Below are 144,179 nucleotides of genomic sequence, written 5' to 3'. Positions count from 1 at the left end.
TAATGAAGATCTTATTGAATGGCACAAAGAGTTTAAGAAGGTTAGACCAAAGTGTATGTTCTATACATTCAAATTGGGAAGGTATAGCAAAATTGATGCTTGGCATTCACTCTTTTGCACATAGAGTGGGTGAATGTTCCTAATAATAATAAATGAAAAGGTGGCTTTATCATTCTCTTAATGAAATAGTGGTTTTATGAAATATACCATTCTAAATTTTGATAAACAATAACCAGCTTTCAACATATTTTTCAAAGGCAAATAAAACTTCAGTTGTCATAGGGCAGTGCTTCTCAATTATTTTCTGTTATAATCCCCCCCCAGGAAGAAATAAACATTACACATGCCCCCCCAACTCTTCGCAGGGACTGTAAATATTATCAGTAGGAGGATTCTGCCCAAAACACAGCTGAGGAGCTGATAAGCTGTGCTTTGTTGAAGAAATGATATTTTTTTTAAAAAAATCAACATTGGTGTTGTGCCAGCAAAAAGAGGAGAGAGGAGAAATTTTAAAATGTGGCTCATAGGCAAGAAACTGAGAGTTACCTTTCACTCCAGCGGCTTCATTTCTCCCCCAGCCCCCACACATCCTCTCCCTCCACCTCACTTGCCTTATTTGTTCCAGGGTTGCAACCAGAGGTTTAATAGCTAAACGCCCTCCCCCTCCCAAATCTGTGTCTTTTGTTTCACCACTGCTGAAATCATTTCTTCCTAGCGACTTTCTCTTTTATTCAGTTAAGATTGCCAGCCTTCATTTATCCCTTCCTCTCTGTCCCTCTCTCTCTCTCTGTGAATCTGGGCATGAGTAAGTGAAGCTGTATTTATTTTCTTCTCAGATCTTGGGAAGAAGAGGACAGAGTAATGAGATCCCTGCCTTGCCTGCTTCTCCCCCATACACACATGCATGCAAACACGCCTTTCCCCCCTCCCTGCAACTCTGGGTGTGGGGGTTGTTTCACTTGGTTCCGACTACCTGTGTCTGTGTCCATTCTGAGGAGAACACGAGCTTCCCGGGAGGTAGATTGGCTGACATGAGTTCACCAACCAGGCTGTGATGCCTCTTGCTCTTCACCAAAAAATCTTTTAAAAGATGGTAGCACCCATGGACCATGCACCTCCCTGACATCGCTCCATGCCTTCCAGGGGGGCTGCACCACTATTTGAGAAACACTGCCATAGGAGTATCACATATTCAAGATGCATTCTTGTCCGCTATTTTATTATAACAAAACTCTCAGCATCTAAGATTCTTGAGTGGTAAAGGACTACACAGACCTTAAAATGCTTATTCTGATTATAAGTCAATGCTTTCCCTTTTTTCAGATCAGGAAGCAAATATAGGCAGGTATGGTTTATAAGTATGGTGAAGTGAGTTACAAGAAACAACAAGAATACACAGTAGCAATTGTGCATCAATAAAATATATAAATTTCTATGCTGCCCAGAGTCATCTTGAGATGGGTGGCATAGAAATTAAAAAGATAGATAGATAGATAGATAGATAGATAGATAGATAGATAGATAGATAGATAGATAGACAGACAGACAGACAGACAGACAGACAGACAGACAGACAGACAGACAGACAGACAGATAGACAGGTAGGTAGGTAGACAGACAGACAGACAGACAGACAGACAGACAGACAGACAGACAGACAGACAGATGATATGTAGCGAGGTAGTCAGGCAGGCAGGCAAACAATCACATATACATTTGGAGATTATTTTCAATGTAATAGAAAAAAATATTTTACTTATTAGCATCAGAGCAAATTTCAACATCCATTAATAAGTGTTTGGATTCAAGAACAGTACCACTCAAATTTATTCAGTGCTTCAGTCCTTGCACCTCATATTCATCTACTAAATTTGCTTTTATCCAAAATTATAAATTGTTCAGGCAATATAATGACATAATATGATTCTATTTAATAGAATATGATTCTTTTAAAACAGAAATTGGAAAATTATTTCAGGAATCATAGTTTGGTTGTTGTTCACCAAATCATAAAACAGGGCTACAAATATGATAATCAGTCACTAAACTTGCACTATATAGCTTTTCTATCAACTGCCACAGCAGCTGGTATTAGGGATAGGAAATCCTGATTATGGAAAGGGAGATTTGCAGGGGGAGGTTCAAGAACGAAGTGGAAGGAATACTGTATCTGAAAGATTCAAATGGCACTTGAGATATCATGTACCAGAAAACTTAAGGTAGATGAGAGAAAGAAGAAAGAGTGAAATAATTTTTTTAAAGCACATAGATAATGCCAGAGCATGCCCAAAGAAGAGCATTCCCACCAGTAATGGATTCTAAAACTGGTTAGTGTGTATGCTCACTCACATGTGACATTTTTATGCATGTCCAGAACTATCCCGGGTGAGTAGGCAGAGCCTCCCACCTCTGGTGTTATTGGTTCTTAGAATCTGGTCGAAACAGGAGCAACTCACTATTTATTCTCTCATGACACAAGACTCAAATACTGTTTCAAGAATTAATAAACTTCTATAGTTTTCTATTTATACATAGGTGCCACCATCTGCTGTCTGCAATGAAAAGTGTCATCCAGGATACAGCAGGAAAAAGCAAGAGGGAAAGCCATTTTGTTGCTATGACTGTATTCCATGTCCAGCTGGAAAGATCTCAGATCAGAAAGGTAACTATTCCTCCTTCCCTTTTTATTAAGAGACAGTTTGGTGCAGTGGTTTAAAATGATGGATTAGAACCCAAAAGAATCTGAAAGACTGTGAACCCCATTCCTACTTTAGGCATGAAAATTTGATGGATGATTCTGTATGAGTAATTCTCTCTGTGCTAGGAGAATCTTCTGAACAATATTACCAAGAAAAGTGAATGGATTTGTTCCTGGGGTCACCAGGAGTCAAACCTGACTCAAAAGATTGTAATAAGAACACATCAAACAAAGTATTCAAGAACTTCCTATGGTTTCATGGAAGACATGTATTTCAAAGGATTTCAGAGGGAACATGCATGGGGAAGAATCTCTAGGAAATTCCATACTGGAAGAAATAAAGAAATTGATGTGATAGATCAAAAACTAATTTAAGACTTTTTATTTATAGGATTACAGATCAAAGTTATAAATATCTTCCATAACTACTTTTTAAATTAATAAAAAATTAATGAAGTATTAAAAATCCATAAGCAACTAAGTCGGAAATATATCATAATGAAATAATAATTCTGATTAATAATATATGCAAATACAATATAACTTGATTAGGATTTTGCATCTGGACCAAATTTTGGCCCTTGGTATCCCCTCTATTGCTGAAAGCTAATGGTATTATTTTTTGATCTGAGATCAGAAATACATGAAAACTGGAATATAAATTATAAATTAGGTACAGTATAGTTTTAAATGGAAAGAAACAAAATATGCAAATACATGGTACTTTGTCTTATGAATACCTCTTCTAATGATCTTTTCGAGATATCAACCCAATGTTTAAGATTTTTTTGCCTCTTCTTCCGAACTATTTTCACCTTACAAACCCAAGCCGCCATCGCTTGGATGCCCCACCTCTGGACTTCCATTGCCAGCCGAAGCACCGGGATTCCCCTGAGCCTCCTTTCACTGGGAATCCCCACCTCTGGGCTTTCATTGCCAGCTGAAACACCTGTTCTTGTGCTGCTGGGATCCCCTGAGGCTCCCCTCACTGGGAAATCCCACCTCCAGACTTCCATTGCCAGCTGAAGCGCTCATTCTTGCATTTCTGGGATTCCCTTCATTTTTGCCAGCCCTGCTTTGAATCCCAGCGAGGAGAGTCTCAGGGGAATCCCAGCAGTATAAAAATGGGTCGTTCGGCTAGCAAAGGAAGTCTGAAGGTGGGGTTTCCCAGTGGAATTCCAGCAGTACAAGAATGGGCATTTCAGCTGGCAATGGAAGTCCAGAGGCTGGGATTCTCAGCGGCGCAAGGCAAAAGGGGTGAGTTTTGGGATTGCACACATTATTCACTTTTACATTGATTCCTATGGGAAACATTGTTTCATCTTACGAACTTTTCTACTTACAAACCTCATCACGGAATGAATTAAGTTTGTAAGACAAGGTACCACTGTATTTGTATTTCGAGTCTTAATCACATGTTTACCATATCTCCACTCCAGGTTAAGAATAGCCTTAGACACAAATCAGTTGCTTGTCCTTACTTTACATAAAAGTAGGAAACAAAATTTGTTTCTTTATTTCTAGTACAAATTATAATGTAAATATCTTTGGACCTAAATATTGTAGTGGCATGGGTGGTAAAGAAAAATGAATGAATGAATCAATCAATCAATCAATCAATCAATAACCACTTATAACTTTTATAATTTTCAAATAGTTATGAATAAAGAGTATAACTCAACAGTGTCTCACAGTAAATGATTATATTTTTCTGTAAATTGTAATCTCATGCAATTTCATATTTTGGTTTACAAAGAAAATGCATTTTGATTGTCTCCCTTCTCATTTTTCTACAGAAAATTTCATCCCAGACTCTTTTGTTTTACTCGGTTTGAAAATGTTTTATAAAAACTCTTTATAATTTGTAGAGATCAGAAGCACTGAAATAAGAGAGGCACCAAATAAATTTAATAAATAAAAAAAATATTTTTCCTGGTATATTTTTGATCTACTGATTTAGCCACATACTCACTGACCTATTTATTTTCCCCTAATATGTACAGTTTTGAACATCTCAGTTTAAAACAAAAATTAGACCATGCATGTAAAACTGAGAAAAGGGTGAATATCCAAACCTGATAAGTATGAATTATAATGTGCACAAATGAATGATTTATAAGTACTAGGCTTTCTAACAGTCCATTTTAAATTCTATAGAAAAAAGCCTGTAGAATATTGTGTGTATCCAATATAAATCTCTGCCAATCTAGAGTATAGAAAGATCTGTGTAAATGAAATAATTGCACTATACTTGACAGACTTTGGAATGTAATCTGTTCTATTCTTCAGACATGGATGACTGCTTCAAGTGTCCAGAAGATCAATACCCTAACAGATCTCAAGATAAATGCCTAATAAAAAGTTTAAACTTTTTGACTTATGATGAAGCTTTGGGTATTAGTTTAGCCATTTCATCTTGTTCTTTTGCTCTGCTCACAACTGTGGTGCTTGGAATCTTCATTAAGCATAGGAATACTCCCATTGTCAAAGCCAACAATCTGGATCTCTCCTACCTCCTCCTAATTTCTCTTCTGTTTTGTTTCCTATCTTCTTTGCTATTTATCGGCCGTCCTGGAGAAGTGATCTGCCCTTTACGACAAATAGCTTTTGCTATCACTTTCTCAATAGCTATCTCTTGTGTATTGGCAAAAACCATCACTGTAGTTTTGGCTTTTATGGCCACTAAGCCAGGATCAGCTATAAAGAAATTGATAGGGAAAAAATTGTCAAATTACATTGTCCTTTGCAGCTCCCTAATTCAGACAGGAATTTGTATTTCCTGGATTTGTATAGCTTGCCCTTACCCAGATATGGACATGACCTCCTTAACTGAAGAAATTATACTTGAGTGTAACAAAGGTTCAATTGTTATGTTTTGTTGCATTATGAGCTATCTAGGATCTCTGGCTGCGGTTAGCTTTATTACGGCTTTCCTGGCCAGGAAGCTGCCCAATAGTTTCAATGAAGCCAAATTTATCACTTTTAGCATGCTAGTATTTTGCAATGTTTGGATATTTTTTGTTCCAACATATCTAAGTTCAAAGGGAAAATATATGGTGGCGGTGGAAATCTTTGCTTTACTGAGTTCCAGTGCTGGATTACTTGGTTGTATTTTTCTCCCCAAGTGTTACATAATTGTCCTGAGGCCTGAACTGAATAAGAAGAACCATCTAACAAGAAAAAATACGGGCTGTGGAAATTGATTATAAGAAATTTAATTTAAAAATGGAAGATTCAAGATTTCTAATCTAGCTTGACCTTATCTGCTTGTTGGGTCAGATTCATTTGCCAAATAAAAAGACTGAGATGCATTCAAAAGTGAAAGAGAACAAAATAATATGTCTCTAAGTTAAATTCAGTATTTTATGAAGACATTGTTTTCTGGTTTGTATAATAATGTTTACTTAGTTAACATGGCTGGCTTCTAACCAGCTCCTGAAGCTTCCTCAGATGTAGGTGTGGTTTATAAAATAAGAAGATATACAATGTATCTGTATAATATTGTTTTATGTTTTGTTTTGTTTTGTGATTGTTTATTTTATGTAATTTCAATGCAGTGCAAAAATGTATTTATGATAACAGTTCTCCTCAGGCAACACTAACTATGGAGAAGGAACAAGGATTAGCTCTCCAACAAGGTGTTCTCCCAATCTTGTATTGTACAGATGTATACAAGAAATTGTATAGATGCATATATTAACTATTAACTTGAAAACGGCCCACAAGAAAAATATATTAAAATTTCTTAATTTTCTCTTAACTGACTCGTGTCATTGTATCACAAGAATTACAATCCAAGCTAAATAAATAAAGGAAAGAAATAAAGCAATTTTATTGTTGTGATTGTTTTTTCTATGATTCAGAAAAGAACATTTCTAAACAAATGGAAGGCATAAAGCTGCTTTAAAAGGGAGGAGGAGGAGGAAGAAGAAGAAGAAAAGGAAGAAAAATCTCTCAAGAGAGAGAGAGAGATACCACTTATCTCCTATCTCCTATCTCCAATGCAATCCTTTCATCAATTCCAAGATTCCACCTCATTTGCACTCTGATACAAGTGACTCTGAGGGCACCCTTCAAGTGGCCTCAAGAATGGATAGGATAGGATAGGATAGGATAGGATAGGATAGGGTGGAATGGAATGGAATGGAATAGAATAGAATAGGCCAAGTGTGATTGGACACACAAGAAATTTGTCTTGGTGAGTAAGTCCTCAGTGTACATAAAAGAAAAGATACGTTCATCAAGAATCATAAAGTACAACACTTAATGATAGTCCAGATACAAATAAACAATCAAAACATATTAGGAACCAGTCAATATAAATCGTAAGGATACAAGCAACAAAGTTACAATCATATAGTCATCAGTGGGAGGAGATGGGTGATGTGAATGATGAGAAGATTAATAACAGTGAAGACTTAGTATATAGTTTGACAGTATTGCGGGACTTATTTGTTTAACAGAGTGATGGCATTCAGGAAAAAACTAGTGTCGTTTTGAAGATAGGAGTTGAAACAGTTTGTGTCCAGGATGCAAGGCATCAGTAAATATTTTCATAGCCCTCTTTTTGACTTGCGCAGCATACAGGTCCTCAATGGAAGCCAAGTTGCTAGCAACAGTTTTTTCTACAGTTCTAATTATCCTCTGAAATCTTATCTGTCTTGTTGGGTTACAGAACCAAAACAGACAGTTATAGAGGTGCAGATGACAGATTCAATAATCCGTCTGTAGAATTGTTATCAGCAGCTCATTGGGCAGTTTGAGCTTTCTAAGTTGGTGCAGAAAAAGCATTCTTTGTTGTGTTTTTTGATGACATTTTTGATGTTATGGGCATCACAAGAGTTTTCAGGTAGAGTGCTAAGACCAGATAACTGCAACGAAATATGATCCTTCCAATCATTCTTCCCCCATCCTGTCAGAATTAATCCCTCCGTAGCCCCAACCATCTTGCAAGAACCATTGAAGCTTCTAGGATGAGAAGTCTTCTTTCTCAAGGAAAAAACAGTCCAGTTGCTTTTTGAAAAGTATCAATGGGGGTTTCTTTGCAGGGGCTCAGGGACTCTTCAGTAGTGTTGGCAACATTAAGAGGTGGGGATTTCAAGGTGGCTGGTGGCCGATACTAGTCATGTTCCCTCCTGTTCCAGGCAAACCTTCTCAGAAAGTGCATGCATGAATTCTGAGCAATCTCCCAGCTTCTCCAGTTCTGTTCCTTTCTGCAGAAACATCTACCACACAGCAGCAGGAACTTCCCAGTGCCTAAAGGAGGGACAGCAGCCTTAAGCACTGCCTTGTCTTGCAGCTGGAACTATTTGAGGCTCCAGGTGGGGGCACGCTCTTCTCCAAGAATGCAATATCAACAGCCATAAGCTGGCTTCAATGTGTTCCTTGCTCAGCCTTTTCCTAGAGGTGATGTGGATCCTGACACATCAGATCCTGAAGAAGCAATGGCTGTGAGGCTCGCTCCCAAAGTCAATTCCTGCCCAACTGCACACTGGGATATGGGGCTAATTATCTCGCACAAGCCACAGTTATTTGTCCAAAGTGCAATTGCCTGAGGTAAGGAGGCAGAGGAAGAACAGCGGGGGACCAGTGGTGGGGGAAGAGTGCTGGGAAAGGGGCAGCCAGGGACGGATGCCTGCAGTGAATCAACTGGTGCAAGGGGCCCATTTTAAGTGGGTGTGATCAGATAGCTGTGACCAATTGTCCCATTCTGATTTGACACTGTTTAGTTGACAGGACCTGGAGGAGACCAGTTCTGTGGAATTTATTGGTCACTGGAACTATGAGGTAGAAGGCCGCCAACTGTGTTAATTAAGATATTTAATTGCAAATAGCAAGTTCATATACATGGAATTGATCACTCTGTTGCTGAAATCATATTTTCTGCAGTCACGTTTGGAGAGATTTACATTTAGTTTGTATCTATTACGTGCTTTTGTGTTGTTGTTGTTGTTGAAGGTGAAGTAGTCACTAGCAGGAAGAACATTATGGTGTGTGATTTTATGAACAACAATTAAATCAGTTTGGAGGTGACGTAGTTGTAGATTGTCTAATCGTAGTATTTGAAGTCTGGAAGAGTAAGAAGGACTCTTCTTGTGAATATTTCTGGACTCTCTCAATTGTGTCAATGTCAGTTATGCAATGTGGGTTCCATACAGGCGAGTTGTATTCAAGTATTGTCTGACAAATGTTTTGTAAGCTCAAGTATTGTCTGACAAATGTTTTGTAAGCTCTGGTTAATAGATCAATGTTTCTGGAGAAGAAGCTATGTAAGATTAGGTTATAACTCTTAGTGCTTTTTTAGCAATGTCGTTACAGTGAGCTCTGGCACTTAGGTCATTGGGTATGAGTACTACAAGGTCTTTGTCAGGGTGAAGGTTAGCTATTACTTGCAAGTATGTATTTAGTATTCCGATTTAGTTTTCTGGATGCTAAACAAACAAATATATATGCGTAGATGAGTATAACCAGAAAAACACTCCATCATAATTATGTCATTATTACAGATTAATTATTTGAGTCTTTATTAGGGTAAGATATCACATACAGTAGTCCCTCGCTATACCGCGCTTCACCTACTGCGGCTTCACTTCATCGCGGGTTTCTGAGGAAGTCGATCGGCAGATTTAAACAGCCCGCCGAACTCGATCGGCAGGTTTTTAAAAAATAAAATAAAATCTAAAATTGTAAATACTGTATTTAAATACTGTATCTGTACTGTGTGGGAAGGGTTTATAAACACTTAAAACAATGAAAACTTACCAAACAATTACAATATAAATACTTAAATAAGTACTATCAGTCGATAAATTCCCCATCGCGGATTTCACCTATCGCGGCCAGGTCTGGAACGTAACACCAGCGATAGGTGAGGGACTACTGTACATACCCTGACACACTCATCAAAAATGCAAATACACCTATGAAACAAATCTCTCTAAGCAGTAATGTTAAACTTTTTGCAAGCAAAAAGTTTGATTATTTCAGAAAACCACACTTGAAATTCCAGATGTTTCTACAGGTTGGGCCCATTTCTGTTTGTAATTACAATTGCTCTCCCAGCTATCACAAGAAAAAAAAGGAAGGGCTTCCATTTTGCTGTTATGATTCCATGCCATGTCCAGCAGGAAAGATGTCAAGCTGGAAAGGTATGAGTCACTACTTGTAACAAACAAGTAATAGACATCATACTTTTCAGATAATAATAGACTTTTCATTTGCAATTCTGAATATATGTTCAATCATACACAACAAAGAGCAGAGCATAAATATTTCTTTGACCACTGTAGATAAATAATAAATAATAATAGAAAGTATAACCAAATTTACTGAATTTTCCAGAGTATTTCAGTTTTTTTAGCCAAATGTATATATCCAAAATCTTCCAAAAGCAACCTTGTGGATAATTAAGGATATTGAATAAACTGCAGAATATTGCTTAGCTTACTTTTCTTTTGGTTATTAAAAGTCTGAAGAAAGAATTAAGGGTCGTATCATACTCTTTTTTCCCCCCAGGAGGAACATATATCAAATTTTGGAAAAATCTGAAGGCAACCACCTTAGCTTTTTCTACTTTACCACCACAAAATGGGAATAGTCATGGAAGTGAAAACAAGTAGTTTTCCCATTGATGTAGGGCTGTTCTAGGAACCACGCAGATCATCCTGGAATGACTTACAATAAACCATAAACAGTAGTCTGCAAATAACAATGGCTAGAATAAAAACATGCTAGGCTAGCAGTAAAGTAACTACATTATGGCTTGATGGTCTACATCGATTTAATATTTTTTTTGTAGATATGGATGCCTGTATTGACTGTTTAGAAGATTATTATTCAAACATGGGTCAAAACCAATGCATTCCGAACGTTATCAGCTACCTCACTTATGAAGAACCTCTTGGAGTTACTTTTGGGGGGTTTTGGCCCTCATTCTTGCTTTCATCACAGCTCCTGTATTTGGAGTGTTTTTTGAAACACCAGGACACATCTATTGCCAAAGCCAAAACCCGACATTTTACCTAGATTCTTCTCACCTCCCTCATCTTCTGCTCCCTTCTATTCATTGAACAGCCAAAAAGATTAAGCTGCCTTCTCAGGCAGATTGCTTTTGCTATAGTCTTCTCTGTGTGCCTTTCCAATATTTTGACCAGAAAACATTTTAGTTATTCTAGCTTTTATGGCTACAAGACCAAACTCCAGACTGAGGAGGTGATTGGGGGAGAAATTAACAATTATTATCTTCCTTCTCTTTTCCTTTCTTCAAGTGGGAATTTCAATTCTTTGGCTATGTATAGCTCCCTCATTTTCTGACGCAGGGGATGCTACAGGGGGTCTGGTAGGGGCCGGCACGCCCCGCCAGATGAACTGGCCTAGTCTGAGCCGATACAGCCATGGAGACAACGCAACACCAGAATGGAAAGATGAGTGGTAACATTAGGAAAGAGATGAAGGAGTACTTACAGAGGGAAGAAAATATTTAAATCTGGTGCTGTTGACCAAGAATGGTCGAAAGTGATTTTGAATTTTTATTTTTCAATTGGATTTTCAACAGAGCTAAAACTGCCGGAAATAGAACTGGAAGTGGCTATTTGGTGATGGGGCAAATAGCAAAGGCTTCAGAAAGTAGCAAATTGCCCAAGATTGGACTTCTAAGATACTTAATTATTTACACATTTGTCTTTTTAAATTGTGAACTTTAAATTCTCGTTGTGGAGGCTATGTTTTTTCTCTTTATATTCATTAAATGAAGAGGATTTCTATATACTGGAAGATTTGAAAATCTGTCATCTACCACCACCTTGTGGTCAGAGGAAATGTTGCAACCAGTTTGTGTAAAGATGTTTTTGCTAAATGTTGCCATTGTTGGAAGCATATCTCATTTGTTTGGCCTTCACATATGGTTTCTATGAAGAAAGGAAGAGGTCATAAAATATTTAAGATGGAACTGAATGAACTGACTGAAAACACATTGGATAATATTATTTGAAAAGAGGCCTGAGATACTTTAAGAACATAAACATAGATATGGAAAATAGAGAAGATAGCAGCACTGCAAAGAAGAGGAAGAGGACTGAGTTTTCCCACAAAGCTATAAATTATAAAAAGAAATAACTATGTAATTAAATGAATTGGAATTATTAATGATTTTATTTTATTGGAGTTTATTATCAAAAAGGAAATAAGAGATAAAAATGTTAAAATGGAATAATTGAATAAGAAAGAGAAAATTGAAATGGTTATCGATGAGAAAATTGAAAATGGTTATGATTATTATGATTATTATGGATGAGAAAATTGAAAATGGCTATGATTATTTTGGATGATTAATATTCTTGATATTTTTATTGACTATTTGAATTATAAATTTACTATTTGATTTATAGTGATAAACAAAATAGGAGGAAAGGGAAAAGGGATATAATACAAGTAATGATGATTAAAAGAGGATTTAATATGGGATGATAACTAGTATTGATTACGTTGGGCATGATAGTGAAAGATAGATGGAGCAAGGAAAAGTTAAATTAAATAGATTTGGGAAGATTATCACACTGAGTTCGATACTGGAAGATATAAAGAATACGGAAAATACATAGATTAGGGAAATATATAGATCAGGGAAGACTATCACACTGGGTATGACAGTAATGTATAGATTAGGGAAGATTATTACACTGAGAACAGCAGTGAAAAATATATAGATTAGGGGAAAATATTACTATATTGGGATTTTTAATGGAAGATACTTTTCTTGAAAAATAATAGAATATGTTAAATGATTTACTGGTATAATGAAAGAAATGAATGGATTGAAGCGAGTAGGAAATACATTTTAATTTTTTAATAATGACCCTTCCTCCTATGTGTATTGATAATGTTATAACCAGATCAAGGTATGATGTGAATGGTTATTTTTTTTTCCTTCCTGTAATATAAAGAGAAGTAAATTTGGAATTTTTTTTCTTAAGGGCAGCTACGATAAAATGAGGGTTTAAAAAGCAGGAATGAGTTAAGTAAGAATATAAGAAATGGACTGAAGCACAATGGCATAGTTTTGGTAGAAAAACAGCAAATAGCCAAGAGAAATTTAGATAGCTAATAGCATTTTTGAATTCAATGAAAGCAAAAAATAATCTCTGAAATCCAGATAATAGAATCTGAAAAGGAGGTAGCACAGGATGAATGATGTGTACCAGAATAAAAAGGATAAATAATTAGGAAACTTTGATTAAAAATTTGGCATTTGATATTATATTGTATTGTATTTTAATTTGAAGTATGTGAATTTGAATCTTTGTAAGGTGTGGAAAAATAACCCCTCCCCCCAAAAAAGAGAAAGCAATGCCTCAAAATTTAATGTAAGGTCAATGTATGTGAAATGGTTAATTACCCAGACAAAAGTTAGTTAGTTGGTTGGTTGGTTGGTTGGTTGGTTGGTTGGTTGGTTGGTTGGTTGGTTGGTTGGTTGGTTGGTTAGTTTTGTCAAGTACATATTGGTAGTATTCATAGATATAATGCTATACATAGATGTACATGAGATGGGTACTAATAAGAGGGAAACATTAGAATGGGACAGTAGGCAGGCTGGTGTGCTTATGCACGCCCCTTACTGACCTGTTAGGAATTGGGTGAGGTCAACAGTGGATAGTCTAAGGGTAAAGTTTTGGGGGTTAGGTTATGATATAGGTAGTAAGTTCCATGCATTAACTACTCAGATGCTAAAGTTGTATTTTTTACAGTCAAGTTTGGAGCAGTTTACTTTGAGTTTGTATATGTTGTGTGCTGTGGTTGAAGCTGAAGTAGTCATTGACAAGAAGGATGTTGCAGCAGATGATTTTATGGGCTATGCTTAGGTCATATTTAAGGCAATGTAGTTCTAAACTTTCTAAACCTATGATTGTAAGTCTAGTTGCTTAGAGCATTCTGCTGCGAATGGAGAAGTGCAGGCCTGTTCCAGTAAAGCATCTCTGGACATTTTCTAGAGTGTTTATGTACAAAATGTGTTGTGGGTTCCAGACAGATGAGCTGTATTCAAGGATTGGCATGGCGAACATTTTGTATGCTCTGGTTAGTAGTGTGAGATTACCAGAGTAGAAGCAGAAGTTATTAAGCAGACTACTTATATATTAATGTCATGTGTCTTTGGTTCATATATCCTAGTTCAAGAACATATGGGAAGTGAAATATTCTTTGTCCTAAAAAGCTTTGGAATATAAGTTACTGTTCAGCAAACATGGAGATGGTTACCAAATGAACAAGGGTCCTTGGTGTTGTCTCCTGGAGTGAGCAGCAAGTTAGTCTGCAGTACTATATTCTAACCACTGTGCTACTACAGATCTCCATGATGATCCATAGCTAATCAGACTACATACCATCACAAGATTTTACATTTATTTATTTATTAACTTATTCAATTTTTGTGCCGCCCTTCTCCTTAGACTCATCCTTGGAAGGATGAAAGGCTGAGTCAACCTTGAGACAGTGATGAGATTTGAACCGCTGACCTTCAGATCTACAGTGAGCTTCAGTGGCCTGCAGTACAGCACTCTACCTGCTGCGCCACCCCGGCTCATACATACATTTATGGACTATCAAATTCATTGTTTGGATGGAATCCATTCTATATATTTGTCCATTGAGGCATCCATAGGATCTGACACATCATAATCCACTGCTTTCATAGGTGAATGAGATATAATACAAAAATGGTTGAGCTTATATGACAACATAGTACTCATTTCATCAATTGCTTCCCCTCCTTCACACACCAGCATGTATATGTTTGTGCAAACACCCTCACACACACACACACACACACACACAATCATACATAGCAGCAACCACAACTACAGAAATAAACTGCATAAATTATAGTAGGCTTCACTCACTTTGGGTATATTAAATTATTTGGGTATATTAAATTATTTATTAATTAATTAATTAATTCATTCATTCATTCATTTATTGTAAATCAGATTTCTATGCCACCCTTCTCCTGTGACTCAGGGCGACTCTAAATTACTCTAAATTACTGCTTTTATGTTTTGAGGAACAATTTTTATAAACTGCATGGTATTTAGATTTAGAATAAATAATTTTCTAATGTCAGCTGCATCTTCTGCACCAGAGGACTTGTTAAAAGTCATTATTATATCCTCAACTCTAATTAAGTCATACCAGATGAGCATCAAAGTTGTAAGGGGGGAAATGATATTTTAAAAGACCCATAAGGACGCTCTCTAGTTGTAGGTGATGCAATAAATGTCCAGAAACCAGAACATATCTGAAGGATTTACTTTTGGCTCTTGTGAATTATGAAAAAGAAATATATATGTAACCTAAACAATTGACTATTTATCATTTTTATTTCTCAACAAAAGTATATCTATTCAGCTTGCATCAAATTCTTTCCATCAGTAGGAAAACCTATTCCCTCAAGAGGTAAAATCCATTACCTTGATCTGCATAACTTATAAACGAGTAAAAAGGAAACAAATGAATAAATACAAGTATAGCATGGAAGAGCAAACTATAATCAGTAGACATGGGATGAATACGAAGAACATTGACAACCATTAAGAGCAGATATTTCATTCAATAGTAATAACAATTTAGATATTACTGATAAAAACAGAATACTAATCTGCAAGGAATCCTGGTTTCAAAATGTTAATATTCATGTTATTATGTCAAATCATGTTCAAAACACATTCCTTTTCTAGCAATACAAAGACTTCTTCCATTACATGCAACATAAAGGATTCAATCAAAATTTCACATGAATTCTATCAACTGGGAAACATTGCTATTGGACAGATTGTTTCTCAAATCTTTTTCCTCCGCATTGCAACTAATTTCAATGAACAACCATCCCTTTTTAGCATCAAGGAAGCCATGTAAGCATTTCATTCTTTTTTTCTCCTTCATCCCTAAGCATCCATTCATAAAGTCTGAAATAACTGGAACCTGAGAAATTTTGATGAATTGAAGATGCTGCATTTATTTATTTATTTATTATTTATCTTTTTTGTCAAAATATGTACAAGACAATAGGGATGGTATAGACATAAACAAAAGCAAAGTAGGTATGGATAAATTTGGACAATAGGACAGGGAAGGTAGGCACAATGGTACACTTATGCACATCCCTTACATACCTCTTAGGAATGGGGTGAAGTCGAGAGTCTAAAGTTAAAGTTTTTGTAGTTTTGGGAACAAACCACAGAATCAGGTAGTGCATTCCATACATTGATCACTGTATTGTTGAAGTTGTAATTTTTGCAGTAAAGTTTCGAGTGGTTTACATTGACTTTGAATCTATTTTGTTCTCATGTATTGTTGCAGTTGAAGCTGAAGTATTTATTCACAGGTAGGACATTATGGTAGATGATTTTATGAACTACATTTAGATCAGATTGAAGGCAACATAGCTCTAGATTATTTAAGCCCAAATTTTAAAGTCTGGTGGAAGAAGGTATTCTTTTGCAAGCAGAGGAGTGGAGAACTCCTCTTGTGAAATATTTCTGAACTCTTTCCATTGTATTAATGTCTGATATGCAGTGCGGGTTCCAGACAGGTGAGCTGTATTTGAGGATTGGTCTGGCAAATGTTTTGTGTGCTCTGGTTAACAGTTTCATTTTATGACATTATTGTTGTTCTTTCTTTATATTATGTATTTGTTTACTTCTGGAGAATCATATTTATTTTATTTTCAGTATTTTATTAGAATTACATTTATTTATGATGATAGTATTTAATGGTAATCTAAAAAGTGAAATGTATCATTTCCCTTGTCTCACACTCATGTTTGCGAACCGGTAGGAAAGGTAAGTGAAACCTACCCCTGCTGTTATTCTATTATTCTGTTAATTCATTTCTATCAGGCATGCTAGACTTTTCTCCACACAATTTATGACATTCTACATTTGCTAGTGTTTATAAAAGAAAAAAAGTTTTGATTTGCTAAAGTATTCTGTATTCTTTTTTCACTGCACTTTATATAATTCTGCAGTGTGATGCCGAAGAACTACCAGTACATTTTGGCACTTGTATATGCAATAAAAGAGATCAATGAGGATTCCATGATTCTTCCCAATGTCACTTTGGGTTTGCGCATCTTGGATAACTACTGTAATAGACAGATAACATATGATGCCACTCTGCGCCTGCTTTCCACAAAGAACAGGTTTATCCCAAACTACAAATATGATCATGAAAACCATTTGATAGCTATCATCGGAGGACTTGATTCTGAAACCTCTCTTTATATGGCCACAATATTAAACCTTTACAAGATTCCACAGGTGATATTTTGGGATGTACCTGCAAAACAATACACAAAAAAAATTCTATGGTATATATATAAGACATTGAAGGACAATTAATGTTAATTAAACATAGAGAAATATATCAGTGCCATAAGTAAAGTTTAATATATAACATATAAAAAGCATATCTTTTTATTTGAGAGACATTTCAAAATAGTTCTCAGGAGGATCACTTCAGATTGCAACTCTGTGCCAGAAATTAAGAATGTAGGTAAAATAGTTTCTACAGGTTTCCATATGCAAAACATTCGCTACAAATAGTAATAAAATTGTCAGAGTACAGTATTCTAATCCACTTTCTTCAGTACATGATTAATTCATAAAGGCATAAATATATATATTTCTTATTTAGGTTCAGGAATAAAATATAACTAGAGTGAGTAAATTGGAATTCTCAAGCTTGATGTGGTTGAAGTTCTTTTCAGACCCATATTATAAAATATTTTGGTTACAATTGCATGTTAAAAATTATACATATAATTTTAGGACAATTCTTTCTTTATTATATATATATAATATATATATACACGTACGTACATACATACATACATACATACATACATACATACATACATACAAACCAGTATATGTCAGTATTACAGAAATTATATCATTTTTATTGTAATGAATGCTTTTAGATCACATATGGATCACTTGTTTTAGGACCGAGTGATGAAATTCTTCTTTCTTCTTTATATCAAATGGTTCCAAATGAACACAGTCAGTACTCTGGGATTATTCAGTTACTGATATATTTTAGATGGACATGGATTGGCCTGTTTGCAGTGAATGATGACAATGGAGAAAGGTTTTTTCAAGCCATTGTGCCTATGCTTTTTGAAAATCGTATCTGTTTTGATTTTATCAAGAGAACACAGAAATGGGCTGATCTGGGTGAACTTTTTGGCTTATTTCTAGATGATCTGGATAAATTTCCCAGTCTCATGAAAAGTAAAGCCAATGTATTTATTGCCCATGGTTCTCTGGTATCCATGAATAATTTAATGTGGTATCTTCAGATGTCTGCTTGGGATTCACGCATTGGTAAAGTGTGGATTGTGACAGAACCGTGGGATTTCACATTAACTGACTATCAAAAGAATATGGATATTCTTCCTTTCCAAGGTACTATTTCTTTTTCAGTTCATTCAAATAAAGTACCAGGATTTACAGCATTTCTTGAGAATGTAAAGCCTTTCTGGAGAAGAGAAGATGGTTTTATTCAGGATTTTTGGGAAAAGGCTTTTAGCTGTTCATTGAACAATTATCAGATAACCAAAGATGAGGAGCACACGGAAAAATGCACAGGAAGAGAGAAGCTGGAGAGCCTTCCAAGAACTTTCTTTGAAATGAGAATGACTAGCCAAAGCTACAGTATCTACAATGCTGCCCATGCCATTGCAAGTACTCTACACACTATTTGTAAAACTGAAGAAAAATATAGGAGAAGGGTACCTGAAAGAATCCTAAAGTTTTGGAATCTCCAGCCGTGGCAGGTAATTAGCAATTGGCAGTAAAGGTTTTCATTTGCATTTCATAACAAGGGCATATGGACAGTAGATTAACAACAGTATATCTATATTATAGGATTTAGCATCACCATATCTAATATTGGCCACAGTCCTTTGCTTTAAAGTAAAAGATGGAGGACCTATTATGAATAATTGTTACTTAAAGGAGGTTTTAAATATCAATTGCAAAGTAGAGGGGAAAAAATTGAAATTATCCTGGAACAATAGAGATAGAAACCTAGGATGGCAGTTTATGCTCTTGTAATATTCTTTTTATTTGAAGATTGAGCTATATAACATTATGAAAAGATGTACTGACGTACTATACTGTACTTCTATTGATATCTGGCTGCCAGCAGTTCAGCAGTTTGAGTGAGGTTCAAATTTCAGTCTTCCATCCTTCTGAGGTCAGTAAAATGAGGACCCAGATTGTTGGGGGATAATATGCTGAGTCTGTAACTGCTTAGAAAGAGCAGTATTGTAAAGCAACATGAAGTGGTATGTAAGTCTAAATGGTATTGCTATTATTTGCTCATGTGGAATATAATATCATATAAATAAGGTTTCTTAGACAGCCAGTACACAATCCATTGTGGCATTTGCAATATTGCCAACTGCATTCACATATTTTTTTCCCAATTCAAAGATTTGCTGGAAATTAAGCAAGGTGGGCAAGGACTATCTATGGGTAGGTTGCTCACTGAAGAAGCTTGAAAGAGAAAGATTGGATTTTAAAATAAACTGTATCAGGACAGAACTCTGCAGAGAGAAAAAATAATCAGAAAAAAATTCTCTCAAATCATTTGCAGGAAACATAATTAGGCAGTGGTTCAAAATGTTGGAGACTGTTTCCTTCCAAGATATCTTCCCTCTTCCCTCTCTTGATTCTAGAGACCATTACTCTGTGGTTCAAACAAACACAAAGCTACAAAAATACAACAGAATAAGTGAGCAGAACATATACAGCATATTTACATATAAATGTACCATTTTAATTTGTAACAAGTCAGAAAAGACAGATGTTTCCTATGGTCATTATTTGGTGTTTCCCTACTTCACTGCAACAATTCTTGATGTTCAAACTGTCCAGATTTTTTCAAACATTTTTTCTTTATGTTTACATTGCTACAAAAAATGCATAAGGAACTCTTCCAGCTTTTATCATCCAGCAGTTCTTGCAAACCTTTTCTCTCTGTGTTAGCTTCGAATTGAAACTTTCATTTATTTTTATTTATTTGTTTGTTTTGCCAAGTACATATTGGTGGTATACAATGATATAACAATATTTATATGCATGATATCAGTGAAGGGCTACCAAAATTGTTACTACCACAGGATGCCCTTATGCAGGACGCCCTTATGCAGGATGCCCTACATTTTCTTTCAACATCTTTCAGTGCGAATTGGGTGCTCTGGGGTGGAGCTCCATTTTCATTACCCCACTGCATCCCCCCCCCCCGGTCCAGGCAGTAGCCTATCCCTGCATGATACTGGTAAAGGAGAAACATTGGGACAGGGCATAGAAGGCACTCTGGTGCATTTATGCATGCCCCTTACTGACCTCTTAGGAATCGGGAGAGATTAACAGCAGGATTTTGGTTTAACTAGTATAGGGAAAGAAGGACTAGGGATAAAGTGATAGGAGTATTTGAGGGACTGCCACAAAGAAGAGAGCTCCACAGTCCACTCATTTTTCAAAGTACATTCTGAAATGTATAGGGCAGTGATGGCGAACCTATGGCGCGGGTGCCACAGGTGGCACATGGAGCCATATCTACTGGCACGCAAGTTGTTGCCTTAGTTCAGGTCCAACATGCATGTGTGTGCCGGCCAGCTGATTTTTGGCTCACACAGAGGCTCTGGAAGGGAATTTTTGGCTTCCAGAGAGCCTCCAGGAGGATGGGGGAGGATGTTTTTACACTTGTCCGGCTCCAGGGAAGCCTTTGGAACCTGGGGAGGCTGAAACACGAGCTGATTGGGCCAATCAGAAGTTGGGAAACAGGCCATTTTCAGCCTCCAGAAGGCCTCCAGGGGGCAGGGGAAGGTGTTTTCACCCTCCCCAGGCATTGAATTATGGGTGTAGCTCCTTGCACATGTGCAATGGTATGCACACATGCTCTTTTGGCACCCGAGGAAAAAAAGATTCACCATCACTGGTATAGGGTATTCTGCTTTAGCGGAGAGTTGGACTAGAAGATATCCAAAGTCCCGTTCAGTTTTATTCTGTTCTGTTCTGTTCTATGTGAGCAGTGGCTGGAGGTCAACATTTGATCAAATTCTTTTATATAAATAAATGAATATCTTTATTACCATAAATTGACCAGAACTAAATGCAGTACAACTTTATAAGTAAACACAATTTATTTCCCCATTTTACAGTTTCTCTTCTATGGTTAATCTGAGATGCCTACTTAATGCTTATAGGCCTCCAGATGCTTCTAACAGATTTACACAATAATCCCACTGCAGTAAATGTTTTTAGTTTGTTTTTCAGGATTTCTACAATGAATGTTCTTCTTGCTTTGATTTAGTTCCATTCCTTTCTAAGAGGTATCTCATTCAACAACAGTGCTGGAGAAATTGTGCATTTTGATCAAAATGGTAAACTAGTAACTGGATTTGATGTTATAAATTGGGTAATTTTTCCTAATCAATCATATGTTAGAGTCAAATTTGGAAGTCTGGATCCTCTGGCGCCTCAAGGCAAGGAATTATCCATTTGTGTTGAAAGCATTGTGTGGCACAAAATGTTTAACCAGGTGAGAGGGAAAAAATCTTCAATTCTTGGTTTAAGAAATCTTATCTCAAACTCCTGATTTTAAAAAAGGAATCATTCAGACTGTCTTCTTAAATGCCAGTAAGAATCATAATCATATATTGCAGCGCAGGCGGAGTAATAGTCGGACACAAGGTGTGGGTATAACGGGGTCACTTTTATTCAACAACTTAACTCTTAACTTATTAACTTGTTTAAAACCTTAACCCCACATGACCTGCAGGGTGCAAGATCAAATGGGGGCGGAATAACATGCCCAATTCAGACAGCAACCCTGGGGCGAAAACTCCTTGAAACTGGGTGCGGGTCATATTGAACTACACCTACCCCCTGCACCCTTACTACGCCACACCTGGCGTGTGGGATGGCTCGCTACAGGTCTACGTTAAACTCCCGCCAGCGAGCCACAGGGGCGACTCACTCCCCGGACCCAAGCCGGTCGAGCCCTGTAATCCAAGAAGGAGCTCGCCCCTCACCTCAGTAGAGGTGCCCCAAAAGGAGCTCACCAGTTGCTATTTATTTTATTTTCCGCCCCCTATCGGCCCCCCCTCCCCCCCCCAGTGACCCTAAGGGGGGGGGGCACTAGATGGTGGGGCCACCCCCTAACCACACTCCCACGCACATAGTGGAGTAGGCGAAAAAACAATCGCAGCTCGTCCAATTCTGCTGCGACTGCAAAAAATTCCTACTCGGCCCCCCGGAGGGCGACCCATCATATGCACCATGTAACAGAGGGAGGGTGGGTGGGTGCCTCACGATGCTCCGGGCGAGACTGCTGCGCCACAAGTCAGCCCCCTTATATAGGGCTGCCTGCCCTCGCCCGGCCAATCGGTGCCCACGCACCGTACCACGTGGTCACGGCACCCGACGTGGGTGCCGTGACTCCGCCCCCCCAACATGGCGGCCTCCATACCCCCGCCGATCGCCGCAACCCCCACCGGCCGGTAAGTCGGCTGTGGGAATTGCGGCGCAGGCGGAGTAATAGTCGGACACAAGGTGTGGGTATAACGGGGTCACTTTTATTCAACAACTTAACTCTTAACTTATTAACTTGTTTAAAACCTTAACCCCACATGACCTGCAGGGTGCAAGATCAAATGGGGGCGGAATAACATGCCCAATTCAGACAGCAACCCTGGGGCGAAAACTCCTTGAAACTGGGTGCGGGTCATATTGAACTACACCTACCCCCTGCACCCTTACTACGCCACACCTGGCGTGTGGGATGGCTCGCTGCAGGTCTACGTTAAACTCCCGCCAGCGAGCCACAGGGGCGACTCACTCCCCGGACCCAAGCCGGTCGAGCCCTGTAATCCAAGAAGGAGCTCGCCCCTCACCTCAGTAGAGGTGCCCCAAAAGGAGCTCACCAGTTGCTATTTATTTTATTTTCCGCCCCCTATCGGCCACAGCAGGGGGTGAAATTTTAATTTATTCCCCCTGCTCCCCCCCCTGCACATAAATGTGCAGGCACCTCTGCAGGTCGGCTATAAATTTATCGTTCCCACTATCGGTCAAATGAACCCCGTCCTGCCTGTACAAATCTGTGAGGGATGCCCTGATATCTGGATGGTCTATCACTCCACCCCCAGCCTGAACCACCCACTTCCTAACCGCTCTGTTTACCCTCTTTCTAGCCTTGTCCACTGCGCTAGGACTTCTAGCCTGCCGCCAACTCCTCCTGGGCAGGATGTTGGACCACCACACACACGTATCTGGCCACCGCTCCCAGATCACCAGCAAACTCTCCCATATGTGCCACAGCAGCTCTACACCTGTCATCGCCCCTAGATCATTCCCACCAACGTGCAATACCAAACAGCCCGGCACCCCTCGCACCCTTCCACTGTCGAACAACAGCGGAAGAACTTCCCGCCAACGTAGGCCTCGTCGGCCCAACCACTGCACCACCGCTCGATCGATCTCCAAACTCGTGCCGGGCATCATCTCACGGGCCCTCCGCTCGGCCCAGTACACCATGCTGTGGCCACATATCAGGATCCTGCGGCGCCGGTCAAGTCGTCGGGCTAGAGAAAGGGAGGAAGCAGAGCAGCGTCAGACTGGCGGTCCGGCGCCTCCCCCCCCGCCCCGCCCGACTCACCTAGGGGCGGATGTACGTCCGGAAGGCCCCAGATCTCCAGCGGCCCACTGTCTTTATATCCAGCCTGCTGAAGCCTTCGACTGCTGCCAACGACGCTGCACCTATTCTGAATGAGTGAGTCCCGTAACATCTGGGATCTAAGCCCAGCCTAGCAAGCGCCTTGGACGTAACAGCCCAAAACTGGTACCTGGTCAGGGGTTCACCAGACGCGTGGCAAAACAAAAAACCCGGCTCTACACCCCTGTGGGCCCAATACGCCACCAGAGCAGCCACCGGGCACACCCGCCGGTTGGCAGCCCGGGAAAGTTGGACCGTCACACCTCTACCCCTCTGGTCGGTCTTGGACCGCCGAAGCCTCAAGGACACCGAGCTACGACCTAACTTGATATCCCTAGTGGTGAACGCCTGGCCGGAACTATCGGCTCTAGAAGCTGCTAGGACCTCGCTGACCCGAAAGGCCCCGAAAAACAAGGTCACCGCCGCGGCGTGGTACAATGACGCCTCATAAGCAGAGCGGCAGAGCCGACCCCACAGCTCATAAAGCCCCATCAAGTGGGTGAGCTTGAGGGGGCGCCTGCTGTCACCCCGGGCCTGACCTTTCTCCCTGATCCAACCCTCTAATGTCTTTCTAATCCTGAAATCCCCTGTGGTGTCCGCAAAGCCCCGAGACTTGGCGACGAAGGCCAGGCCTGCCAACTTGCCCCTAATCGTCCGGGCAGACAACCCACGGCGGCGGTAAAGTGCGCAAAATTCAAGGAGGTGTTCGACCGGGGCCGGCCAGAGCTGATCGTATCTCCTATCATGACGAAAAGCCCAAAATTCCCTACCTGCCCGCTGGTACGCTCTCCTGGTGCTGGGAGCTATGGACAAATCCATGGCCTTGCTTACGTCGGCCCTCCAATCAGCCACAGATGCTGTGGGGCTGCTTCCGGGTACTCCTCGGCCTGTGGGGCAAGCAGCCGGAACCTAGCCAACTGCCCCCTGGACAGAGCGTCAGCCACCCCGTTTCTCACCCCCGGAACATGATGCGCCCGGAAAAGCATATTGTTGGCAAGGCATCTCCTAACCATATGCCGGACCAAACCCATAACCCGCTCGTTCCTAGATGAAAGCGTATTCACTACATGCACCACCGCCATATTGTCGCACCAGAAGTGGACTGTCCTACCGGCAAAACTGGATGCCCACAACTCAATGGCCACGACTATTGGGAATAACTCCAAAAATGTCAAATCCCTACAGATAGCCCCACCGAGCCACTCCTGCGGCCAGTCAGCCCGAAACCATTTGCTTTGCCACACCACTCCAAAGCCAGTCGTGCCCGCCGCATCAGACTTCACTTGGAAGTCTGCTTTCAGCAGCATGTCCTGCCTCCACAATGACACACCGTTGTATCCGTCCAGAAACCCTTGCCACACCACGAGGTCCTCCCTAACACTCTTTGATAACCTGATCCTGTGGTGCGGTTTTGACACTCCAACCGTTGCCCTGTACAATCTAAACATAAAGGCCCTTCCTGGCGCGATCACCCGACAGGCAAAATTTAACAGGCCGGCCAGCTCCTGCACCTGTTTCAAAGTCACCTTCCGTGCGGCTCGTGTGGCCCTCACCGCTTCCTTGAGTCTAGTCAGTTTGTCATCGGGTAGCCTACACGTTTGTGCAACGGAGTCCACCTCGATGCCTAAAAATGTCAGTTTGGTTGAAGGCCCCTCGGTCTTTTCGTGAGCCAAAGGTACACCTAAATCCGCGCATAGAGCCTGGAAACCCATCATTCCCTGCTGACAATCGTCGGAGCCCGCCGGCCCCGCGAATAGAAAATCATCCAAATAATGTACGACAGACGCAAAGCCCGTACTCTTAACATGTGCCCACTCCAAAAATGAACTAAACTTCTCAAACAACGAGCAGGATATAGAACAACCCATTGGCAAGGCTCTATCAACAAAGAACCCGCCCTCGAACTGGAAACCCAACAAGTCGAAATCCCCCGGGTGAATGGGCAAAAGCCGGAAGGCCGATTTGATATCACACTTCCCCATCAGCGCCCCCACTCCGCACGCCCGGACCATCGCGACCGCCGTCTCGAATGGCGTGTAGCGCACCGAGCAGAGCTCCTCAGGAATGTGGTCGTTCACCGATTCACCAGGGGGGAACGACAGGTGATGTATAAGCCTAAACTCACCCGCGGCCCTCTTGGGCACCACACCGAGTGGGGACACCTGCAGGAAGGGCAGGGGTGGCTCCGCGAAGGGGCCCAAAACCCGGCCCTCGCGCACCTCCTTCATAATTTTGTCCCGCACTACGTGGCCCATTCCCGCCACAGACCTTAAATTGTCCGCCATGCATGCCCTGCGTGGCCCCCCGTACGGGATCCTGAAACCCGCGGTAAACCCTGCGAGCAGGAAATCGGCACCCTTCTTGGGGCGGTAGCCGGTGAGCCAATGCTGCAACCTGTCCAATCTAACGGGGGTTGGGCCCCTTACCTTGAGCCCCCCCAGGCTGGGGTTTGGCGGGGGTCCCAGCGTCCTTGGAGCCGGCCCCACCGCGCCCCCTGTAACAAGCGGAGGTCGGGTGTCTGCCACTACATAAGGAGCAGGCGTGGCGAAAACGACAATATGCCCTGGAACAGGCCCCTCTAGCGCCGTACTCGTAACAGTACGGCTGACCTCGAAAGGACGACCCAGCCGTGCTGCGCTGACCGGAGGCCGGGGTCGCCGTCCCCACCGCCGGGCGGGGAAGAGTAGCCTCCTTGCCCGTGGTTAAAAGCAAATGACCTGTGGGTGTCCGCCCACTGGCCGGAGTTGACGCCTGCTGCGTGGCCTGAAGCCACAAATCGTTATGCCGCATATCCCACGGCCAGTGCCTGCTGTGGGCGGCGAACCTGCGAAAATCCTCGTCATATCGCTTCCAAGCCTCGCCCCCAAACTCCTGATACGCTCTCAGAATCATGTTCATGTACAAGATGAGCTCGTGTGTCTTATGGACATCCTCTTCTACCACCACAGAGTGGTAGGCCAAAAATGCATATGCCCACGACAGAATTCCCTTGTCCATTTTGGTGCCTTTTGGGTCCTCCGACCCCTTCTTGCCCTCCTTATCCTTCTCCTTCTTTGACTTGGGCGGTAGCAAAATCTGAAACATGTCCACGTAAGCACCCCGCCAAATTTTACGTTTGAGGGACTGGGACATGTGCATACTGAGCGGAGTGTCTGGTAGGCCCGGCGCGAAAGGATTATCGCTGTCAAAAGAAGTACTGGTAGACCCCGAGGTGGTTGACCCCGAGCTGTCCCTAGAGGTATCCCTCTTCCGTTTATGCTTCCTAGCCACAGTCTTTCTACGCCCCCTCCTCCAGACCTGCGCAGCTGTGCGGGAGCGCCATGTCCTGTGACCCCCCTGTGTCGTGCGTTTTGAAGCCCGTAGCCGGCCACGAGGCCCTCTTGGGAGGGACCACCGGTGCCTAGGCACAGGGCACTCACCCCAGTGAGAGGAGTCGTCATCCGCCTCCTCGGAGCCGGATACCATCCTGCTGGCCTTCCTCCGCTTGGTCTTTGACTGCGCATGCCGGTCCTCGTGGGATCTCTGCGGGCTCCCAGCCGACTCCGAGGAGCTCCGAGCCCCATCCGCGCCAGCGGCTGGCGTGGCCCGGCCCCGACGAGACCTGCCCCGCTTCTTTGGCCTCTCTTCCAGTTTCTCGAGTAATGAAGACAGTATACGTGAGGAAACAGAAAGCGAATCCCTCTCCCCCTGCCCCCTTCTGGCAGGCCGTGATGCAGAAGCCTCTGCTTCAGAGAAACCCGATTCCCTACCACTGAGAGGTCCCTCTTCAGCGCTGGAAAACTCCTCTGGGGCCACCAGTGGGTCCACGGGCGGGGCCCGGCCCGGGCGGGGCCCCCTCGCCCCCACTGCCGCTCCCCTACGGCCCCTCGAACGCCCCCTGGGGGTCGCCACCCCCCTGGGGCCTTCTTCACTCTCCTGCCTCCTGGCAGGCCCTGCCCTTGGGGCCTCACTCCACGCCCGCTTGGGCGCCCTCCTTCTTCCAGTGCGGCGGGGCTCAGTGGGAGGGGCCCCCGGCCCTCCGGCCTGCCCCCCCGAGGCCCGCCGCCGCGCCCCCGAGCGACCACGTCCGCCCCCCGCCATGCCTCCCTGTTTAATTGCGCCTCCAAACCCTGTGGGGGGTGTCGCCGAAGCGAGCTAAGGCTCCAGCCGCCGCTCGCGGCTCTTCTGGCCTCGAAGGCCTGTCGCTCCGGCGCTCCTTGGCTGCGCGCGCGGCCTCCAGGCCTGTGACGCAGCTCGCTGGGGGGAAAGGCAGCAGCAGCCTCGCCTCACGATGCTCCGGGCGAGACTGCTGCGCCACAAGTCAGCCCCCTTATATAGGGCTGCCTGCCCTCGCCCGGCCAATCGGTGCCCACGCACCGTACCACGTGGTCACGGCACCCGACGTGGGTGCCGTGACTCCGCCCCCCCAACATGGCGGCCTCCATACCCCCGCCGATCGCCGCAACCCCCACCGGCCGGTAAGTCGGCTGTGGGAATAGTCACATAGCTAAAGAAAAAGTCTGGAAAATGAAACAACCTTGATCATTTTGCACATGATGACTCAGAATATGTGTTTTGGATAAAACAGTCTTCTAGTTTCCAGGAAGCCAATTGTGGGCAATGAGTTACATTTAATTAGATTAATTTGCCTAATGGCCATGGTGATTTGTAAACAACTACTGCAAAAAAATATTATAAAATTTGGTCAGCCACTTAACAGCTGGCAAAACTTAACAGTTATAAATTTAGATTACCGTATATACTCGAGTATAAGCCGACCCGAGTATAAGCCGAGGCACCAATTTTTGCCACAAAAACTGGGAAAACGTATTGACCCGAGTATAAGCCGAGGTTAGAAAATGCAGTGGCTACTGGTAACTTATAAAAATGGAAAACAATAAAATTACATTAATTGAGACATGTTTTAGAATATTTATTTTAAAGAAAACCAGTAAACTAGCTCTGTAAATTTAAAAGAGGGTAAACAAATTAACAATATTAACAATAAATTAAAAAGTAAAAAAAGTAGCTCGATCAGCAACAAAGCTAAAACCTAAGAGTTAAAATCCTTCAAAACTGGATTCCTTCTCATCATTAATTGGATTTACATTATTGTTCTGTTTTTATATATGCTGTGAGCCACCCTGAGTCCTTGGAGAAGGATTGCATACAAATCCAATTAAATAAATAAACAAACAAACAAATAAATAAGTGTATCCAAAGAAGAGCTTCAACATTAGCTGCTGTGAGGTTATCAGCATAGAAAACCAGATAGATAGATAGATAGATAGATAGATAGATAGATAGATAGATAGATAGATAGATATAGATAGAAAGATAGATAGACAGACAGACAGACAGAAAAATAGATAGATAGATAGATAGATAGATAGATAGATAGATAGATAGATAGATAGATAGATAGATAGATGATAGATAGAAATAGATACAGATAGATAGATAGATAGATAGATAGATATAGATAGAAAGATAGATAGACAGACAGATAGAAAAATAGATAGATAGATAGATAGATAGATAGATAGATAGATAGATAGATAGATAGAAATAGATACAGATAGATAGATAGATAGATAGAAAGATAGAAAGAAAAATAGATAGATAGAAAAATAGATAGATAGAAAGATAGAAAAATAGATAGATAGAAATAGATACAGATAGATAGATGATAGATAGATAGATAGATAGATAGATAGACAGACAGATAGATATAGATAGAAAGATAGATAGACAGACAGACAGAAAAATAGATAGATAGAAAGATAGACAGATAGAAAAAGAATTCCTGTCTAGCTCTGCCTCATAATACATTATTAGATCCTATCCAAGCAAGGACAGCAACTACCACAAAATACCATTTTTTAAACAGTTTAAATCCTTTCAAAGGAGGGGGAGGAGAATCTGACAGCAGGGGGCCTTTTTAATCTGACTAAAGGCAATGCAGAGAGAGTAAGGAATACTCACCATTACTTTTTTCCCCTCTCGGTTGGAGCAAATGGCTGCCTCCTTTGCTTGAGCTAGGGAGAGGAACTACGGCATGCAAGAGGAGACAAAAGCTGGTGCCTCCTCGCTCTGGCTCAAGCAATGGCGCCCTCGTGTGGTGACTTTGTCAATGACCCGAGTATAAGCCGAGGCTGTGTTTTTCAGCCCATTTTTTGGGCTGAAAAACTCGGCTTATACTCGAGTATATACGGTATATGAAATATGATTTCAACAAATCCTTCTTTGTTTTTGGCATTTGTGTGTTTGTGGGTATATGGTTTATAAATTATCTTTCATTAATAATAATTCCCAAAACAGAATTAAAGTTTGTTTGTTTGTTTGTTTGTTTGTTTGTTTGTTTGATTGATTGATTGATTGATTGATTGATTGATTGTTCGATTTCTATGTCGCCCGTCTCCCTAGGGACTCTGGGCAGGGCTATATAGTGCTATATTTCCCTAACTAGATAAATCCAGTAATATTGTAAAGAAAAATAAAATAAAAGTATTTAACGAGCATGCTAAAAACACACATGTACAGTACACTCACATGAATGTGCATATGCACACACATACACTCATCAATGCAAAAACATACAAAATGCATATGCAGAACGCAATTTTTGACACTTAAAAGTAATGCAAATACATTCCGCCCCTTGGAGACTGGCGGCATACAAATCTAATATATTATTATTATTATTATTATTATTATTATTATTATTATTATTATTATTATTATTCCAGTATATTTCTTACAACCTAGTTTTCAAGAATCAAAACATATATTCTCAATTCTGAATACACTGATCAGAATGTCTTTCCTTATTTCTTCAACTATTAACCCTTTGTAATTATCATTTTAAAAAATGTCATTTGGCTATCACATTTATATGAACAGAATTATATGGGGAAAGGTCTTCTTGATATAATGAAATATAATATATATATAAATTTCATATAATATAATGAAATTTAGAGTTTTAAAAATTATTAACTCCATGAATTGGATTAAATATAATTCTTTCTGTTCTGTTGTGATCATATACACATTGTATATTTCTCATATTTGTTCACATTTCTCAATTCTACATGTTTATGTTAGATATTGCCAACTTCTGTATGTAATGATCAATGTCATCCTGGTTTCCATAAGAAAAAAAAGGAAGGGGAACCCTTTTGCTGCTATATTTGTGTACCATGTCCAGAAAGAAAGATTTCTAATCAGAAAGGTACGAGAAAATATACATACATACATACATACATACATACATACATACATACATACATGTCAAAATCACCCCAGTATTCCCAAATGTGGGATGAAACAACTTTGCTTTCTTTTTGCCTCTTGGCCCCACGCAGGGGCCACTCCAAGGAAGGGAGCCTGATATAGATCTATTTCAACCTTGTTATGGTTTCGTCAGCCAGACATACCCTTACTGGGATTTGAACTAGACATATTCTTACTGGGATTTGCAAAAGGAAAGCAAACTTGCTTCTTCCCATATTCGGGAATACCAGGGTGATTTCGACAGAAAATCAACCATATAGCCCTTCCTTAGTAAAAGCTGATTCAGAGGTGAATCTGTAGCACAGAGGTTAATATCCTGTGTTGCATGCAGCACACTATAGTATGGGTATATCTGTCTGAAGAGACCATAACAAGATCGAAATAGATATATACTAAGCTCCCTTCCTTTTCAGTTATCAGCAAAAATATGTATAAATATTTAAATAAATATGTAAATAACATATAATCCTTCTCTGGTACAAAGCTGAAGGGATTAGATCTTGTAGCCTAGAGGTTAATTCTCTGCCTTACGAGGAAAAGGCTGCAAGTTCAAATCCCAGTGAGAGGGTATGGCTAGCTAATGAGGCCAGAACAAGGCCGAAATAGATCTATCCTATGCAACATATATATACTTGTCTTCATAGATTTTCACGGGTATTGGTATGTAGGTCTATGTGTAACACACACACACACACACACACACACACATATATATATATATACACACACACAATGCATATACATGCTTCATTTGAAATTAATATGCAACAAAGATAGAATGGAAAGTTCTCATTGCTCTATGCAAAATACTATGTGATCCATGTGTCCAATGAATAATCTTTAGTTAGAGCTCAATGTAACCAATGTAACCAGTATCATATAAGTGCTGAAATGATAAAGAAAGAAGAGAACCATATAATCAATTTATTTTTTAAAAATGGGATAAAAATAGATTTAAAATAGATTTAAAATGAAGAGTCCTTTTTTGACTTTACAACAGGCATTAAAATCGCAATGTCTTTCCTAGACTGCTCCACATTATATTCTTCTTATTTAAAATCTACATATTCCTTCTATTTTCAGATGTGGATTTCTGCACTGAATGTCCAGAAGATGAATATTCAAACTTTCAACAGAACCAATGCATCCCCAAAAATTTAAACTACCTGTCCTATGGAAAGCAACCAGGAATCACTTTAATGGGATTTTCAATTGCTTTTGCTCTGACAACACTTTGGGTCCTTAGAACTTTTTGGAAACATAAGGACACTCCTATAGTTAAAGCAAACAATAGAAACCTTACCTATACTCTTCTCTTCTCTCTCTTTCTTTGCTTCCTTTGCTCTCTCCTCTTCATTGGAAAACCAACATCTACCACATGTCTTCTTCGACAAACAGCCTTTGGCATTGTTTTCTCTTTGGCCCTTTCCAGTGTTTTGGCCAAAACAATTATTGTTGTTCTAGCCTTTGTGGCTACCAGGCCTGGGTCCCAGGTAAGGAAATGGGTAGGGAGAAAGTTAGGAGATACTATTGTCATTTCCTGCACCTCTATCCAAGTGAGCATTTGTTCTTTTTGGCTATTTACTTCCCCACCATTCCCAGATAGGGACTTCAACTCTCTCCATAAAGAAATCATTCTAGAATGCAATGAGGGCTCTACTACCATGTTTTGTCTTGTCTTGGGCTATATGGGTTTTCTGGCCATGGTCAGTTTTTCTGTGGCTTTCTTTGCCAGGAAGTTACCTGACAGTTTCAATGAAGCCAAATTTATTACATTCAGCATGTTGATCTTTTGCAGTGTTTGGTTGTCTTTTGGTCCAATGTACCTCAGCACTAAAGGAAAATATGTGGTGGCTGTTGAAGTCTTCTCTATCTTAACTTCAAGTGCTGGGTTGTTGAGTTGCATTTTTTTCCCTAAATGCTACATAATTTTAATCAGGCCTGAACTGAACAACAAAGATCAATTAATAAAGAGACAAAGCAGGGTCATCTTATAAATAATTTTATCTAGGAATTAAGATAAATTCATAGATGTACATTTATATATACATATGTACCTGTCTCCTAATACATTCACGTATTGGTTGAAGCTAGTGTATGTCACAATTACCATTTTCTGCTTCATATTTTGTGAAATAATTTTTAGACAGGCCCCCATAAAATCTTTGTTAAAAGAAGACAATGTTTATCCAGATGTCAACAACTTCAGCACCTGTGGTCCTATCTTTAACTATCATTAAGTGATTGCTTCCTCCTTATTCAATTAGCAGCTAGTAGTAATAGCAGTTCTTCATACTGATGAAGAAATCAACAAAATGCTCCTCTGCAAAGTATCATTGGGTCTTATCACCATTACTTCATTTTTTTCACAATGTCCAGTTGTGTTCAATATAAATTACTTTTCCAGCAAAGTTCCTTCCATTGTATGCAACTTAAGTGAACCAGTCATAATTTTACATGAATTCTACCAGCCAGGAAACCTTGCTATTGGAGAGATTGTTTCCCATGTCTTCTTCCTCCACTTGTCAATCGATTTCAGAGAAAAGCCCTCAGAGATTAGTATGAAAGAAGCCATGTAAGCAATTTCTATCCCACGCTGAGCAGAAGATGAATTTGTACAGAATCTGGATTGCTGCCTTCTGAATGAAATCTTCCCTTAATATTGAAGAATCATACCTGTCTTATTTTAAACATTTTGCAAAGAAGCCATTTATATTAATGCTTTTCATATTTTGAAGTTTGCTTGTCAGATTTTTTATCACCATCTTCTTGATTCTCAAGCTCTTCAGTCAGCCAGTCAGTCATTTTCTGAAACTCTGCACTTTAATTTTGTCTATTTAAATTACAGTGTTTCATAGAGGCTTTATTGTCTGAAACTCTGCTGATTATGTCCATAGCTTCTTTCTTTCTTTAATTTTTCTGTAATTAATAAGTGATTTTGCTTTCATCACTAAAACATGTCCTAATGACAATTTTACTAATACCACCAGACTTATATATTTTTAAAAAATACAATTATTTGTATGTTACCAAACCTTTTCATCTCTGATTTTATTTTATTTTTTTATCAGAACACATTCAAGTGGTTAGATTCTATCAATGGGTTGCCAGTTACATAACAGGTTCTATTTCTGAACTGTTAGCAATCAGTGATCAGCTATACTTTGAAATTGCAACATATCCTGTTCCACTGTTCTATTCACCCAATGGAACCAATATCTGAACATTAAAAAGCTGTATTTTGTGTTGGTATAGAAAAAGTCACTTAACAAAGAACTCATAGAGTTCTCATTTGGCCAAACTTTGCTCTCTTATTTTGAGCCATTTCATAAATAGAATATATTTCATTACAGCATCCAAGGAATAAATAGGAAATCTAATGCTGGAAAGGCAGGGAAGGGATAAAGAGGGAGCACTGTGTTTGATCTAGATTTAATTGCTTTTGTTACAACTTTAGGTGTATCTTACAGTTTCAGAAAGGGCAGAGATAAGCTTGCTTCTCTGGCTTTCCCCATTTCACAACTTTCTCAGTCCACTGAGCATGATTTTTCAAATGAGAAATCTGTCCTATGTATGTAACCACTAAGCGGAATTTATATTTTATGAGAATTTGATGCTAACTTGAATAGGAACTATAGCAGCATATGTAGAACAGATTCTCTGTTTAAAAGCTTAAAATTCAGCATATTAAATGTTATATCAGATTGTATGAAATGTAATATATGAGGAAATCTCTTAGGCCTTACTTATGGAAAATACACACAAGTTAGGTTTTACTTTTATCAGAGTACAATATTTTCTTTCATGCAAGATTTTCTAAATTTGTTTCTCATTGTGACATAAGATGCTTTGTTTGAATTTTGCTAAAGAATGAAAACATGTTTCTTTGGGGGGGGGTTGTAACTTTTCAGTGTGATGCCCAAAAACTACCAGCACATTCTGGCTCTTGTATTTGCCATAAAAGAGATCAATGAGAATTCCATGCTTCTTCCTAATGTCACGTTGGGTTTTAATATTTTTGACAATTACTACAATGGACAGCTCACGTATAATACTGTCCTCCGCCTACTTTCTGCAAAAAAGAGATTTGTCCCTAACTACATGTGTGATGTTAAAGACCAGTTAGTAGCTGTCATTGGTGGACTTGATTCTGAAACCTCTTCATTTCTGGCCACAGTTTTATCTATTTACAAAATTCCTCAGGTAGAGTTGGATGGAAACAGAGGGAATGTGCAAACTGTCTAATAAAAGCTTATAATTAAAAATGTCATGGTCATAGATGACAAATTATGGTGGATGAAAAATTAATATTAGCAAAATTTACAGAAATACAATTAAGGAGTAAAATAGAAATACATTTAAAGGAGTTACTTCCAGCTATACATATTTTAAGATGTTTAAGATGTCACTCTTTGTGGGAGAGAGATAAGTGGGGGAAACTATTCTTGTGGATATTTTCAAGTATATGGAATTGAAATGTGTTCCCTGTTTTTAGTTAGCTTGTCCACAATGACATCTGACACAATCAGAATTTCTCAGAGAGTTAAGGAATCGTCTTTAATTGAATATTCAGGCTGGGAATGGGTTACTAAAATTGCTGTAATTTAGCCCAGGATTATAGATCCTTAATTAAGTAAGGAGAGATTGGGGTAAACTTAAAATACCTGAATAATAGCAGAGAAACTCCTAGAATCAAATGACTTGGGGGCCTCAAGTTAAAACAAATTCATCTTAAAATTCAAGCTTTATACCATTTTGAAGTTTTTTCAGAATTTAAATTAAAATATTATTTCACACTCAGAGATGTCTAGCAAATACAATGCATGTTCAGAAGTGCTTTTAAAATGCAATGTACAATAATTATTAGATTAAACAAAATATTGAATAATTGTTTTTAGATTACTTATGGATCTTTTGTCTCAGGAATGAATGACAAAACACTGCTTGCTACCTTGTACCAAATGGTTCCAAATGAAATTCAGCAGTACTCTGGGATTGTCCACTTACTGATACATTTCAGATGGACTTGGGTTGGACTCTTTGCAGTGGATGATGACAATGGAGAAAGGTTTTTCCAAACATTGATTCCAATGCTTTCTTCAAATAGCATCTGTTCTGCTTTTAGCAAAAGAACACCCAAATGGACATACGTTGCTGATATATTAGACTTGTTTTTAGATGACTTGGACAAATTTCCTTCACTCATGGAAAGCAAAGCGAATGTTTTTATTGTCCACGGTGCACCTCCTTCCATGCTTAATTTGAGCTGGTATCTTCACATGGCAGTCTTTGATTCAAACCTGGGCAAAGTGTGGATTGTGACAGAACAGTGGGATTTCCGATTAAGCACCTATCAAAAGAACTGGGATATTCAATTCTTCCAGGGTGCTATATCATTCTCAGTTCATTCAAATGAAATACCGGGATTTAAAACATTCCTTGAAAATGTAAATCCTTCATGGGAAACTAAAAATTGCTTTATTCAGGACTTTTGGGAAAATGCTTTTAGTTGTTCAATGAAAAATCATAGTGTAATTACAGAGGAAGAGCCCAAGAAAGTTTGCACAGGAGAAGAAAAGTTGGAGAGTCTTCCAGGGACTTTCTTTGAGATGAAAATGACTGGACACAGCTATAATGTCTACAATGCTGCCTATGCTGTTGCTTATGCATTACATGTTATGCATGATTCTAGGTCAAAATCCAGATCAAAAGTTGCTCAAAAAAGTTTGGAAGTTCTGAGCTTTCAGCCATGGCAGGTAATGTTACTCTAAAAGACCAGTTTTATTTTTATACATAATTTATAATAATAGTAAAGCGGAATCTCTCTAAAATTGAACCTGATTCCTGGTAACCAAATGGATACTTCCATGTAGCTATTTTCACAATACTGTAATACAGAAACTTTGCACCAAAGGAGAAGCAAGAGCATTGTGATTTCATAGGGCACCTAGATATATTTCATTGTTTAAAAATAGGAACATAATATGCTAGCAAATTTGTTACGTGTGCATTATCTTAACTTTTTTTTAATCACACTCTTTGGATACTTCAGAATCATACATTGATAAAATTGAGGTATATGATATAAATGTAACAATCTGATCACCCTAAAGAAAAATAGAATTTTATACAATTTTGTTTCTTGGGGTTGTTGTTGTTTCTAGTTTGCATTGGTTATACTGTATTTTTAAGCTATTTCCTAAGATTTGTTTTCCGCTTTTTTTTCTTTCCTAGTTTCATATAGTTTCCACGATAGTTTATTTATTTTTTTGTTTCCTTTTTACAATATAGCTTTAAAAAAAATGTATGGTCATATTGCTACTTAGTGTTTATGTAACACTACAAATTAGTATTATTTAAATGGGACACTGTGTGAGTAGGTCAATTATATAAATTTGTTTCATAAATAAATATCAATTGTAATACTAAACCATTTGAAGCTTGATAAATAAGTTTAATAATACAAAAGTTATTTGAAACTATTACTTCTTTTCAATTTTCCATCAAGCTTATCATCAATTGGGTTCAAATGAGTTTTAAGGTAGCTCCTTTTAGTGATATTAAACACTATAAATCTCCCTGCGATAAATGTTCATCAGTTTCATTATGAATGAAATACAATATATTCTTGTTTCCTTTTTGAAAAGATAGGCCAATCCCCTTCTAAAGGGAATCTCATTCAACAACAATGCTGAAGAAATAGTGCATTTTGATGAAAATGGAGAATTAATAATAGGTTTTGATATAAAAAATTGGATAACTTTCCCCAATGAAACTTTTAATCAGGTCATAGGAAAGATGGATCCTCATAGCAAAAAGTTAACAATCCAAGATGAAAGAATTGTGTGGCATAAAAGATTTAATCAGGTAAGAAAAAAAACCTTTTTTAAAAAAATTCACAATTATCAGCAAGAAATTCATATGATTGTTTGGGGAAAGAGTAATTATATCAATCCATTCCAATCAATTTTCAAATTTAGTTTTTGGACAGACAAAAACAAATTATAGTAATGTTAGAAACATAGAAGATTGACAGCAGAAAAAGACCTCATGGTCCATCTGGTCTGCCCTTATAGTATTTCCTGTATTTTATCTTACAATGGATATATGTTTATCCCAGGCATGTTTAAATTCTGTTACTGTGGATTTACCAACCATGTCTGCTGGAAGTTTGTTCCAAACATCTACTACTTTTTCAGTAAAATAATATTTTCTCATGTTGCTTCTGATCTCTCCCACAACTAACCTCAGATTGTGCCTCGTGTTCTTGTGTTCACTTTCCTATTAAAAACACTTCCCTCCTCAACCTTATTTAACCCTTTAACATATTTAAATGTTTCGATTATGTCCCCCTTTTCCTTCTGTCGTCCAGACTATACAGATTGAGTTCATTAAGTCTTTCCTGATAAGTTTTATGCTTAAGACCTTTTTTGTAGCCCATCTTTGGACTCATTCAATTTTATCAATATCTTTTTGTAGGTGAGGTCTCCAGAAGTGAACACAGTATTCCAAATGTGGTCTCACGAGCGCTCTATTCAGTGAGATCACAATCTCCCTCTTCCTGCTTGTTATACCTCTAGCTATGCAGCCAAGCATTCTACTTGCTTTCCCTACTGTCTGACCGCACTGTTCACCCATGATCTGGACTCCATTGGGGAATACAGACCAAGATGACAGGGTCAGGTCTTAGTTCCATAATTTGGGAAGAGTTTGACCTGGTAACCCCTGAGAATGTGGACAAAGCTATGGGAGCTGTGTGTTCCTCCACCTGCTTACTGGACCTTTGCCCCTCCTGGCTGGTCTCAGTGAGTCGGGAGGTGACATGTGGCTGGATTCAGGCATTGATTAACACCTCCTTGAATGAGGAGTCATTCCTGCAGCCTCTGAAGGAGGCAATGGTGCAACCTCACCTCAAGAAACCATCCCTGGATCCAGCCGAATTGAAGAACTATAGGCCAATCTCCAACCTTCCCTTTTTGGGTAAGATTGTTGAGAAAGTGGTGGCACCCCAGCTCTGATGGTCTTTAGAAGAAGCTGATTATCTAGATTCCTTTCAATCCAGTTTCAGGACCAGTCACAGCATGGAAACCATTTTGGTCGCGCTGATGGATGGTCTCTGGCGGGCCCAGGATAGGGGACATTCTATCCTGGTGCTCCTCAACCTCCCAGTGGCCTTCGATACCATTAACCATGGTATCCTTCTGCAACGACTGGAGGGATTGGGGGTGGGAGGCACCATTTTATGGTGGTTCTCCTCCTATCTCTTCAGTTGTTCACAGTGGGTGTTAGTGGGGGCACAGGTCCACCCCTCGGTCTCTCCTGCAGGGGTGCTGCAGGGGTCTGTCCTCTCCCCCCTACTATTTAACATTTACATGAAGCTGTTGGGTGAGATCATCCGATGACATGGGGTGAGGTATCATCAGTACGCTGATGTTACCCAGTTATACATCTCCACCTCAGGCTAATTCAGTGAAGCAGTGGATGTGATGTGCCAATGCCTGGAAGCTGTAAGGATCTGGAGGGGGCCAAGAGGCTCAGGCTCAACCCAGACAAGGCCAAGGGGCTGTGGACATTTCCTCCTAAGGACTCTTTGATCTGTACGTCCATTGTGATGGTGAGGGAAACATTGTCCCACTCAGATGGAGTCCGCCACTTGGGTGTCCTCCTAGATCCACAGCTGAGTTTTGACCATCACCTTTCTGCTGTAGCCAGGGGGACCTGTGCCCAGGTTCACCTGGTTCACCAGTTGTGGCCTACTTGGACCAGGAGGCTCTACGCACAGTCACTCAGGCCCTCGTCACCTCCTGTCTTGATTATTGTAATGCACTCTACATGGGGCTACCCTTGAAAAGTATTTGGAGACTGCAAATAGTCCAGAATGCAGCTGTGAAAGCTGTCATGGGTGTACCTCGATACACCCATACAACACCTTTGCTACGTGAGCTGCACTGGCTTCTTATTAGTCTCCGGGCACAATTCAAGGTGTTGGTTATTTCCTATAAATGGCTCAGGGACAGACTATTCACAGGACCATCTCTTGCTGCATACTGCCCAGAGGCCAATAAGAGCTCACAAAGTGGCCTCCTCTGGGTCGCATCAACTAAACAATGCAGGTTGGTGGGACCATGGGGAGAGGCTTCTTGGTGGCTGCCCCAGCTCTATGGAACAAACTACCACCCAATGTCCATACAGCTCCCACCCTACTGGCCTTTCATAAGGCCACGAAGACCTGGCTTTGCTGGAAGACCTGGGGACCATAAATTTACATCTTTGATGACCAACTGTATGAATGATATGCATGTATGCGATTGTGTCTGTCCTTTTATAATAACTTTTTTTTCATGAGGTCTTAGTTTTAGATAATGTTCAACATCTTTCTATCATTTTGTATCTTTTTATATTGTATTTATATTGTTGTTGTAAGCCGCCCTAAGTCTTTCGGGATTGGGCGGCATAGAAGTCAAATAAATAGATAGATAGATAGATAGATAGATAGATAGATAGATAGATAGATAGATAGATAGATAGATAGATAGATAGATAGATAGATGATAGAAGGAAGAGGGAGATTGTGATCCCCTTATATAGAGCGCTGGTGAGACCACATTTGGAGTACTGTGTTCAGTTCTGGAGACCTCACCTACAAAAAGATATTGACAAAATTGAACGGGTCCAAAGACGGGCTACAAGAATGGTGGAAGGTCTGAAGTATAAAACGTATCAGGAAAGACTTAATGAACTCAATCTGTATAGTCTGGAAGACAGAAGGAAAAGGGGGGACATGATCGAAACATTTAAATATGTTAAAGGGTTAAATAGGGTTCAGGAGGGAAGTGTTTTTAACAGGAAAGTGAACACAAGAACAAGGGGACACAATCTGAAGTTAGTTGGGGGAAAGATCAAAGGCAACATGAGAAAGTATTATTTTACTGAAAGAGTAGTAGATCCTTGGAACAAACTTCCAGCAGACGTGGTTGGTAAATCCACAGTAACCGAATTTAAACATGCCTGGGATAAATATATATCCATTGTAAGATAAAATACAGGAAATAGTAAAAGGGCAGACTAGATGGACCATGGGGTCTTTTTCTGCCGTCAGTCTTCTATGTTTCTATGTTTCTATATATATATATATAGATAGATAGATAGATAGATAGATAGATAGATAGATAGATAGATAGATAGATAGATAGATAGATAATTTTGAGACTGTCAGAAATCATTACCCCTAAATCCTTCTCTTCTGAAGTTTTTGCTAACACAGAACTGCCAGTACAATACTCAGATTGAGGATTCCTTTTCTCCAAGTGCATTATTTTACATTTGGAAACATTAAACTGCAGTTTCCATTGCTTTGACCACTTATCTTGTGAAGCTAAATCATTTGCCATATTACAGACGCCTTCAGAAATATCAACCCTATTGCACACTTTGGAGTCATAGGAAAATAGGCAAACCTTCCCTACCAAACCTTCCCCTATGTAACTCATTACTATTACTATCACTATTAAAAAATAGGACCCAGAACAGACCCTTGTGGCACACCTCTTGTAACCAGTCTCTGCTCAGAATACTCACCATTAACAATACATCTCTGATATCTAAGTTTCAGCCAGCTGCAAAGCCACTGAAATATTCAGGGATTAAGTCCAATCTTCACTTGGCATCAGGAATAATATATTATGTGAACCAGAAAGGACCATTATCTTTTAGCAAGTGACATAGCTTTCAAATTATAATCTGTAAATAATTCTAGCTTTACTGAACTTGGGATCAGAAAACCTATAGAAGTCATGGACAGCTAGAGGTGATTTGAAACAAACTGCAATAAGAGATGTTTTCAACAGAAAAACTGAATAAACTGAATAAAAGAATCAAGAATACTTTTAAGTGGAATTTGATTTCCCTTGAATGACCTACTTTTTATTACTTTAATCTGCATTCATTAATGTGTGTGTTATAGCCAAATTCTCAAAACTCTGTATGGACTTCTAATAATTGATCTGTTGTACCACTTGTTAACTGATCCTTTATAGTTGTTCCTAGAGATTTAATTTTGTTTAGCAACAACATGAATCAGGAATAGTTGTGATATGGTATCCTTTATACCTTCTAAAATCATAACTTTCAAAACTTTCCAAATTCTGAAATTTATTTATGGACATTTTTTATAGGAGCCACCCATTTCTCTGTGCAATGACCACTGCCATCCTGGTAACACCAGGGCGAAAAATGAAGGGGAGCCATTTTGCTGTTATGTTTGTATTCCATGTCCAGAAGGAAAAGTTTCATTTCACAAAGGCAAGTGACAATTTTTCAAAAGTAAGATTTCATGTATGGTTTTCCCAAATTACAATGAAAACAGGTAATATAATAAGCTTCAAAAATGTTGATGTATTTAGAATGGATATTATAAAATAAATAGCCCTGTATGAAGTTCTTCACTTTTCAATTTTAGCATCTAAGATTGTCATGATATGAAAAAATTACTAAATAAAACTACTTTGATACTAGAAAGTCCTCTGTTTTACAAGGGGAGTATTAGACTGTGAGTGGAAAAGACTACTTTTAGTTTCAATTTATTTGGGCAATCATGTTCTCTCAAACTATCGTACCTTAAAAAGTTGTTATGAGGATGATGGTTGGGGAAAAGATAGATAACAATTATGCCTCTTGGAAGAAGAACAGGGAAATAATAAATTCAGAAAGAGAATATCTGGAGATATCAAAAAGGGGAAAGGAATGAGAATCAAATCATTATGCTCTTTCAACCCACATTATTATACTTTTTTTCAGATATGGATTTCTGCAATGACTGCATAGAAGATCAATATTCAGCTCCAGACAAAACTCAATGTATTCCAAAGGGTTTAAACTATCTCTCACATGAAGATTCTTTAGGGAAAGCTTTAGCTTTCTCTTCAATTGCTTTTGCTCTGACAACACTTTGGGTCCTTAGAACTTTTTGGAAACATGAGGACACTCCTATAGTCAAAGCAAACAATAGAAACCTTACCTACACTCTTCTCTTCTCTCTCTTTCTTTGCTTCCTTTGCTCTCTCCTCTTCATTGGAAAACCAACATCTACCACATGTCTTCTTCGACAAACAGCCTTTGGCATTGTTTTCTCTTTGGCCCTTTCCAGTGTTTTGGCCAAAACAATTATTGTTGTTCTAGCCTTTGTGGCTACCAGGCCTGGGTCCCAGGTAAGGAAATGGGTAGGGAGAAAGTTAGGAGATACTATTGTCATTTCCTGCACCTCTGTCCAAGTGAGCATTTGTTCTTTTTGGCTATTTACTTCCCCACCATTCCCAGATAGGGACTTCAACTCTCTCCATAAAGAAATCATTCTAGAATGCAATGAGGGCTCTACTACCATGTTTTGTCTTGTCTTGGGCTATATGGGTTTTCTGGCCATGGTCAGTTTTTCTGTGGCTTTCTTTGCCAGGAAGTTACCTGACAGTTTCAATGAAGCCAAATTTATTACATTCAGCATGTTGATCTTTTGCAGTGTTTGGTTGTCTTTTGGTCCAATGTACCTCAGCACTAAAGGGAAATATGTGGTGGCTGTTGAAGTCTTCTCTATCTTAACTTCAAGTGCTGGGTTGTTGAGTTGCATTTTTCTCCCTAAATGCTATATAATTTTAATCAGGCCTGAACTGAACAAAAAAGGGCAATTACTAAGGAAGAAGTAAATTCCTTGGAGTCCTTGGAGAGGGGCGGCATATAAATTAAATAATTAAATAAATAAATAAATAAATAAATAATTTAAAAAGCAAAAAGCAAAATACTAAACCCAAACATCTAGAGAACGTCATTTTTTTCTGATATTTCTCCCCCTGAATTTTAAATTAGACTGAAAATATTTAATTCAATAAACAATAAATTAACAGCTCAGGATATAGTATTTATGTGATCAAAAGTTAAAGTTATAAAAGATATATTCCAGAAAATGTTTAACTTTAAATGAAACAACAATTTATTTTTTTAATATAATTTTTAGTAAATTGTTTAAAAAAGTATAATCCAAGAAGTATATTCATTAGTATATTTGCAATATTTGCAATACACAAAGGGAAAAAAAAACATACACACCAAAACAAATAAAAAACACCATGGACAGTTACAAAATTACAAATAACATTTAAAAATTATCTCATCAATATCCTCTTGGGAGGAGGAAAGTTACAAAAATACCCCCCGCGCACCCTTTTCCTCGGTCGTGCGCTCCCCATCCCCCTGCCAGCTCGCGGGGGGACGGGCGGGGAGGCGCGGGCAGTAGAAGGGAGCCGCGGCCGCCCCTGCCTCTCCATGGTGCCTCCGGCCCCCTCGTGCTCCTGGCCTCTCGGCCCTGCCCCCCTCTCTTTTTCCTCCGCTGCAAGAGAGGCGGGGCGGGCGTTCTCCGGAGGCTGGCGAAAATGATTTACAATGTGGGGCGCGCAGGCCAGTGCGTGCTCTCCCCATCTTCCTACCAGCCCCCCGGAACATTCAAAATAAGAAAACCCTTCGCTCTTACTTTCTCCTCCGCTGCAAGAGAGGCGGGGCAGGCATTCTCCAGAGGAGAAAGAGAGGCGGAATCGGGCGGGCGCAGGGCACGCCGGCCCATGCGCCCCACATTGTAAATCACTTTCGCCAGTCTCCGGAGAACGAGAGTGAGAGCGACAGAGCAAGATAGAGAGAAAGTGAGAAAGAGAGAGAAATAGGGGGGAGACAAAGAGATAGCAAGAGAGAGAGAACGAGAGAGAGAAAGAGTGAGAGAAAGAAAACAAGAGAGGGAAAGTGAGATAAAGAGAGAGAGCAAGAGGGGAAGAGATAGAGAAAGAGAGAGAAGGAAAGAAAGAAAGAGAGAGAGAGAGATGAGAGAAGAAGGAAGAGAGGAAGAGAGAGGAAGAAAGCAAGATAGAGAAAGAGAGAGAAAGAAAGAAAGAAATGAGAGGGGAAGGAAGAGAGTGAGAGAGAGGAAGAAAGCAAGACAGAGAAAGAGAGAGAGAGAAAGAAAGAAAGATGAGAGAGGAAGGAAGAGAGTGAGAGAGAGGAAGAAAGAGAGAGAGAGGAGAGTGGAAGGAAGAGAGAGAGAGAAATGATAGAAAAAAGGAGAAAAAAAGAGAAATGAGAAAATGATTGAGGCAGAAAATGACAGGAAAGAGAGAGAAACAGAGAGAGAAGTAACTCTTGATTTAAAGCATATGGTAAAAGCACTTAAATAATAACAGGGGGAAACTGAGTCCTCATCTGTTTTTATTAATAGTTTTGCTGGTACTTTTACTTTTAATAGTAATGGATTTTGGGGTTTTTTAATTACTAGGTTCTTTTAATAAAAAAGAAGGGATTTTTTTCCTTATTTATTTATTTATTTATTTATTTATTTATACTTCTATGCTGCCCAGTCCCAAAGGGACTGTCACTCAGACACTATACTTTTCCGCCCACACCGAAAAAAAATTAGAGGGAACATGGTGTTCAGGTACTGCTAACTGATTTACTTTAGTTAGAAGAATGTCTGGTATGACGGTATTGATGATGGTATTGAATGCTGAATTAAAATCTAAAAAGAGGACCCTAACATAGGTCTTTGGAGATTCAAGATGTTGTAGGATGTAGTGCAAAGTCATATTAACAACACCATCTGTCTATCTATTTGCTCAGTATGCAAATTGCAGGGGGTCTAACAGTGAATCTGTGATGGTTTTAAAGTGGTACCTCACTAGCCTTTCAAAGGTTTTTATAACAACAGATGTTAGAACAGATGCTCGGTAGTCATTCAGTTCCTTGATGGAGACCTTCTTCAGTACTGGGATGATAGCGGAGCATTTGAAACAAGAAGGGACATTTCCGGTTCCGGTGGGAGGAGGAGGGTGGAATTACAGCTCCACCGGACTACGGTTAAACATCAGAAAATATAGAAAATATAGAAACCTCCCACGTCAAGGCAACAACCTGTTTTGGAGGTGAGGTGTCCCTGCTTCTGGAGACCTTGGGTTCGGCGGTGTTCGCGGCATTGGTGAGCTGCTTGGCCGCGAACCCGCCTGGAGCCGGACTGACAGAGACGCGGCAGAATGGCGGCTGCTGTTTGCAGCTGAGCTGTGTTGTGCTGTCGGGAGGGAGCCGGAGGCGCCGGACGGCCCGTCTGCAGCTCATTTGCAGCCCGGTGGCTCGGAGGGTGAGCATTTGGGATTTGGGCTCAGGAGTCGGCTCGTCCCAGCTCAGGGGGTCCTTGCTGCCCCCTGCTCCGTGGCGCTTCCGTTACCCCCCCCCCTGCTCCGCGGCATTTATTTTGCAACATCTTGGCCGCAGCGACTTTGTCGAGGATAGGGGGGCTAGAGCTGTAGAAGGAACCCTGTGCCCAGCCTGTGCCTTGCCTGGGAGGATCCCGCTACCCCCGGCTCCGCGCCGCCTGCTTTGGACTGTCACCGCCACGGAATTTGCTGAGGAATCAGCTGGGGCGCGGAAAATGGCGGCCGCAAATCAGATCGAAACTACCTGCAGCCCTTTTCTCTCTTTTCTTCACCGAGCTACAACCTTCAGAGACTGAGAGTTTCAGAGACTGAGAGGCTGAGCTGAGTTATCGAGCCAGCCAAATTGAAACAGCCAGACCCACCAGATACACTAAGCGGTCCCGAGACGCGGGAACACCGAATGGTGGGGGTGTTCGGCGTCAAAAGACCAGCCAAGTGGGGAACTGCAGGAGGAGGAGAGAGAGGAGACAGAGGGCTATGGGAAAACAAAGAGGCCAAGGAGGAGAGTACCACTATGACCACCAAAGGAGCATACTGTGGCTGCATAGAGGTCTGGATTGCCAATTTGGCTATTGCTGGGAACACAACAGACTGGGCATGTCAATTTATGAGATCTATAGTAATGAGATTCTGCTGCAAAACTACTGGGAACCAACGGAGGGCCGACCAGTGCGGTTTGGAGGCACTGTAAGAGTAGATGGGACAAGAGAGAAGGAAGATCTGAAATCATCATTGACACTAAGGACTCTGAGAGACAGGGAAATTAATTTAATAACCAGCATACTTGGGATAAGGACGTTCTACCGCCCCTTCTCTGAGGAGTGGGGGAGATATAGAATGACTCTTGACTCTGAGCAATTTGTGACTTTACTACCTGAGACCTTGGTGCTGTTGTTATTTGCTGCTGACTGGGTTCATTTTAATCAACTGAATTGTTACACTATTACCTATATTTTATATATTCTATATTTTCTATTTGTATTTACTTCTTTTATTAGTATTTTAACTGTAGTATTTTAATTAATTGATTTATATTTTAACTAAATTATTGGGGGGGTGTTTTATTGATGGATAACTGGGATGGGCATAGGGTGTATGGAGCAAATGATTGGTATGGATGGGGCGGATGGGATGGGTGGGATCATAGTATGGGTGAAATGAATGGGAGTGATGTAAATAATACACTTGGCCAACCTGGCGCTGGAGAGGCGGGAGGGGGAGGGGCGGCTATCTCTGGGGTGACAGAGGGTCAGGATATCTCAGTGCTGCTGGGGAGAGGCAGATATGGCGGGAGTCACGGAGCTAGCCGTTACAGGGGAAGGAGGGATCGTTGCTTAATAACGATCCCTTGTTCCGGCTCCGTGAGCTCAACCCAGAATACTGGTGATGAGTGTAAATCTGGCCCTGGGCTCAGGTTGCTGCTACTCAATGCCAGGTCGGTGGTAAATAAAGCTCTCCTCATCCGGGATTTGATCCTGGATGAGGAGGCCGACCTGGCATGTGTAACTGAAACCTGGCTGGGCCCAGAGGGAGGAGTTCCTCTCTCTGAAATTTGCCCAGCCGGGTTTCAGATATGGCATCAACCTCGACCCCGGGGAAGGGGGGGAGGAGTGGCTATTATAGCCAGGGAGAGCCTTTGCCTGCGTAGACTCGTTGCTCCGGAGATTGCGGGTTGTGAGTCCCTCCTGGTGAAGTTGGACTTAGGGGTTCAGGTGGGCTTGTTTCTCACATACCTGCCTCCCAGCTACGTGGCACAAGCCCTGCCTGTGCTGCTCGAGGAGGTAGCCGGGCTGGCGGTGGGGTTCCCTAGACTTATTGTCTTGGGAGACCTCAACCTGCCGTCGCTCGGCGAATCCTCTGGATTGGCACAGGAGTTCATGGCCACCATGACAGCCATGGACCTGACCCAAGTAGTTCAGGGTCCGACTCATGAGGGGGGGCACTCACCCGACATGGTATTCCTCTCTGAGCAACTGAGTAATGGTCTGAGACTAAGGGGCTTAGAAGTGTTGCCTTTGTCATGGTCAGACCATTTTCTACTGCGGCTTGACTTCCTGGCTCCAATCCTCCCCCGCAGGGAGGCGGAACCAATTAAGATGTTCCGCCCCAGACGCCTGATGGATCCAGAAGGCTTTCAGAAGGCGCTTGGGGTTCTTCCAGATACACTCGTCCGCAGTCCGGCAGAGTCTCTGGCTGAGGCCTGGAACAAGGCGGCAGCGGAGGCCCTTGACCGTATTGCGCCGTTGCGACCTCTCCATGGCGCTAGACCCCGTAGAGCTCCATGGTTCAACGAGGAGCTCCGGGAGTTGAAGCGCCAGAAGAGACGTCTAGAGAAGCGATGGAGGAAGAGTAAGTCCGAATCCGATCGAACACTTGTAAGAGCTTTTATTAAGACTTACAAAGTGGCGCTCAAGGCGGCAAGATGCGCGTATCATTCCGCCTTGATTGCATCAGCGGAATCCCGCCCGGCCGCTCTGTTTAGGGTGACCCGCTCCCTTCTTAATCAGGGGGGAGTTGGGGAGCCCTTACAGAGTAGTGCCGAGGACTTTAACACGTTTTTCGCTGATAAAATCGCTCGGATCCGGGCCGATCTCGACTCCAATTGTAAAACAGAGTCGACTGACAACGAGTCAGTCGAGGTGACTGGGGCTAAACGTCTTTGTCCATCTGTCTGGGAGGAGTTTGACTTGGTGACACCTGATGAAGTGGACAAGGCCATTGGAGCTGTGAGTTCTGCCACCTGTTCACTGGATCCGTGTCCCTCTTGGTTGGTTTCGGCCAGCCGAGAGGTGACACGGAGCTGGGCCCAGGAGATTACCAACGCTTCCTTGGGGAGGGGAGTCTTTCCAACACTCTATAAAGAAGCGCTCGTGCGCCCCCTCCTCAAGAAGCCTTCCCTGGACCCAGCCGTACTCAATAACTACCGTCCAGTCTCCAACCTTCCCTTCATGGGGAAGGTTGTCGAGAAGGTGGTGGCACTCCAGCTCCAGCGGTCCTTGGAAGAAGCCGATTATCTAGGTCCCCAGCAGTCGGGTTTCAGGCCCGGATACAGCACGGAAACTGCTTTGGTCGCGTTGATGGATGATCTCTGGCGGGCCCGGGACAGGGGCTTGTCCTCTGTCCTGGTGCTTCTTGACCTCTCAGCGGCTTTCGATACCATCGACCATGGTATCCTTCTGCGCCGGCTGGAGGGGTTGGGAGTGGGAGGCACTGTTCTCCAGTGGTTCTCCTCCTACCTCTCCGGTCGGTCGCAGTCGGTGTTAGTCGGGGGTCAGAGGTCGACCTCTAGGTTTCTCCCTTGTGGGGTGCCTCAGGGGTCGGTCCTCTCCCCCCTGCTATTTAACATCTACATGAAACCGCTGGGTGAGATCATCCAAGGGCATGGGGTGAGGTATCATCAATATGCCGATGATACCCAGTTATACATCTCCACCCCATGTCCAGTCAACGAAGCAGCGGAAGTGATGTGCCGGTGCCTGGAGGCTGTTGGGGCCTGGATGGGTGTCAACAAACTCAAACTCAATCCAGACAAGACGGAGTGGCTGTGGGTCTTGCCTCCCAAGGACAATTCCATCTGTCCGTCCATCACCCTGGGGGGAGAAACATTGACCCCCTCAGAGAGGGTTCGCAACTTGGGCGTCCTCCTCGATCCACAGCTCACATTAGAGAAACATCTTTCAGCTGTGGCGAGGGGGGCGTTTGCCCAGGTTCGCCTGGTGCATCAGTTGCGACCCTATTTGGACCGGGAGTCACTGCTCACAGTCACTCATGCCCTTATCACCTCGAGGCTCGACTACTGTAACGCTCTCTACATGGGGCTACCTTTGAAAAGTGTTCGGAAACTTCAGATCGTGCAGAATGCAGCTGCGAGAGCAATCATGGGCTTTCCCAAATATGCCCATGTCACACCAACACTCCGCAGTCTGCATTGGTTGCCGATCAGTTTCCGGTCAGAATTCAAAGTGTTGGTTATGACCTATAAAGCCCTTCATGGCACCGGACCAGATTATCTCAGGAACCGCCTTCTGCCGCACGAATCCCAGCGGCCAGTTAGGTCCCACAGAGTGGGTCTTCTCCGGGTCCCGTCAACGAAACAATGCCACTTGGCGGGACCCAGGAGAAGAGCCTTCTCTGTGGCGGCCCCGGCCCTCTGGAACCAACTCCCCCCAGAGATTAGAATTGCCCCTACCCTCCTTGCCTTTCGTAAGCTACTCAAAACCCACCTCTGCCGCCAGGCATGGGGGAATTAAGACCTCTTCTCCCCCTAGGCTGATACAACTGTATGTATGGTATGTTTGTACGTATGTTGGTTTTATATATTAGGGGGTTTTAAGTTAGTTTTTAGTATTGGATTTTTACTGTATATTGTTTATGACTGTTGTTAGCCGCCCCGAGTTTTCGGAGAGGGGCGGCATATAAATCCAATAAATGAAATGAAAATGAAATATCTTTAATGATTTGTTGAAGATTTGGGTGAAGATGGAGGCCAATTGGTCAGCACAGACTTTTAGGCAAGAAGGAATTATCTTGTCTGGGCCTGATGTTTTTCCTGGCTTCTGTCTGTGAAATAGATCTTGCACTTCCTCTTCTGTGACCACAAGCAGTTATTAACCCAATGGGATGGGGTCAGTTGCAGGAGGTTTGGCTGTTATTAGTGTGTGTGGGATGGAGATTGTGGAGATACATGGCTGTAGTTTCCTTTCAAACTTGTGGTAGTTGCTGATTTCCTTCACCTTGGGAAGGAGGTTTGCCATAACCGGTGATGTTTTTAAGAGTTTTCATATGTTTGCTGGTTCATTTGTTGAGAACTGATTCCTTAGCTTTTCATGGTAGCTTCTTTTTGCTGCTCTGATCTCTTTTGTTAATACATTTGTGACCTGATTGTGCAGCATTCTATCACCTTTTCTGTAAATCCCTCATTTTATCCCACAAGAATCATATGAAGTAAGCTAGGCTGAGAGATAATGGCCAGACTATTTGGAAGAGTTAGCAATAAAAGGAACCATCAAAGAGCATGTTGGCTGGACACTATCAAAGCTGATACCAAGAGAACGTAGAAAAACTCAGCAAAAAAGTGCAGAAGTTGTGGAGAGACCTGACCCATAGAATCACCATCAAATTGCCAAGAGTCAGGATCAACTGGATAGATAACATCATCAGGTTTATCTTGATATATCTATTTGCATCCATATAATTTCATTGCAAGAACATTAATAAAATTGGGCTTTGTGCTTTATTATATTCAATGTGCCTATTTGGGGTTTCTGAGGATGAAGAAATGGGATTGTCTCCAGATATTGGTATGACTAGTACTACAATAATATCAGTGGTAAGGGAAAGCACTGTAATTAATTGTACTTCTCAAAGGAATTTTCCTGTCAGTCAAGATCTTATGGAAATCTGGATGACAAAATGAAGAAACAAAGGCAGAGGTTATTTTAAGGAGGGTATCGCATCCAGGCTACTCATCAGTCTGCACCCAATGCAAATACCACTGATCACTGATTGGCTGAAATGAAGCCAACTCCAATATATAAAAAACTGTCAAAATGCTGACAGCCACTGCTTCTATTAGCTGAGCAGCCACACTAGCTGTCAAACTAGCAAATATGTTAGTGCTTTACTCTTAAGTAATAAAACATGTTAGTATTTACCATAATGTCTCGCCTCAGTCTGAAAGTCCCTTCCTGGGACACAATAGCTGGTGATGAGGAAGGGATAGTCATCCCAAGGTGCAGACATGAGAGCTGACACGAACCGGTTACTGAGCTGAGCTGTCATTATAAGCCACTGTTAGAGTGGCTTGCCACTGTCAGAGATGAAAGGTCATCCAATACTGCCTTAACAAACAACCTAGTTCACTATCTGTGGAGAATGACAGCCTTACCCATTTTTGCCACTTTTAATCCCACAGCCGAATCCTGTAGGACCTGAAATTGATTTTGACAGTACCAAATTAATTTCTAAAACAGAACACTACAGCAAAAGAATAATCATGGAAGCCATCGAGATAGAAAAACATCCCCAAAATATGAACAAGTGGGATGATACCTCCCGCTTACCAGACATATGGAAACCAGCACTCAAAGGTATCCCAGCCATAGAAACCAGACTCAGAACACACATTGTAAAACAATCAAGTAGCCTGCAAGTTCCAACCACTCAGGATATCACGCCTAATCTACAACCATTAACTAATCTGCATACCTCAGCTACAGCAACAATCCCAGATGATACCCCACTGACTCACCAGGAAGTTTCTACACAGCAGGCAATTGCTGAGCCATCAAACCACACCCAGCCACCAGTATTTATAGAAGGAAGGCAGCTCAGGTCTCGCCAGAAATTTCCAAATCCTACACGGGAAGAAACCCGAATATACCAAGACCGTCATATATATATATAAATTAGGTCAGTAGATACTTGGATAATATGTTCAATATGGGTGATTCCAAATGTATAAAAACAAAGTTTTTAAATTTAATTGTTCTTAAGTCTTTCTTAAATCCCCCTTCTTCTTTGTTCTATCTGCCTGAAACAGGTACATCATCTTGGAAACTATCATCATTTTTAATGCTCTTATTTTGGCCATTCTCCTCAACTTTTTCTCTTTCCAACTCCTCATCTGTTTTAACATTTTCCTCCATATTTGTCTATAATTAACCTCTTCAATTTTCCCTGGATTACTCAATAAACAAATTCCCAAGTATTTAATTTTCTTTAGTCCTAACTTCAACTCTGATTCCTTCCTAATTTCTATATGCTCTCTTGGACCTGTATTTAAACACATAATCTCTGATTTTTCCATATTGACCAATAATCTGATGAAGTGGACAAGGCCATTGGAGCTGTGAGTTCCGCCACCTGTTTACTGGATCCGTGTCCCTCCTGGCTGGTTTCAGCCAGCAGGGAAGTGACAAGGAGCTGGGTCCAGGAGATTGTCAATGCTTCTTTGGGGAGGGGGTCCTTTCCAGCTCCCTACAAGGAGGCACTTGTGTGCCCCCTCCTCAAAAAGCCTTCCCTGGACCCAGCCTTCTCAACAACTATTGTCCAGTCTCCAACCTTCCCTTTACGGGGAAGGTTGTTGAGAAGGTGGTGGCTCTCCAGCTCCAGTGGTCCTTGGAAGAAGCCGATTATCTAGGCCCTCAGCAGTCAGGATTCAGGCCCGGCTACAGCACAGAAACTGCTTTGGTCGCGTTGATGGATGATCTCTGGTGGGCCCAGGACAGGAGTTTATCCTCTGTCCTGGTGCTTCTTGACCTCTCAGCAGCTTTCTATACCATCGACCATGGTATCCTTCTGCGCCGGCTGGAGGGGTTTGGAGTGGGAGGCACTGTCCTTCAGTGGTTCTGCTCTTACCTCTCTGGTTGGTCGCAGTCGGTGTTAGTAGGGAGTCAGAGGTCAACCTCTAAGCTTCTCCCTTGTAGGGTGCCTCAGGGGTTGGTCCTCTCCCCCCTGCTATTTAATATTTACATGAAACCACTGGGCGAGATCATTCAGCGGCATGGGATGAGGTATCATCAGTACGGTGATGATACCCAGTTGTACAGTTCCATCCCATGTCCAGTCAACGAAGCAGTGGAAGTGATGTGCTGGTGCCTAGAGGCTGTTGGGGTCTGGATGGGTGTCAACAGACTCAAACTCAACCTTGATAAGACAGAGTGGCTGTGGGTTTTGCCTCCCAAGGACAATTCCATCTGTCTGTCCATTATCCTGGGGGGGAATTACTGACCCCTTCAGAGAGGGTCTGCAACTTGGGGATCCTCCTTGATACACAGCTTACATTAGAGAACCATCTTTCAGCTGTGGCAAAGGGGGGCGTTTGTCCAGGTTCACCTGGAGCACCAGTTGCGGCCCTACCTGGACTGGGAGTCACTGTTCACAGTCACTCATCACCTTGAGGTTTGACTACTGTAACACTCTCTACATGGGACTACCTTTGAAGAGTGTTCGGAAACTTCAGATTGTGCAGAATTTAAGGGGGTTTGGGGACAGCGGCATCGTGCATGCTATGAACAGGATTACCTGCCTGTGACTCTACATAGCCAATGGCATTTGTTTCTAGGAGACAACCTTGTCCAGGGTGGCTGTGCAGCACCCAGATCAGGTTGATAGGCCCTGGCTCTCCTGAGCCAACGGCATTCACCTTTTAGCAGACTGGAATGCAATTTTCTCTTTGGGACCTGCAGAGATGCCTGTGTGAGGTGGTGCAGGTTGAGGGAGGAGTCAGGGGACCAAGATTGAGATCTGACCCCCCCTCCGTGGCAGGTTTGGGGTGGAAATGGGCAGCGATAGCAACTGGTGTTCTCCTTTAGGGCATCTCTTGGAAGATGATGGGCTGCCTCTCACCAGGAACTATAGGCTCGCACAGCATCGGTGATTGGAGTGGGGGGTGCCCTTGGGATTCACCTAATCCAATAACCTGAAAGGGATTGGATGGTGAGCTCCTCCCACATGCTTTAAGGGCGTGGCCAGGAACCAGGTGAAGGTAGGTACCTTCACCTTGTTCAGCAAGGAGCTACGCTCATAGCTGCCGAGGAAGGTTATTATTTATTTATTTATTTATTTATTTATTTATTTATTTATTTAGCCCAATACACAATGAGGGTTTTAGTGGGTATATATATATATATATATATATATATATATATATATATATATATACACACACACACACACACACACACACACACACACACACACACATAGTAAAATACATGATGAAGGTTATAGAGGAGATACTCATAGTAAAATATATCTAAGAAAGAATAGAAAAGAAGATATAGTAATAGAACATATCAAAGAAAGAATAGAAGAAGAGATATAGGAATAGAAGAAAGGTATAGGAGATATAGGAGAGCAATAGGACAGGGGACGGAAGGCACTCTAGTGTACTTGTACTCGCCCCTTTTTTATATTTAATTTAAATTTAAATTTAAATATTTAATATTATATTTATATTATATTTATTTCCACCTCAAATTGTTTAGTGGCCTCTGCAGGTTATTTGGTTGATAATCAGTTAAAGTTCATTTAACTTTAATAAAGTGACCCATTTAAAACCCAGCTTTTGTTGTCCCTGTTCTTATTCCACATCCGATGCAATGCACTTTTATTTTATATGGAATAGAAAGCATGCCTTTGTTACAGAAATCGGTTTATTATACATTCTAGGCCTCAATTTTGACACATTTCTATCACAACAAATGATTACTTGTGTATTTCTTGCTCCAAAATTAGGAGAGAGAAAGGATCTTCCAAACATAATCAGATGTTCAGAGGCCATTAGTACTATCCTTTGCATTACATAAAGAACCCAAACTGCCTTTTGAATTGGCCAACATGGCAGAGAAAAGCTACTATCATGTGTTAGCTGACAACTTTTTAAAATCATATTTACTATGACTTTTAAAAGTAATGAAAATAATTGGCTATAAGCATGTAGAGAGTTGGCAGAGAAAACAGATGAAATGGCTTTTTATTCTTGGCTGTATAATATGTATTTTCCATAACAGAATCATCTTTGCATGAACACAGAGAGAATGTGGAAGGGAAATCATTACATTATTATGGAAAGAGAAAACTGTTACATAGACATATAATTGAATTTTATGAATCTTGTTTATTAATATCAAATAATGCCTGTTGCTTTAGGACATGATTTGCATTTAAAGAGCCCAAAATATCCAGTGCCCTCTTCATATCTGAGTCTTAATAGAATCAAAAGAAAAAATGCTAAATTAAACAATTATATATTTTTCATTATATATTTTTATTATCTTGTATTGAAACAGCAATTCAGAACTAACTTAGTGAATAGCCTTTGTTGTGACCTTGTTTATCTGAACGTTACTTTCGCTATTTAATGCCAACTCCCAAAGTGGCTTCTCCCAATAGCAAACTCTAGCCAAGATCCTGTAATTAACTATAATTGAGAGGCTGATACAGCAGCTACTCAATTATGTCTTGAGTCAGATTTACAAACTAAGTTTGGATTGAACTTTGTCAAGAAGTTGATTAATAGCCCAGAGACCAATTCTCAAATCCCTTGGCCACAGCTGCTTCCTCTCTTGCTTTGTAGTTTAATGAAATCAATAAATAAATGTGGCAGCTGCTGTCAGAAGAGACACAGAAGTGTTGTTTTCCACAGAATTATGTACACACGCACACACACACGCACCTGTCAACACAATGCAGGCCAGTGTCTAGGCAATCTAGGCATGAGGCAAACATCAGATTTTAATGCAACTGAATTATATGAGAATGTATTTTTTAATTGGTAATGTTCCTTGACAATACTCATATAGCAGAGAAACTTTCCTCTCATGATACTATGGATTTTTTTAGATGTCAAAGACCTCAAAATATTTTCCCTGATGTTAGACAGCTTCTACATACAAATACACAGTAAACACACACACTGTACTATAATGGATACTGAACAACACATTTTCTTATGGATGTTTCTCAGTTATATTAACATTTATTCTTCTAGGTTCTGACTTGGACGTATATTTTAAACTGCACTGCCCCAGTGATCAGCCTCTGTTTTGCCTCAATGATGACATCACCCTTACAGTTTTAATATGGGAGAACTCAAGGGCATCAATTAGTGAATTCTTTCCCTACATTTCCCCTTCAGTCCAGTGATATCTGCTAGCAGAAAAAAAACTACGTTTAAAAATATAGTGGACCATATTGAGTGACTTGAGGATAAGAGCGTAGGAGAGAGATTTAGCTACCGTTTAAGTTGTCTGAGTAATAGGTCACCATACATATGTTCATAATGTACTCATATGAGTAGGTACAGACATCCTACATGTTGCTGACCTCTCTCTGGGCAATTTTTCTACACATTGATCTACTATTATTCTGAGCTAGATATGTTTAAGCACATGGCCGCACTTTTCTGGAAATACATTAAATCCATGTCAAAAAATATCCCAGCTAACAGATTGCATACCTAGCAGTGGGAATGCAGCCTGAACAATGAGGGTGTTTTATCTTTCAAGCACTTTCGCATTTCATGGAGTACCCCTTCATTATGCAAGACCAACCACCTGGGTGCAACTACGTTGTGGCACCCTCCCAGGAGCAGGAGGAGGAGCCCCTCCCACTGCAAGCCTCTTCTTCCCAGCCAGGCGACGTTGACCCAAAGGCCCAAAGACAGTTGGGTCCCCACGGCAGATCTTGCTGCAAAGCGCCCAGCCCAAAAGACCATAGTGTGGCCACACAGCAAAGCCGTCAGTCTCACCCCGTGGGGGCTATCTGGAAGAGGGCAGAGAAAGGTTACCGAGCGTAAAATCCTGCTCTACCACCCCAGCAGGCCGCACGTAAGCTAAATAGGTCGCTGACCTCCAGCGACCAATCTCCCGGATCCTGTGACCCGGGAACCCAGACACTGCTGCACTAGTGGCAGCCCCAATACGGAATGAGTGTGTTCCATACCAGGCAGGGTCAAGGCCAATCGCGACTAGCGCCCTGGTCATAATTGCCCAAAATTGATAGTGGGTAAGAGGGGAATTGTCCTGATGACTAAAAAGGTACCCCTGACCCGTCTTCATGACGTCAAAGCTCCGCCTATGGAATTCCCTATAGGGATTCCCCACCTCCTTTCTAGCCTCCAGATCGGCTGAAAACGCCGCCGTCGATCGCAAAACAGCCTTCTGAAACAGCCGGGCGCTTCTTGGCGGCCTCCGGAACCCGAACCCGAATCCAAACTTCCGGGTTCGGCATTCGGGAGAACGCTGAGAAGCCCCCCGGCTGTTTCAGAAGGTGACAGCCAGGCGGCAGCGCTTCTCGGCGGCCTCCGGAACCCGAACCCGAACTTCCGGATTCGGCATTCAGGAGAACGCCGAGAAGCCCCCCGGCTGTTTTAAAAGGTGATAGCCGGGCGGCGGTGCCCAGCGGAGCGCCATTTTGGGATATATTTTTTTTGCACTGATTAATCGCTTTTACATTGTTTCCTATGGGAAACAATGTTTCGTCTTAAGAACGTTTCTCCTTAAGAACCTACTTCCGGAACCAATTAGGTTCGTAAGATGAGGTATTACTGTATACTGTACATTATGTACCAGTGGTGGTGAGCCTTTTTTCCTTACGCATCAAAAGTACATGCACGCACACTATTGAACATGTCTGAGTGCCCACACCATAATTCAATGCCTCCTACCCACTATGCATGTGCATGTGCTCCTCCTGTGCTGCCCCACCTCCATACATTCATGCACAATCCCTTGCTCCCCCATTTCCCAACTTTGGGTGGGCCCAGTAGGCCCATTTCTCACCCTCCCCAGGCTCCAGAAATTTTCTTGGAGTCTGGGGAGGGCAAAAACAGTTCCCCCCGCCCCACCCAGAGGCTCTCTGGAGGCTGAAAATGCTCTCCCAGAGCCTCTGCACAAGCCAAAAATCAGCTACTCAATGTGCACATGTGCACTGGAACTGTTAGAGAATGGCTCACAGCTGGCAGATATGGCTTCATATGCCACCTATGGTACATGTGTCATAGGTTCATCATCACTGCTATATACAATACATCACAGTTATTGTAATTATTACTGTGAGACCTCAAAAACCTTCCTTGAGAAGTAAATGTCAGAGAATCTGTCACAAAAAGAAAACCAAAAGACACAGCAGAATAAGATCTTTGCAAAACACGATGCATATACATAAATACAATTTATGTAATAGTAAATAAGCACCATTAGATTTGTACTATACAGGCACATCACAAAATGTCCAACTTTTATTTTAATGATTTTTTTCTTTTTCTCTGTGAGTTTAACTGTTCGTATTTTGTGTGTTTAAATAAAGTTTACTTTTATTTTTTTAAAAACCTATCCTGAAAGCATTTTCTTAAATATATGCTTTTTTTTAAAAAAAGCCCTTTACATTATGTTTGTAAAACTAAAATAAGTATGGTTATGCTTAAAAGGCTTCATTTCACCTACAAGAAATCTAATTTCTTTTCTTCTGGGTTTATTCTTATTGTTTTTACTAAAACCAGATTGTGTGTATCAAGTTCTGCACCATGAAGGAAATTCCAGACAGGCCTTCTTCTCAATTTACTAGATTCTAATTACAATTCACTTTTATTCTTATTCTCTACTTATTCTCTACTACTGGCAAAATGCTCAGTTTTTCCCAGGCACTGCCACAAAAGATGTTTCAATCAGATGCTTCCAAGCACTTGAATACAGTTTTTAGAATCTTGAAATATAGCTTTAGTATGTTTTCCTTTTTTCTATTGGGAACTTCTGCAAGTTCCCAATGATCTTATATGAATTAAAACTAACTAATGTGTGTCCTAAACCAAGTGGTGTAGTTTCCCCTTCTCTTGTTAGTATAGATGAATAGTAAGACAATGTATTATAAAAAATATACTGTAGAACATTACTAAATGATAAAGGAAACCCTTTCCTACAATTCAGTGCTTATATCTTTTTTTGCATAGTTCTAGTAGCTGTAACAAATAGATGGTTTAAGTTCAGAGGAGTTTTTAAACAAAATTCAGTTGTTTTTAAAAGAGCACTTATTTTTACTAACTAACTATATCAAATATAAGTACATTAACTGAAAAAATGATCTGTATTTTTATTATTTTGTATTTTTAATTTAATCCTTCATGGTTCAGTATATAGCAGGTTCTTGAGAATGAGTTGACTTGGCTGAGCTATGTTTGTCTATGCATATAGGGAAGGACCTGTTCCAGGCCTGACATTACAGATGTTAATACAGTGGTACCTCATCTTACGAACGCCTCTTCTAATGAACTTTTCAAAATACGAACCCGGTGTTTAAGATTTTTTTGCCTCTTCTTCCGAACTATTTTCACCTTACGAATCCAAGCCGCTGCTGCTGGGATGAAGGGGTTTCTTTCCCCCCCCTTTTTTGAAGAAAGAAAAGGGAGGGGCGGCTTGGAGGGGGAAAGACTTTGTAGAGAACAGCGTGCTTGCAGAGGCACTGAAAGGGTGTCTTTTGAAGAAAGAAAAGGGAGGGGAGACCTAGAGGGGGAAAGACTTTGCAGAGAACAGCAAAGGGTGACTTTTGAAGAAAGAAAAGGGAGGGGCAGCTTGGAGGGGGAAAGACTTTGCAGAGAACAGCAAAGGGTGTCTTTTGAAGAAAGAAAAGGGAGGGGCGGCTTGGAGGGGGAAAGACTTTGCAGAGAACAGCGTGCTTGCAGAGGCACTGAAAGAGTGTCTTTTGAAGAAAGAAAAGGGAGGGGCGCCCCCCTTGCCTTTCTTCCTTGCCACTCACCCTTTAGCCTAGCCTTGCTTCTTCCACCCGCCCCCTTTAGCTGCTCCCCCCTGCCCTCTGTTCGCCTCCCTTCTAAAGTTTGGGATTTTCCTGAAGGATTTGCACGCATTATTTGCTTTTACATTGATTCCTATGGGAAACATTGTTTCGTCTTACGAACTTTTCACCTTACGAACCTCCTCCTGGAACCAATTAAGTTCGTATCATGAGGTACCACTGTACCTCTTTTCATCCACTGTCTCTAATCCAGTTGCTTCCTGGAAACACATGACCAGAAATCCAAAAGATGTCTGCCTGTTCAATCATTCAGTCTGCCTTTCATCTCTTGCATGGTGAAAAGTGCTGAGTGATACTTTTCCACCTCAGGTCATGCCTGATTCTGAAGAGGATGAACCAGGTCCCTCAGGGTACCCTTGGCCGGAGGGGGGGGGGCTGCCAGAGGAAGTTGAGAGCAAGAGTGAGGCAGAAAGTGACTGGGGAGAGCCTGAGGGGGCTGACGTGACAATGGGAGATTGGTCTCTGTCAGACAGTGGGGAAGACATATTAGAGGGAAATAGTTGGATTAACCCATGCTATAGAAGAATGGCTAGAATGTGAGATGAGATCCAGAGTAAAAGGTATTAATTCATAGCCTTAGCTCTTCAAGGTATGATGTCACTTCCAGGCAATATAAAGGAAGGGTTGTGGGAAATGGGGGCATGGATCTTCAATATATGTTCCATGGAAAAGCCAAGAAACTATGGTGTGCTTGAAAAGCATTTCTAAAAATCATGATCTCTGCCTCAACAGATATTTTGTGCTGGATTTCTGTGCGCAAAAGCATTTATTTTATTTTATTAATTTATTTCTTTGTCCAATATACAACAATACACAATGAAGGTTATAGAGGATATAGTAGAGAAGAAATACAGTGATACCTCATCTTACAAATGCTTCATCATACAAACTTTTCGAGATACAAACCCGGGGTTTAAGATTTTTTTTGCCTCTTCTTACAAACTATTTTCACCTTACAAACCCGCCGCCGCCACTGGGATGCTCCGCCTCTAGACTCCCATTGCCAGCAAAGCACCTGTTTTTGCGCTGCTGGGATTCCCCTGAGGCTCCCCTCCATGGGAAACCCCACCTCCAGACTTCCATTGCCAGCAAAGGGCTTGTTTTTGTGATGCTGGGATTCCCCTGCAGCATTGCAAAAACACAGAAGTCCAGAGGTGGGGTTTCCTATGGAGGGGAAGCTCAGGGAAATCCCAGCAGCCCAAAAATGGGCGCAAAAATGGGCTGGCAAAAGGGGTGAATTTTGGGCTTGCACGCATTAATCGCTTTTCCGTTGATTCCTATAGGAAACATTGTTTCGTCTTACTAACTTTTCACCTTAAGAACCTCATCCCAGAACCAATTAAGTTTGTAAGACAAGGTATCACTGTACAAGATATTTCTATGTTTTGAGTTATCTCAAAGGGGTTATCTAAAGAATGTGAAAATAATATAGTTTGGCGCACTTCCCAGACTCGGAGTCGGAGCTGGTTTCTTAATGAGATAGAATTCTGCTTCATATGCTACTTAAACTATGCATTGAATTCATGTATCCTGTCTGAGTTTTATTTCTAAGAAGTCGTCAAGCTGTGGTGGTCACAAACAGACTTATCAATTAGAATTTTGAATTGGAAGTCACCTAGAATAAAACTTAAGCAAAGTGCTGGAGAGACGAGTTGGAGAGCGTAGGTTGAGTTGGTGAATTACTCTGCCAATGGAAAAGTTTAGGACTTTTTAAAAAAGATTAAAATGGGAACAAAAGGACTGCCAAAAAAAGTGGAAGCAGCTATTTAGCACAGAAGACTATGAAAGAAAAATATTGCTAAAGAAAGCAGCAATTAAAGCCCACTCTTTGAGAACTCTTGGAAATATTGTTACACTAAATCAATTTTAAATTATGAAACTAAGAAATATGAATTAATTTAAAAGACTTTAGTATATTAAAGTAGAACGGCATATAAATACAATAAATAATAATACATTAACTAACAGGAAGAATGGCCTTCGGGAGCCAGTGAGGAGTGCCATCTTTTGGCTGGAGGAATTATTATTCTGGAAAATTTTGGTGGATGTTTAGACTGCTGCTGATCTTGGATTGGGAATATCAGGACTATTTTAGGCTCTGTGACAGATAATTGCTGGCAGCTGGATTGATAGTGAAGACAGGTGAACAGTATTTTTTTGGAATATGGATGTTTCTGAAGAAGAGGAACTAAATACTTTTTTAAAGAACTATCTTGAAGATTTAAAGAGATGCTTCATGGAGTGTAAAGACAGATCTTAAACAGCAATTGAGGAAGCTTTGGAGCGCAATGAGGACTTTGATAACTTGATTGTAAGAAGTAAAAAAAAAAAGTAGCAATGTGGAGAAAAAATCAGAAAGAGAGAAACAGGTAGAAGAAGACACAGACAATGATGGAGATAAAAGTGAAGGGAACGATGAGAATGGCCAGATTAATGATTACATTGAACTTTTTGAATCAAAAGAAGGACGGGAGGATGAAGAATCAGAGAAAAATAAAGACAAAAGGGGAAAGAATTTTGCGAACAGGCTAAATATTATAATGATTATACTTAGGAAATTTGGGATGTTGAATGATTAATGTTTATGATAATTAATATTGTTATTATAATGAATTAGTTTTCATTGAAGAGTTTAAATCTAATATAATTATGATTGAAGCACAATAGCTTAGATTTATTAGAATGGAATGGAATGGAATAGAATAGAATACTTTATTGGCTAAGTATGATTGGACACATAAGGAATTTGTCTTGGTGCATATGCTCTCAGTGTACATAAAAGAAAATACAGATTTGTCAAGAAACATGTGGTACAACACTTAATGATTGTCATAGAGGTCAAATAAGCAATGAAGAAACAATCAATATTAATAAAAATCTTAGGATACAAGCAACAGGTTACAGTCATACAGTCCTTAGTGGGAGGAAAAGGATGATAGGAGTGATGAGAAAAAACTAGTAGAAATAGAAGTGCAGACTTAGTAAAAAGTTTGACAGTGTTGAGAGAATTATTTGTTTAGTAGAGTGATGGAATTCAGGAAAAAAATGTTCTTGTGTCTAGTTGTCTTGGTGTGCAGTACTCTGTAGCAACGTTTTGAGGGTAGGAGTGAGGGGTCCATAAATATGTTCAGCGCCCTCTTTTTGACTTGTACAATATACAAATCCTCAATGGAAGGCAGATTGGCAGCAATTTTTTTTCCCCCGTTCTGATTATCCTCTGAAGTCTGTGTCAGTCTTGTTGGGTTGCAAAACCAAAGGTGCAGATGACAGACTCAATGATTCCTCTGTAGAACTGTATCAGCAGCTCCTTGGGCAGTTTGAGCTTCCTGAGTGGGCGCAGAAAGAACATTCTTTGTTGTGCTTTTTTGATGATATTTTTATGTTACATGACCATTTTAGGTCTTGAGATATGATAGAACCTAGAAATTTGAAAGTCTCTACTGTTGATACTGTGTTGTCTTCGGAGAGGGGCGGCATACAAATCTAATAAATTATTATTATTATTATTATTATTATTATTATTATTATTATTATTATTGTGAGAGGTGCAAGGATGGAAGGGTTTCTGCTAAAGTCTACCATAATTTCTACGGTTTTGAGTGTGTTCAGTTCTAGATTGTTCCGGCCACACCACAAGGTTAGTTGTTCAACCTCCCGTCTGTATGTGGAGAGCAACCAGCAAAGGAAGCAAGCAATAGCGTTAAACTTTAATTGGAAAATGAAACAATCTTTGTAATCTGGGTGACGAAAGTAGATAAAGGAGGTGGCATGATATTAATGACATATACTAAGAGTAATGGATAGGACATTAAGAATTATCAATGATTATATTTAGTAGATGATATATGTTTATTAAATTGCATTGAAGTATTTTTAGTGGGGAGAATAATTATTTTAAAAACCCCTTTAGAATTATCCACTCAGGGAAGGATTAAGTGAGAATAAGAGGAAGTAGGAAAGAAGGAGAGAAAGGAGATATAGTAGAAGGGGAGGTAGAGAAGGAAGGGGAAAGGAGGATGAGATGGCAGTTGGAAAGGGGAGAAGAAGAGAAAGGAGAAAGAATAGAAAGGAAGGTAGAGAAGGAGGTAAGAGGAGGAGATGGTAGCAGGAAAGGGGATAGAAGGTGTAAGAATGTAGGTATTAGAGATAGAATAGCCACCTGAGATAGAAAGAGGGGAGTGGAGAGCGGCATGATTGAATAGACTGAATAATAAAAACTAAAATTGGAATTTAATCTACATTATTTAAGTAATAATACAGTATATATATTGATTTGTATTGAAGGTATAAGAACTATTATGTATGTTTTTTGTTTTGGAGAAGAAAATAAAAAAACTTTTATGAAAAATAATTAACTGTTGTACCTCATGATTTTTGACAAATGTATATTTTATTTTATGCACACTGAGAGCATATATACAAAAGACAAATTCCTTGTGTGTCCAATCACACTTGACCAATAAAGAATTCTATTTATATGAACAACCCTGTCTCTCACACAGTTTTACCTCCCCACCCTCTCTGTTAGTATTTTAATAGATATTATAAATAGAAACTTTTAATGTCTTGAGCTTTTTGAAGCTTTTTCTCCCTGTAGTATGAACATGGCTGTTGTTGGCTACCATGGGAACAAGGTATACCTTTATGTGCCACACACATGCTCCCAAATGTAAAAAGCTGAGAACCTTTTTTTAAAAAAAAAATCATCTCATCCCTTATTTCCGTCTGTTGTTCCCAAAGGCTATCAATTCCTATGGAACTTCCATAGCCAGCTTTTCTATGATGTACTTCTATGCAGACCCTAGATATCTATTGATCACTGTAAAAGAGTGATATGACAAACTTGCTAATGAGGACCAACAGAAAATGGACACACCAGCTATAAAAATGGTAAATATTCCTTCTTCTCTGTGGCACTTTAGAAAGAATTTCTAAGAGAAATGAACCCAAGTCTATTTTTCCCATACAATTTATTCATCCATTACTTCAATTTCCTTTGTCTATATGATTGCCAATCAAAGCAACCAGTCTCTGATTTGTTCCTTTTGAAGGTAGCATAATTTGAAGAATAAAAAAACAGAGATATACAGAAAAATCACAGTCAATTGTGTTTAGCACTTAAGAGTGGCACTTTAAGGTAAGTGATTTCATTCTATGTTCTTGATTGATATTTCGATATCCAATAAAAAGAACTGGACTGTATGCAATAGTAGAATGACATCACCTTAAATGAATAGATAGAAGATAGTGATTTCTTTTAAGACATTTGTGGCATGTCCCTCTGTGGCATATGATTTCTCTCAACTTACATAGGTCTAGATACTAGAGACTCCAAATTCTGAGAACAAAAGTGATTCCAATTCCTAGCACTGTACATAGAAGAAAACTTTTTTCTTCAAAGTTTTTTAATAGCAAGAAAGAGAGAAGGAAAACACAAAACAATTGCAATTGGAAAGATAGTAAAAATTATTCTAAATATTATAAAACCTCATGAAAGTCCCACAACAAGAAATGGAAATTAAATAATTAAAGATTTGTTTGGGCATACTTGAACTCCTCTACCCGCCCCCTTTGAAAATCAGGATAGGCAGCACACTTTCATAGCTCGGCAACAGGAAGTCAATTAAATTTTGTTCACTTCCAGATGGTAATATTTTACTATCAAGATTTATAGCATATTTTAATTTTAAAAGTTACAGTGATGATACCAGAGAAGAAATAATGAAATATATGTGGACTTTATATGTAGTGCACTCTAGAAGTGCAAGAAATTATTAATTCTGCTACATAAACTTGATAACTGTATAAAGCAATGATACATATAGTAAATTATTATCATTATCATCATTATCATTATCATTATCATTATTATTACATGATTAATGTACCAGTCTAGAAAGCAGGAGTCCATGAGTTCAATTCCTCCCTTAGCCATGAAAGACAGCTGGGTGACTTTAGGCCAATCAGTCTCTCTCAGCCCAACAGGGTTGGTGTGGGGGAAATAGGAGGATGAAGATGTGTTGGATATGTACCCTGCTTTGGATTGTTTGTACAAATAATAAAGATATGATACAAATAAATATAATGTAATGTAAGACAATTCAATTCAATACAATAATCCTTGGAGAAGGGCAGCATAAAAGTCAAACAAACAAACAAACAAACAAATAAATAAATAAATGTTGCATTTTTCCTATATTATAAGATGGATATTTTTTTTTCAATTTAAACAGGATTTTATAATTCTGTATTTTGTATTGTTTTTATTCTGTAAGCCGCCCTAAGTCTGTTGGAGAAGGGCGGCCTAGAAATTCAAATGAATGAATGAATGAATGAATGAATGAATGAATGAATGAGCAAACAAACAAACAAATATTGCCCTGATCACATTTATGTGAACACACCACTGAAGTTAACAAGATAATTTAAGGTCTAATCATCTTTAAACCAAAAGACGCACAGCAATTTGTTTGATATCAGATTTATGATCTTAGATTATCTATAACAAAATTGTATAACAGTACACATTTTTCAATGTTAAATTGAGGTGGACTTAAAAACTAAAGATTAGTAATTTGAAATTATTGAAACTTAACTCCTGCATTTTTGTTATTTTTCTCCCCAGCCAGAAATGGTATTTGGGGGTTCTCCAAACTGCACAGAATCTTAGCTTGAGGTTCTCCCAAACCTCTGTAAACCCCAGCAGCCCACCCCTACTCGGTTCCCTACGAAAATATATTGGATGAGTGAAGGGATCAAGAAGTATATTTCACAATTTGATCGACATATATTCTAAGAATGTCTTAACACCACAGTGATTAAATAAATGTTGAGAATTTCAGTCTGGCAAAACTAAAAATACTAAGTTTTGGGAGGATAGTTTACAAAGTTTTGATTTTGTAATTAGAGAAGTAGTCACACTCCCTGAAATCCCTCTTCTTTTCACTTCCCTTTTTTCTAGATGAATGCTAAACTGCCAAGACACTGGGAGAATAAAAGTACTGTGAATGAGTTTGTCTTACTGGGATTTCGTGAAAACCCTGTACTGTTCTTTGCTGCCTTTCTTGCTGTCTATCTGACTGTGGTCCTAGGCAATAGTCTTGTTGTGATTGTGACAACAAGGGATCTTGCCCTCCATACACCTATGTATCTTTTTCTAAGAAGTTTATCAGGTCTTGAGGTATGTTACACTTCAGTCACTCTTCCCAAAATGATAGCCAGTCTGGCCACAGGAGACCACTCCATTTCTTTGGAAGCTTGTGCCTCCCAAATGTTCTTCATGCTGTTCCTAGGTGGTGCTGAGTGTTTCTTACTAACTGCCATGGCCTACGATCGCTATCTTGCTATTTGCCTGCCCCTGCACTATATGACCATTATGAATCAAAGAATGCTCATAGGACTGGTATTTGGTTCTTTTGTTCTCAGCTTCCCAATGCAGTTGGTACAAATTGGACTCATCTTTTCCCTTCCCTTCTGTGGCCCCAATGAAATGGACCATTTCTTCTGTGACATGCCAGCAGTCCTCAGTCTGGCATGTGCTGATATCTCCACCAATGAATTGCTAGTATATATAGAGAATGTTATATTTGCTCTGGTTTCTCTAGTTGTCATCTTAACCTCCTACGTTTATATCACTAGAACTATATTACACATGCCATCAGCTATGGGGCGCCAGAAGGCTTTTTCCACTTGTTCATCTCATGTGATTGTGGTCAGTCTTTTCTATGGCTCGGGAATGTTGGTATATCTACATCCCCAAACAACAGATTCTATTAAGATTGACAAGTTACTTTCTCTGCTTTACACAATCATCATTCCCCTTTGCAACCCCCTTATCTACACTTTGAGGAATAAGGAGGTAAAGGCTGCCCTGAAGAGGCTCTTTACTAATAAATAGCCTTTTTGATGTAGGCAAGGATATTGTTAAAGACATCAGCTGAACACTTCTCTTGCTTTAAGAATCTTCAAAATCTAGCAAGATACTGTATATCGTATGATAAGTAAATAGAGTAGACTCCAAAGCATGCATATTTTACTATAGGTCTTATTTCAGTTCCAAAATTTAATCAAGCTCTTAATTCTACATTACTATTAAAATTCAATTTTAGTCTCTTGCAAAATTAGTTCAGCCCTGCTCCTCTGATAATGCTCTATTGCATAATTATGAATCCATTCCAATTTGTCAATGATGTTTTTTATTCTAAGTTTATTGTTTTTAAATCACAACTAAAATGGCCTTTCGTCAAGTGAAAGATTTACCATTCTACAAATGTTTTTTTATCTAGGACATTAAACAACAAAACCTGAAACAAGGGGTGGGAGTAGGAATAACAAAATGAATGTTGGGGTTTTTATTTCTTTCCCAAAGTCTGTCATTAATAACAAAGGTTAGTGTTTCATATCCATTTATATCAAGACAAGATTGTCTTGACAACCTCAAGGGCCTATGATATTGGGCTGATTTTTTTCCCTCCAACTTGGAATGTAAAGTCATATACTTATCTCTCCTCCTTTCTTCTTAACTTCTAGCCTTTCCTTCTCTTAGGTGTAGTTCTGGATATACAAATTATGCTACTGAATAGTCATTGATTAACCTGGAAATAATGGCATATAAGCAATGATTGAATGAAAATGAAAATAACTCCTTGGCTCTTGCTCACAAGTTCCTTTTGTTTTAACTGAGTAGAGGAAACGTACACAAATGAGCAAGAAGGCAATTGTGATTTCCCAAGTATTAAATGAACTTGGGCGGATATCTCTGTTTAGAGATATCAGTTTATTTGGGGTTGATTTCATTTCCTATTTGCTGAAGAGTACAGAAAGCCCTGAGTTGGCAGTCCTCCTTTTTGGTTATATTCTGAATCTCTTATAATGCCTGCCATCTGTTAAACCAGCACCTCTTTGCAATTTTTACCTTTGAAGAATTTTTGCATCTGAATAAATATTAAAGCTTGTCAACAGAGGGCACTATAGGACATTTAAAAAGTACTACTGTATACAGTATTAAAATTAACATCAGTAAAGGAAAGTTACTGTACAGCATTTGTCAAATTAAGTAGCAGTTATGTCAGCATGGGTTTTTTTTTGTTTTGGGGGGTGGGGTGGATTTTTTGCATCAGAACTATGACCCTAATTTTTATATCTCAGATTAAGTATATGACAAAAGCCTTTTTGTAGCTCATTGAAGTATTGTAAACCATCTTACGGGTTTATTTTAAAGAAAAATTAAAATGTATTAGCATTTTACATTTGTGCCCCCCTCCATTTTTTTCCTCAGGAAGCTCAAAGTAATCTCCAGAGGGGTATCTTACTATGGTCTCCCTAAGAACACATTCCTGTGAACTAGACTTAGCTAAAATATGATGGTTGGTCCATAGTCAACTAACAACTTTCAGAATCAAATCTGGGAATTTGCTAAGTTAAACAATAACACCTTAACTACTACACAAATCCCCTTCTATATTGATCCCATATTATTTAATGCCAAAATTACAAAAGATTAGGATCAGAAATATGCAAAGCCTAGTCATGCTTCAAGAAGATTCAGAGTATGCTAAATTTGAAAATAGATAAAACCCCGGAATGTTTCTTTTTAGGTATTCTAAGACAAAATTTACCTAAAATTCAAATACATTTAATTATCCATATAACCACTGCAGCTAGATTAACTTTTGCACAGTGGTGGAAAAATGAAGATATACCCCCAGAAGATGCAATAATAAAGAAAATTAAATACTGTACAGAGATGACCAAGTTAACTATGGCAGTTAGAAACAAAACCGAGTCTTCATTTAATAATTGCTGGGATCCCTTCTACTGTTGATTAAAAAAAAGAGAACAATTCGCTTAATAAATGAAATGAATTGTATATATTTGAACAGATACAAATTTGGTATAAAACTTTTCCCTTTTTCCCAATAGTCGTAAGAGATATTAGATACTTAAATATGGAATATACCTTTTATTTTCAAAATCTCTACACCGTGATCTATTCAACGTTTGCTTTTACCTATTCATGCTACCAATTTTGATGTAAGGTAATGCTGAATTCAAACTAGTTCATATTCTTAACACAGCTCCACCGCACACTCGCCCACCTTTTTCTTCCTTTCTTCTCTTCTTCTCCTTTGATTCTTTCTTACCTTCTTTCTTTCCTTTCTTTGTAAGTTTATATGTTTACTGATTGTTGTATTTTTATATTTTGGCCTATTGTTTAAACACACAATGTAATGTGCTAGATCTCAATTGTCAATTGCCATTAATGTATTTTATGTATTTATTGTATATTTGTAAATAAAAAAAATTTAACAAAAAGAAAAAAAAAGAAGATTCAAAGTATGGCTATAGGTAGATGTTTCCTAAAGTTGAACTTTACTAAGCATTCCCTTTCCAGTGTCCCTTTGAAGCATCTCTTTTTTTAATATATATCTTTTAGAAGATGTATTGATGCATAAAAGAAAAAAGAAGGAAATATGAAAGAATAAAGGGGGAAAAGGTTATCTGAATGACTTCCAAACTTCTTTAAAGCAGTTGGACAGTGATTGATGGGCTAAAAATCTAAGCTGAGTACCCTGCTTTCCTGAGCAATAAGAAATAACTTAATTGCATTGATCCTTCCTATATGAAACAGGAAGTAGCCTTCATCATCAATATCCAATGTTGCCATCTGTTAAATATATTTACCAATCCATTGATATGCTTAGTACTTTACATAACTTTGTAAATAGATTACTGTTCTTTAGAATAACAATAAGGGGAGGAGAAAAATGTACAGTTCCATGAAATCAAATAGGAATTTCTGAAAATACCAATGATTATATAAAAGTAACAACTTGTTTGGGGAACTTTCAAACTTATTACTGATCCTCGAAATTCCAACCACTGCAGTGTCATCAGGGTCATATGACTGCAATATCACATTATTCCAAAGTCATGTGACATGGTGGAATCTCCAACTAGAATAGGGAAATGAGTGAACAGAGTGTTGAGCTTGGAGTCTTTGCTGGAAAGGAATTGACAAAGCTGATTTCTTGTGCCAGTCACTATTTTCAACTTTCTTTGCAATTGCCAGTTTCTACCTTGGGTTGAAAATAGTGAGAACTCTTCAAGAATTTATCTCTCTTTAACTCTGTGGTGAGGTTGCAAAAATAAAAAAGCCAGCTACAACTTTTCCAATATTGTATACATTCAGCAAGATTTCTGTTTAGATCCACAAAAATATTACAGAATATCTTGTTTTTCTCTTTTCTGAAACTGTTCTACAAAAGTAGAAATCAATGGTTGATGAGAGAACTATAAAAGAAATCAATCTAATCCATAAGCACACATTCACTGCAAGGCAAGATAGAGGTTACTATATTGTTATCATGTTGTCTGAACATGTCCACTAAATGGTAGAGGAGACCCTAAGAATGAGATATAAGGAATGGGGATATTTTACTTGGAAAGTTCTTATATCTCACTGCACAAAGAACAAATGATTCAAGGAAACAAACTGGGATTTTTTGATTTTTGATTTATTATCAAATGTACATCCAAGTCAGAATTCTGAGAATTATTAATAATAAGAGAAAGAGGTAATAGGAGGTTAAGGTCCAGACCTCCAGGAAACTTTTCACTATGCACAATGGTGGTTGTATTTTTCTCTTTGAACTAAGTAATTTTACATTGTAGTTGAATGGTAATACAGTATTATATTCAGTTATATGTGACACTTGTGTTACAGTTACATTTCCAAATGATTATAAATGAACAGCACTTACATAGAAAATGCTCAGGAGAAAAATTAAAAAGAAGACAACTGAAGTCCCACTGGGATGATAGATACCACCACTGGAAACTGAATTCTTTTGTATAGTGCGTTGAATCCAGTCCATATAAGAAGTTACTCTGGTATAGACTCCAGGTCGGTTGGGTTCAGAACAACCCACCCCAAAGCTCACAACACCGGCAAGAAACCATGTACCATTCAACTTGCAGGCCAGGGGGCCCCCAGAGTCACCCTAAAAAGAAACAAAGGAGTTAACTAAGAACACTCTTCCAGTAAGACCTAAGGAAATAATATAATGTACATTTTGAATTTAAATTTAAGCAGATGAGATGAATATGTCATTTCACCACTTCCTCTTAATGTTATTTAGCCAAGCCCTTATAAATTACTGAAAAGGGAGAAATAACAATGGTGATTTAAAAGTAAATGTAAAAACAATCTTGTGGGGAATCAATATTACTGATATATCTTAAATGTCTTTGTTATGGGTTTGAAAGCTAGCTAAGAATATTGTTGCCATGATTAGAAGCCTTTATTATTCTGCTTTCAATAATTACCAGAAACATACTGGAGAAAATTTCCTTGCTGCTTTGTGGTACTACCTGCCTCAGAATGACTATGTAAAATCAAAACTTTGGATTGTTTTATGTGAGGAAATACAGTATACTGTCCTTAAGAATGCATTGCAAGAACAGCACATTCTTTAGATTGATAAACTAAAGTTTAAAGTCAAGCTTCATCACATAACTTATCAAATTTACTTTAGGGCAGCATTATTCTAAGACATGTTATAAATATCAACAGGGAAACAAAACAATTCTGCCCTTATTTACTTAGGGGAAGAATAAAATACAGAAAAATGTTTTAAGGTGGTTGTTTATTGTTACATTTTGGGAGGGAATAGAAAACTAGATTTATATAAAAAATAATTATTTTATTATTAGATTATTTCCCTTATTTTAAATGCATGTGCACAAGAAAGCATGTGCCAAAATGTGTTCTTCTTGTTAAAATCCCCGTAGTTTATGAAGTGAATAAACAAATAAAATTATTATTAAAATGTTTGGGAGAGGAGGAGATAGATTTTATGATTTCCAAAGATGCTCATTGAGCACATAACACTATACGGTATATTGGAGAGAAAAAAATGGATTGGTGGAATAAGAGTACATCAACTGCAATTTGCAGCATTAACTTAGTGTTTATTATAAACAGAAAATCTTTTGCTTCTTCATTTAATAAGCTGCCATTTTCATGCTAACTTTTAGCCAACTAAAGATCAACAATTAGCAGGTGTGAGCAACTATTTGGGGATCAGAGACCATATTCAAGAAATAGATCAAATCTGGGGCTTCACTCGAAGAAATGAGGCTTTGCAAAAAAAGTAAACAATTCAGAGTGAAATCAGTGCTAGAGTACCAGCCATTTAATTGTATTAAGCTGCTTATTTCTATTTTCATGCCCAACATTGCTGTTGTTTAAAAATCACAGTTAGTTATAAACAGGGATGGGCTACTGCCCAGACAGGGGGAATGCAGTGGGGTAGCCCTTCACTGGTTGTAAGTCATAGTTACTTATATTATTGGTAAACCCTGACTTACAAACAAGAAGACCTATTTTGGTCACCCCACTAAAAAAGATGTTAAGACTCTAGAAAAAATGCAGAAAAGACACACACACCCCACCCCCAGGATGATTAGGGGACTGGAGGCTAAAACATACAAACAAAGGTTACAGGAACTGGGCACGACTAGTGTAATGAAGAGAAGGACCAGAGGAGACATGATAGCAGTCTTCCAACATTTGAGGGGCTGCCACAGAGAAGAAGGGGTCAAGCTAGTTTCCAAGGCACCTAAAGGCCAGACAAGGAATAATGGATGGAAAACTGTTTAAGATTACACCAGAAAATAAGGAGAAATTTTCTGACAGTAAGAACAACCCACCAATGGAACAGATTTCCTTCAGAAGTTGTGGAAGCTTCATCACTGGAAACTTTCAAGAAGAGACAAGGCTGCCATCTGTCAGAAATGGTCTGCATGGATGGGTGGGTGCACTAGATCAGTGTTTTTCAACCAGTGTGCCGTGGCACACTAGTGTGCCATGAGACATGGTCAGGTGTGCCGTGGGGAAATTAAACATGGATCTCCAAACTACCATTCCTGCCAGGATATCCCTTTTGTGTTCGTTGAAATAGGCCCAGATTTCACACTAAGTGAATATAAATACATTTAGAAACTATATTATTAACTATATGTATAATATGTACTGCGTTAGAGTGTCATTTTGTGTCAATTTGGTTGGTGGTGTGCCCCAGGATTTTGTAAATGTAAAAAATGTGTCGCGGCTCAAAAAAGGTTGAAAATCACTGCACTAGATGACCTACAAGGTCCCTTCCAACTCTGTTAATCTGTATAATCTGTATCATGACCATTATGATTCACAGTCAATATTAAGATTCTAGTTATTTCTTTTTCTATCCTATATACATTGTTTGGAGAATCAGTTTAATGTACTGATCAAGTTAGAAATAGGAGACTATGAGTTCTAATTCTGCCTTAGACAAAAAGCCAGGTAGGCGACCATGGGCCAATCACTTTCTCTTAGCCCTCAGAAGACTATAGTGCCAAACCACTTCTGAAAAACCTTGTCAAGTAAGCTGCGGGGACCAATAAGCAGTCTCCAAGAATTAATTATTATTAAAGGAAAAATAATGGCTGGATTCACACATTTCACTCAGCCTGGTTACATAATGAATTGCAATGCCCTAGTTCCCAGACTCATGATAAACAAGAAAATTCTATATTAGTGTAATATCTGCTACAAATCATAATTGCTCCACGGTTCTTATTCCCTATTTTTACCTGACAAGAGTCTTTCTTTCCTTCCGGATAGCCAGCACAGATCATGTCATCATAAATTAGCCTGTAGCTTTTTGGCAAAACTTCAGAATCTATGTCAGAGCTGCTAGAGTCATTATGGTACATTTCATCACACTTATCAACATCTAGGACTGGCATTTCCAATTTTTGCAGAATCCGAGTGGTGAAAGTGGCTGGTGCAAAAAAAAAAAAAAGGAGACTCTGAGACTGAACAACTCCTAAGCATTTAAGGGTGGAGCCTTCTTCCATTTGCTTTTAAAGATCAAAGGGGTAAATGGAAGTATCTGTAATGCTTTAGTCTGTGAGCCTCATTTTAAATCACTCCCAACTCCTCCAGTCTACCAAATGTTTGGGCTCCACACCCTTTACAATAATGTCATTGCACTAGCAACAATATTATTCATGCCAGTAAGTGGCTGACTAAAAAACAAACAAATACTGCAACTGCAAAAACAATGGATGTAATTAGCCCTGTTATGAGGACTTTAAATCATGGGTTACATATGCTCCACACCTCATTTATTACAGATCATGGCACCAAAATTCAGTGTCAAATCACTACTGCAAAACAGTACTTTTATAGCAATAAGCAATATTATAAATAATATAAATGCATTAACCCTCCATAAAGTTTTTAATGCAGCTTAATGCCCCTCAAAATACTGGGGGGAGGGGGGGGCAGAAGCCTCCTCCTCCTCCAATTGGAGACTACATGTCTTGCAGAAACCTGAATTATGCACTTATCTAAGGAAACAACCCCTCCACTTTTTCTTACCATCTGGATAGAGGTCCCCCCAGCCAGTGACCCAGCACATAATCCCTACAGGGAAAGGTTCGGGATCTGCAACAGTGGATAAGCAGATAGGCAAGATGGTTCGGGAGAATTGGACAGGCTCCTCTAGTTTCACCAACGCAATATCAGCACTCAGCCCAACTCCAGCATAATATGGATGTACTACAATCAGGCTTATAGCAGATGAGACCATGGTGGGTGCTGGTTTGGGGAGTTCGTACTCCCCCAGATGTACTCGATACCTGGATGCAACTAGTGGCCTATGGGAGCCAAGGGGAAAAATAATCAGTCTTTTATCATCTTTGCTCGGCTCTGAAACTCAACAGGAAATCTAGTGCTTTCAAATCATGTGCTTCAGACAATGTATTTACCATGTAGTTGCTCTATCTTGTTTACGAAGCAATATGGAGGGCATCATTTATATATTTATGCCATCAAATCAAATCTTTTCTATGAAGAGAGATCAGCATTAGGAGGGAGGAGTCAAATCAAATTCAGATTTCTTGGCTCTTTTTAATATTGTAATGCTACCTTCATAAAGGCAAAAATTGGTCCATTGCCAAATTTTTGAACTTAGTTGAATTGCTATTGTTCCCTAATGCTAAAGCTCCATCTTCAATTACTGATTCCCTTAAAGAAAAGAAACTGTCTGAGATACAGTCTCTTTAATGCAAATCTACTACTCACCCATCAAAGCAATGAGCAGCTGTCACCACCCACTGGGAGGAAATAAGACTTCCACCACATACATGAAGTCTGTTTTCTCGTATGCTGACCTGCCATGGCCATTCCCCTTCTTCAGCTCTTTTCCCACCAACAATTCGAGGGGAATGTACTCTGGGGCGCCCACACACTACAAAAGAAAAAAAGAGAAATGTGAGAAGATGAATGCTGTAGGAAATTGTTGAGATCATATTGTGGTACAGGATAAAGTTCTGTTAAAACTAAGCTCTTATGACATTTCTGGATCCCTACACAAGTGGATAGGTGCATTCCTACCAAAGAGGCAATAGTTAAAATTGGAAATGCTATATCAAACCCAGCACTAGGTTAACAGTAGTGTTCCCCAAGGCAGGGTTAGGACCAACACTTTCTGCTTTATATAAAAAAACCTTTGTGATCATATTTTAAGCAGCTATATCCTCTTTGTCGATGATGTAAAACTATTTAACACCACAGAGAATTCTACTACCCTTCAAAATGTCCTAGATTATGTATCTGAATGGTCAAACAATTGGCAACTCCACATATCTGCTAACAAATGCTCAGTCCTGCACATTGGCAATAAAAATCAGAATATCAAAGACAAGCTGGATGGAAATGATCTAAAAGATGAGCCAGACTCTATCAAGGACCTTGGTGTACTCATTTTAAAAGATCTAAGCCCCAGAGCTCACTGTAACAACATTGCTAAAAAGGCATTAAAGAGTTGCCAACCTTATTTTATGAAGTTTTCTCTCTGGTAACATTATACTTATAACTAACTAGGGAATACAAAACCTTTGCCAGACCTATACTTGAATACTGCTCAACTGCCTGGAACCCGCACTGTATTTCAGACATTAATATATTAGAGAGGTTCCAGAGGTATTTTTTAAGAAGAGTATTCAACTACACTGCTCGCAATAAAATTCCTTATTCCAGTAGACTTGAAATTTTAGGCCTGGATAACCTTGCACTTCGCCATCTACATTCTGACCTAAACTTAATACACAAGATCATCTACTTTAATGTCCTACCTTTAACGGCTACTTTAATTTCAACCTCAATAACACTAAGGCTATCAATAGATACAAACAAATTGTATTATGCTCTAATCTTTATTGCAGAAAATACCACATCTGCAATAGAGTAGTACATGTCTGGAACACTTTACCTGAGCCTGTTGTTAGTTTCTCTAAACCCCATACCTTTTACCTTGAACTGTCTAATGTGGACCTTACACATTTCTTAAGAGGTCCCTGTCCTACTGTACCCATTTGTATGTACTCATTTTATGTATTTATGACTATTTACTTGTGCCATTTTTTTCATGTGCCCTGTTTCCTTGCACTTGTTGATGAATAAAATGAATAAAATATTTATTTTAGCCTCAAGCCTGCTGGCAAAGGTGAGGTTTTAAAGCTTTGTAGAAGGTGGAGGTGGTACTCATCCCTGAAGGGAGTTGATTCCAAAGGGCCAAAGCTGCCACAGAGAAGATCCCACTAGGTGGAATTGCTTGGCTAACGAGACCTGTAGAAGGCCAACTTTGTGGGATCTAACCTGCTGCTGGGATAAATGAGGCAGAATTTATTACCAATAATGCTACTGTCTTTCTACAACCAATACAGCCAACCTTGCCATAATTCAGCTCATATTATTTTGTGAAGTCACAAGCTACTTGGACAAGTGAAAACAACATAAGCTTCCTTCAAATTCTTAATTTTTTATCCATGATTGGCATTTTTCACTTTCTGTTTCAAAATATAGTCAGAGCAAAAGCTCTAAGATTCAGATGTGAGTGTTTTCACTTCAGTTCAATCCTAAAAAATATTATTCCTGATGATCTCACAGGTACATCCAGACAGTTTTCTTAATAAAATATTAAAATGGCAACTGTCTTCTTGCTTTTTGTCAGGAACCCAGTTCCTGACAGTTTTCCATTCAAATAACAAGCTGGTGCTGTTCCACTTAGGTGGATATCATACATATAGTAGGGAATTTGTAACCAGATGGTGGAAGAATGAAATGATTACAATGAATGAACAAAATGAAAAAGTTGTAATTGGTTAGTTCATGTTAGGGGGTAGTGTCAATTGCCAGAAACTCAGGCGATCCACAGAGTTCAAATTAATATCAAGATTTATTATAAACTTGAGCTCTCTACAAGAATCTGAATTTCTAATGACCAAGGGAAATTAGTGGAAGATAAGAGTAGAAGGAATTCAAGGTGGGCTGGACTTAGATCTCGTGGGCATGAAGAGAACTCATGACTGATGACGCATTAGACCCCTCTCTTAGGCTTAGCCTAATCATCTCCTACGGGTAACAAGAACTAAGGATACTTGTTAGGGTGATGAAAAATATCCCAAATACAGTATATAGATAAGCAAAGTGATTACTAGAAAGAACTATGAGAATAGCAGTAGATTACTGATCACATATAGTAATAAAATATGTTAGATATCTACCTGAATACTTTTAAGAAGAAATTGAACAATTATTTGTCTGAAATGGTATAGGTTTCCTGCAAGGGTAGGTTCCATTTACCTTCCTTACCAGTTCACATCGAAACAGAAGTCGGACATGCACAGAGGGTTCTTTGCCAGCCACGACAACTGGAAAATTGGTTCTCGAGCATGGACAGCCAGCCACCACTGCCGGTTCAGTGAGCAGATGCAAATTTCCGCCCCCAGTATAGGCAAACCATTCCAAACTGGCAGCAATGCACCATTGGTTTCCTGCTTAAGCAGGAGAGTGGGTTAGAAAACCTTCAAAGTCCCTTCCAATTCTGTTATTCTATTCTATACTATTCTGAATATATTATCATTTATCTATAATTAGAAGGAAAACCTTTGCTTATAGGTGTATAAAAAATTAGGGGTTATGATAAAATATCTGGACCATCATTTTTAAAATGGTTAGAGACCAGTAGACAAACTAATATCTCCTCCAGGTATTTTAGACAACTCTTTTAATTCCTTGCCATTCAATTAAGTGTGAATTAGGACAAATATATTTAAAAGAGACCAGATTATCTACTGATGTTTAAAAAGCATTTTGCCTTTGCCTAGCCAGGTGTGATATATTTTCTCCCTTAGATATTGTTGACAACTGCCATGTTTACAGAATAGGATGAGTCATATCTAAAAGTAATTACATTGAAACAAATTATATATAATGCTAGATAGAAAGAAAGAGCTGTAGAAAGAATGTGGGCAGATGGGTGTTAATCAAGCAACATAGATAGATGGAGACAGCAACCAATTTTTTGCTAATTACAGCTCTTAATATTCTTAATCATCATGGACAATTATAAGGGATGCTGGAATTTATGCTGGAATTTCTATGGAGTTCAGCAATATTCATAGATTTTGTGCTATGCATAATTTACAAAAATGTAAACAGTGGAATCAAATGAAGAGTAACATTTATACAAGAAAGAGAAAACGTATATACTATGTGTGTGCGTGTGCGTGTGATCTACCTAGCTTTCAGGTATTTTTATTAATGAGCACAAGACGCCTATAAAATACAAGAGCCTGTCCAGATCAGTCTCTTTATATTGCAGAGGATTTTTTCTCATCCACATACAACTGATACGCCCACATGGAAGTCTTCAGGCCCCATGCTACACTGCATTAACAATTAGGTGCATTTTTCATGTCTCTCTTTGTATATGTATACAAGTCTTCTGTTTCATGACTATCTACACTACATTGAAGCATAATATGCATATTATACATGTTCATTTGAAAATGAGTAAGTTCATATGGTTGAAAAAAGGAGGGTCAAATATAAATAGGGATTTTCTACTAAATTAAAGAATACTTATAAATTCCCACACTCTTTCTAAATTTCCTGGCTATAACACACATGGCAAGAAGAAAATATTTTTAAAGGTATAAATAAAGAAATGTCCATATATTTGTGTGTGTGTGTGTATGTGTGTGTGTGTGTGTGTGTGTGTGTGTAAAGGCTTACTTATAAGTCTGAAAATTGTTCCTTATGTTACATATCATGTTGTATACTATGAATATATTACATATATGGTGCATAATATATAATATATTAGAATAAGTCATGAGTATAGTGGGCCTATAGCGCAACCATATCTAGCCTTTTCCTAAACCCATTGAGAAATTCACATTGCTGGAATGTGTATATTACTGATAATAGAAGATCCTAGATGTACAGATCCTGTATGTGAATTACTGCTGATAATACCAGGTGGAACATTAGTGAGCATAAAGAATGCAGTGGATTGCAATTTTCATGGAACAGGAAGTAAGAGTGTAAAGTTGCTGACAAGATCTGAGCAAGATGTTCCACAAATAAGGATTCAAAGTAAACAAGCTGGGTATAAAGAGAAGACTGAAATGAACCCAGACCCCCAGAGTGCAAGACAACCCAGACCCCGAGAGTGCGAGACATCAAGTCTGCTTCCCAGCCCTCTCTAACACAGCCTGATCACTTCAGGGGTGGGTTCCATTTACCTTCCCTAACAAGTTGCATCGTATCAGAAGTAGGCATCACGTTAGGGAAATGAATGAGCAGAAGCCTTGTTGGGCATAACAACCTGAATAGCCTTGTTGGGCATTAATAATAATAATAATAATAATAATAATAATAATAATAATAACAACAACAACAACAACAACAACAACAACAACGAGTTGGAAGGGACCTTGGAGATCTTCTAGTCCAACCCTCTCCTTAGGTAAGAAACCCTACACTACTTTAGACAAATGGTTATCCAACATCATCTTTAAAAATTTCAGTGTTGGAGGATTCACAACTCCTAGAGGCAAGCTGCTCCACTGATTAATTATTCTAATTTTTATTATTGTTCTAATTATTTGAATAGCCTTGTTGGATATAGTTATTTAAATAACCTTGTTGGGCATATTAATTTGAATAGCTTTGCTAGGCATATTTCTTTGAATAGCCTTGTTGGGCATAGTTCTTTGAATAACTTTGTTGGGCATAGTAACATAAATAGTCTTGCTCGATATAGTAACATTAATAATCTTGTTGGACAAAGCTTATTCTAGTAACATAAGTTTAAAATTAGACAAGTATAAATACAAATATAAATAAACTAATTAAGCTTAGTTGCACACTTCCTTTCTTTTTGTCCGAATAACACAAGAATAACTGGACTATTGGAAAATTATACTTTGAGTGCTTAGATTCAATTTTATGCCATTATCTCTTCTCTAGGTCTTTCCTCCCCCATTATTAGGTTGACTATCCTTTACACGGGTTTCTTCTTACCTTTTTGAGCATCAGTGTTTTCCACATCTAAAAATACAATAAATAAAGTTAAAGTGATAGAATGAAAAACATTAATATTAGAAGATAGAGGATAGGGATTAGGTTACCAAAAAAACCCTTGGTCAATATTTTTACTCCCCAGAACATACTCTCCACAACAGCAAGGTCTCCATCCTGGGGGGAGGGGGGAGGAGGAGAATTATATTATGTATTTATTACAAAACGGCTGAATAATTGTTTAGGACAGTACATCTCAACTTTTTCTACACACAAACCCCTCCACCCCACCCTTAAATACCTTTCATGGCCACAGACCATGGCCACAGATCTCCAAAACCTAATATTGAAATCATAACATTTCTTCAAGTCTTCGCAGACTCAAGACATCATAAACTGTCAGTAGTCAGCCGATCACAGGTTGGGAACCACTGCTTTAAGAGCTAAGTCAACCTGTCTAATAATTAAACATGGGCACATGTGAATTGTTTAACAGGGTCAGTTAAGAACTTAGTAGTCATAATTATACAACAAGAGAGGCGTAATTAGTGCTCTGGATTATGAAAACCCAGACTTGGATAGCTTGTTGTGCAAAACCAGAAAAGATGTAAAATCCGTAAACAGATTAAGCATCTTCTATTAAGGTTCTCTGCATGTGTAACCAGCTCATCTGTAACGTATCACTATGTCGTAGTTCTTTTTGTTAATGAATTCAATGTTTGGTTAATTTACATTGGCATCTCCTCTCCTCCCCGAGTCTTCGGAGAGGGGTGACATATAAGTCTAATAAATTATTATTATTACCATTTCCTTTCTCAACAATATCTCTAAGTATTTCTAATCCATGCCACAAACCTTTCAGTTGTTCTTGATCCAAAAGACTAACATGGGAGGAGATCAGATGGCGTGGTTTTGCATTGTTCTGACTTACCAAACAGGTTCTATCAAAAACCTGCAGAGATCTTGCCCAAACTTGAATTTAACTGAATTTAGGCCTTGATCATGGTACATAAGGCTAGGCCAGTAAAAAAAAAATCCATTACGAAAATTCCTTGGTTAGTAACTGCAATAAATCTTTCTCCGAAGATTGATAAAGGTCAGTAAATCTGATCTCTCTAACATATTTTACAGAAATAGGAAGAGAATAATAACCCAAACCTCCTAGGAACCCACATGCACACAAATTATTTCAGTCCAGTAATTTGTCAATTGCATAATACATCAAAGTGATCAATTGTTATGTAATCGCTACAAGGAGAGAAAATAAAACCCATCTGCATTTCCAAGTATAGAAATCTACATACATATGCACTTTCCTTACAAAGGATAATTACCTGTATCTGACTAATGAAACATAGCAATTTTTTTCCTTAACATTTTTTTTTAATCAGAAGGAAAGCAATACATGCTGGATGTTTCAGTCTCCATGCTCCAGATTTCTTTTCTAATGTTTCTAATGCTCTGCAAGAATCTACGTTTCCCATTTCCCCCAGAAACCAATGCTTAAAATTTCTCAGGTTTTGCAACTCATCCAGTATACATTGTTGTAGTTCAATAATTTTTCAGATTTCTCTCCATCTGCTCAAACAACCTAGTGGTCTAGAATCTTTACTTTTCAAGAGAGGAGTTGGTGACTCTAATGGAACAGAAGCTGTGTCTGTATTCCCCAACATTAGTCTAGGTGATCAAATACCATCCCAATAACTATAGAAAATACCTGTACATATTTTCACATTTTCACAGAGAGTGTGAACACTTTGTTCTGTCTACCCACCTTTCAGCAACAGAAAGAGAAGCACAATCTGGGAACAACTGAGACACAGCATTGTCCAGGACTAGCAGTGTTCAGTCATACAGTCCTAAGGCAGATCAGGTGTAGAGGAACAGCACACTGGGATGTGATGCTCAAATCAAGCACCCAGGATTTGCAAAAGATTCCCAAAGGAGCAATCTCTTGACTGTGGCTTAATATCAAGCAGACTGCCAAAGAGACCTGATGTGCTTAGTATTGTCCTTCTCACACTCCACCCCTAGCATTTCAGTGGGGCAAGTTGAACAGCCTACTCACAGGCCGGAAATCAAGTTATCTCAACTATTCTATCTCCACCTCTGGGTGGGGTAAAATGGTTTGAGTAATTTGGAGTAATATGAACAATTATCTTATAGCAGCCTGATATTGAAGGTTAGAGAAAAAGTATCTAATATAATTTATATTTCAAGGATTAGCATTACAGTGGTACCTCGAGATACGAGTTTAATTCGTTCCGGACCTGGGCTCTTAAGTCGAGCAGCTCTTATCTCGAACGACTTTTCCCCATAGGAATTAATGTAAATAATTTTAATTGGTTCCAGCCCTCAAAAAACTCACAAAGTTAGTCTAAATTATGCAGAAAGACATGTTTTTAATGAAGAAATGTACATGTACATATAAATGAATAATGAAGTTTCTTTCACTTAACTTGTAAACTTTCTTAAACTTTTAAATTTACATATGTTCAACTTCTCTGCCACCCAATCCTGTAGGACAGAGGTCCCCAACCCTTTTTGCACCAGGGACCGGCTTTAAGCGATCAAGAGAGGAATTGGTGAATGAATGGACGGAGGGTGGGAAGGAAGGAAGGAAAGAGGGAAGGGACAGGAACAGAGGAAGGAAGCAAGGAAACTTATGAAAGGGGAGAGTAAGAGAGGAATGAGTGAAGGGAGGGAGGGAGGGAAGAAGGTGGGAAGGAGAAAGAAAAGAAGAAATAGAGGAAGGGAAGGTAAAAGAGAGAAAGAAAAAGAGCAAGAAAGAAAGAAAGAAAGAAAGAAAGAAAGAAAGAAAGGGGGAAGGGACAGGAACAGAGGAAGGAAGCAAGGAAACTTATGAAAGGGGAGAGTAAGAGAGGAATGAGTGAAGGGAGGGAGGGAGGGAAGAAGGTGGGAAGGAGAAAGAAAAGAAGAAATAGAGGAAGGGAAGGTAAAAGAGAGAAAGAAAAAGAGCAAGAAAGAAAGCAAGAAAGAAAGAAAGGGGGAAGGGACAGGAACAGAGGAAGGAAGCAAGGAAACTTATGAAAGGGGAGAGTAAGAGAGGAATGAGTGAAGGGAGGGAGGGAGGGAAGAAGGTGGGAAGGAGAAAGAAAAGAAGAAATAGAGGAAGGGAAGGTAAAAGAAAGAAAAAGAGCAAGAAAGAAAGCTGCAAGCACCCCCCCCCCCGAGCCCCCCAGGCCGGCTGCAACCTTTTAAAACACGCGCGCCGCTTCGCAGCTGTCTCCTGAAGCCGAACGCGGAAGTTAGCGTTTGGCTTCAGGAGACAGCTCCTTGGCGCTTGTATCTCGAATTTGGGCTTGTAAGTAGAACAAAAATATCTCTCCCCTCCCAGCTCTTATCTCGAGTTGCTCTTAAGTAGAGCAGCTCTTATGTCGGGGTTCCACTGTATATAGTTTTTAGACGCTATGCAGAGCGCTGGTAACAAAAAAAAAAAATGTCTAGAAGATGCATTCTCAGTGTCTCCGGAACTTACAAACTCAAATGTGAACAGGATCCAATCTGGGTTAGTCACTTTCTGTTGTGATTCAGTCTGAGGCTCCTCAGGGAATGGCTGGAACTCTACCGGCTCCATGCTCAGAGGGGGAGGACGAGGAACAGGAGGAGGAGGAGGACCAGGCAGATGGGGAAGAGGAATGTCAGGACGAAGAGGAGGGGGAACAGCCTGAGACCCCCGGGGGGGGAGCTCTCCCCAGCGAGTAGCCTGGAGTCATTAGATGAGAATGCACAAGCCATCATAGATATGAGGCAGAGAAGGGCAGCACAAAGAAGGGGACAATTAGCCAGGTATTTCTATCCCTAATAGGCAACAGCTGGGTTTGGGTGTGGTTCTCCTCAGAAAGGTTGAAAAGGCAGGCCCGCCCTTCCTGTATTGTGGAGAGTTATCTTTTGGGAGTCCTCTGACCTTGCTTCGATCCTTGGCGTCTCTGATTCTGGCTTGTGGCCTCGAAGGCTGAAAACTTGGGGGAGGCGTGGATTTTATTATCTACAGTGGTGTGTGTGCCAGCAAAAAGCCTGTTGTATTGTCTGGCCGTCGTGACTCTTCTGTGAAGCTTCATAGCATTCCAGTTTGTAAGAACAGTTTTTGTTATCTGTGTTTGTTTTCAAAGATATAAAATGACTTTGCTTTTTACCAGCATGCCTGGCTACTCTTTTTAGTTGGTGTTGACGTCTGGGGGAACCCAGACAGAACACTTTCCAAGCTTTTGAACTCATTCTGGAACCCATCCTTAGGGAACTTCGCTCTCACCAGAAGGTGTGATACATTTTCTAGTGCAAGAGAAGTTCCTTGAGGAAGGGTTCCACAACGAATCCAAACATTCAGAAGATTAAACCTCTGGTCCTGGTGACTGACCCACATTGGATCCTGCAATGTTATCATGGGAATATATTTTCCTTCATTTAAAGGATGACCAATCTATTCCTAGAAAACTCATCCTTTTTTTAAGTTCAAGTCAAAATGAGGCATGGTAACATGGCAAATGGCACTAACACATAATTCAGATAAGATACTAAAATAACAATTATAACACAATGGTAAAATTGAAAATAATGCACATTATATGTAGAAAGTTTGTCTTTACTGTTAACAAAAATTACTTAGATCACATACGTACCTGAAAAAGTCTTAGAAAATTTGATCAAGATAATATGAGATTTTTAAAAGTCTGATGCATACTTGAAAACCAACACATAACAACAACAACAACAACAACAACAACAACAACAACAACAGAGTTGGAAGGGACTTTGGAGGTCTTCTAGTCCAACCCCCTGATTAGGTAAGAAGCCCTACACTACTTCAGACAAATGGCTATCCAACATTTTTTAAAAAAACTTCCAGTGTTGGGGCATTCACAATTTTGGGAGGCAAGCTGTTCCACTGATTAATTGTTCTGTCAGGAATTTTCTACTTAGTTCTAAGTTGCTTCTCTCCTTGTTTAGTTTCTAGCCATTGCTTCTTGCAATATCCTCAGGTGCTTTGGATGACTCTTTTTTGTGGCAAACCCTGAGATATTGGAATACAGTGGTACCTCTACTTAAGAACGCCTCTGCTTAAGAACTTTTCTAGATAAGAATCGGGTGTTCCAGATTTTTCTGCCGCTACTTAAGAACCATTTTCTACTTAAGAACCCAAGCCCAGAAAAAATTCCTAGGAAATTTGAGAGCAGCACAAAGGCCCAGCCAGTTTTCTACCATTCCCCCTTTAATCCCGGCCATCTGGGCTGCCAGAGGAGCCTTTTGGTAGCACTTAAGGAGGTTTTGGCAGTCTAGAGCTAACAAAGCATTTTCCTTTCTCTGGGCGCTTGGAGAGGGAATAAACCTCTGCCAGCGCCCACAGGCAGAACAGAGCGTTTTTTTCTTTCTCTGGCGCTGCCGCAGATTCCCTCTTTTTTTTTTAAGGCTTAAAGTTTTGGATTTGTTTGATTCCCCTCACTTCACCTTCTTCCTTCAGCAGCAACTGTCCTCTTCCTCTTCTTTCTCCTCCTCCCACCCAAATTCAGAGCTTTTATTTCTTTCCTAATGGGTTTGCAAGTATTATTTACATTGACTCCTATGGGAAAAAATTGCTTCCACTTAAGAATGTTTCTATTTAAGAAGCTGGTCACAGAACGAATTAAGTTCTTAAATAGAGGTACCACTGTACTGCTATCTTGTCTCTCCTAGTCCTAGACCAGCACTGGCAGGAGTTGCAGGGGGGGCATTTCCTCCCCCTCTTTTCTCAATAGCTGATTGGCACCCATTCGCCTAGCTACCCAGCCTGAGGCAGGAGGTGACCCAGAAAGGAGAGCACGGGAAACGCGAAGCAAATTGTCACCCCAGAGAGCGATACTGGTGAGGTTGTAAGTCGAGGACTTAACAATTCACTTGAATGATGATGATCATTCAAGCCCCTCCCACCTGGTCACATGACCAGCAAGCCACTCCTGCCCAGTCACATGACCATCAAGCCACACCCACAAAATAAGCCACACCCATAGTGTGGCAATAAAAATTTTGGCTGCCCATTACTGGATACAGGTAAGTGATTTTTTTTACATAATGACCAGTGGATTAATTTAGCAACTCAATCATGTCTAGCTTTGTAATCGGTTTATGCAATCGTGTCTAGCTTTGTAATTAGTTTGTGCAATTTTGCTGCATTCACATATTAAATTTGAAACAGTTTTGACTTTGTCGTTGCATAGTCAGCAATATTGATTGTCAGTGGATTTTTGTATCATTGCTTTCATGGCATTAGTTTGTAGTGCTTGTTGAGTGCTTGAGCAGTGAGTATTAAATCTTCTTTTTCCTTCTTGACGGTTCCAATCTTAAGCCCTTCCCATGTAAGGCTGTTGGCACATTTTCCTTCAATGTTTTTCAAGTGTTGTCCATGCAAAGCTTTGGTTTTCCATCTATATAATCCAGTGGTTCTCAACCTGGAGGTCGGGACCCCTTTGGGGGTTGAACGACTGTATCACAAGGGTCGCCTAAGACCATGGGAAAAGACACATTTCCCATGATGTTAGGAACCAAAGCTTTTATTTTGGCGTCTTGGAACATATTTCTACAATCTGACCAATCAGGCATTTACAGAGGGGTGTCCCTTTGACTTTCCTGCCAATCAGCTTAAAGCTCTGTTGGGAGAACTGGCACTAGACTTATGGTTGGGGGTCACCACAACCATGAGAAACTGTATTAAGGGGTCGCGGCATTGGAAAGGTTGAGAACCACTGATATAGTCTGTCATCCAGTTGTTTTTCCTTATATTCTGCTTCTGTTTCTGTTGTTTTTATAATGTTCTCTGTTTTCACAGCCTGAAGCAATTTTTCTGTACTTTGGTTCACATATTCATTATTAATCATTATTGATGATGATGATGATGATGATGATACAATTATACAAGTAAAAATCAATAATCATCTGCTCAGAACTTGACCTGCTACTAGAATTTGAACCTTGGCTGTTAGTTCACAGTATTGTGGATAAAGCTAGATCAACTAATAAGCAGATTCATTGCTATTATATTTTCAGGTTAATTAGGCATCTCTAGCTAAAGGCCTGCTCCCAGGATTTTGGCTCTCTAACCTGGAAAAACATTTTTTTCATTAAAACAATTTTTAAATTTTCTTCTTTCAAGAACATAGGTTCCTCTACCTTAGAAGGTAAATGAGCCTCCCAAATAGGATATTTATATATTATATATTAGTCAATAATATTTCAATCTTTACAGTTCACGTCATAATTCATACCAGAAAACGGGGGGGGGGTGTTTCCATATAAAATAGACACCTATAAACACATACTAGGAACTGTGGCGGCACAGTGGCTAGAATGCAGTACTGTAAGCTAGTTCAACTCACTGCTGGGAGTTTGATCTTCACCGGCTCAAGGTTGACTCAGCCTTCCATCCTTCCGAGGTCAATAAATGAGGACCCAGGGAAGAGAAAGGGAAATATGCTGACTGTGTAAATTGCTTAGAAAAGTGGCATATAAGTCTATCTGCTATTGCTCTTATCTTCCTCTTTCCCCTTTCTTACTTCCCAATTATATTTCAAGACCTTGCTTAAATGTTTGCTTGAATCTCAAGAGTTCACCAAGAGTTCAATCATTAAAACATTTGGTTCAGGTCATTCATGACCACTATCTAATTATTATATATATGAACATTTCCACCCATCCTTTACCAGAATTAATTTTCTCTTTCTTTCACACTAATCAACAGTGCAGGGTTATGCATCATTACCTAAAAACTATGTTGAAATCACTGTGCTTCCAATGCAATGTAAATAGAAATTCAATTTCAATTCCGTTCCGTCCCTATCCTAGTTGACCTCCAAAGAAATCAACCAAAATGCAAAGCACTGGAAGAGCAGGTTTTCCAGGAACTGTGCAGCTAATTTGGAACATTAGCACCATGCTGAGAGTGCATATTGAAAAATCTGTGAGTCATATCAGCACTGCCAAAAACTGTCAGCATACATTTTACAGAAAGACTTTAACATCCAGGTTGGTTTCTTGAATCTACACCATTCTTGTGATACATAGAAAATACTACCTATATAAATTTTCAATTCAATTTTATTTCAAAAAGTGATTTACTCATTTAGTAACATACAAACCCAGTGATATGCTGGTAAATATTTAAGACTTGACTTTTCCAGCATCACTGCTACTCTGTGTTGTATCACTAGACATAGGCACAGAAGCTCAGCTCAGCTCTGTTACTGACTCACAAAATTCCAAAAAAATTATAAATTTTACTCATTATCTTATACAAACTGACACTGCACTCTCAACAATTTGCATTCTTCAATATCAAAAATCACTGAGCCTTGGCGGAGTGGCCCATAAACTTTATGAGGCCTGCTAAATAAAACTATTTGTTCAACCAGTCTATGTAAACACTTAGTAACCACTAATCCCAGTCTTGTAGGAATCTGTCTAGTGCCATTTTAAAACCACTCAAATCAGCTTTCATTACCACAATTACCGCTAGCAAATTCCATATTTTAATTATAGTACTGTAAGAGCTATGTGGAAAAAGTTTTCTTTGTTCAACAATCGTTTGGTTTCAGCTAGATGACTCATGACCCATTGAGACATTCTTTCAGAGATACTTCCTTACCTAAATAGAGAAATTGAATGACCATGAGCATTGGGCAGGCAAAAAAGCAGTGGGGAGAAGAACAACTTTTGACTTCCTGCGGGCTTTCCCATTGACTTTCCCCATTGGTAGGGACATAAGAAATCATGATCTCATGAACTGCAGAAGACCGCGGTGATACTGCAGTAACCATAATTTTGTGAATACAACTGGTGTGAAGATCCTTGACTTTCAATATATGGGAATAGGACCTGGATTTTGTACAATTTATTTAAGTTAAAGGATTTGCAATATTTTATTTCAAAAATATTTAATCTATGATTCACTGTTTGGGCTCATTAAAGGTTATAAATAGACAAAAAGACAGAAGAATTTGATAGCAGATAGATTTCAGTTTCAAATTCTCCAAAAATGTTAACAAAGGTTTGCTGTAGCAATAAAGAAGTTGACTATTGTATCTATTACTTTTTTAAAGAAATATTCCCCAACTTTGCTGTTCTGTGGGAATGTTCAGTTTTATTCTCAATTAGTAATTAATAATAATGGGCTAAGAATGGTGGGAGCAGAAGCCACCAACCAAAGAAAGGCAATTTTATAAATTGTGGTTAATTTCCTACCATTTTTGAAATGGATTATAATTATTGAAATAAGATTTATGGAATAAGCTATTCACACAATATTTAGCCATAAATCAAAATCAATTGGCGTCAAGTGGTTCCTAAATTAAATTAAATAAACCAATATTTATAAAGCAAAATAATCTATGTTCATCTACAGTAGTACCTCGACTTACAAATTTAATTGGTGCGGGAAGGAGGCTCGTAAGTCAAAAAGCTCATATGAGGAAACATTGTTTCCCATACGAATCAATGGAAAAGCAATTAATGCGTGCAAGCCCAAAAATAAGAAACCGGCCGCCACCACCGAAGGAGGCTTGAGCCTCCCGATCCTCCCCGCCCCTTTGCCATGCATGTCATCCTGCATGCAGGATGCCATGCAGTCAGGAAGGTCATCCTGCTCCCCCCCCAGCCAAAAACACAAAGGCTGCGGAGGGAGGGAGGGAAGCAGAGCGGGGCGGCAGGCGAGGCGACCGCCTCTCCGTTCGCCAAGCACCGCGGCGCTCACCGCCTGTCCCTGTCAGCGTTCCAGCCCCAGCCACCTTCACCCGCCCGGACAATCACCAGAGGGGCTCCTCCGGAGGGGCGCACGGGGAAGGGCTTGAGCCACCGCCTTCTCCTTTCCCCGTGGGAGCGGCGCACCTCTTATCTGCCTGGCCTGAGAGGCACGAAACCGGTGCTCATGCCGGGCGGCCCGCCTGGAACGCCAGCAATGCCGTCGAGCCGATTGCCGAGCGGGGGCGGGGCGCGGGAGGAAGCGAAGGCGCCGCCGCACTGGCCCCCTCAGGCCGGACGGAGCGGCCTGAGGGGGCCGGTGCGGCGCCGCCTCCGCTTTCAAAACCAGTGTTGCATAATCCTAATATTTTTTTTCCCCTTATTCCGTCAAAGTCCAGGTGAAATCACAAAATGAGTAAATGTACTTACTTAAGAAACCAAAAAGGCAAATGCAGTAACTTCAGTGATTTCAAATTCAAAAAAATATAAAGGTTCCCATAGCCCATCTAGCTCTGTCCGATTCTAGGAAATGGTGTTCATCTCCTGTTGTGAGCCGCTCTGAGTCCTCGGAGAGGGGCAGCATCCAAATCTAATTATTATTATTATTATTATTATTATTATTATTATTATTATTATTATGTCAATACAACACAGCAAACGAGATCACTATGCTGAATTTCGTATTTCATCACCAGTCGGGCTCTTCCCAAGCACCTAAGACTGCGTGATGTAGCGACAAATTATGTTTGCCGATCCCAGTAAAGCGGCCTTTTGCAATTGACAGATGGAGATGTTGTCAATTCCGATGGTTTTCAAATGTCTGCTGAGATCCTTTGGCACTGCGCCCAGGGTGCCAAATACCACTGGGACCACTTTCACTGGCTTATGCCAGAGTCGTTGCAGCTCAATTTTTAGATCTTTGTATTTCACTAATTTCTCTAGCTGCTTCTCCTCAATTCTGCTGTCCCCTGGGATTGCGATGTCGATGATCCATACTTTCTTTTGCTCCACAATCAGGGTGTCTGGTGTGTTATGCTTCATAATTCGGTCAGTCTGAAGTCGGAAGTCCCACAGTAGTTTGGCTTGCTCATTTTCAACCACTTTTTCGGGCTTATGATCCCACCAGTTCTTTGCCACTGGTGAAGCAACAGGGAGGAGAGTTCCGTTGCTCCGCTGGACTACGGGGGGAACATCAAAATATGGAGGCTTTTTTAACAAGTACAGCAACTTATCTTCCATAACATCGGAGAGGGGAGAAGTGCCCGTGCTGGAGGATCCTGACTGGGGAAATGCTGGAGGCGCTGGAGAGGCGTTCGAGAGACAACTTGTTGACCCGCTGGGACCAGCTGTGACGGCGAAAATGGCGGCCGCCGTTACAACTTGAGCCGCCCCCCCCCCCCCCGCCCTTAGCCGCTTGCCATCTGAGCCATCCTCCTCTGCAACTGCTTGATATCTGTTTGCCACTTAACTGCCTGTCGTCGGTGGGAGAATTGTGAGAAGAACCGACAGGAGAAAAAGCGGCAGAGGCATTGAGGACACCGAGAGTCAGCTGGGAGCGGCTGGGACTCAGGAAATGACAGCTACGAGGAGAGATTGAGAGGCTGAGAAATCGAGCCGCTCATTGCCTCCTGCCTGCCGCGCCGATCTGCAGCTGACCAAGATCGGATTACACAGCCCTGCTAGCCCTGGCTTACCGGACAAGGCAGATCTCAGATGCCAGGACGCCAAATGGTGGGGGCGCCTGGTGTCGGAGGGGATGCTGCCTGGCAGTGGAATCTGAACTGCCAACCAATTACCATCTCTGTCGGGGCCATGTGGAGGCTGCTCAGAAGAGGTTTGAGAACCGTATGGAGCAGCGGAAGCTGTGGGGATTCGGAGATGTCGCCCAACAGAACTAAGAACTCTTGGGGGGAGATTGGGGCGACCAGCGATTATTGGGACTGCTACAGGGAGAGAACTTGGAACAATCCCAAACAAGATAAGAGTCAGACCCTGGAGTGCTGGTTAATGGCAGTTGCCAACACTGAGAAGTCCACTCTTTTATTGTACTTTAAGATTAAGACATTGGCTTTAAGACACTTTAAGACACTTTGAGACCAAGACACCAGTTAGCCTGGAGTTTGGTTCCCTCTTGTTGCTGTTCTTTGCCTTCCTTACTATTTAATAATTAACTTATATTTCCTATTTGATGTTTATATTAATGTTTTTATATTTACTGTTCTTTAATTAATTGATTTTAAGGGTAGTGTTTTTTAATAATTTAATTTTTTAAAAATTAATTATTAGGGTTTTAGCAATGGATTTTTATGGGAATGAATTTAATGGGGATGGGTGGGAGGGGGATAGTGAATGGAATGGGTTTGGTGGGTGGGATTATAGTATGTATGAATTGAATGGTTATGTTTTAAATAATACCCTTGGCACACCTGACGCTGGAGAGGCAGGAGGGGAGGGGACACCTATCTCTGGGGTGGCGGAGGGTCAAAATATCCCGGTCTTGGTGGGGAGAGGCAGATATGGTGGGAGCCTTGGAGCTAGCCGTTCCAGGGGAAGGAGAGATCGCTGCTTAGTAGTGATTCCTTCTTCCGGCTCCTTGAGCTCAACCCAAGATACTGGTGACGAGTGTAATTCTGGCCCTGGGCTCAAGTTGCTGCTGCTCAATGCCAGGTCGGTGGTAAATAAAGCTCTCCTCATCCGGGATTTAATCCTGGATGAGGAGGCCGACCTGGCATGTGTAACTGAAACCTGGCTGGGCCCAGAGGGAGGAGTTCCTCTCTCGGAAATCTGTCCAGCTGGGTTTCGGGTGTGGCATCAACCTCGACCCCAGGGAAGGGGGGGAGGAGTGGCTATTATAGCCAGGGAGAGTCTTTGCCTGCGTAGGCTCATTGCTCCAGAGGTTGCGGGTTGCGAGTCCCTTCTGGTGAAGTTGGACTTAGGGGTTCAGGTGGGCTTGTTACTCATGTACCTGCCTCCCAGCTGCGTGTCAACAGCCCTGCCTGTGCTGCTCGAGGAGGTGGCCGGGTTGGCGGTGGAGTTCCCCGGACTTATTGTCCTGGGGGACTTCAACCTGCCGTCACTCGGCGGTTCCTCTGGACTGGCACAGGAGTTCATGGCCACCATGACAGCCATGGACCTGACTCAAGTAGTTCAGGGTCTGATCCACGAGGGTGGGCACGCACCCGATATGATATTCCTCTCTGAGCAATTGAGTAATGGTCTGAGACTAAGGGGCTTAGAAGTGTTGCCTTTGTCATGGTCAGACCATTTCCTACTGCGGCTTAACTTCCTGGCCCCAATCCTTCCCCGCAGGGAGGCGGAACCAATTAAGTTGTTCCGCCCCAGATGCCTGATGGATCCAGAAGGTTTTCAGACGGCGCTTGGGGTCATTCCAGATACACTCGTTCACAGTTCGGCAGAATCTCTTGCTGAGGCCTGGAACAAGGCTGCAGTAGGGGCTCTTGACCGGATTGCGCCGTTGCGACCTCTCCGCGGCACTAGACCCCGTAGAGCCCCATGGTACAATGAGGAGCTCCGGGAGTTGAAGCGCCAGAAGAGACGTCTGGAGAAGCGATGGAGGAAGAGTAAGTCTGAATCCGATCGAACACTTGTAAGAGCTCATATTAAGACTTACAAAGTGGCGCTCAAGGCGGCAAGATGTGCGTACCATGCCGCCTTGATTGCATCAGCGGAATTCCACCTGGCCGCTCTGTTCAGGGTAACCCACTCCCTTCTTAATCAGGGGGGAGTTGGGGAGCCCTTGCAGAGCAGCGCTGAGGATTTTAACACGTTTTTCGCTGATAAAATCACTCGGATCCGGGCGGAACTCGACTCCAATTGTAAAACAGAGTCGACTGACAACGAGTCAGTTGAGGTGACTGGGGCTAAACGTCTTTGTCCACCTGTCTGGGCGGAGTTTGACTTGGTGTCACCTGATGAAGTGGACAAGGCCATTGGAGCTGTGAGTTCCGCCACCTGTTTACTGGATCTGTGTCCCTCTTGGCTGGTTTCGGCCAGTCGGGAGGTGACACGGAGCTGGGTCCAGGAGATTGTCAATGCCTCCTTGGGGAGGGGGTCCTTCCCGGCCCTTTATAAGGAGGCACTTGTGCGCCCCCTCCTCAAGAAGCCTTCCCTGGACCCAGCCGTGCTTAATAACTACCGTCCAGTCTCCAACCTTCCCTTTATGGGGAAGGTTGTTGAGAAGGTGGTGGCACTCCAACTCCAGCGGTCCTTGGAAGAAGCCGATTATCTAGGTCCTCAGCAGTCTGGATTCAGGCCCGGCTACAGCACGGAAACTGCTTTGGTCACGTTGATGGATGATCTCTGGCGGGCCCGGGACAGGGGCTTGTCCTCTGTCCTGGTGCTCCTCGACCTCTCAGCGGCTTTCGATACCATCGACCATGGTATCCTTCTGCGCCGGCTGGAGGGGTTGGGAGTGGGAGGCACTGTTCTCCAGTGGTTCTCCTCCTACCTCTCCGGTCGGTCGCAGTCGGTGTTAGTGGGGGGTCAGAGGTCGACCTCGAGGTCTCTCCCTTGTGGTGTGCCTCAGGGGTCGGTCCTCTCCCCCCTGCTATTTAATATCTACATGAAACCGCTGGGCGAGATCATCCAAGGACATGGGGTGAGGTATCATCAATATGCCGATGATACCCAGCTGTACATCTCCACCCCATGCCCAGTCAACGAAGCAGTGGAAGTGATGTGCGGGTGCCTGGAGGCTGTTGGGGCCTGGATGGGTGTCAACAAACTCATACTCAATCCAGACAAGACGGAGTGGCTGTGGGTCTTGCCTCCCAAGGACAACTCGATCTGTCCATCCATTACCCTGGGGGGGGGATTATTGACCCCCTCAGAGAGGGTCCGCAACTTGGGCATCCTCCTCGATCCACAGCTCACATTAGAGAAACATCTTTCAGCTGTGGCGAGGGGGGCGTTTGCCCAGGTTCGCCTGGTGCACCAGTTGCGGCCCTACTTGGACCGGGAGTCATTGCTCACAGTCACTCATGCCCTCATCACCTCGAGGTTCGACTACTGTAACGCTCTTTACATGGGGCTACCTTTGAAAAGTGTTCGGAAACTTCAGATCGTGCAGAATGCAGCTGCGAGAGCAATTATGGGCTTCTCTAAGTATGCCCATATCACTCCAACACTCCGCAGTCTGCATTGGTTGCCGATCAGTTTCCGGTCACAATTCAAAGTGTTGGTTATGACCTATAAAGCCCTTCATGGCACCGGACCAGAATACCTTTGGGACCGCCTTCTGCCGCACGAATCCCAGCGACCGGTTCGGTCCCACAGAGTTGGCCTTCTCCAGGTCCCGTCGACTAAACAATGTCGTCTGGCGGGACCCAGGGGAAGAGCCTTCTCTGTGGCGGCTCCGACCCTCTGGAACCAGCTCCCCCCTGAGATTAGGATTGCCCCCACCCTCCTTGCCTTTCGCAAACTTCTTAAAACCCACCTCTGCCGTCAGGCATGGGGGAACTGAAACATCTCCCCCTTGCCCATGTTGTTTTGGTATTAGATTGATTGTATGCGTGTTTTGTTTATTTGTTTTAATACTCTGGGGTTGTTTTTTATGAATTTTAGCTTAAAATTGTCATTGGATTGGTGGGTATTGGATTGTCATTATGTATTGTTTTTGTCTTGCTGTGAGCCGCCCCGAGTTTTCGGAGAGGGGCGGCATATAAATCCAATAAATCTAATCTAATCAAATGGTAGTTCCGGCACAAGTTCCAGTGGATCATCTGTGCCACAGTATCATGTCTATGCTTGTAGTCAGTCTGTGCGATCTTTTTGCAGCAGCTGAGTATGTGATCGATTGTTTCATCTGTTTCTTTACAGAGTCTGCACTTTGGATCGTCTGTTGATTTATCAATTCTAGCTTTGACATCATTTGTTCTAATGGCCTGTTCTTGTGCCGCCAGTATTAGTGCTTCTGTCTCCTTTTTGAGTGTTCCACTTGTAAGCCATGACCAGGTCTTTTCTTTATCCACTTTGCCTTCAATCTTCTCCAAGAACTGGCCATGCAATGCTTTGTTCTGCCAACTGTCCATACGACATTGAGTTACAGTTTTTATTTTATATTATTATTATTATTATTATTATTATTATTATTATTATTATTATTATTATTATTGAGGGAGGCAGCATTGCCCAAAAGCATTTCCGTGGTCATTGTAGCCAGCATGATTTTACAATGAGGAGCAGGGAATGCTGTTAAAATATACCTATACTGTATATCCAAATACGTATCTAACTACTCACATTTCCATGCTTTTGAACTGTTAGGTTGGTAGGAGTTGGGGCAAGGATGGGAGCTCACGCTGTCACACAGCATATTTTGATCCCAGCTATCAGTTTTCCAGCTGACAAGTTCTTTAACCTCTAAGCCATCACACTCCCTTAAAGAAATATATTAAATATATTAAAAACATTTTAAAATAATAGAAAATAGAAACATCCAAATAAATATACATAGCAGCCAAGATGCTTGGCAAGTTAACAATACAACCAAGAAACTGGGCCCTTATCACTTTCAGCATCCCAGGTATGGGAACATAATCAGGTTTTTATGTTTACAAAAGGCTAATAGGATTGGGGCCATTCTAATTTTTCAAATAAGAATGTTCCAAAGAACAGGGGACATTGTAAAAAAAAGCCCATTTTCCAGTTCCCATCAGTCTATATTCTTCAGTTGACATCAACAGCAATATGCCCATCCTGCTAGATCTGGTTGGATGGGTAGAGTCTCTGAGATCCTAGTGACTGCAACTTCAAACAGTTGTAGTCAAAACAGGACCAAGACTGAGCACCAAATGTCATGCTGACTAAGAGATGGCGGAGGCTATGGCCTGCCATATAAAAATAAAGATTGTAGAAGCAGAAGGGAGGAAGAAAGAGGATGTGGAATTCTAAGCCACCCAGGGTCATTGATTGAAATGGGTGGATACACAAATGGAATAAACACACGAATATATAAAGGCGTTTTTATCCCACTAATTGGTTCCTGTCTTCATTAAAAATCTGTACAGAAAGAAACCAGGGCATAGTTATTTAAACACTAAAATTTCATTTTAAAAAGAAAACTCATGAGGGCACTGTGCCTGCTGAAAGATTGAATTCACCCAGTTTTTTTAACCATTTGCATAGTCGTATAGGATACCTGAGCTTTGGCCAATTTGAACATATGGCTGATGTTTATTCCAGCAATAGGGGAGCAGTTATATGCCAGCAACAGATTATCCACCTCAGCTATCATTCCAAAACAGTATGCATCATCAGTATTGGAATAATAATAATAATAATAATAATAATAATAATAACAACAACAACAACAACAACAACAACAACAACAACAACAAGTTGGAAGGGACCTTGGAGGACTTCTAGTCCAACCCCGATTACGCAGGAAACCCTACACAACTTCAGACAGATGGTTATCCAACATCTGCTTAAAAACTTCAAGTGTTGGGGGCATTCACAACTTCTGGAGGCAAGCTTTTCCACTGATCAACTTGGTTTAGGAAAGCTGTATACATGTATACAAAGATACGAGTCCCCAACAAGATCTATACGGATCAAATTGTATCTTCGGCGGATTATTATGAGATTATTTTGGCCTTCACCTCTTCCCAAATCCTGATAGCAAAATCTGTGATTGATTATGGGGGCTGTCCTTGTAACGAGATCGAAAATCGTCAGATATGAGATTTGCAGCATATTGGTTCCTTACTAGAGCGAAATCGGGGACAGAGAATAAGACTGTTCTGATGAGGCTGCAACTGCAACTGGTGCAGGGGGAATGGTACAATGGAAGCGAAGTCACCCCCGCTGCTTCATCAGTTCTCGTTGCATGCAACTCGGAACAAGGAAAGTTAGAATTGCGCTGATTGGAGCTGGCTTGGTCAAAAAACTTGAGCCGTTCTCTACTGAGAGGCGGAGATAACGGAGAATACTTTCGCTTTTGCTCCAGGGAAGAGGAAACTGCAGCTCCCCATCTCTGAAGGCAGGTAAGCCAAACTCCGTTGGAGAAGAGAATTTCCCTTCGCTTTTATCAGATACCTTTTATTTCTTCGCTTATAGCAAAGGTTATTCCGTGCCCTGTTTCTTTTTCAATCCCGTTTTCAATGTTTAGGACAGGGTCTCCAACCTTGGCAACTTGTGGACTTCAACTCCCAGAGTTCCTCAGCCAGCAAAGCAAAGCTGCCTGGCTGGCTGAGGAATTCTGGGAGCTGAAGTTCACAAGTCTTAAAGTTGCCAAGGTTGGAGAGCCCAGCTTTAGAGAACCGAAAGCACATTTGCTTCCCCATCTCTTTCAGGGTTATTTTTATTTCGCTGTTGCACTTCTCTGCTTAGATTAATAGTGTCCTGTCTCCCTAATCAGAGCTGACAGCTTTCTTCTCCTAGTACTGGAAGTTCCTTCAATAACTTGGAAAAAAACTCTACCTCTAAGATGAATCTTCTTATCTTGGGAGGTGTTCTTATTTCCAGACAGTGTTAATGGAGATGATAGTACTATATATTGTCCAACATTCTTGAATCCAGGCCAATTGTCTACAGGCGGCAGACAGACTCCTGTATCAAATGACAAAATCTTTTAAGGATTTTTGACATAGCAAATTCCACTTAGACATCAAAGGTCCTATATCAAATGAGCCAAAAGCCCCATCCATGTAATAAAATAAAAATAAAAAGGATTGGAGATCTCTCAGATTTATCCCACTAAGTTGCAAGAGAAAACTAACAGGCCACATAATTTTTAATATGTCTTGATTCAATCATTGATTATTGATTTGTTTGCCTTTATGTATTTTAATTCTTACAATAGATCTGAAATAAGAAAAACCAAATGCTAACTGTCTTTTTTTTTCAAATTATGATGGGTGATATATTTTGGGATATATTATCTTTACTCAGCCAGCCTTAATTGATCACCCTGAATACATTTAATTGGAATATAAAATAGGTAAGAAAAACCAATATTCATCATCATTTGCAGATCAATGTGGCAACCTAATCAATAAAGACTGGGTGGTGAAGTGGCATAGTATGGATCTCTTATTTTCTTTTCTAGTAGTAAGGAAGGCAGGGAGAAGAAGGTGGTTGAGAAACCGCTTATCCTCCCCTTCTTTTACAATTCTGGAGGGAAATGCCCTGAGTGACAGGCAACTTGGACAATGGAATGAAATTGGATCAACTCGGAAGCAGTTCTCCTAGAACAGTGTTTTTCAACCAGTGTGCCATGGCACACTAGTGTGCCACGAGACATGGTCAGGTGTGCCGCGAAGCTCGGGGAGAAAGAAACCAAGAGAGAGAGAAAGAAAGAAAGACAGAGAGAAAGAAAGAGAGAAAGAAAGAAAGAGAGAGAGAAAGAGAGAGAAGAGCGAGCGAGAGAGAAAGAGAACAAGAGAAAAAGAAAGCAAGAGAGAGAGAAAGAGAGGGAAGGAGAGAGAGAGAAAGACATAGAGGGATGTAGGGAGGGAGAGAGAAAGAGCAAAAAAGAGAGGAAGGAAGGAAGAGAAAGAAAGAGGGATGGAGAGAGAGAGAAAGAAAGAGGAAAGAAGGGAGAGAAAGAGGGAGGGAGAAAGAAATAGAGCGAAGGGGAGGAAGAGAGAGAGAGAATTTTTTTGTCCAAACTTTTTTTAGCCGCCCCCCCCCACTCCCGCTCAATGTGCCCCAGGGTTTCGTAAATGTAAAAAATGTGCCGCGGCTCAAAAAGGGTTGAAAATCACTGTCCTAGAACCACCAGCGCTGTGAAAGCTCTCTGATCCATTGGAATAAAATGATGGAAGCTACATAGTGAAAATTTGAGGAGATATGCTGAGGATCAAACAATATTGTAATGATGGGAACTCCCAACAGGAAAAGGTTTTCCCTGTGCATATCAGTTGAGATAATTTTTTACACAGATATGACACTTGTGGGAGACCTGGGACCATTTAAAAAAAAATCTTTGGTTGTCAAGTATTTAACAGATAAAGCATCACACAGGAGAATGAGTAGTCTCTTCCAGTGTACAATGCCCAGCACTTTATAAATACCTGTCTGACATTACATGGGTAACTACATAACAACTGGTCTTTGCCCACATCAAAGGAAAATCAGTAATGACCAGAGATGAGGGGACATGCGAGCAACAGATGAAAATTATAAATGGGAAATGGACAGATCGCAGCACTCATAGCATCATCACCAGAGTTGCCACCCAAGTAGCAGAAATGTGCATGTCTGGAGAAGAGAAAAACAGCAATTCTGAATTGGGTGTAACAAATTAGATTACCTCAACTATGGGCTGAAGATGAGATATTCTATTATGCAATATATCTTTAAAGAATAAGCAAGCCATCTTCAAATTGTACTTGCAGAGACATGAATGGCTGCTACCTCCATCCAACAATAATTGTACCAAAACCGATAGGCTTTATCTCTCTTCTGCAGTGGTTCAGTGATATTATATTTACTTTTCTCTATTATTTCCCCATTAAAATCCTTCAAAAAATCTAGCCTGTTTTTTATTTTGTTTCCTATTTTAAAAAATTATATTGCTGCCCATTCTCCAATGAAATCTGGCAGTAAAGAAGAATGAAAACACAACACTTCCTTTAAAAAATGTTAAACAAAAAAACAAGTCCCAACAAAATTAAGCCAGACTATTTTGATTAATCATGATGTAAATACAGGTTCAGAAAATAAACCATGGTTTTATAGTAGTAAACTATCATTCTTTGCTAGCTATCTGGTCATAGATATGGTATAATGCTGTGATAAGGTTATTTCTTGTTTTATTTTTAGTTTGTTTTGTGCCCAGCTAAATCATACAAATGAAAAATATGAATGGTTATAAATAACACAACTTATATCTGAAATTAGCTAGACAAGCCATAAGAAAATTACTCAGCTGAAAACTACCAATGTCTTTTCTATTTTCTTCAATAAATTAATCAGAATTTTTAAAAATAGGATTTATATTTTGTCTTCTTCAGTTGGATTCTCTCAATATGTGGCCATCAGATACACATAGATATGGCTTCCTCACTTCCTCTGATCTGCCAGGTAAATTGAGTGTGATTACCAGTTAATGAACAGCCAATTGTATTCTTCTTAAAAGTGATATTAAGGTGTTTTCCAGCTGACAGTCTATAATTATGACGCTTTGTAGATCATTGGGTGGCTTTTAGGGGAGAGATATACAATGCCTGCAATGAATTTAGACTTAGTGTCTTCAGCATTAACTTTGCTCTGGGCCAGGCCAGATTTCAAATTACGTAGCCATCCTCTTTCTGCTATTTCCTTATCCTAGTGCCTTTGAAAAGTATTTCTGTGGATGTCATTATACGAGGCTTCGTGGCTGATGTAGTATCAGAACTCCAGTACCAGAATGGGGAAAAGAATCCAGTGGAGACGACCTTTGTCTTCCCTCTGGATGGTGAAGCTGCAGTCTATGCCTTTGAAGGTCTGATTGGTGGGACACGGATTGAAGCTCAGATCCGAGAGAAGAAGCAGGTACAAAGTAATAAAACATTTAGGGATTTACAGGTCATTTCTGTGAAGCCAACAGAGATTTCATTTATGCAGCCAAATTATGTATCCAGAATTCTGCATATTGCTCCTTAGAATCAGCTGGTCTAAATTTTTCTGTCTACATATTCTTTCTTTAGTGGCTCTTACTTGGTATATTGTCTTAGTTTTTACAATAGTTAACCGTTTTTAAGTGATGATTTTTTTTTCAATTTGGAAAGAACGATGCCAATTGCTAAACAGTATGTTTTTAGTCTGACCTTAGAGGGGTTGTGAATGCTACTTTTACAATTACTGTTCTCATTTTTCCTTGTTTAATTTTTCCCCATTTCTTCCTGAGATGCTTATATTGCAGTGTTTATTCATAGCCAATTTAGGTTTCAGAAAATAACATACATCCATATATTGTTTTATTTTTTGTTTACCCTTGCATTTCCCTCCTCTCTTTTCCATTATCATTGTTTGGGTCATTCACATAGTAACACCATTTAAAAGATATTTAAGAGATTCAGTCTTTCTGAGAGAATGCAACATTTACCTTTATTTGACTACTAGAATGTATTGTTTGGATATACCCTTATTTATACTTTTCAGTATTTATAATAGTGTGCCTTGAATTATTGTGTCTGTTCTAAACTGTTATTAATATCTCACAAATGAAGGTGAATATACAGTTTCCTGACTGTCAGAGCTCATTAAGATGATCTTCTATATTGTTTCTGTAATTTTCTCTCTTTTATTTACAGTTTCCTATTGTTTCTAAGGCTTACCTGTATAGGAAATGTTCTAAAGGGTTGAATGGATATACAAGACAGATGTGTTGCACTTCTTCCCACTCCAGAATTTTAAAATAAAAGTATCGTTGACTTTGTCTGAATGTGTTGCTAATTTCCTTAATATACAAAACCAATAAAACCAATACAATTACAAAAAAACCCCACTTTGCTATGAGTTGGGCAGTGTATTGTTATTATTATTTACCTATGATCTTGTCCTGCTCTTACTTCTTTCTTCCCCTTCTTCAACACAGGCAGAGCAAGAATACGAAGATGCCCTGAGTGAAGGCCACCAGGCATTCCTGCTTGAGAGGGAAGAAAATACCAGTGACATTTTCATATGCAACCTGGGCAATCTTCCTCCTGGTGGAGAAGCCACACTGAAACTGCGCTATGTTCAAGCACTGATGGTGGAACCAGATGATGCCATCCGTTTTGTCCTGCCAGTTGTCTTGAACCCCCGCTATGTTCCTGAAGGTAACTAGCTATAGTCCCAAGTCCAGCATGGAGCCCCGAAAGCAAAGCCACCAATGAATTTTTATTTTTTTTTGTTATATATTTGTCATACAAGTATAGAATTATAGTTTGTATTAATATAACAAAGTATAAAGATTAAGATTAGGTTTGTAACAGCTTTTAAAGTTTGAAACATAGCCTGTTTTGTTTTTACACCAAAGAAGTATCTTTTGATTGAAGCTTTCTTATTTTTATGGGTAATTTATTTTTCTTGGTTTTGGTGGAAATTATAGGTACATATAATTTAATGGTTCTTTGGATTTCACATTAAAAATGTATAGTAATAGTCTTCAGTTGTGATACAGCCAGAAAATAAAGCATGTCAATCAAAGATAAAAAGTATGCATCAATGATATCATAGTTGGCCTTTTTAAAGTTGTAATTGGTTGTTGCTTTGTTAAGGTGGTTTCTGAAAGGACGTAAGTTGAGATAGAATTCTATCGGGTTATGGTCGCTGTTGGAAAAAGGTTCTTTTGTTTAAAGTCAATTTATATGTGGTAGGTTTAGGTTATCAAGAAATATAACAGGATGTGGGTAGGAAGCTGCCTAAGTTAGTACTTGTTTGCATGTGAGATGTCATAATCAGGGGCTCTATAACATAGAAGGAAGCGAACTGTGGTATCTAGGGTCAATTCACAGGTGATAGTTTCAGGAAGTTGAAGGGTTGTTTGGTGGGATACGGGCTTTGTTTTGGTACAACCAGCATAGTAATTGATATAAAGGTCGATTTGTCCTTGGTCTTGACATTTTTTAAGATCAGCTCTGAGTTCACAGGATTTCATATATTGTAATATTGATAAGTCAGGCCTTGAACGTAGTATTTTTGGATTGGAGTCATTTCTGTTAATAGAGTTATAGTGTTGATGAATATTCAGTTGCTGAGTTCAGTTTTGCAGACTACTCTACAAAATTTAGGTGCTATCGAGCCATCTCTGTATTTAAATTTATGTATTTATTTAGCAGTATTTCAGTCACATTGTGCAAACACAGCTATAGTTTGCTATTAAAACAATAAACTCTTGAAGTAAGAAGCTTAAGGAAGATGCTGGCATTTTTTCTGTTTAATTTGACCATTTTTTATTTTTACTAATGGATACAGCTCAAAATGGTGTTCAGTTACTAGACCAGACTTGCAAGATGATGCCCTCCAAATAAGTAGAAGAAGAAGGTGCAAAGAACTTGGAGACCTTGGCCTATCATATCCCATTATTTTCTTTTCCAAATTAAAAAATACCAATATACAATGCTTTTCTTTCCTTCCCATCTTCATGAAGTAGGTTGGGTTTGCAGGCTGGGGGACTAGGACATGATTATATGTCCTCCAATTCCAGCAGGATTTCTTATAGCTTCATGGACACCTCCTTTTCTTGGCAGGACTAATTTAACATTAGTTTCTTCTGTGATAGCCAAGTAGTAATCATATCCCTCCCTGTGTAGCTTTGGAGTCCAAGCAAAGCATCGCTGCAATCAGAGTGAAGATTGTGGCCATACAGAACCTGAGCTGTCTTAGTCCAACTTAGTAATCCCAGCACCACAGTGCCACTTTCCTGTTTTGGATGGTGTCCTGCTGCCCTGGATTCTGGGAATCCCTCAGGAACCTCCCCACTTTCTGCAGGCAGAACCTCACATGTGTTTTCTGTTATCAGGCTCAAAAGGGGGCACCGTTTCTCAGAGGATACCACGAGTGTCCAAAGAAAATCTGCCTTACACCCTCAGCTTCAGTGCCAAGGTGGAGTCCCCCTATGGCATCAGTCGGGTGGATTCAAAATGCAGTCTTATACAAAATATGTCAGAGGATCGCACTACTATCCAGGTAAGTCTGCTCGGGATCTAAAGACTTGGATTGGGAGAAGCTTTGAATAAAAAATATTTTTTTCCAGCAACTGCACACTTCATACACCACATCAATTGTCTGCATGAACCCAACAACCAAATGAAATACAGGATTGTTCACTCTATTTGAACTGACTTTTAGAAGAAAAAAACAAAAATAGGATGTGGAATTAAGTTCAATGCTGAAAAGTAGGGGTTGTGCTGCCCCAATAGAGGACTCTAAATGCATAGGAGCTGCTAGATGTAGTTCCTTTTATAACTCTGAAATATTTTGGCCTGCTCTGTGCTCTGTTAAGCTAAACTATCCTAGGTGATATTTCATTATAGCACCATATAAGGTGAATGTGAAAATGTATTACCATATATGGCAAACCTTTTTTCCCTCAGGTGCTGAAAGCTGTCTTCCTGGGTCAAGCGGGGAATTTGGGGTCTGCATTTCAGCCTGGCTGTATTCTGCCACGTTGGAAGAGAGGAGCTCCCTCGGTGTCCAACACAGGGGCAAGGACGGGCGGGCGGGCTGGGAGCCCTGGCAAGGATCTATCTGGAACCAGCCCTGTTGCAGCTGTGAAAATGGCGTGGGGGGATGGGGATTCCTGCACAGTGCGTCCCCACTTTGGGGGAAGCAACCCTAGCCTCTTGTTTGGAACTGGAAGGAGCTCTTTTCAGGGCCACGTGGGGGCTGCAGAGAAAGAGAAAGAGCGACGGGAGGATTGGGAGGGGTGGGGCGTGCTCCCCAGAGTGGAGAGTGAGAAGCTGTGCGGGGCTCTGAGCGGGGAGAAACAGCCCGGGCTCCATCGCACGGGGTTTGAAAACCCTGTGTGGCAGGGTTCTCTCTCTCTCTGGTGCATTGTATGGGAGGCAGCCTCACGCTGGATGTATGGGAGGCCCGTGCTCCTCCTTGCCGCCTCAGAGGCCCTCTTTTTTTTTTAAGCCTTAAAGTTTTGGATTTTTTTGATTCCTCTCACTTCCCCTTCTTCCTTTGGCAATACAGTCTTCCTCCTCTTCTTCCTCCTCCTCCTCCTCCTCCCACCCAAATTCCGAGCTTTTATTTCTTTCCTAATGGGTTTGTACAAATTATTTGTTTTTACATTGATTCCTATGGGAAAAATTGCTTCTACTTACAAACCTTTCTACTTAAGAACCAGGTCACGCAATGAATTAAGTGCTTAAGTAGCATGTAACTGTAATAGCATTATAAAGGGTTGAATGTATGGGTTCAGCTGTATATTTGTTAAGGGTCCAATTTATATTTGGTAGGTTTAGGTTATCAAGAAATATAACAGGATGTGGGTAGGAGGCTGCCTAAGTTAGTACTGCGGTTAGCTTGTTTCTAGGGTCAATTCACCCTGTGCAGCATTTTTTTGTGTGTGAACGGGCACGCCCATGCGCACGTTAGAGGAAACAGTGGTGCTGACACCCATAATTCAATGCCTAGGGAGGACAAAAATTGCCTCCCCTGCTCCCCCAGCCCTCTGGAGACCAGAAATAGCCCATTTCTCAACTTAGTGGGCCTCATAGGCCCGTTTTTCACCCTCCCCAGGCTCCAGAGGCTTTCCTGGGAGCACGGGGAGGGCAAAAAGACCCTCCCCCATCCCCCCCAAAGACCCTCCGGAAGCCAAAAATGCCCTTCCGGAAGCCTCCATGTGAGCCAAAAATCAGCTGGTCTGTGCTGGAGCTGAGCTAGGGCAACAGCTTGTGTGCCAGCAGATATGGTTCCACGTGCCACCTGTGGCATCCATGCCACAGGTTCGCCATCACTGATATAAAGTAATGTTGAATGTAAAGTATGCTAATGCTGAGTCATTGGGTGTGAACTGCAATGTAATTGGGCCAGAGCATTATAATATGCAGATCAACCTTACTATTACCTTATTGGTCTTCGTTGGTCATTGGGTTGTTTGCAGTGGATGGTGGCTGGCTAGAGCAGTTTGACTATGAGTTAGATATGGAGTAGAAGTGAGATAGTGATATGAAGAAACCTGGATTGGTTTGGTATCTACTACAAAACCTATATTGGTTTTGTATCTACTTGTAACCTGGATTGGTTGAATACCTACTTGTAAGTAAGCTGAATATAGCTATTGTAAAGTTCCTGTATATAGAAGACTGGAAATATTTTTCACTGAAGAGTAAACTAGTGTTTTATACAAACGTGTCTTCATTCATTTATCTGGTTCATTAAATTGCCACAGTATAGTCTGATCTAGTCCTCCTGCATTACTCTGCTCATATACATCCAGACATGCTCGACTTAACAACTATTCATATATTTAATGATTATCTAAAATTACAATAGCCTAGGAAAGGATGCTTTACAGTAGGAGTGTCAAACTTGAATTAATCCAGGGCTGCATCAGGGTTGTGTTTGACCTGGGAGGAGGGGAGGGGGAGTGGATACCTCAATGTTACTTGTGTAAGGGGTACCTGTGGCAATCCAAGTGTTCTGGGAATGAAAATGGGCTCCCAAACTCTGTTTTGGGTTGTAATGGCCTCCTGCAACCCTCTGCCAGTAAAAACGGAGCTCGGGAGAGCCACATGTGTTTTCACTGGCAGAGGCACCATAGGCTAGTCCTTCGCTCTTTCCAGGGCAGCACTGCAGTCCAGTTCTAAGCATCCCATGGTCCGGATCTGGCCCCTGGGCCTTGAGCTTTACACCCCTGTTTCACAGCCATAAAGCATCTCTAATCATTACAAAACCCCAACAGTCATGTGATCACTATTGGGATACTTGCCAACCTGACCACGTTTACAATCACCTCTCAATCATGTAATTGTTATTGGCAATCTTTCCCAGAAAGTTAGTAGTTGTAAGCTACAGCACCTGCTGAAAGGGCTCCCTCTGGTGCTGGCTGAAAGAGCTGGCTGGCTGGCTGAAAGAGTTATATTCTTGCACCCAATCAAAGGATCTCCCTTTCATGCATTGAGGGGAGTTGAACTCCTTTGGCAGACAGTTCTATCAGCCAGCCCCCATAGACAAGAGGGCATCAAAATCTAAGCAGAGGGATTGGTAAGGCAAGAAGTGTGGGATGCCTGATGTTTGGGACTGGCCCAGTGAAGGCCTTGCATAAATGTCTCCTTGTTCAGGGGCTAAAAATCCTATTTGGAGTCTGGCAGAGAAGACTTTCAGCTCCTGAGCAGAGATGCAGTTTGGTGAGGAAAGGAGTGAAAGTCCAGCACAAGTTGCACACATATATATCTCTCTGCTGGGATTGTAGCTATTGAGCAAAGGAATCATATGGGGTCTTGCTCAACAACTGAGATTATGTGATAATCATGGTTGTGAGGCAAGGGTTACCTGTACATGGTTTTCCAAATAAATTATTTATGTACAAATAACTATTTGTACAAAAATAACACATATTATTTATGGAGAAATAATAAACAAACCCAACACTCATTTGTCCTGATGATACTATTTAGGGCTCCAGGGTTGACTGTGCTAGCCAAAAGATTCCCAGTTGCATGTTTCCCAATCAGGCCATCTTCATTCCCAGAAAGCATGATTTATGAGAATGAGAGGACACCAGGTTGTATATGTGACATTCTCACAAAAGGTAGATGAACTTGAAAGGTTAAACAGATCTTCTGAAAGTCCTCTTAGAATAGGCCAAATGGCTAGGTATCTGGGTGACCCTATCAGAACTACTATCAGAGTTAAAAGGAATACTCCCTTAATGGAAAACATAAGTCAAAGCAGTATTTACATAACAAAAAAATTAACAACTTCCTTCCTTATCTTAGCTACTTAGCATAGTATTTGCTATATGAATTCATGGCCTGGAGTCTACCACAATGTGAGAACTACAACCTTCAAGCACTTTTGTTTCACTTATCTTCCCAAAGGTCTCTTTGGCTGAAGGACACCAGTTTGACCGTGATGTGGAACTATTGGTGTATTATGAAAATGTTCACAAAACCAGTGCTATTTTAGAGAGTGGGAAGTCTGGAGCTGCCCCAGGTGAGAAAAGTTAAAAGCAGAAGTGAAGAATCTGTGCCTCTCCACTACAATTCACCATTTTCTATTAGGTTGTCTCTCAGTGAAGCATCATCTGAAGGAACTTAAGTTCTTCCTCTTTGTCATTAGGTAATCATGTACGTGAAATGGAATGTTACTGAGAATTGGAACAGCCCTGCCTTGCATGAAAATGCTTATTGATATCATTTCCTCCTAAAAAAATATAGGTTCACTGATGGGGGACACAGCTCTTCTCCTGACAATGTACCCCAACATTTCAGCTGTCAAGGCAGATCATTGTGTTGTTGGAGAGTTCATCTTCCTACTAGATCGCTCTGGCAGCATGAATGCCACCATTGATAAGATTTATGGCTCACCATCACGCATTCAGAATGCCAAGGTATCTTATAGATGGATTGATAAGTTGAAATGATGATTTGTAGTCTGCTTCAATTATAAGCTGAGTACAGTGTTTTCACTTTGTGTTTAGTATTTTACTCAACAGCTTGTCTCTGTTCCTTCCTTTAAAAGCAAAACAAAACTGAAAAGTAGATCAGACTCAGTGACTAAATAGGTTACAAACTGAAGACTTGGGAATGAGACCTGAAATCTAAACCACCTAATCCAGTATCCAGAAACAACATACCTTGTAAAATTAAAGAAAAGTAGACAGGATACTTTGCTGTACCTGTAAACTAACTTAGGATGTTTATTTAACTCTGCTCCATCTCAGGAAACCCTGATTTTCTTGCTAAAGAGTCTCCCTCTGGGATGTTACTTCAACATCTATGGCTTTGGCTCTACTTATGAATCATTCTATCCGTAAGTTTTAGAAATTGCTCGTGGTATTGTTAGACAATTTAACTTCTCCAGATCTTACTTATTTCTATTAAGTATTCCTGGAAAAATAAAATGCATTGTTTGTTTGTTTGTTTGTTTGTTTGTTTGTTTGTTTGTTTGTTTGTTTGTTTAAAATATACAAAGTTAAAAAGAAAATGTCAGCAGAAAAAGATTGGTGTGACCATGACTGAAGCTAAATTTGACTGAAATCTAAAGAAATTTGCATACATTAAATGAAGCTTGTCATTTTCCCTACATATTCAATGATTTCCCCTTCTAGTGAAATGAAAGTTATAATTTGGTGAAAAGTGCTAAAAGTTTTTTAGAGTGAATCCAAAGCTTTAGGGAATCTGTACATCACCCCGGTATTGTTTTATCCTCTTTGGTCTTTTTGGTGGTTAACATATACCCTTTGTGTCCCCAGTACTGAATTCTAGTGCCATAAATGCACTGAGGGGGCATAGAGGAATTACATGATTCTTATGGATATGAGCAGTACTGTATATGAAAGGTAGTTTGGGGAAACCTGATTGAGCTTCGTCCTTTGGTACCTTCTGCAGGCAAAGTGTGAAGTACACCCAGGAGAGCATGAGCATTTCTATCCAAAGTGTGAAGGAGTTGAATTGTAACTTGGGAGGCACAGACATTATAGATCCCCTGAAGGCCATTTACAGACAGCCCTGCCTTGAAGGGAATCCTCGACAGGTATTCAAAGTTATAATAATGTCATCTTCCCTCTCATGCAGAATCAAGAATAAGCATACTCAAAAAAAAAAAAAAATTTAAGTGTATGGTAATGCTCACATCTAGAAGTATGAGGAAAATTTAGTATAGTTTGTAGTTATTTTATATATACAGTATGCGCTCATCATGTTATTTGCTTTCATGATAAGTAGCATTATGCAAAACAAAGAAAGATAAAGGCACAGGAGATGAAAGCAAAGCTTTATGTTTGAAAACCACTTATGAGTTTTGAAAGAATTGTGCGATATTTTGAACTTACACAATCCATCGGAGTCCAAGAATGAATGAGTTGTGACTGGTGAGTTATTTATTTAGAAAAAAGGTCTGCTTGTTTTACATATTGCTTTAAGTATAAGCCTACTCATGCATACAAATGAAAGAACAATTCTAAATCCAAGCTGGATTTGATTATTTATAATAAGTGACTGAAAGACTCAGTGAAGGATTCCATACAAGAAAACATTCTGGGAATAAGATAAACATTTTTGGGTAATGTCAAGAAGAAAGTTTGGGGAAATTGCAAGGGAAAGAAAGGAAAGAAGTGAAAACGAGTAAAAGTAGAATGATTGCAGGAAAAAAACCACAAAATAAAATATAAAATATGTCATTAGGAAATTGGCTAATCTCCCAACAGAATAAATGAAAAATGAACCAAAGAAAGAATATGTGAAAATTCTTCGGAAATAAATGAAAATAATTTTTTTATTCAGTACTCTAGAAATACATAGTTTTATGTTAAAGGCAAGTATTAAAAGAATGGTTGGTGGAATGGTGAAGCAAAAGAAATTGTATCTAAGGAAAAAAAATGACAGAACACTAAACAAAGAGAGAAAGATACTGTGTAATGCGCATATAAAACAAAAGAGAGAAAATTAAGTTTAAAGCAGGCAATAATTAAAATTAAAGAGAAAATTAAGTTTAAAGCAGGCAGTAATTAAAATTAATTAGAGAAAATTAAGGTTTAAGGCAGGCAATAAGGAAGCACTATAAATCTGATGGAAAGAACACAAGAGAACAATAATATGTGCACAGTCAGGATGGTGCCCACTGTATAGAGCAGGATGGTGCCCGCTGTATAGAGCAGAACAGAACAACAATGTGTGCAACAACAATGTGTGCACAGCCAGAATGGTACCCGCTATATAGAGCAGAGGTCCCCAAACTTGGCAACTTTAAGACTTGTGGACTTCAACACCCAGAATTCTCCAGCCAGAATTCTCCAGCCAGTCTTAAAGTTGACAGTTTTGGGGACCTCTGCTCTATACAGTGGGTACCATTCTGGCTGTGCACACAGTGTTGTTCTGTTTGTGGACTTGTGGACTTCAACTCCCAGAATTTTCCAGTCAGCTACGCTATGCTGGAAGAATTCTGGGAGTTGAAGTCTACAAGTCTTAAAGTTGCCAAATTTGGGGACCCCTGGTATAGAGAATCAGTTCTGATTAAATAGAGCTTTGTTGTCTTATAATCCTGTTACCCTTTGAAACTAGCCATAAATTCTTATTAAAGTTTTTCTCAGATGCTTCCAAATAGTTTGGTGGTCAGGCTAGTCTTCATGGTTCTCTTCATTTTGACAGATCTTTGTGTTCACTGATGGAGAGGTGTTTAATACAGATGAGGTCATTGCTGAAGTTAGGCGTAACAGTGGCTCCCATAGGTAAGCAAAGAAAGAGAAATTGTTTTCATGATGTTCATTTTTCTGGCTTCCATCAGCTTCTGTCCCCTTCTCTCTTCCCTCCCCCAACAGGTGCTTCTCCTTTGGAATTGGGGAAGGGGCTTCAACGGCTCTGGTTAAAGGCATTGCGCGAGCTGCTGGAGGCAGTGCTGAATTCATCACTGGCAAAGAACGCATGCAAGCCAAGGTGAGGTCTTATCCTGTTCACATGTTTTAATTCTGCTGTATGTCGTTGGCATGTAGCAACAGGATTTAGCATCTTTTAAGCTGCTGCTTAATTGCCAGAATTGAAGAAGATTCTTGGATGAAAATCAAATGTTATCAAGGAAAAAACAAAGCCCTGTTGCTTTTTTGGGAGAGGAAAAAAAAGCACCTTTGGGACAATCATAACCTGGATGAATCTCCATAAACATAGCCATTTAATTATTTAAAAGTTATCAGTAAAAGATAATATTTGTAGCTCAGGGTTGAAATATAGGATTCTTGGTATTCTCTGAGCTTGTAGGTTTGTATCTGCTGTAATAGCTTAATATTTTTGAGAAAAAGGAAAAGGGATCATCAGAAATTACTTTATATCAGGGCTGTCAAACTCCCAACCCATGGGCTGGGTGCATCATGCGCTGGCCAGGGCCATGCCCGGTTTAACAAAGGAAAATACATCACGTGATGACAACATCAATTTGACACTCCTGCTTTACATAGAGGCAGTTCTTTGGTTCTGACAAGAACTAATGAAAAATCCCATTGTTTATTTTGATTTATAATGCATATGTTGTGGCCTGTCAGCCACCAGCCCCTCCAGCAGCTGAATCAGAGGAGGAGGAAGCCTAGGAGTTAGAGTCAACATCAGAGCAACCTGGGAGCTCTGAGGTAAAAGAGAGAATGGAGCTGGCAGAGAGAGAGAGAGAGAGAAAAGCAGAGCCTGGGCCATCCATCAATCCTCAGATTGGGGGGTCAACAGCCCCAAGGTCTGGAGGTGATTGACAAAGAAGAGGAGGAACAGCTGGGTCCAGTGCCTGACATGTGGCTGCGCAGAAGGCAGAGAAGAGGAGAGTAGTGGAAAGCCATGGGCCAATCCTGGGGAAGGAAGACCCACTGCTGTTAGTGAGGCCCCACCCTAGCTCTGGGGATAAAAGGCAGAGACAACTATTCACCATCCAGCTGGACAGACTTCTTAGCCTGTGACAAAAACTTTTTGCAGGAGCTCCAGTATTCCTAAGAAAGGAATCTATTTCATGCCAGAGGATTTGTTGCGTTTGCGGAGTTGGGTCAGAACATCTTATTCTTCACGAAGCACAAATATAGAAATATATTTTGGGGTATAGATATGTATAATGGTCTTGTTATTTGGAAGATTTGGGAATTAATAACAAGATTATTATGACATAGCTGTTCCTAGTTTAGAAGCCCCCAGATGGGATGAAATAGTTTCTATATACTAAGGAAATATCTCTGAAACATTGACTCAGTGGGGAACATTTAACTTAGTATTAATTAAAATTCCAAGATTTAATTCATAGGATCATAAAAAGGCCTATTTGGCCATTGAGTTTGGTGCCCTTTTAAGAACATAAACCAAATTAAAGCATCCCAATTTTTTTACTCCATCTGAACATATCAAATGAATGGAAGCCTGAGTTCTTCTCTAAGTAACTGGTTCCCATTGAACTGTTCTTGTTTGTTTGTTTGTTTGTTTGTTTGTTTGTTTGTTTGTTTGTTTGTTTGATTGATTGATTGATTGATTGATTGATTGATAATTATTATTATTATTGTTATTATTGTTGTTGTTATTATTATTATTATTATTTATTAGATTTGTATGCCGTCCCTCTCCGTGGACTCAGAGCACTCACAACAAATTAATACAATATAACAAATCTAATATTAAATAGATCTAAAACCCCACATTAAAACCATACAACATAATCATTCCATGCATTAACTGCATATACCTGGGGGTATCTTAGTTTCCCCATGCCTGGAGACATAGGAGAGTCTTTAGAAGCTTATGAAAGGCAAGGAGGATGGAGGCGGTTCTAATCTCTGGGGGGAATTGATTCCAAAGGGCCGGGGCCTCCACAAAGAAGGCTATCCCCCTGGGGCCCACCAGCTGACATTTAGTTGACGGGACGAGGCCAACTCTGTGGGACCTAATCGGTTGCTGGAATTTGTGCGGCACAAGATAGTTCCGGAGGTATTCTGGTCCGATGCCATGTAGGGCTTTATAGTCATTACCAACATTTTGAATTCTGACCGGAAACCAATCGGCAGCCAGTGCAGGCTGCGGAATGTTGGAGAGACATGGGCAAATCTAGGTAGCCCTATGATAACTCTCGCAGCCACATTCTACACGATCTGAAGTTTCTGAATATTCTTCAAAGATAGCCCCATGTAGAGAGCATTGAAGTAGTTGAACCTCGACTACTACTGATGGGTTGCCCTCCTCCTTGCGGACTCAGGGTGGCTTACAACAGTAAAAATATAATTAAAAATTTAAATGCCCAATACATAAATAGAAATAAGTAAAAAAGTTTAAACCAAATAAAATGACACACAATCATCAGTCATCACTCATACATACTAGTGGCCAGGGCAGAAAACCATCACTTAATGACCCTCAAAACACATTTACCCCTCCTGACTTAAATGTGTTTTAAGCACTTTTCGAAAGGCGAGGAGAGTGAGAGCGGTACAACTCTCTGGGGGAGTTGGTTCCAGAGGTGGAGGTGCAACAGAGAAGGCTCTCCCCTGCAGTCCCGCCGTCTGACATTGTTTGCCTGATGGGACAAACAATATAAATTCCAAATGAGTGGAAGCAGTAGCTGTGACAAGCAAGATGGGTATGCCAACTCCAGTTGTGAACTAATTCCACTGTCTCTGCCTGGGATCAATAAACCCCCACGTTCGCACCCTAAAATGATGTTTCTGAGTAAATTCAGGGAAGTCTCATAAATGGGGCTCCTAATATGGTCTCTTTCCTTATTGTTCTTATTGAACACACCCAGGAAGACCAACATGGTGGCGGCAAGAGGGGTGGTCCAAAAGTCAAATCACAAACCCTTCTCGAGGATTGAGTCCTTACCAGTGATCTCACTCGGCAACTCTAAATAGTCATTCATTTGCCTCAGCATTTCTTATTATTAAAAAGTTTAGTCTGACTTTCAATCAGAATCATTCTTCTTCAAATTAAATCCACTATGTCATATCCTGCATTCTGGAATAAGATAATTATTCTTGTTTGTTTGTTTATTGGATTTATATCCATCCTTTCATTTAGGAGTCAGGGCAATGAGTTTATTTATTTACTTAGATGTTTTTAAGGTCATGCAATTCATTGCCAGCCATCCAAGCATGGAAAACTTCACAAAAAATTCCCCCAAAAAGATGGCGGTGCCCACGATGTGGCACTGATCAAACTGGATCCATGATACCGTCATCACATCACCAGCAAGTTGCTAACTATTTGGCCAATCTGGTCTGATCTGGGAGGAACCCACCCCTGTGTGTGTTTATGTGTATGAAATAGAATATAACATCTGGTTTAGCTAAAGCTTTGTTTTTGTAAGATACCATTTCATAAGCTGAAACAACCTTGACATTTTCAAAATAAATTTTGTATTTTATTTCTCAGAGGATCCTGAAATCTTATACTGCTTCTTCATAAAATTCCTGTTTCCTGCAGGCTTTGCAAAGTCTGAAGAAGGCCCTTCAGCCAGCAGTGTCGGGGATCTCTCTGAGCTGGGACTTGCCTTCTGGCCTTGAGGCCAAACTTGTGGGGTCAGGCCCTCAGATCATTTTCCAAGGTCAGCGCTGCCTCATCTACGCCCAGATCCAGGGACAACTTCAGGCAAGTGATCCACCCGAGGCCCACCAATCTAAGAAATCCTTTGTTCTGTTAGATGTCTGTGTAAATGCAGTGGCAAGTCACAGGAACAGCACCTTCATTGTCTATTAGCTAGAATCAATACTGACTGCCGGCAGGTTTCAGGGAAGCCATAGTTTGAAGACCACATCTTTAAATTTGCTCCCCTCCAGATCAGCAATTACTTCTGCACGTTGATGTCCCTCATACCTAAGATAATCCTGTCCTTCATCATTTCCTCCAGGTTTATGAACTCACACTTGGATGCAATTTCCCAGAGTTTAGCCATAAAGTCATTGATGGATTCACCTTTGTGTTGGCACAGATGGTAAAACTCATTTCTGCTGACCATCAGAGGGGCTGAAGGCTTTTAGTGTTCTTGTAACTTGGCTTGCAGGGTTGTCCAAGAGATGGACTCAATGTCCGTTGGTGCCTGCAATAGGTGAGGAAGAGAGTCCTCTTCCTGTTGTCCTGTCTGTAAATCCTGGAAGTTGTTTGCCTCCAGGAACATGTGTAAACAAAACATGTAGATTCACCTTTCTTCTGTCTTTGGATCAAAGAAGGCTGGAGCTGGAGATGTTTGTGTAGTCATCCTCTAGTTTGGCCGGGACAGGTTGGTGCTTGTTTCTAAGATGGCCCTGGATGCCAGAAGATGCCTTTGTCCTATAATCTTCTTCAACCACCTTTGTCACCACTGTTAGATTTGCTTGTAAACGAAGAGGTGAATCAAGGGAAGAGTTTAGCACCATTATTGTATATTAGCTGGAACTAATAGTGACTGCTGGCAGGTTGCAGGGAACAATTTTCATGAAACCTACTAGCTAGTAGTTTATTTCTCCTGCCGCTGGATTAGCCAATCAGTGGCTGCTATGCAAATTTGTACGCCGTACATCAGTACATAAGATAGACTGCCTTGTGCTGGCTTAGCTAAGGGTATTCAGTTGCTCTCCCTTCACAGCTCTAACCCTAGAACATCCTAATTCTTAGAAAGAATTTTCCTTTCCCCCTTCCTTCCTTTTGTTTTTATACAGATGTCAGGCTCCATGGAGGGGACAGCCATTGTTCAATATAATTTGCAAAATGAAACTCAGATAGAAACAACAAAGTTCTCACTCCAGCTTAAGAAGACAGACAGGTAGAACCCAGAACCCTTCCTTTGAGGTACAACTCAAGTCTGAATAAACCCTTTTAAAAAGGCACATGAGTGAATCAGTGGGAGTACATCCAAAATATTTCTCTGAATCCTGAAGCAGATGCCTCTTTTCACAGATTCACAGAATGTTTTAATGAGCTGCTCCTAGTTATCGCTTCACACATGAATCAGCCAGAAGTAGCTTATGAATCAAGAAAAAGATGAAGCTATTTTGTTGATTTAAAGAGAGGTGCTTTTCACCTAGTAGAGTCATTTCCTCTTGGAGATTACATGTCCTTTGTATGTTAATACCAAATGAAAGTAGGAAGCCACCACCTAAATCAACTTCAATACTTAGATGTATGTGTCATCTCTTGCCCTCTGGATTCATATCCTTTAGCCAAGAGATTTGGCTGGATTCATAATTGTTCTGGCAGTTTTCAGAATGAAGACTATTTATTTATTTAATTGGATTTGTATGCCGCCCCTCTCCGAGGACTCGGAGTTAAGACGACATTGGTTACTAAAGCCAACAGCTCAAGACATTGCAAAACAAACTACATGTGTTCTTTCAGGTGACCTCCAGACTACAAAAAATGCTCTCCCAGGGGTATATTCAGGCTCTCCTCTTTCTCTTTTTAGAGAAAAGGCAACAAGGATAAGTATTTTCAGGCCAGATTTTTCACGAATTAAAATGCAAAACAACTAGTTAGTCCTATTAACTTTTTCCTGTATTTACTGTCAGCTGACCCTCCAGGAAGAAAACCATTGTTAAATCAGAGGCTAGAGGCCGATGAAGAGGATAACAGCTCTTTATTTAATAATCAGGAACATCTAAAGTGACCAGCTCGCAGGCAGGTAGTGACTTAGGAAACAAGCGGCCAAAACCGCACGTTATATACTGTACATTGTTACTAGCGCAGGGATTGGTGACAATGTTTCAAGACTTCATGCTGGAGCTTCCTATTGGTTGAGCCCGGAGGCTCCTTATTGGTCGCGCTCAGGCTTCCCATTGGTTGCGCTAGCAAGCTTCTTATTGGCTACCCTGCTCCAATCAGCGATCATCTTTATTCTAACAACTTACAAACATAATACCCCTCCCCCCATAGGTCGAAATGACTGTCAGTCATTTAGGTAGGTTATGTAATCCTGTAACCTGATTGGTGGCTTGGTTGCTCGCCCAGATCTGCGCACTTCAGTTTGTTGGGAGTTGTCCTCCTGGTCGGCTGGCTCCTGTGCAGCTCCGTCCGGGTAAAGGTTGCCTTGGCCTATGGATGTTGATGCAGCCATACCAACGCCAGCCGCCAGGGTTCCAGGACAGCCGTCGCTGGATGCCTGAAGATGTTGCGGTGAGTAGAACAGTTGTTCTTGCTGGTCTCTTGTGGTGTGATCTGTGGGAAGAATGTTATTGTTATTTTGGGGTAATTCTCCGGAATGTCGCTTTCTTATTTGGTCAATGTGTCTTCGCCAAATCCTCCCATTGTGAAGGAGGATTGTATAGGATTTGGGACCGGTTCTACGTTCTATGGTCCCTTCCCTCCAGTGGAGGTTGGAGTCAAAGTCTTTGGCATACACTGGATCGCCCGCTTCAAAAGTTCTTTTGGGCTCCCTTGTTGGTTTGTCTCTTTCTTTGGTGTATTCCGGGTGGAGTCTGTCCAGCTGGGAACGGAGTTTTCTTCCCATGAGAAGCTCCGCTGGACTTTTCTTGGTGCTGGCCGAAGGGGTAATGTGTTGGGCCGTCAGGAACTCGTCCAGCTGCTGTTGCCACTCTCCGGGTGTTGATCGGTGAAGGGCTTCTTTAGTGAACCTCACCATGCATTCAACCCGGCCGTTAGTAGCTGCAAAATGGGGTGATGTTAATGCATGGCGGATCCCCCGTTTGGAAGACTTTCATTTGCCTGGATGTCAATTGGGGGCTGTTGTCAGAGACCAGGACGTCAGGTAGTCCGTGCATTGCGAAAACTTTGCTGAGTGCCTTTATTGTAGCTGCCGTTGTAGTTGAGGTCATTAAAACAACCTCCAGCCATTTTGAGTAAGCGTCCACTATGATTAGAAATGATTGGCCCACTAATGGGCCTGCAAAGTCTATATGAATGCGAGACCATGGTCCCTTTGGTGTTTCCCACTCCGTTGGTTTAGTCTTGGGCGGGTCTGGGAGAGTTTGTTGACACGGATTACAAGTTGCCACCCATGTCTCTATTTCCTGATCCAAACCCGGCCACCATAAATGGCTCCTAGCCAGGCTCTTCATTCTTACCATGCCTGGGTGACCCTGATGCAGCAATTTTAATGCTTTCTTTTGTAGCTGTTTCGGAACTATTACCCGGTCACCCCATAGTATGCAATCTCTTAATACACTTAATTCCATTTGTCTACTTTTAAATGCTTGACAAGTTTCTTTTGGTATCTCTTCCGGCCACCCCCTTAAAACCCATTGTTTGACTCGAGATAGCACGGGGTCTATATTTGTTTCTCTGGCTATTTCCTCTGCGGTTATTATCAGGTTTTCCTGCATTTCAATCAGTAACACATCTGAGGCTGGGGCTGGGTCCTTTACTAAATCTGCCTGGGGGCATCTGCTCAGGGCATCCGCATGGCCAATTTCCTTCCCTCCCCTGTGCTTGAGGACATAATTGTATGCCGCTAAGAATATTGTCTAACGGGTCATCCTTGGGGAGAGGAATGTGGGGGTCTGTTTATCTCCCGCTAAAATTCCCAATAGGGGTTTATGGTCCGTGATTAAGGTAAATGAGCGGCCGAACAAATATCCATGAAATTTTTTAACACCTGCAACCAATGTTAGTGCCTCTTTGTCTAATTGGGAGTAATTTCTTTCTGCTGGAGGCAATGGGAGCATTGGTGCCGTCTGGAAATGTATGACTGAGGATGGCTCCTATCCCAAAGGCGGAGGCGTCGCATGTTAAGGTTACAGGCATGGTAATATTATACTGTACAATAACACTGTCTGACGATAGTAATTTTTTAATTGCTTGGAAGGCATTGTGTTCGGTGGGTCCCCATGTCCAGATTGTGCCTTGTTTAAGTAGACGATGGAGAGGCTCCGCTACCATGGCTTTCTGTTTGAGAAATATGGAATAAAAGTTTAGTAAGCCCAAAAATGATTGTAACTCAGCCTTGTTTGTCGGGACAGGGGCATTTTTTATGGCTAGTACTTTCTCTTCTGTTGGATGGATGCCTTCCCTGTCTATAGAGAACCCTAGAAATTCAACACTGGGGACTGCCCATGAGCATTTATCTGGTTTTATGCGGTTTCCTGGAATTTTGTTAGCACTTTTCGGATTCTTTCCCATAATTGGGGAGTTGATGTTGCAGAGATTAGTACGTCATCGAAATATGGCACCACTCCGGGGATTTTATTTAATAGGCACTCCATAAGGCTTTGAAAGATGCCTGGTGCGATTGCAACTCCGAATTGTAATCGGGTGCATTTAAATGCCCCCCGGTGAGTTACCATTGTTTGAATTTTCACCGTTTCCTCTGAGACAGGTAATTGTTGGTATGCCTGAGCTAAATCGATTTTGGCGAAAATGGAGCCATTGCCTAATGTGTGCAATAGATGTTGCACTACTGGTATTGGGTAGGCATTGTGCTGCAAAGCTCTGTTAATTGTCGCTTTGTAGTCAGCACATATTCGGACTGAGCCGTCTGGTTTTAAAGGAAGGACGATTGGGGTCTCCCACTTAGCGTGATCAATCAGTACTAGGATTCCTTGGGCAATTAATTTGTCTAATTGTTGGTCGACTTTTGGAAGCAGCGGTAAGGGTACCCTCCAGGGTTTGAGATGAATTGGGGCCACTGTGGGGGTCAAGGTTAAATGAGATTGGGGTGCCTTTGTATGTGCCCAGTCCTGGTTCAAATACATCAGCAAATTCCCTCATTATCTCTATCAGGGGTAAATTCGAGTTGGCAATGGAGTGAATTCCCGTAATGCCCATACCCAGCAGCTGCAACCAGTCTAATCCCAACAAAGTGTGTCTAGGCCCATCTACAATAATTAGCGGCAACATTCCCTTAAAACCTTCACAACATACAGGTACATTGATAGACCCCAACACAGGAATAGCATTTCCCTGAAAATCTGAAAGTCCGGAAGTCCAAGGAATTAATTGTTCCTTTTGAATGTGTGGCAAGTATAGGTGAAATTTATGCCACGGCATTGTGGAATGGCATGATCCCGTATCAATTTCCATTTTGCAGGGTCAATTGTTAAACAAAAGTGAGGTAAAAAGTTTCCCCTGCGTTGGTGAAGAGTTATAGTTAATGGGGAATGGGGAATTACCTTTGCGGAATCCTGGGTGGAAACCGGTGGTCTGTTTGAAGTTCCCATGGTTATAGGGAGCATTGAAATTTCTGGACGCGGTTGGTTGGCGCTGCCAGGGTTGGGAAAAATCCCCTGGCAAAGGTGCTCGGCAAACCTCGACGATGTGCCCTTTTCTATGGCAACGACGGCAGAGGGCATCCTTGAATGGGCATCTGCATCGGGCGTGTGAGCCGTTGCAACTGAAGCATGGAGGAAAAGGTCGCCTTGGGTTGTTGTATTGCGGTGGGCAGCGAATCTGAAGACAGTAGTCCTCCTCTGTCGCTGGGTCGGGAGGTTGTGCAGCGATGTCTTCGGTGGTTGTAGGGTTGTTTTCGGCTACCTTGTTTACTGTTGGTTCTGATCGCTTGAGTTCAGCGGCAGATGTGTCGGAGACTTCTGCGGCTTTGACAGCTTTTATGATGTCTTGTAAGGAGGCATCCTCGTCGATGAGGTATTTTTTCTGAAGGTTTAGATTTCTCATGCCGAAGATGAGACGGTCAATTAGCTGTTCTTCTGGGTCTTTGTATTTGCATTTTGCAAGTAAGGCCCGTAGTCAGGTGACAAAGTCATTGATTGACTCACCTTCAGCCTGCTTCAACTGGGAGAATTTGTTTCAGCGGATGCGAGCAGGAGTCGTTGGCTGGAAGTGGTTTGCGAGCTTTTCTTGCAGAGCCGTCCAGGAGATGCTCTCGATGGATTCTCCATCTGCGAGCGTAGTAGCTAGGTTGTAGATCGCTGGACCACAGTAATGGAGGAATATAGCTCATTTTCTGTTGTCCGATGCATCGTCTAGGTTGCTAGCTTGGAGGAAGATGTGAAATTTGGACATATATGCCGTCCACGTATCCTTGTCGGGGTTGAAGAAGGGCAATGCGTGCGGCATTGCTGAAGCCATCTCTGGAATGCAAAGACTCGAACCCCTCGTCGCCACTGTTAAATCAGAGGCTAGACGCCGATGAAGAGGATAACAGCTCTTTATTTAATAATCAGGAACATCTAAAGTGACCAGCTCGCAGGCAGGTAGCGACTTAGGAAACAAGCGGCCAAAACTGCACCTTATATACATTGTTACTAGCGCAGGGATTGGTGACAATGTTTCAAGACTTCACGCTGGAGCTTCCTATTGGTTGAGCCCGGAGGCTCCTTATTGGTCGCTCTCAGGCTTCCCATTGGTTGCGCTAGCAAGCTTCTTATTGGCCACCCTGCTCCAATCAGCAATCACCTTTATTCTAACAACTTACAAACATAACACCCATGATATAGAACAGCGGTCACTAACTGGCCCCTGGGACAAATACGTCCAATGAAAGTTTGTATTGCTGCAGAGTTTCTCCACCTTTGGGGTCTTTTTGCTTCCTGTTGAGGCCCTAAGGAGCCCAGGTGGGGAGACGAGTGGCTGGGAGGGGAGGGGCAAATAGAAGTTGGCGAGGTTCCCCTCGATGTGAATGACATTGAGGTGTCATACCCACCCAGTCACATAACCATCTAACTAGTCATTAAGCAGATCATATTAGTGGTCTGTGGGATTTAAAATTATGAATGTAGTGGTCCGTGGGATACAAATAGAATAGAATAGAAGGAACTGAAAATCAGTTAAGACTTTGATGTAATGGCAGCCCTTTCTCTACCTATCCTTCCCCTTTCTGTGTAGGTTCCCTGTTCACCGTCTTGCAGCTCAAGCACTGTTGCAGGAATTAGAAAAAGACAAAGAGAAAGTAGAGTTGGCATTAGAGATAAGCCTGAGCTCTGGGGTAGTATGTTCCCAGACAGCTTACGTGGGTGTGAACATGGAGCTGGGCAAGCCAGCTCAAGGACCTCTCCTCCACCGAGATGTCCCCCTTCCAGGTGAGTTGGGAGCAAAAGATTGCAGATCAGTCCCAGGCCGTTAGTGATTCTTGAATCAAATGGAGGTCTGATTTTTAGCTGAGCTTGGCTGCATAGCTAGAGGTATATCAAGCAGGAAGAGGGAGATTGTGATCCCACAGTATAGAGCGCTCGTGAGACCACATTTGGAGTACTGTGTTCAGTTCTGGAGACCTCACCTGCAAAAAGATATTGATAAAATTGAATGGATCCAAAGACGGGCTACAAAAATGGTGGAAGGTCTTAAGCATAAAACGTATCAGGAAAGACTTAATGAACTCAATCTGTATAGTCTGGAGGACAGAAGGAAAAGGGGGGACATGATCGAAACATTTAAATATGTTAAAGTGTTAAATAAGGTCCAGGAGGGAAGTGTTTTTAATAGGAAAGTGAACACAAGAACAAGGGGACACAATCTGAAGTTAGTTGGGGGAAAGGTCAAAAGCAACATGAGGAAATATTGTTTTACTGAAGGAGTAGTAGATCCTTGGAACAAATTTCCAGCTGACGTGGTTGATAAATCCACAGTAACTGAATTTAAACATGCCTGGGATAAACATATATCCATCCTAAGATAAAATACAGAAAATAGTATAAGGGCAGACTAAATGGATCATGAGGTCTTTTTTTGCGGTCAGTCTTCTATGTTTCTATGTTTCTTCTGTTGACTGCCAGCTACCAGGAGTTTGATTCTAACCAGTTCAAGGTCGATTCAGCCTTCCATCTTTCTGAGGTTAGTAAAATGAGGATCCAGATTGTTGGAAGCAATAGACTGACTTTGTAGACCACTTAGAGAGGGCTGCAAAGCACTGTGAAGTGGTGTACAGTATAAGTCTAGTATTTCTCAGCTTTAGCAACTCTTAAGATACTGTGTGTAGATTTCCACCTGACTAGTTCAAGTCCACACATTTTACAGTTGCCAAGACTGAGAAATACTGATTTTGTCCATCTACAGTTCATGGAGGAACAGGACATAAAGAGAAGGAAAAATTTATCTTGGCTTAATACAATTTCTATTGCAAAAATGTTTTCCTGTGTTCTATTTTACTCTGATATATTTGCAGTTTCCATGGGGTCATCAAGATTATTCTTAAATGCAGGATTATCATCATTTACACATCAAGGTTTTGATCAAACTCTAAAGGGAGGAGTATGTTGGGATCTCATGCAGCAAGGTAATGCATATTGGTCATTTTGCAAACCAAAGAAATGCTATTCTCATTAACTTCCTTTATTTTCTATATGGGTATCAAACATGGGATGCATTCATTTGTATCAATACAATAAATAAATAAATGTAGAATATTATTTGTATAAAATTGGATCTTGAGGACAATGCCTAATATTTGTTCCTCTGAATATCTTATTTTGAAGTTACAGATAACAAAATGTAAACTATTGTGACCTGGTGACAGAGAGTATGAAACAAGCAGTTTTATAGTTAGTAATTATAACTTCTATAAACCTGCTATTCAGAGAATGGTTGATTGTAAAGTGTAAGTTATGCTTTAGTCTGTTTTTTTTTCAACCTTAGCAACTCTAAAATGTGTCAATTTCAATTCCAGCATCTCCTGTAGGAATGTTTATCTTTTTTCCCCTCTAAAATAATAATAATTTATTATTATAATAATAATTTATTAGACTCGTATGATGATGCTCTCCAAGGATTCAGAATGAATGATTGTGAGGATGATGAATATGAAAATCAAGGTGATTTTATTTATTTATTTATTCATTCATTCATTCATTTGATTTTTATGCCGCCCTTCTCCTTAGACTCAGGGCGGCTTACAACATGTTAGCAATAGCACTTTTTAACACAGCCAGCATATTGCCCCCACAATCCGGGTCCTCATTTTACCCACCTCGTAAGTATGGAAGGCTGAGTCAACCCTGAGCTGGTGATGAGATTTGAACCGCTGACCTACAGATCTACAGTCAGCTTCAGTGGCAGTACAGCACTCTACCTGCTGCACCACCCCGGCTCTCTTTATTTATACAAAAAATTCATGAACAAGATGTCACATAAGCCCAATCTAGGTAATTCCTGTCAGTCATTGTACAAAGCTAACAATGGATATTGTATCTATGTGGATTATATTGGATTATATTGCAGCCACTCCAGATCCCAGAATTTTCAATCTTGTGAGAATAGAAAAACTGTAGGGATACATGTGATTCATGACTCCCAAAATCTCTTCTCTAAAGTTGCTCTGAAGGTGATTCAGTTAAAAATTGTGGGGGGGAAATGTTGTAAAGTTGAACATGACTCACTTAACTACTACCTCCATTCCTAACTATGGTTGTAAACCAAGAACTATCTGTAGTTAAAACTATTGTGACATGGTGACAGAGAGTATGAAACAAGCAGTTTTATAGTTAGTAATTATAACTTCTATAAACCTGCTATTCAGAGAATGGTTGATTGTAAAGTGTAAGTTATACTTTAGTATGTTTTTTTCAACCTTAGCAACTCTAAGATGTGTCAATTTCAATTCCAGCATCTCCTGTAGGAATGTTTATCTTTTTTCCCCTCTAAAATAATATTAATATTAATATTAATTATTAATAATTAATTAATTAATAATAATTAATTATAATAATAATAATTTATTAGACTTCCGTGCCGCCCTTCTCCAAATATTCGGAGTGGATGATTGTGGAGATGATGAATATGAAGGTGAAGGTGATTTTATTTATTTATTCATTCATTTATTCATTCATTCATTCATTCATTCATTCATTCATTCGTTCGATTTTTATGCCGCCCTGCTCCTTAGACTCAGGGCGGCTTACAACATGTTAGCAATAGCACTTTTTAACACATTGTATCTATGTGGATTATATTGGATTATATTGCAACCACTCCAGATCCCAGAATTTTCAATCTTGTAAGAATAGAAAAACTGTAAGGGATACATGTGATTCATGCCTCCCAAAATCTCTTCTCTAAAGTTTCTCTGAAGGTGATTCAGTGAAAAATTGTGGGGGGGAAATGTTGTAAAGTTGAGCATGACTCACTTAACTACTACCTCCATTCCTAACTATGGTTGTAAACCAAGAACTACCTGTAGTTAAAACTAAGGAATGGGAGCAAGGAAGAGGGGATGATATATACCAGATAAGTTTGAAATTTAGAAATTTGCTCCTCAAAATCATGTTTTTAAATCTATTTAAAGTTCCACGTTAGTAATCAAATATCACAGAAAGGATCTTATTCCAAGTATCTTATTCAGATTAATGAACTAGAAATTTAATGTTTCAGTTACAGGTAGTCTAGATTAAAAAAAAAAATTTTAAGTAAATATTTATGTTCATACCCAGTAAAAGTTCTTCCATTTATCAAACACATTTGTTTAGACATTTGTCTAAGCTATCGTGGTAAAATTAAATGGGTTTTAAAAGATATATTTTTGATAAATGTGGTTCTTAGGCATAAAAAGATTAATATTCCCAAGGTTGTATCAAAGGTACATTTATCTATGAAGCGGTGATTTTTGCTTCTGTGTTTTGAACTAGAATTGCTCAGTTCAGGAAGAGGAGTAATTTAAAGTAGTGAAGATTGGACTTAATCCCTGGATAGTTCAGTGGATTTGCAGCTGGCTGAAGCGTAGATACCATATTGTTAATGGTGAGCAGACACTGGTTACAAGAGGTGTGTCACAAGGGTCTGTTCTGGGTCCTATTCTTTTTAATATGTTTGTGAGTGACATAGGGGAAGATTTGGTAGGGAAGATTTGCCTATTTTCCGATGACTCTAAAGTGTGCAATAGGGTTGATATTCCTGGAGGTTTCTGTCATATGGCAAATGATTTAGCTTTATTAGATAAGTGTTCAAAGCAATGGAAACTGCAGTTTAATGTTTCCAAATGTAAAATAATGCACTTGGGAAAAAGGAATCCTCAATCTGAGTATTGTACTGGCAGTTCTGTGTTAGCAAAATCTTCAGGAAAGAAGGATTTAGGGGTAGTGATTTCTGACAGTCTCAAAATGGGTGAACAGTGCAGTCAGGTGGTAGGGAAAGCAAGTAGAATGTTTGGCTGCATAGCTAGAGGTATAACAAGCAGGAAGAGGGAGATTGTGATCCCGTTATATAGAGCGTTGGTGAGACCACATTTGGAGTACTGTGTTCAGTTCTGGAGACCTCAGATAGATATTGATAAAATTGAATGGATCCAAAGACGGGCTACAAAAATGGTGGAAGGTCTTAAGCATAAAATTTATCAGGAAAGACTTAATGAACTCAATCTGTATAGTCTGGAGGACAGAAGGAAAAGGGGGGACATGATCGAAACATTTAAATATGTTAAAGGGTTAAATAAGGTCCAGGAGGGAAGTGTTTTTAATAGGAAAATGAACACAAGAACAAGGGGGCACAATCTGGGGATAGTTGGGGGAAAGCAACGTGAGAAAATGTTATTTTAATGAAAGAGTAGTAGATGTTTGACACAAACTTCCAGCAAACATGGTTGGTAAGTCCACAGTAACTGAATTTAAACATGCCTGGGATAAACATATATCCATCCTAAGATAAAATACAGGAAATAGTATAAGGGCAGGCTAGATGGACCATGAGGTCTTTTTCTGCCGTCAATCTTCTATGTTTCTAAATGCCATGTTCGTTATGAAGAAATCAGCCAAAAGGGAATTGAAGGTAAATACTGCGTAAATTTTGATGGGTTCTCAATGTGCTGTTACTTTGAGATTATTATTATTATTGTTGTTGTTGTTGTTAAAGAAGCAGAACCTTGCAGAACACAGGAGGAAGAAGCTCTTCTTTTGAAGTTGGTATCCCTGCAAAATGCAGATGGTTCCTGGCCTCATGGGTCTGCTCTAGCCACCATACTAGACCGGAATGAGACTGAGATCTCAGGAACAGCACCAACCCATGTAAGTCTGTGGAGATCTTATGGCGTTGATTGCAGGTGAGATTCATTTGTTTGCAAGAATGCTTTTTATGATTAGAAAATGCTATATTGCTTGGAGGAATAGAATATAAGATTATGCATCTCAGAACTCTCCAGAAGCACTGTGATCGAAAAGGTCAGGAAGACATTATATTACAAAATCTGAACTAAGCCAACTGTTACTAAAAATGTCATGACATTGTTAAAGTGTAAAACAGCATTCTTGTGAAGATGGTAGGTGTTAGAATTGGTGGGAAGCAGTGTCCCCTGTAAGCTGCGCACATGCGCACGCACGTGCCCCAAAATACCCCCCTCGTGCGCCCTTTTCCTTTGGTGCGCGCTCCCCATCCCCTGCCAGCCCACCGGGGGGGGCGGGGGCGGGGAGGTGCTGGCAGTAGGAGGAAAGGGAGCCGCCTCCACCCCTGCCTCCCCACAGTGCCTCCGCTCCCCTCGTGCCCCTGGCCTCTTGGCCCTGCCCCCTGCCCGCCCGATCCGACCCCTCTCCTCCTCCACCGCCTCCTGCCTTGGGGCGCAACTTCTCTCGTGGCGGTGGCGGCTGCGGCTTCGGCTTCTCAGGACGAAAACGCTCCCAGCCAGGGGGCTGCGAGAGAGGGCTTTCTCCGTCCGCTTCGGGAATGCCCGCCCCGCCCCTCTCGCAGCCCCTTCGCTGGGAGCGCTTTTGTCCCAGACTTCCAGCAAGGGGGCTGCAGTAGAGGCAGACATGGGGAGGGGAGGGGGGGAGGTTGAGGCGAGGCAAAACCCTGCCGCTGCGGACCTCCTTTTTGAGCCCGCCCCCCACCTGGGAGACCTACCAATCCCCGACTTCCAAAACCTCCGGCGCCTCCCAATGGGGAACTTTGCCGGGAAACATGGCTTCGGCTCCCTCCGACTCGTCCGCGCATTTCAATCGCCCACCCGTTGGGTTCTGGCCACGCCCCCATCACTGCCTCGTAGCTCCAGGAGAGCGCACGCTTTTTTTTTTTTGGCTGACAGAGAGAGAGGGAGAGAGAGAAAGTAAGTGAGAAAGAGAGAGAGAGAGAAAGGGGGGAGAGATAGCAAGAGTGAGAAGAGAAAGAAAGAAAGAGAGATAGAAAGAAAGAGAGAGAGAGAAAGAAAGAAAGAAAGCAATAGAAAGAGAGAAAGAAAACAAGAGAGAAAGAGAGAGAGAGAAAGAGAGGGAGAGAGAAAGTGAGAAAAAGAGAGAGAGAGCAAGAGGGGGAGAGAGAAAGAGAGAGAAATGACTCTTGATTTAAAGCATATGGTAAAAAGCACCCAAATAATAACAGAGAAAAAAAAACCCAGCCGTTTGTTTGTGTGTGTGTGTGTGTGTGTGTGAACTCTTGAACCATTTCCAATAGCTCACCTGTTATTGGAAATGGTTCAAGAGTTCACACACACACACACACAAGGGGGGAGGAGACAGGGGTGGAAAAAGAGAAGATAGTAATAATAGTAATAGATTTTGGTTTTGTTTTATTATTAATTTCTTTTAATAAGAAAAGGGAATTTTTTTCTTATTTATTTATTTATTTATTTATTTTATTTTATTTTTATTTATACTTCTATACCGCCCATTCCCAAAGAGACTGTCGCTCAGACACTATACTTTTCTGCCCGCACTGGAAAAAAATTAGAGGGAACATTGGTGGGAAGGCAAGCCAATGCATGATTACTCCACATTTAATCTCTGATTTAGTCATGATGGGGACTGGAAGGGCAGAACCATCTTATGCAGTCTCTTTCCCTAAAGCTTCTAGTATCTTAATTCAAGTTTTCATTACATAATATAGAGCAGGGGTATCAGACTCAAGACCCGGGGGCCAGATCCAGCCTGCAGGATGATTAAATCTGGTCCATGGGGCCAGCCTGGAAACAGCAAAGGACTGGCCTTATGCCCTATGCCAGCGAAAACAAAGTGGTAGTGGTGGTGGTGCAGGAGGCCATTGTGGCTGAAAACAAGGCATGGGAAACCTCATGTGGGCTGCCTTAGGCTCCGTTTTTGCTGGCAGAAGGCTATCAAAACAGAATAAAGAAAGGGAAAGAAAAAGAAAAAGGAAGAAAGATGGTAAGCGAGCAAGGAAGGAAAAATAAGGAAAGAGGGAAAGAAGGAAAAGGAAGATGGAAGATGGAAGGAAAAAAGAAAAGGAAGGAAAAAAGAAAAGGAAGGAAGGAAGGAAGGAAGGAAGGAAGGAAGGAAGGAAGGAAGGAAGGAAGATAATGAGAGTGAAGGAGGATCTCAGGGAAGTCCTGCACTAGCACTTGCCCATCACCCTGGCATGAGTGATGTCGAGTTGACCATGCCCATCATGGCCATGCCCATTCCCAGCTATGCCCCCCTCCCCGCCAAAATACAGTTCTGGAGAGGAGGTAGCATTGACCATCATTCAAGGGAAATTATGGGGTCCATTGCCTTCTTCAACAAACTATTCTGTATTTTCCGCAACAGCATGCACTTACTATTTATTATTAAATAGTTACTAAACATCATTTGGCCAAATATTATGCATACCTGCTTAGGAATAATACATAAGGCTCATTCCATGTCTTTTCCCCATCATTGCTTTCAGGTGACTCCAGATATATGGGCAACCATGCTGGCTGTTCTCTGGCTTCATTTCAATGCCGCAGAGCAGAAAGATGAGTGGGAGCTGCTGGAAAGGAAAGCTGTTCATTGGCTCAAATTGAATGCAGGTGAGCTACTATGGACAAGAGTTAAGAGGAGCCAATGCTGATATAAGAAACAGTGGGTTTGTGGCACCACTTAGCCTATTTGGGGCAACGATGAAGAAAACTAAGCAATATAAGATCTGGTTTGTACTTAGATGAGAAGCAACTAGGTTTGCCAGTTATACTGGAAGTAAAAAAACTATCCCAAGAGAAGATAATGTCAGGACAGTTTTATAAATATTGCCAAGAAAAATATATGGATGTCTCCACAGTCTTATGACAATGACACTTTGGTGGTGAATATATTCTAATGGTAGTGTCCATTAACATTATTTATTCTTAAGTGTGTTCTTTATCTTTACAAGTCCATATACTTTTTCCTAAGAAAATAGTATATGGTGAATGAAGTTTCTTTCTGCTGGATTAAATAAGATACTGGAGGGGGGGGATGTTTTTATATTGATTAATCTTTGGGCTATCCCAATTTCAGACCCTGTGGTTTAGTGGTTCTAGTGCTAGAATAGGACCAAAGGCATCCAGACTCAAGACATGTACCTTCAATTCTGAAAACTCACAAGATGATTTAAAACAGTCACTTATGCACAGCCTAATCTATTTTACAGGAAAATTGTTGTGGAGATCAGGTAGTCAAGAGTATATTATATCCACTACTTTGAGTCCCACTGATAAACTTAATATATAAATCCGTGCTATCTTGAATATCCGTCCAATATCTCAGGGGCTCCCACAAAAAGAGAGAGTCAAACTATTCTCCAAAGCACCTGACGGTAGAACAAGAAGTAATGGATGCAACTAACCAAGGAGAGAAACAACTTAGAACAAAGGAGAAATGTCCTGATAGAACAAGTAATCACTGGAACAATTAGCCTTCAGAAGTTGTGAATGTTCCAATACTGGAAGTTTTTAAGAAGATGTTGGATAACCATTTGTCTGATGTAGGGTTTCCTGCCTAAGGAGGAGGTTGGACTAGATCTCCAAAGTCCCTTCCAACTCTGTTATTATATATTACTTTGATAAAGGCCTATTAAGTTGTTTTTGATATTTTTAAGAGGACTTAATATATACATTGAAATTGGCCATGTGAGTAACAATAAGAAACCTATCTTATTAAGTACAGTACTTTCTTACTAAGTACCTTACTAAATGGCAAGGCAGGTGAGCTATTGGTGCTGCCTTCCTTGGTCAGTCTCCACCACTGTAGCCACTGCTAAGAGTTCTGAAAATTAAAATCAACCTATATGGGGTACATCCAGATTTACTTCCTTGGCATTGGAAGATGATATGGTAATGATAACACATTAGTTATAATGGATGTTGACACTTGTTTCTTTGTTTCCAGGAGCCCAGCTGGCTGAGTGTGTGAAAGCTGGTAATACAGTCCTAGGAAGCAGTGTGAGCCCTCAGATTTGGGGTCTTTGAGTTCATGGAATTATCCTAAACTTCAAATGGAAATGTTCAATTCTGCTATTGCTGAAATTTGATCTGCTGACCTCACCCTCAGGGCAATATTAGCTATCCTTTAAAACAGCAACCCCTAACATTTTGGGCACCAGGAATCAATTCCGTGAAGAAAAATATCCACAGACCGGGGAAGGACATGGTTTTGCATGCTACCTAGTACCGCACATGCGCTGATGAAGCTTTACTCGCTTACATTACCCAGTTCCCAATGGGCAGCGGACCGCTGGCCATGTGAGGCCTGGTGCTTGGGGAATCATGGTTTTAGCTGGCTTATTTGCACACTTGCTAATGTATCTCAATCTGTTTAATCACTGTATTATCAGACAAGCACTCCATTTATAAACACGGGTTTAATGTGAAATAAATACAAACATACATGTACTGTTGTGCAAACTAAAGTGACATTTAAATGCTACAGGCAAATATTTCTACTGAGTTTCTTATAGTTCCTTAAGGGTTACATTCATTCATTTATATATTTATTTGTTTACTGTTTATTTATTTACTATTTATTTATTTATTTACTGTTTGTTTGTTTGTTTGTTTGTTTGTTTGTTTGTTTGTTTTGTCCCAAACACAATAATACAAAATGAAGGTTATAGAGTAGTGATGGCAAACCTATGGCACAATTGCCACAGGTGGCACGCAGAGCCATATTGCTGGCACATAAGCCGTTGCCCTAGTTCAACTCCAACGTGCATCTGTGTGCCAGCCACATGATTTTTGGCTTGCACAGAGACTTTGGGAGGGCATTTTTGGCTTCCAGAGAGGCTCCGGCGGGATGGGGAAAGGCGTTTTTACCCTCCTTTGGCTCCAGGGAAGCCTTTGGAGCCTGTGGGGGGCGAAACAAGAGCCTACTGGGCACACTAGAAGTTGGGAAACAGGCTGTTTCCAGCCTCCAGTGGGGCCGGTAAACTGTTTTCGCTCTCCCCAGGCACTGAATTATGGATTTGGATACTCACACTTACATGATAGCGTGCACGCACGCTATTTTGGCACCCGAGGGAAAAAGGCTTTGCCATCCCTGTTATAAAGGATACACTCAAAGTAAAATATATCAAAGAAAGAATAGAAGATAAAATATAGGAATAAAATATCTCAATGAGAGAATAGAAGAAAAGATATAGGATAGAAGAGAAGATATATGAGATATAGGACAGACAATAGGACGGGACAGAAGGCACGCTAGTGCGCTTATGCACGTCCCTTACTGACCTCTTAGGAATTGGAGATGTCAACCATGGATAATCTAAAGTTAAAATGTTGGGGGTTAGGGGAAGACACCACGGAGTCCGGTAATGAGTTCCACACTTTGACAACTCGATTACTAAAGTCACATTTTATACAGTCAAGTTTGGAGCGGTTAATATTAAGCTTGAATCTGTTGTGTGCTCTTGTGTTGTTGTGGATGAAGCTGAAGTAATCGTTGACAGGCAGAACATTGCAGCAAATGATCTTGTGGGCATGATCTTTATCTATGATCTTTATTGACACAGTTGCTAATGCTAATCAATTCCTACTCAATAATAAGTTTCTTCATAATTTTTCAAGCCCCTATGAGGTAGACATTGATATGATGGATTTAGATAGTGGTGAAGAAAGACCAGAAGGTGAAACAGATCCTTGTAACAGGGCTGATAATTTATCAAGGCAGAACATCTCCCCCCCACACACACACACACATTAGAAAACATAAACATTAATGAAGCTTTGTTGAAATATGTACATAAAGCCCTACATGGCTTAGGACCAGGTTACTTATGGGACCGTCTTCTGCCTCACATAGCTGAATGGTCTAACAACTGGCAACTTCAAATCTCTACCAACAAATGCTCCATCCTATACATTGGTAAAAAGAATCCGAATACTAAATACATACTTGGTAAAACTGAACTCACAGAGGACCTTCACTCAGTCAAAGACCTTGGAGTACTCATTTCCAATGACCTAAGTGCTAGAGCCCACTGTAACAGCATTGCCAAAAAAGCATTAAGAATTGTAAACCTAATCTTATGTAGCTTCTTCTCTAGAAACACTGATTTATTAACCAGAGCATACAAAACATTTGTCAGACCTATTCTAGAATACAGCTCACCTGTATGGAATCCACACTGCATATCAGACATTAATACAATTGAAGGAGTCCAGAAATACTTCACAAGAAGAGTCCTTCACTCCTCCTCACGTAACAAATTACCCTACTCCTCCAGACTTCAAATACTACATACTAAAATTTACAACTACATCATCTCCGAACTGATTTAACTGTTGTTCATAAAATCATACATCATAATATACTCCCTGTCAATGACTACTTCACCTTTAACAACTACAACACAATAGCATGTAATAGATACAAACTGAATGTAAATCGCTCCAAACTTGACTGCAGAAAATAAGATTTCAGCAATAGAGTGGTCTGGAACTCATTACCTGACTCTGTTTTTGCTTCCCCCAACCCCAAAATCTTCAACCTTACATTATCTACAATCGACCTCTCCCCTTTTCTAAAAGGTCTGTAAGGGGCGTGCATAAGTGTACTTTTGTGCCTAATGTCCCTGTCCTACTGTCTTATTATCCTTTCTATTACTATGTTCTACTTATGTTAATATGTACTATAATACTATACAGTGGAACCCCGACATACGAAATTAATTGGTTCCGGAAGGAACCTCGTATGTCGAAGAGCTCGTAGGTCGAAGCATTGTTTCCCATAGGAAACAATGGAAAAGTGATTAATGCGTGCAAGCCCGAGGGCTGAGGGGAAAAGACGTTGGCTGAGGGGTGCCCGGTGCTTCGGAGCCGGCATGGGGGGGCTTTCCATGCTGGCTCCGATCTTTTCAGATAGGCGCGCCGATTCTCCGCTCACTCCGGGTGAGCGGCGAATTGGCGCATCTGTTTAAAAAGATCGTAGCCGGCATGGAACATCCCCCCATGCCAGCTACGAGCTTTTCAGACAGGCGTGCCGATTCTCCGCTTTTAGCAGTGAGCGGAGAATCGGCGCGCCTGCCTGAAAAGCTCGTAGCCGGCATGGGGGGATTTTCCATGCCGGCTACGATCTTTTTAAACAGATGCGCCGATTCGCCGCTCACCCGGAGTGAGCGGAGAATCGGCGCGCCTGTCTGAAAAGTTCGTAGCTGGCATGGGGGGATGTTCCATGCCGGCTACGATCTTTTTAAACAGATGCGCCGATTCGCCGCTCACCCGGAGTGAACGGAGAATCGGCGCGCCTGCCTGAAAAGCTCGTAGCTGGCATGGGGGGATGTTCCATGCCGGCTACGATCTTTTTAAACAGATGCGCCGATTCGCCGCTCACCCGGAGTGAGCGGAGAATCGGCGCGCCTGCCTGAAAAGCTCGTAGCTGGCATGGGGGGATGTTCCATGCCGGCTACGATCTTTTTAAACAGATGCGCCGATTCGCCGCTCACCCGGAGTGAGCGGAGAATCGGCGCGCCTGCCTGAAAAGCTCGTAGCTGGCATGGGGGGATGTTCCATGCCGGCTACGATCTTTTTAAACAGATGCGCCGATTCGCCGCTCACCCGGAGTGAGCGGAGAATCGGCGCGCCTGCCTGAAAAGCTCGTAGCTGGCATGGGGGGATGTTCCATGCCGGCTACGATCTTTTTAAACAGATGCGCCGATTCGCCGCTCACCCGGAGTGAGCGGAGAATCGGCGCGCCTGCCTGAAAAGCTCGTAGCTGGCATGGGGGGATGTTCCATGCCAGCTACGAGCTTTTCAGACAGGCGCGCCGATTCTCCGCTCACTGCTAAAAGCGGAGAATCGGCACGCCTGTCTGAAAAGATCGCCGCCGGTCCGGTGGGGTTTTGCAGCAACCTCCGAGCCCAGGTTGCTCGGAGGTTGCTGCAAAACCCCACCAGACCGGTGGCGATCTTTTCAGACAGGCGCGCTTTCTCGAAAGGGCGGAGAAAGCCCTCTCTCGCAGCCTCCTGGCTGGGAGCACTTTCGCTGCGAGAGAGGGCTTTCTCCGTCCCTTTCGGGAAAGCCCTCTCTCGCAGCGAAAGTGCTCCCAGCCAGGGAGAGCGTTCAGATCCCCCCACCCCCAGCAGAAAGCGTTCAGATCCCCCCACCCCCAGCAGAAGCCAAGGACTCACCAAGCGCTGGATACGAACGGAGAAGAGCCAGGCTGGTTTGCTTTGCAGAGCCGAATAAAGCGTCACGCCCCCCTGACGCTTTTGGCGGCAAAAGAGCCCAGCATCGCTTCGGAAGCCGCCGAAAGCGTCAGAGGGGCGTGACGCTTTATTCGGCTCTGCATCAGCTCGGAAGCAAAGCAAGCCAGGCCGGCTCTTCTCGGCTCGTATCCCGAATGGAAGCTCGTGAGTCAAGCAAAAATTTCTCTACTCTCCCAGCTCGTATCTCGAGTAGCTCGTAAGTAGAGCTGCTCGTATGTCGGGGTTCCACTGTACTTGTTTGACAAATAAACAATAAAATAAACATAACCCAGGGGCCAGTCAGGTCCCACAGAGTCAGCTTTCTCCAGGTCCCATCAGCTAAGTAATGTCGGCTGGCGGGGCCTAAGGGAGGAGCCCTCCCTGTGGCAGCCCCAGCCCTCTTGAATCAATTCCCTCCAGAGATTTGCACCGTCCCCTCCCTCCTGGCCTTTCCCAAGGTCTTAAAAACTCACCTTTGCTGCCAGATCTGGGGCCATTGAGCACTGGCATCTCTCTCCAACTGATGATATGAATGTAGGATTGTCTGGTTAGGATGAATGTGAATGTCTGGTTTTAATAATTTTGGGATTTTAGTATTAGTTTTGTTGTATTTTGGATTTTATTCCTGTTTTTTTAAGCCAGCCTGGGTCTACAGAGAAGAGCAGCATAGAAATACAAACAAACAAATAAGGAACATATAGTTAAGACTGATCCTTAATTCTATTTTTCTTCAAATAGAATATGGTAAAGTAGTCTCCAAATGGTTGCCCAGGAGCAACTCTCTGATCCTGCAAGATCAAAATGATTTCCTCTTTGAGGAAAATGGGCATTTTAGAAATATAAATAAATATTTTATTTCAGATAGGCGTGCAGGTTCTACTACTCCAATTGGAAATCCTAATTAGCAAAATGGTGCAGCACACTGGAAATATATGGGGAACAGCTTATGCACATAGGCAATATAGAGTACTAAAAGTATCATGTAATTTATTTTTTGTTATTTATTTATCATATTTATTGGCTGCCCATCTAACTACAAGGAAAGAAGAAATTTAATCATCAAGTTAGACTGGAGAATGCAGTTCAGGTAATCCTTGACTTACAAAAGTTCATTTAGTGACCGAAGTTACAATAGCCCTGAAAAAATTGACTTCTGTTTTTCACATGACCGTTGCAGCATCCCCATGGTCACATGATCAAAATTCAGACGCTTGGCAACTGTCATAGATTAGATTAGATTAGATTAGATTAGATTAGATTAGATTTATTGGATTTATATGCCGCCCCGAGTTTGCGGAGAGGGGCGGCATATAAATCCAATAAATCTAATCTAATCTAATCTATGACAGTTACCGTGTCTTGGGGTCATGCGATTGCCTTTTGTGCTTGTCTCAAGCAAAGTCAATGGGGAAGCCTGACTCACTCAACAACCATTTCACTAATTGTGCACATTCGGTGAGTCTCTTTACTACTGTGGCAAGAAAGGTTGCAAAATGGGGCAAACACTGCATTTGACTCCAGAAAATATTTAAAAATAAACTTTAAATGAAAGGTTTTAAAGGAACGTCGGTCGCAGTCGGTGTTAGTGGGGGGTCAGAGGTCAACCTCTAGGTTGACCTCTGGGTCTCCCTTGTGGGGTGCCTCAGGGGTCGGTCCTCTCCCCCCTGCTATTTAATATCTACATGAAACCACTGGGTAAGATCACCCAAGGGCATGGGATGAGGTATCATCAATATGCCGATGATACCCAGTTATACATCTCCACCCCATATCCAGTCAATGAAGCAGTGGAAGTGATGTGCCGGGGCCTGGAGGCTGTTGGGGCCTGGATGGGTGTCAACAAACTCAAACTCAACCCAGACAAGACAGAGTGGCTGTGGGTCTTGCCTCCCAAGGACAATTCCATCTGTCCGTCCATTACCCTGGGGGGGGGGGGGGAACTATTGATTCCCTCAGAGAGGGTTCGCAACTTGGGCGTCCTCCTTGATCCACAGCTGACATTGGAGCATCATCTTTCGGCTGTGGCAAGGAGGGCTTTTGCCCAGGTCTGCTTGGTGCACCAGTTGCAGCCTTATTTGCACGGAGTCACTGCTCACAGTTGCTCATGCCCTCATCACCTCGAGGTTCGATTACTGCAACACTCTCAACATGGAGCTACCTCTGAAAAGTGTTTGGAAACTTCAAATCATGCAGAACGCGGCCGTGTGAGCCATTGTGGGGTTTCCTAGATTCACCTATGTTTCTGCAACACTCCGTGGCCTGCATTGGCTGCCAATCAGTTTCCGGTCACAATTCAAAGTGTTGGTTATGACCTTTAAAGCCCTGCATGGCATTGGACCAGAGTACCTCCGGAACCGCCTGCTATCGCACGAATCTCAGCGACCGATAAGGTCCCACACAGTTGGCCTTCTCCGGATCCTGTCGACCAAACAATGTCGTTTGGCGGGGCCCAGGGGAAGAGCCTTCTCTGTGGCAGCCCCGGCTGTTGATCTCACCCCATTCTTAAGAGGTCTATAAGGGGTGTGCATAAGCGCACCAGCATGCTTACCATCTCTGTCCAACTGTCCTATTGCATAATTTACTTGTACCTGCTTTGCTTTTGCTTATGTCTATACCATACCTACTATCTTGTACTTGCTAGAGTGCATTCCGTTCCTCCACTTTCTGTCTTCAATAATCCAGATGGAATGTATTGTAGGGCATCCACAGACACAAGAACGCAAGAAACAAGGAAGAGCCACAGAGGGGGAGGGATAAGACACTACCTATCTCCAGTTTTCAAGAGTCATGGTGGCTCAGTGACTAAGATGCTGAGTTTGTCGATCAGTCAATAAGAAGTGTAAGAAATAGTGGGGATTTCCACACTTTGTCACTAAATCATTGTCATTAAGAGAAAAAAGATTGCAAAGATCCGTCTTAATTGCAGAAAGGTTCAGTTAAAACATATTAAGAATTTTTAACACCATTTCACCACAAATGGATTAAAGAATAAACACGATTTCTATTTATACTATGCCACAGTTCATATAACTTAAGCTATAACTTGTTACAGTATGTTCCTGATTTCTTGAATTCATCTCAATAGCCAGGTTTTATATCCATAGACTTTTTCACTTCATTTCTTCAACAAATATCCTTTCCTTATTTTCCATCAATTAACTGCACACACAATATGGCACTCTTACACGTACATGTAGAACTCTTACAGGTAATCTTTAACAACCATCTTATACGGTGATTGTTTACAATTATATTAGTGATGAAAAAGAAACTTTGCAATCAGTCCTTGTATTTACAATCTTCATAGAAAAAGCTAAAATAAGATCATAAGCATAGTCGATGTTTGACTTAGTAACCACTTTGCTTAATGACCATGTTGCCAGTTCTGATTCTGGAGTGTTTTTTTTTTAAGAAAACTACCTGTAACAATTATTTTCACTTGTTTACATGTAGTATTCACCTTTTAAAGTTCATTTTCCCTTATTTTGTTGGCAGCTTTTCATATAAAATACTCATTCTATTCCTGAGTTTATAGCACTTTCAATTTAGATTCTTTCACATATTACCTCTGTCCATGCTTTCCCAATATCCATTTTTGACACTATCAACTTATTCTCATATTTAGAACTTTTCATCCATCTTGTTTCTTCCAATAAATCTCTTGCTATTTCAAATAAGCAAATCAGATAAATTACACTTTACGAAGCATTCTTTTTCCAGTTCTTCATCTCTAGAAAGCTGTGCTTAAATCTTGTATTTGAAACAAACATTTTCCAAGCAAATTCTCCCTGCAAACAATGTCATTTTTATTCATTCTTGGATCTCACTTTTTCTGTAATTTTATCTTCCATCTATTCATATCCCAGCGACCAGTTAGGTCCCACAGAGTTGGCCTTCTCCGGGTCCCGTCAACTAAACAATGTCATTTGGTGGGACCCAGGGGAAGAGCCTTCTCTGTGACGGCCCCGACCCTTTGGAACCAACTCCCCCCAGATATCAGAATTGCCCCCACCCTCCTAGCCTTTCGTAAGCTCCTTAAAACCCACCTCTGTCGTCAGGCATGGGGGAATTGACATGTTCCCTCCCCCTAGGCTTATAAAATTTATGCATGGTACGCTAGTGTGTATGATTGGTTTTAATTTGTGGTGTTTTTTAAATTAGCTTAAATATTGGATTTGTTTTGCATTGTATTGTTGTTGCTGTGAGCCGCCCCGAGTCTGCGGAGAGGGGTGGCATACAAATCTGATTAAACTTAAACTTAAACTTAAACATATCACCTTAAAAATGTTCTGCTCCAAGATAAATACCGTAAATAACCTTTATTCAGAATGTTACACAACATCTCCCACCAAAAAAAGAATTATCTGGTGTTTCAGTATAACCACTCCCTGGAATGTCACATGCTAAGCTGTGAACACTTACTTTTTGTCAGGTTTTTGGCAGACATAAGTTAATTCAAAGCAAGATTCTTACAGTTCTTATCAATTATTATCAGGATTTATTGAAAGGAAAGGGTTACAAGAATTTCAGCAACTGAATTACTTCCTTTTTTAGACCAAATTGATGTCTCAGTACATTAGGGCATATTTTCAAATGGTTTCTAATGCTTTCAATAGCAATTAGGTTCCTTTTACAGATTACACAGCACTTCACAAATGGCCATTTATGAACACCGAACAGATCACTATATCTTTATAATTCACAACAGGCTACATGACACTGATTTCAGTGTCTGACTGTTCTGGCATGCTCTTTCATTCATAATTAAACCTACACTTCATACTGCTGCAAATCAAAAGTGGATGCTTATTTTGTTTACAGGTATAAATTCTCCTAAAGAATCATGCTGTGCTTCCCCTCTCCATTTCTTCATCAACTTTTATTTTAACAGGAGGAATTCAAAGTCAGGTTCTGGAATTGATGCCCTTCTTGGAAGTTAAACTAAGTTCTCCCAATATGATGAACAGATGGAAAAATTTGGGGAATTGAATCCCACCTTCAGACTACCAGCTAAGAAGGATTGGAGGCACCAAATTTTTCAGCTCATTCCAAAGTTCAGAAATTTTGCTTTGTTTTATTTATTTTGCTTAAAACTAGTATCAACTGTATTCAGAGGCAGAAAAAATAAGAAATTAATATCTAAGAATCTGGGACACTTTTTATAAGTCCAGAAGATAAATTTTCCATTAAAAAAAGACAGAACAATTTTTTTAATCTCCAGTAATAATAAGATTTGCCCTACTGATGTGGACTGTTCTGTAGGATGTTTCTGATGGTATAAAACTGGATGTGATGGAAATATTGCAAGGATAACAATATTCTCTTGAACAATAAATTCCTGGGATAAATTTGTCCTATTCTAAGTTAGTTTTGAGCAAGTTTATTGAAAATTAGCTAAATGTGGTAGATAAAGCATCAAGTTAGAAACTGGGAGTGTGAGCTTTGGCTGCCCTTTAGGCATGCAGAAATCTGGGTAGCTTTGAATCAGTAATTGTCTATCAATCTTAGAATGGATTCAAGGGCAAACTATTTCTGAAAAACCTTGCTAAGAAAACTGCAGAGATTTTTCCAGACAGTTGCCAGGTATCATTGTGACTCAAAGGCACAAATACACACATCAGAAGAAACCATTTTTTAAAGGAATTATATATTAAAAATATCACCAAACTATGTTTTACCTTTCTCCTTTTGGGTTATAAATTATACATAATGGTTTTGAAGATAACATACCAAAGAAAGAGGAGCGAGTATTGTAGGCAAATAGTGCTGCTATGAAATGTTCAGTATATGCCACCAGGTGGCACTCTAACCCAAGTAATGTAGCAATCCCAGTCATTTAATATAATCTGGAAATAAATAGGAATGGAATTCACTATCAAAACCAAAAGTAAAAATATGTTCAAATCATAGAGACAAACTAGGTAGAAGATTCAGTTGGATATTTAAAATTAAGATTTCCTTTGCTTTCTTTTAAATTAATTCTAATATTAAATTCCTTTAATAACTATTTATAGTTATCGATTCACCAAACAACAGTGAAGACTTCAGATCTGAAACTCTTAGACTAGCCAGCTGTGAGAGTAATTCTTCTACTTAGCAACTAGGATGACAGGTTTTCCAAATAACACAGCATCTTTTTGTGTATGCTTTTTAAATACAATGGGGTTTTAGGCTTTTAATGTTAAATTGTTATTTTAGACATTTAATATTAGATTTGTTATTGTATATTGTTTTATCACTGTTGTGAGCCGCCCCGAGTCTGTGCAGAGGGGCGGCATACAAATTTTAATAATAATAATAATAATAATAATAATAATAATAATAATAATAATAATAATCTGAGGAAATTAAGGGAGTGCTCAGCCTAGAACAAAATTCATAAGGGGTGAACTCTTTATGTACCCCCTAACCAAAATTTGAAGTTGATCTAGTGATTGCTTTGCCAGATCCTAAGAATCCTTTCCTCACTGCTAGCTTACTCTTAACAACTCTTA

General features: G+C 40.8%; 6 protein-coding genes across 12 annotated transcripts in view; 5 read left to right on the top strand and 1 right to left on the bottom strand.

Moving 5' to 3' along the window:
- LOC139154079 (vomeronasal type-2 receptor 26-like) overlaps positions 1–5,901 on the top strand; it is a 10,420-nt gene extending 4,519 nt beyond the window's left edge. Inside the window, exons 6-8 of the mRNA XM_070728509.1 lie at positions 1–40; positions 2,536–2,662; positions 4,988–5,901. The exon at positions 1–40 is cut by the window's left edge and continues 188 nt beyond it. Of these exons, the coding sequence (XP_070584610.1) occupies positions 1–40; positions 2,536–2,662; positions 4,988–5,901 (1,081 nt within the window). The remainder of the gene's footprint in view (positions 41–2,535; positions 2,663–4,987) is intronic.
- Positions 5,902–28,101: 22,200 nt separating this feature from the next.
- Positions 28,102–32,742, top strand: LOC139154078 (vomeronasal type-2 receptor 26-like). The gene is made up of 3 exons (XM_070728508.1): positions 28,102–28,110; positions 30,557–30,683; positions 31,829–32,742. Exons 1-3 carry the CDS (start codon positions 28,102–28,104, stop codon positions 32,740–32,742), a joined length of 1,050 nt encoding a protein of 349 aa, XP_070584609.1.
- A 1,918-nt stretch (positions 32,743–34,660) lies between these two features.
- LOC139154076 (vomeronasal type-2 receptor 26-like) lies at positions 34,661–43,440 on the top strand. The gene is made up of 5 exons (XM_070728507.1): positions 34,661–34,948; positions 35,644–36,501; positions 37,397–37,612; positions 41,920–42,046; positions 42,542–43,440. Exons 1-5 carry the CDS (start codon positions 34,661–34,663, stop codon positions 43,438–43,440), a joined length of 2,388 nt encoding a protein of 795 aa, XP_070584608.1.
- A 7,811-nt stretch (positions 43,441–51,251) lies between these two features.
- Positions 51,252–68,191, top strand: LOC139154075 (olfactory receptor 10A7-like). The gene is made up of 3 exons (XM_070728506.1): positions 51,252–51,281; positions 51,896–52,288; positions 67,256–68,191. Exons 1-3 carry the CDS (start codon positions 51,252–51,254, stop codon positions 68,189–68,191), a joined length of 1,359 nt encoding a protein of 452 aa, XP_070584607.1.
- A 3,603-nt stretch (positions 68,192–71,794) lies between these two features.
- LOC139175759 (serine protease 27-like) lies at positions 71,795–83,649 on the bottom strand. The gene is made up of 6 exons (XM_070767026.1): positions 83,484–83,649; positions 81,713–81,739; positions 76,424–76,589; positions 75,719–75,996; positions 74,926–75,116; positions 71,795–72,296 (listed from the first exon to the last, which is right to left on the bottom strand). Exons 1-6 carry the CDS (start codon positions 83,533–83,535, stop codon positions 72,036–72,038), a joined length of 975 nt encoding a protein of 324 aa, XP_070623127.1. The 5' UTR covers positions 83,536–83,649; the 3' UTR covers positions 71,795–72,035.
- Positions 83,650–99,163: 15,514 nt separating this feature from the next.
- On the top strand, positions 99,164–133,929 carry LOC139175869 (von Willebrand factor A domain-containing protein 5A-like). 7 transcript variants are annotated; one of them, XR_011560586.1, is made up of 20 exons: positions 99,164–99,438; positions 102,412–102,481; positions 102,729–102,931; positions 103,977–104,199; positions 105,885–106,051; positions 109,915–110,029; positions 110,254–110,426; positions 110,760–110,848; positions 111,427–111,571; positions 113,185–113,264; positions 113,355–113,469; positions 116,965–117,129; positions 118,176–118,279; positions 124,249–124,442; positions 125,525–125,635; positions 126,102–126,170; positions 127,078–127,146; positions 129,199–129,385; positions 131,935–132,058; positions 133,395–133,929. XR_011560586.1 is itself a non-coding variant. In XM_070767221.1 (20 exons), the coding sequence occupies exons 2-20, from the start codon at positions 102,427–102,429 to the stop codon at positions 133,472–133,474; spliced, it is 2,427 nt and encodes an 808-aa protein (XP_070623322.1). In that variant the 5' UTR covers positions 99,164–99,438; positions 102,412–102,426; the 3' UTR covers positions 133,475–133,929. The 7 variants fall into 7 exon arrangements, 5 of the variants coding, with proteins under 5 accessions (XP_070623322.1, XP_070623321.1, XP_070623320.1 ...); XM_070767221.1 differs by having other exon boundaries at positions 127,078–127,140; positions 129,199–129,350; XM_070767220.1 differs by having other exon boundaries at positions 129,202–129,350.
- The last annotated feature ends 10,250 nt before the right edge of the window (positions 133,930–144,179 follow it).

The sequence above is a fragment of the Erythrolamprus reginae genome, chromosome Z (assembly GCF_031021105.1).
Source record: "Erythrolamprus reginae isolate rEryReg1 chromosome Z, rEryReg1.hap1, whole genome shotgun sequence".
Taxonomy (NCBI): Eukaryota; Metazoa; Chordata; class Lepidosauria; order Squamata; family Dipsadidae; genus Erythrolamprus; species Erythrolamprus reginae.
This window is presented reverse-complemented; position numbering and strand designations above follow the sequence as displayed.

What these genes read in the sequence shown, in the direction of transcription:
- LOC139154078 (XM_070728508.1), top strand. An exon ending in AAAGATTTCTAATCAGAAAG is followed by an intron (nt 30,684 to 31,828) that starts GTACGAGAAAAT and finishes TTCTATTTTCAG; the next exon opens with ATGTGGATTTCTGCACTGAA.
- LOC139154076 (XM_070728507.1), top strand. Translation starts at nt 34,661, where the DNA reads ATGCCCAAAAACTACCAGCACATTCTGGCTCTTGTATTTGCCATAAAA. An exon ending in TGAGCTTTCAGCCATGGCAG is followed by an intron (nt 36,502 to 37,396) that starts GTAATGTTACTC and finishes TTGAAAAGATAG; the next exon opens with GCCAATCCCCTTCTAAAGGG. An exon ending in AAAAGTTTCATTTCACAAAG is followed by an intron (nt 42,047 to 42,541) that starts GCAAGTGACAAT and finishes ACTTTTTTTCAG; the next exon opens with ATATGGATTTCTGCAATGAC.
- LOC139154075 (XM_070728506.1), top strand. Translation starts at nt 51,252, where the DNA reads ATGAAGAAATGGGATTGTCTCCAGATATTG. An exon ending in GGGATTGTCTCCAGATATTG is followed by an intron (nt 51,282 to 51,895) that starts GTATGACTAGTA and finishes TTAATCCCACAG; the next exon opens with CCGAATCCTGTAGGACCTGA. An exon ending in CAAACCACACCCAGCCACCA is followed by an intron (nt 52,289 to 67,255) that starts GTATTTATAGAA and finishes CCTTTTTTCTAG; the next exon opens with ATGAATGCTAAACTGCCAAG.
- LOC139175759 (XM_070767026.1), bottom strand. Translation starts at nt 83,535, where the DNA reads ATGCTGTGTCTCAGTTGTTCCCAGATTGTGCTTCTCTTTCTGTTGCTG. An exon ending in AAACACTGATGCTCAAAAAG is followed by an intron (nt 76,590 to 81,712) that starts GTAAGAAGAAAC and finishes TTTCTTTTGTAG; the next exon opens with TGTGTGGGCGCCCCAGAGTA. An exon ending in GGGGGACCTCTATCCAGATG is followed by an intron (nt 75,117 to 75,718) that starts GTAAGAAAAAGT and finishes TTTTTGCACCAG; the next exon opens with CCACTTTCACCACTCGGATT.
- LOC139175869 (XM_070767219.1), top strand. Translation starts at nt 102,427, where the DNA reads ATGTGGCCATCAGATACACATAGATATGGCTTCCTCACTTCCTCTGAT. An exon ending in AGATCCGAGAGAAGAAGCAG is followed by an intron (nt 102,932 to 103,976) that starts GTACAAAGTAAT and finishes TCTTCAACACAG; the next exon opens with GCAGAGCAAGAATACGAAGA. An exon ending in TTGGCTCAAATTGAATGCAG is followed by an intron (nt 132,059 to 133,394) that starts GTGAGCTACTAT and finishes CTTTGTTTCCAG; the next exon opens with GAGCCCAGCTGGCTGAGTGT.